The 140,290-nt window shown below is 45.7% G+C and overlaps 4 protein-coding genes across 7 annotated transcripts; 1 reads left to right on the top strand and 3 right to left on the bottom strand.

Moving 5' to 3' along the window:
* Positions 1 to 19,320: 19,320 nt before the first annotated feature.
* Positions 19,321 to 30,217, bottom strand: SPARC (secreted protein acidic and cysteine rich). Its single transcript, XM_009561363.2, has 10 exons — positions 30,068 to 30,217; positions 23,160 to 23,229; positions 22,913 to 22,963; positions 22,668 to 22,752; positions 22,129 to 22,250; positions 21,767 to 21,887; positions 21,462 to 21,595; positions 21,143 to 21,291; positions 20,293 to 20,441; positions 19,321 to 20,093 (listed from the first exon to the last, which is right to left on the bottom strand). Exons 2-10 carry the CDS (start codon positions 23,214 to 23,216, stop codon positions 20,065 to 20,067), a joined length of 897 nt encoding a protein of 298 aa, XP_009559658.1. The 5' UTR covers positions 23,217 to 23,229; positions 30,068 to 30,217; the 3' UTR covers positions 19,321 to 20,064.
* A 15,245-nt stretch (positions 30,218 to 45,462) lies between these two features.
* Positions 45,463 to 51,017, bottom strand: ATOX1 (antioxidant 1 copper chaperone). Its single transcript, XM_054080012.1, has 4 exons — positions 50,871 to 51,017; positions 48,740 to 48,815; positions 47,426 to 47,583; positions 45,463 to 45,699 (listed from the first exon to the last, which is right to left on the bottom strand). The coding sequence occupies exons 1-3, from the start codon at positions 51,012 to 51,014 to the stop codon at positions 47,450 to 47,452; spliced, it is 354 nt and encodes a 117-aa protein (XP_053935987.1). The 5' UTR covers positions 51,015 to 51,017; the 3' UTR covers positions 45,463 to 45,699; positions 47,426 to 47,449.
* A 3,551-nt stretch (positions 51,018 to 54,568) lies between these two features.
* On the top strand, positions 54,569 to 78,338 carry G3BP1 (G3BP stress granule assembly factor 1). 3 transcript variants are annotated; one of them, XM_054079602.1, is made up of 13 exons: positions 54,671 to 54,707; positions 55,273 to 55,361; positions 66,932 to 67,045; positions 68,298 to 68,379; positions 68,721 to 68,894; positions 71,941 to 72,031; positions 72,516 to 72,609; positions 72,988 to 73,192; positions 73,969 to 74,070; positions 74,697 to 74,808; positions 75,223 to 75,348; positions 75,457 to 75,566; positions 77,272 to 78,338. In XM_054079602.1, exons 2-13 carry the CDS (start codon positions 55,273 to 55,275, stop codon positions 77,476 to 77,478), a joined length of 1,506 nt encoding a protein of 501 aa, XP_053935577.1. In that variant the 5' UTR covers positions 54,671 to 54,707; the 3' UTR covers positions 77,479 to 78,338. The 3 variants fall into 3 exon arrangements, with proteins under 3 accessions (XP_009559669.1, XP_053935577.1, XP_053935576.1); XM_054079601.1 differs by having other exon boundaries at positions 54,680 to 54,707; positions 75,436 to 75,566; XM_009561374.2 differs by lacking the exon at positions 55,273 to 55,361 and having other exon boundaries at positions 54,569 to 54,707; positions 75,436 to 75,566.
* A 14,901-nt stretch (positions 78,339 to 93,239) lies between these two features.
* GLRA1 (glycine receptor alpha 1) lies at positions 93,240 to 131,067 on the bottom strand. 2 transcript variants are annotated; one of them, XM_054079623.1, is made up of 9 exons: positions 130,156 to 131,067; positions 115,286 to 115,416; positions 111,308 to 111,375; positions 104,296 to 104,519; positions 100,467 to 100,549; positions 99,658 to 99,795; positions 98,922 to 99,136; positions 98,099 to 98,245; positions 93,240 to 93,632 (listed from the first exon to the last, which is right to left on the bottom strand). In XM_054079623.1, exons 1-9 carry the CDS (start codon positions 130,209 to 130,211, stop codon positions 93,318 to 93,320), a joined length of 1,377 nt encoding a protein of 458 aa, XP_053935598.1. In that variant the 5' UTR covers positions 130,212 to 131,067; the 3' UTR covers positions 93,240 to 93,317. The 2 variants fall into 2 exon arrangements, with proteins under 2 accessions (XP_053935598.1, XP_009559687.1); XM_009561392.2 differs by having other exon boundaries at positions 93,240 to 93,608.
* Positions 131,068 to 140,290: the final 9,223 nt, after the last annotated feature.

Genomic DNA, 140,290 nt, shown 5'->3' with positions numbered 1-140,290 from the left:
TGACTAATCCTGCCCAAATCGAGGCAAATCTGTGGATTGCTCAGCTGTGAGGTGACATGAGATGCTTCAGCAGCCTGTTGGAGTTCCTGCAGCTTATTGTGTCTCTGGAGGAGGCCGGGAGGAAAAAGTTGATGTGTTTGCATGGGCAGGTGCATCTGTACAGGCAGGAGCGCTTGGGAGGGGTGGGTCGTGCCCTGCTCTGAGAGCAGCCCCCATGGGGATGCTGAGGGTTTATTCAAGGTGGGGATATAGGGTGGAATCAACCTGGATGATCATCCATTGCCAAGTGGGAAGAGGTGTAGTAACTTGTCCATGGGTCAGTCTCAGTCTCCCCAGAGCTGGTACCGAGGCAGAGATCTCAACCCTGGGCAACAGCTGATTGCAAGAACCCTCGTGCCCTAAACAGAGCTGCTGTCTGCATGACTGCTACCCTTACCCATAAATGAAAATTAAGGGCTGTTCAAAGAGTCTCGGGGTCTAAATAACATCATTTCCTCTGAGCAGGGGAAGAGAGAGTGTGTCTCTCTGGAGACATTTGCAACAGTGCTGCTCAGATTACAGGTGTGTGTGTGTGTGTGTGCACAGAGATTTAATTGCAAGAGTTTTCAGCAATGCATGTTCACTGGGGACTTCTTTTTGCAAATGAATTTTCCGTTGTTGTGGATGTAGTAGTCATTGTTTGAAATGACCTCCTGGAGTTTTTCCTCTACCAACTTTTATCTGTCTCTGCCGTCATAAATATCATCCCATTATCTCTTTCAAATGGGTCCTGGAATGAATGCTGTGGGCTGTCTTGTGCCCCAGCTTGGGGAATTTAGATTTTATTTGCAACGTGCCAGGGAATTTTATTTTCCAGTAACAACTTGTGCTGTAATTGTGAACTTTCTCTTGCAACAGAGATCTGGGTCCCTGACTTCCTTAGCTTTGGGAATAGAGGCTGGAAGAGTAGTGCTGGTGTTTTTTGGTGGGTGTTCTAAAATCCCACTGATATTCCAGAAGTTTTAGAAAAGTTAGTGCAAGAGGAGTGGGACTTGGACACCTCTTGTTGCACAGCATCTGGAGGAGGAGATGCAGGAAAAGCCATGACAGCTGGACCTGCCCTGCACTGGGGATGGAGGGAAGTCCCCTTTTGAGTCTTCCACTCTCTGCCTTCCCTCCCCAGCTCCTGTTTTCTACTTCCTTTGCCTCCTCCTGGCAAGCCTTGACAGCCTGGCCCTGGTCCACCTCCTCCTAATCGGGGATCAAAGCCAAGTTCCCACCTATGGGCTGGTGGGGAGTGGGGAGGGCAGCGCTGTCGTGTCACCTGCCCGACTTGTGCCTGCCAGTGTAGTCTGTAGGCTGCTATTAGGGTGGAAGAGGAGAATTTACTTAGCCTGCTCCTGCCAGACCCCAGGGTGAAGAAAGTTGTTTTTTAAAAGCAGCAAAATATGGCTGGGGAGGGGATCAAAGGCTTTCTGCCTACCTACAGAAGCAGTTGGTGATGCAAAGCGCAAAGCTGCGCTCTCTGGGGTGATGATCAGCCCTGCACGCCAGGCACACCTCGCCCTCCCAGCCCTGCTCGTGGCTCCCCGTGACCGCAGCACTGGCTTCAGACCTGCTGCTCCCCGGGATGGAAATGGGCTCTGCTGAGGATAGACTTCCTTTTGCCACCAACCCCTTCCCCTGCATCAGGGCACACAGAGAGCTGGCTGTGGCCCATGGCATCACAGGGCTCTTTGATTCCTCCTGGGGGGGACACGTGGCACCCCAGTGTGATGCTTCTAGGGGCAGAGCTGTAGAAATTGCATTACCATTAAAATGCAGCCTGCACTGCCTGGCAAGTGTGGAGAAGCCTCTGTTCCCACGGACTCATTTACCTGCTTGGAAATGGAAAGTGCTCGGTACCTGGCAGGCTCTGCTGAGCTAATTAATTTATTTAATAATGATACTTAGCTGCTCTCTGGGCCTAACTGCTTTGCATCCCAAAGGGTGATGAATTTTTAGAAATTCCCAGTGGAGATGCTCCTGGTTTATTTATATAGATAGATATTATTGTTTTTTCCTTGTTCCCTATTGTGTACAGCATCTTGCACAACAGGGCTCTGGCTCTGTGCCCTGCTCTGACACGCTGCTGTCATACACAGGAGCACTCCCACCAGTCTGGGGACACTCCTGCTCAACAGCTCCATCCATGCTATGGGCTCTGCCCTTTGGGAGAATAAATCCTAGGGCCTCACGAACCAGAGGAACTGCAGCTTGAGCTAATGATACAGCCTAATTAATCTGAATTCTTCCGAAGGCTGCGGTCGCTAGAGGGAGACCGGGGAGCCCCTGCTGCTACCCTGAGTGTGAATGATTCATGGGCACCCTGTTTCCCTTTTCTCTGCAGTTCCCGGGAAGAAATCCAGCTGGCTTGGAAAGGTGTGGGAGGACACCCTGCCAGCTTTCCATCATGACTGTTGTCATCTCAGCATGGATGTTCCCAGTTGACACCTTTCACCCCTCAGCTGCAGCTGGCTGGAAGTAGGGCCAGGCTGTGCCCTAGACTATGGACAGGCATTTCCTAGCAGGGACTAGGAAAACCTTGTTGTCTTACCAGGAACTTCTGCCCGTTTTCCATTCTGCTCCTGGCAAAGCTGTAGGGACAGTTGACTAGGGAGCTTGGGTCTTGTTGTAACACAAAATGGAAATCCTGATCAAAGCTCCCTTGCCTTAGGGACGAGTAAGAAAACATGGGTGTGGGAAAAAGTCTGTTACACTGTAGGGCAGGTGCAGGGCATGCAATTGGGATTACCCAAAACAGTGCCAGCAGAGGTATCCAGGCGCCGGAGCACTGAGGCATTAGCTCCCTACTGGGGCACAGGTGGAGGTCTTGCCCTTGCCACCCCAGGGACCACGGTGGGGAGGAGAGGATGATCATGCCATGGCTTTGTTTGCCCAGAGCCTGGCCGGTGCTGCTGTTTAGCATGAGTGCATCTTTGCCAGAGCCTGGTGCTGAGACAGAGTTCAGCCAGGTGCACTCTGGCATCATCCAGCCAGAACCTTAGATAACTTGGATCCTTTCTGTTCATGAAGGGACTTCTGTGGTAGAACACATCCTGAAAGAGAAGAAAAAGCTGCCGGCAATGTGGCTGGAGGAGGAACTTTTCTGTTTGAGCTCAGCGGGTACTGGGATGCACTAGCCTCGTCAGCACAATGAGGTGCCGGTGGCTCCCAGGGCAGGCTTGCTCACCTGATGCTATTCCTCACGCTTTCCCACCACTCTACCCAAGTTTGCTCTTCTCGCCATCCTGAGATAGACCTAGGTATTTCCATGACTTGCAACCCTAGCGGGTTGCTCTCCTCCTTGCGTTCCTGATTCCTACCCCAAATGGCATTTTTCTCTGCTGGTGAGTCACGCATTGTACTGTTGCAATACTCACCTTGCTGCGACCTCTGAGAGAGCCATGTCCCTGCATGCAGGAGCTTATTCGGGGTGCAGTGATTCAGCTTGGATCAGAGGACTTGTGCCTCTTCCCTGTGCACAGCTGTGTGTATCCAAGAAAGCATTTCTGCCTGGTAGGGAGTGAATCACCCAGGAGTGGCTTACCCAGCCCTGCCCGCTGCCAGCAGGAAGGGGAATGGGAGGAGAGGAGAAGGGGAGCAAGGCTGGGAATTCACTGACAGGGAAACCCTCCTGCAGTTGAGACGAGGGCAATGTTGCAATGCAGTGCTGGGGTTTGGGCTGGCAGAGGAAGAAGAGTCAAGTGAAGATGTAGCATTTAGTTGTACAGGCTTGCAGGCCACCCCAGCATCTGTCCTCCTGGAGCAGAGAGCAGATGGTGCCTGCCCTGCTCTGACAGCATGGGCTGCAGTTTATCTCCAGCCTGGTGGCTTGAGCTCTGCTGGTGCTTCAGGTGAGCTGGGACGTGGCCACTGGAGAGAGGATTTCCGCTTTGTTGTGTGTTGATCTGATGCTGGGCTGATCTCTCTGCTGTTTTTCCCAGCTGTGCTCTGGAACTAGAGACTGGGGGGTTTCCAAGCCAGGGAGGTGGTACAGGTTCACCCTGTCTGGATTGTGGTCTCCAACAGGCAATGGGTGGCATTTGGAGTGGAAGGATTGAGATTTCGCTGTGTTCTTTCTGATGTCTTATTTCATTTGCTGTGCTCTGCATTTGCTGTACAGTCCAGGGTAGTTAGGCACATCTAACTTAAAAAACGCAAGAACAAATGTGTTGTGGCAATAACATCAGTTTTAAAAGAAAGTCACTTGGTGAGTCTTCCCCTCTGACCTGTCCATTTTGGTATACTTTGTACTACGGTGAGCATTACTCACTTGGAGCATTTTTGCACTGGCTCCTGATGGAAGGGAGCTGAGGATAAAGCTGCTTTGGGCTCCCAAAACAGCTGATTAGATGGATGAGTCTGGTGATCACGTGTTTGGATGGAATTTGTAAAAATATGTCCCTATCAGGCCAGAGCAGCCTTGTGGCCAGTAACTGAACAGAATTCTGCCCCAGGAGCTATCGGAGAAAGTGCAGGACCGGGGCACGGACACAAGTGGCTGGGACCACAGTCAGCCTGCCTGCAGGTTGCCCCACACGGAGCTGTGCTCTGAGGTGCCTGCCAGGATCCAGGCTTGGTTGTGGGTCTGACTTGTGCTTTCCAGTGGGAATATTGGCCAGGATTGCTGAGCCTTGTTGCTGGCTCCATTCAGTCTGTCTGAGGAGTGACCAGGATGATGGCAAAGCTGTGCTTGATCTGGAAACGGGTCCCTAAAGGACAGTGCTGATGTCCTTGCCTGTCTGTCCCCACCCTGTGTCACGTCAGACTCTGCTCTTGCCTTCATTTTCAAGATGGTCATGGCTTATCTCACCTGGCCAAGCATCCTTCATTTGACACCAAGCAATAAGCCTTGTGGGCTTGGGAAGGTGGCTTCCAATCTCCTTCCAGCTGGTGTCAGCGTGCTTCAGGCACCTTCTTTGTGCAGATGAGTGCATGTGCATGCGGCTGGTGCTGAGGTGTCCTAGGATGAGAACTGTGAGGTGCCATGGTAAAACACACGATCAGTAGCTGCAGGGGAAGAACCTCAGGTACACGTCTGGGATGAGGGACCCGTAGCTCATGTATTTCTGGCACAGGAATCAAGTGTCCCAATAAAATTGCAGCTTTTGAATTTTAAGTGATAAATCTGACACTGATAGGTGTGGGTAGGGAATTTCCTACAAACGGCTGACTATAAACATGGCCACTAATAGTATTCTGAGAGGATTTTGTTGAGGATTTATTAGACTTGTGTGGGACAGGCCTGTAGAAAACACATGGAATAAATCAGGTGAAACACTGAAATGCCTTTGAGCTGGTTCAACCCCTGCTACTGCAGCGAGGGCGATGGGAGCACGGCAGCGTGCAGGTAGGTCTGTTATGGGCATGCTGCAGTGCTGACCAGGAAAGGGCCTGCAATCTGCCAACAGCACCTGAGATTAAGAGAGGATGCGAGCAAGAGGCTGGGAGGTGATTTGTGATGAGCTTGGTCCTTCCCAGGACCTGAAATGGCTGGGCTATGGCAGGGTGCAGCTTTGTGCCCCACGCTGCTGAGGGAGGGTGGGGGGTGGGAGGCAGGCATGTTGCTACAGTTCTGCCATTACCACATCCAAAATTATCATTCTTATAAACAAGGCGAGCAAACAAACCTCAGGACAAACTGGGGCTCGTCTAGGGAAAGCAGGAAAAGGCAGGAGCCACCAGGTGATGGGGGAGCAGGGTTGTTGCTGGCACTGCAGTTTAACCGTGCACTGGGGCTGCTGGATGCTCTTGCAATAATTGCACGATGTGTCTGGATTTCCCCTGTTGCAGTCTGGAAAGGGAAGATGTGGGTGTAAAGGAGTTGAGGGTACCTGGGGAGTAGCAGCTCCTCTGTGCTGATGTAGGAACTTCTCCTTAGCCCCAGGGAATTATCCAGCAGCAATTATCTCCTGTGGGTGCCACCCAGAGTGGGTTTTTATTACCCCAACGTCTAATGACTCGCCTGAAGAAAGCTCTGCTGTAAAGCCTGCATCACTCTGCTTTGTGCATTAATACGAGGGTTTGTGCCAGGCTGACTTGTACTCAGACAGATCCCAGCAAAAAAGCTCTGCAGAGGGCACTGAAGCAGCAAAGGGGCTCTCTGCTGGGGCTTCAGAGCACCCTGGGCTGAGGTTTAAAGCCTAAGCTGGTATGTTGGCATAAGTTATTTTCTCTTTCAGCATCCCCGCTTCCTCCAGACTCTAGTGGGTCTCTTCTGTCCATACTTGATACAACTTAGTGCTGCACTGAAAAATGAACTTTGCGTGCCATCGCTGCCTAAGTCGGGCTGAGGGTGGAGATTTGCCACTGAGATTTAGGAGAGGTCATCAGTTGTTAGACGGCTTTCAACAGGGAATTAACCTAAGGGCTTATACACCAGGGCTCTGGAGTGGGTGTCTGTGCTTCGGATAGCTGAGTGGACCACTGGGGTTGTACTGCCTTCTGAGGGCTTTCCCTGGTACCTGCAGAGCTTCTCCTCTCAGCTGAATTTTCTTGCCATTAAAGTTTCTTTTAATGGGAAATAAGTAATTCTGGGGACATACTGACATGGAAAGGAGTACAAAATCTGAGGTTTGCTCTCATAATAAATCGGGTACCCTCCTAGGGTCATGTTCTTCCTCAGAGCATGATGTTATTCCTCAACACTAGTGTCAAATAGTCTTGTCTTTAGTGAGGAGGTAAATGCCATCTTTATTGGATATGTACCTGTGCTGCAGGCAAACAGCTTGTATACCCCAGGTATTAAACCAGAGGGTTGAAGTCCCTGAAATGAGGAATCCTAAGCACTAGCAGAACAGGAATTGAGAAATAACTAGTTCTTTGACTGACCATGGGAATCCTAGCCTTCTGGTTAGCTTCAGCGCAAGCTTTGCAGCATCACGGCCAGACAGATGGATGGCTGAGATCTTCTAGTACCTATTGGCCAACACTGACATGGTTTGGCTTATGTGTACATCGCATGATTGTCAGTAGCCTAAATGTGGTTGTTGGGCAAGAGTTTAAGTTGTGCAACACCTGTGTGATTTGTATAACCAGGGAGGGGTAATTCTTCAGGTGTCCCAGTGCCTTGTCTGTAGCTCTGCTCAGCTGAGGCTTCCACTTGGGCAATGCTGTGGGAGAACAACACTGGGAACACGGTGCTTCTTAATGTCATGCCTTGTTCCCGGCATAAGGGACAGATCCTGCACCCTGTGCCTTTTGCATTGTTGTTCATGAGTGACACACTACTGGTGCAGGTTCCTGTCCTCCGTCAGTCACCTCTTATCCCTTCATTTAGCACCGGGCACTGGAGCTGTGGCACAGAGATGCCATCAGCAGACATAGGACTTCTATCAGATAAGCTTGGGGACAAGGTTTTTATCCATGTTTAAGTCTGGAGAACTTCACACTTACAGCTCCAGGGTGCAAGGAACCCAGACTGTCTGCAGCTGGGAGCACAGCCCACCGTGTCAATGCACTTTGTCTCTGTTGCTCACTGCTGCTGCGTAGTCTGGCAGCATAAGGTGTTCAGATGTGGATCAGCATTGGCTGATCCTTAAACAGGGAGAGATTGCTATTATTGTCTTCTTAATACTCCCTAAGCTAGTGATAGAGAAAATTCTACTTTAGATGCTACCATGCACTCCGTGCCAGTCCTTAGACACCTCATCGTAGTACCAGTTTCAACAACATGCGGGATTCCCAAATGAAGAGAAGATGATGAGGCAGAGCTTTGTTAGGCACTTGGAAAGGATTTCTCTCTGCAAAAGCAGAGTGATGTATTAATGGGGGAAATTATAACGGGATTAGGAGTGAATGCATCTCTGCAGCTGGAAAGACAGCAGAACAGTACATGAAAGTGCAGTGGAGTTGGATTCTGTCTGTGTGGGCACCTACGCGAGCTCCCTGAGCCGGGGTACAGCAAGCCTAGGGGTACCAATAGGTGGAGGAGGGAGAGCTGAGCACCCTGACTATGTGAAGTTTCCTCTGTGCCCTTGGGAGCCCATCCCAGGGCGGATCAGTGTTTGGAGCACCTGGGGATGAGGAAACTGTGTGTGAGGCATCACTGACTGTGACTAAACCCTCAGTGAGGGGAAGAGCCACCAGCCCCCCACTTGCTTTGACTGAACCCCTGAGGGGCCTGATTCAGGGTTGTTTTAAACCACTAAGTCCAAGGGACTTGAGGTGGACAGAAAATACCTGCTGGGCCATGCTCCACTACAGGTGTGTAGATGTGGTTTCAGGGTTAAACCAGGTGTCTGGTAGTTGTGCTGGGCATGCACTGCAGACCTAGTTGTGAATCCTGGGAAGCAGGACGTTCATAAGCGTAAGCACCTGGGGCCAAGGCTGGTGTAAAGTGAGGAACGGGCCCTAGTTCCCAAAAACACGTGCGCTGAGCCAAAGCTTGCAGTGCTCCCGGAGAGCAGGGCAGGTCAGGAGGCTTTCTGCAGCAGCTGGTGTGCCTGCCAGCCATGCTCGGCTCTGAAGCCCTGCCCAGATGTGGTCCAGCGTATCCAGCATAGTGTGTGTGCATGGACATGAGCCCTGCAGCACATGAGGGGACATTTGTTTCTTGGGTGCAGGGTTTTAAAGTCTTCTGCTGTTTGTTTTCTGGCAGAACAGGAGAATGTGGATCTTCATGAGCTCTGATATCTCTGATTTATCTCCTTCCTCTAAATGCCTGAGGGTCATTAAGGACAGGGAAAAGAAAGTCTCTTATCTGACTGCCAGCAGCACTAAAAGGACCTGCTATGTTACCTTGTGGTTTTCAAAGTGTTTCTGTCCAAAATTACCACAGGACAAAATGGCTGGAGGGAACATGGAAACAACAATAGCATGCACACAGCTTGCTCTTGCTTGTACAGGAATGGATCAGCATTCGCAAGACAATTGGAACATGGGTTTTCAGCAGGCACATGAGCACCAGATGGACAAATATCCTGTAAACTCTTAACATGGATGTACTTGGCCAAAGTCTTTTTCTGCTATGGGTTTATGGATGTATGAACTGCATAAAAAGTGTAAAAGCAAAACGGCAACAGGTAGTGGCATTACATGGGAGAGTTGACGTTTGAGTGTGCTTCTAGTCATAGGGAGACATGGACCTATATGAGGCTCAGGAGTCAGTAAGCTGAAGGTGGAGGGGAAAGTGTTCTCTGCCAGGGCCTTTGAGAGCCAATTATGAAGGCACAGTTAATTCCAAGGGAAAGAAATAGACGTTTGAGTGGTTTCAGGATCAAGACATTGCCTTCAAAGCTGGTTGGGCATCTTGTGCTAACCTAGGGTGGGTGGTGCGATTAAAATGAGTGACCTGGAAAATAAACCAGGTCTTCACATCTCTGCTTTCTCTTTTGCTGGGCAGCTGGCATGCAGAGGCTCAGGCATCTGCTGTCAGTTGGCAGGGAAACAGTATTGATGCGAGAGTATGACACCAATGACTGAGAAAACAATGTAGAAGTTGTGCATGTACAGAAATTAGTGTGTTTAGGCACATAGAATAAATACATGAGCACACACGTGTCAAAACATCTTTGTGAGATGCTAAAGCAAAGTTTATGCAGAATGTATTTACGTGGAAATACATCTTGAGTTGGTAAACAGCAGTTTACGCTCTTCTCCCATGTATGTGCACAGATGCCTTTCATGGCATAGTATGAACATGACTAAGGGGGAGTATTCCTGCTAATCGAGATGGGAAAAGATATGGAAACACATAAAAGGGAGATTACACATTCTTGTAAAGCCTTCAAAGACGAATTCATGCACTGATATACAAATATGTGGGGTGAGGGGAAAGAGATGAACCCAAACACATCAACAGGGAATTATACCCACAGAGAGATGAGCAGTCCCCCTCTCTTTTTGGATATATGTTTAATACCTTTGTAATGATAATTAAAGCCCTGTTCGGGTGTTATGTCTTGCGATTTACTGCGGTCTTATAAATCTTTCAGCAATTTGAAATCTGTGGTGAACAAAGGAATTGCAAAGATTTGGAACAGAAACAAAGAGAAAGAGCTGTGCCGCATTCAGTGGAGGGTACCGTGGGCTCTCCAGAAAGAGTGGCTCATAGGCAGGGAGAGTAGGAGGTCCTACAGGGCTTTCCAGCCCAGGAGACAAAAAGCTATTACCTCTGGACCCGAATTCCTCCCACCCATCATAAGTACTTCACCCCTCCAGCTGGCTCTTACAGTCATGGAAGAGGATCTTGGGCAAGATGTCCTCTCTCCAAAAGGCAGATATTTTCTGGTGGCTTCATGCCTTCCTGGAGAGCTTGAAGATGGAAGGGATGAATGTGGGCTGGGAAAGCCACCTGTGAGGTAGGCAGTGTTGTCAGAAGCTGTGGGTATAGGTGGGCAGAGAGTGCAGCTGAGAGCAGACAGAAGTGGGGTGGAGGTGGTTTTTGGGATGGAACTGGAAAGGGATGTGGAACTGGAAAGGGATGTGGAACTGGTGAGGAATATGAGTAACAAATGGAGAAAAAATATTTGGAAGAGATGTGTAAAAGGGGGTCAGTCACAAGAGGCACTGGCATGGAGAATTAAAAGAGTGAATGTGGGACAGAATCTGGAAGGAAGAGCCAGAGGTCTGGAGGACTGGGTTGAGACACGGAGGAAGAGGAGGAAAAAGAGGTCACAAGCTTAGAGAAGAGAGACGAGGCCTTTCTAGGAGGATGAACAAGAGTGAGAGGTGGGGCTAGGAAAGCTCCACTCCACTGCAGAGCATGCCTGCTGCAGAGGGCACAGCCAGGTGGCCGGTTGGAGAGGAACCTTGAGGAACCATCTCTTCCTATCCAACCTGAGCCCCTGACCTGCTGGCAGTGAGACCATTGCAATGGATGTCTGCGGACATGCACAAACTCTTCTCTACCCTCTCCCTCATCGTGTCCAGAAGGTCAGCAGGCTGTATCAGCAGACAACAGGTTGAGGGCTTCATCTAAGGTAAAGCTGTGGCTGCAGTGTAGTGAAGGCGGAGTGACTATCATTAAGAGCTGGATTTCTCCGAAGTTTCAAAGACAGGACTTAAATCTCCTTTTTGGAGAACACTGCTGAGAGGCAGATAGACATGGGCTTGGGTGAGAAATTAAAGCAGTACACCAGGAAATTAAAGCTAGGAAAATCAGTCATTGCATTGCTGACCTCCTCCCGAAGGTCTCAGAAAGGACATCTTGAAGACAGTTGACTTTACAAGAGGCGTGCTGCCTTTGATGTGCTACCACCTGAGCAGGCAACAGGAAAGTCTTATTGATAGTCCCACAGCTAAGGAAAGAAGGGGTGACTGGAACAATACTGAGTGCAGAAAAGCACCCAGCTCTGTGGGCGATGGCCAGGCTGCTCTGCCACCATGAGGGCAGGGAAATGGGAAAGGGACAGTGCAGGGATGGGACTGTTGCAGAGATGTATGATTTACATTTAGCCCAGCAGTATCTACCACATCACACGTGCCAATCCAGCCCTTGTCAGTCAAATCACTTGCTCGTGCTGCTTTCTTGGGGTTTGTTTTGCTACTCCCACAGAGACATGGGTTTCTTCTATTCTTTGGCCAGCTTGCCTGATGTCCACCTGGTGTTTGGTGGAACAGTGGCTCTGATTAACAGTCACCGTGGTGACAGCAGTACTGACTACTCCTGCTAAGAAACCAAAACTGAAGAACGTGGAGGTATTGGGGTGACTTGGGGGTGGAGAGGCACCACAAACCATCTGTAGAGAGCATGGGGTTGTCTGTGTAGTCGACAGCAAACACCACAATTTGCCCAGTGGAGGAGATGATTTCTGGCTTCCTTTCTGGGATGAGATCATTCACTGGATTACCACCAAGAAATCAGCGTTCCTTCTTGCAAATGGCTCAACCCTGCTGAGGGCATCTGTGCTGGTTATCACTGTAGAGGAGTCTCCAAGAACACTAAGGGGCTGATTCTTCCGAGAATCAAAGCCTGGCCACTTGTGTGTGGATGAGAAAGTAAATAAAAGGATGAAGAACTTTGTCAAACTCTGCCTCCCTGTTCTGGAATCACTCTTGTCCTCACTGGAGTCAGGAGAAATGAGAGGCACTGGAAATAAGCAAAACTGGAAATTAATAAAATCCAGTGGGAGGTTTTGCATTCTATTTTTTTTTTTCTTTTGCAACCAGTCACCTGTGTGATCATCAGCAAAACAGCACATGGCTTAATTCTGAGTTCTGCAAGGAAGAAAAACTTTTGTTGCCAGGCTGCTTCTGATCTCTCAAATAATTCACATAAAAATTTACCTATCTCTCTAAGGCAACTTGGGATCAAGCTAGAAGAACTTAGATGAGAGCTCTGAACCCCACAGCTAGTCCCATTCCTGGGTGCCCAAATGTAAGTTGACTCATGTAGGCAGCTGAGACATAGATTTGAGCTCATGTTTTTCACATGTCAACCTCTGCAGGTCTCTAGGGAAAGGTCACAGGCGGACTCCTGGTAGGAGAAAGCCCCAAGAGACCAGCGCCTGCTGCTTCCCAGCGCTTGTGCCTGAGAGAGAAAGGAGAGACTGATGGGGCCAGGAGAAGGAAGGCTTATATTAGCCTGTGGGTGAGCAACGGGCTTGGCAAAGAGGAGGGAAGGAGAGCAAGAGAGCCTCCTGTTTGGCTCTAGGGAAAGGTTGACTTCACTCCAGAGAGACTGGAGTAGAGCTGGGCTGGCTACTGGCTGTGGCATGTCTCCAGTGATTTAGATCTGGAGATACAGGGAGGGTTACTCTGGCTCCCGGAAACCCCAGCAGGGAGAGGCAGAAAATCCCTTCTAGCATTTCCTGGGAAGTCTTGTGGGTTCTGAAGAAGACAGGCTGAGAAATGGGCAGGAGAGATGGGTGTCTAAACCTACAGCGCCTGGGGCGCTCGGAACAGCTCTCCAGCCCTGTGCAGAGGGCAGTTTGGGGGCAGCTGCCTCCTCAAGCCCTGTGCAGCCAACTCAGTGGGATGGAAGGGAGAGGGGGAGAGGATGTGCAGAAATGGGCACGGGGTTTGGTTGGCAGAGAAGTTTGAACAAATTACTCCCATACAGAGGTACCCACAGGATTGTGGCTGGGGTTAGCAAGCCCAGCTCCTGCTCTCTGTGGGGCTGGTGGGGAGCCAGGAAGAGTCACAACTGTCTGGACTCAGCTTTACTCTGATGTAACAGTAACTGGGATGGAAGGGGCTGTGCAAGGATGAGCTGAGCCCAGGGAGAAGCAAGAGAGGGAGCAGAATGAGGAAAGAGAAGAGGAAACTTGTCAGATAACCCTAGAAACCTTGTTTGTCTGTGTGTTTGTTAATTATGGCTCTGCTATGCAGTCTCTGTTCTGTCTGTGTGGAAGGGGAAGATCTTTGCTCTCCCACCTGGGAAGAAAGGCGAGGCATTTACAAGGAAACAACAGCAGGGATGCCAAGATGGCTTCATCGCTCTTTTTGTGGATCCTTTGGCACTCTTGTAGAAGGAACCTTTTACAGCAGGGGTCTTGCCTCATCCCCACCTTGTTCCCTCTGCCCCTGTGCCTGCCAGGCAGAGCTGATCCCTTGCTGGCTCCTCCCTGGGTCCCGTCAGAAGCCTCCCCAGACAGGGTTGGGTCAGGAAGCCAGGCCTCTCCCAGCTTTGGCAGCCCAAGCCTGGCTTTTCCCCAGCGATTCAACCATTCTTTCTCTCCCTAATGGAACGTGCCCTGACACTTTTGCCTTGAACTGAATTACATTCAAGAACCTGGTTTTGCCCACACATGTTAAAGGTAAAGCTGGAGGCAAAAAGCAGGGAAAACCAGCCACATCTCCAGTGTGGAGAAAAAGGGGACCCAACAGCAGAGCCCAGAGCTTGGCACTTGCACCCAGTGATGACTGTGGAGGAGGGGCTGGCTGCTGGTGCATCTGGAGCAGCAACATGTACCCCAGCTTTCCATCATAGGTCCTTTCCAGAAGAGTTCATCTTCATCTAACATCTGGCTTTTGAGCCAAACTGAGCATCCCTGTGGAGATGAATGCCAGAGGATGGCTTGATCTGCCTGGGTTTCATTGCCACGGCAATGCAGCTGCACAGTGGTGATGGGGGGCTGGAGGAATTGGGAGAAGGGATGGGCACAGCGATGCGGGAGTGTCAGGTTGAGGCCAGCAGTGCTGTGATCTGTAGAGGCTGCTTGGCACTCTGGCGTGCCCTTCCCAGAGGGCTTGTCTGTGTAGGCAGTAGCATGGGCAGGGGATTGCTCGTTGTGAGCTGTATGCAGAGCACATTCATCCTTGCCAGTTTTTAGGTAGAGGCATACAAGGAGAGGTTGTAGTCTTCCCCTCTTCTCTTTTGCTTTTTGCACATGGAGGGGAAATATTGTCCTCATGCTCCTTCCAATCTGTCCAGCATGCTAGGATCTCCAGGGAAAGTGAGCTTCCGTGGCCGGGGGTTGAAGTTCGCCAGCAATGGCTTGAGAATATCTGTATGCACAGGCCTGGTGTTTTGGTCAACATGCAAGGAATATGAACATCTGCCTTTGAGGAGGAGTGAACCAGAACCCTCTAGATTTCCTTTCTGATTATTACAGCATGTTTCTTCCTGCCACAAGTCGTTCATCAGATGCCAGCTGCCAGGCTAAAGGAGAAGGATGCAAACAAGACATGTTAAATAAAATACTCCAGTATTCAACTTGGATGAGCAAGCTTTAAAGGAAAAGGAAATTATTCCTGTGGTGCAGAAAGGAGGCTCACCAAACAGACTGCATGTGGGCAGCACTTAGAATAGGGTACAGCAATTTGAATGGCATTAAAATCTGCACCAGAACTAAAACCTGGAGCTGGCTCATATGTTATGCAGGAATCACCTGATCATAGATAAGGTAAGGATTTCATTAGGGACACTGTGACCAAGAGGAAACAAGAATCTTGCAGGATGCATCCTGCTGCTCAGGCCCTAGCAGACAGGGCACAATTGCAGAATTGATTAGTGCAGAAGAGCAGCAGGGCTGGGTGAGACGAAAGATCTGCCTTGACTTACCTCTGCACCCAACAGCAGACGCTTCAGGAAGAGGGTACACAGCAAATGGTTTAATACCTGGAACAAATATAACCACAAATATAACCATCTGAGGCACTCCTGAGTCAAAGCAGCTGTTCTGGGGACATTAGTGTTGGGGAGAAAGAGTTTTTGGTTTCCTGGAGGGCCCTCCTATGATGGCAGGAAATGCACCATGGTGCTGGTCAGCATTGGATGCTCATTCTGGAAGTCCTGTATTGGTTTTTTACACTTCTCCTGGCTGTGAAATGTCCTGTGAGTGGCCGGTACAGCCCTAGCTACCGGGGATTGTCCTACCAGGCATGACTGCGGTGCCGTGGCTGCCCTGGGCATGCCACAGTTGGCCACCATTGTGCTGCGGTCAGGCTTGGCTTTGCACACAGGGAATTTTGGCCCTGTAGCTGATGGCTGCAAAGTCTCCAAAACTCAGGCAGTAAAGGTGTTCTGTGTGATGTTTGGACATGAAATAACAAGAGACTTGTATAGTCTCTTGAGTCCAACTGAAGCACTGATCAAAAGGAATATGAAATGAAGAAAAATTTAGGGAATGCACATAAAAATGTGTCCTGGGGCGAGTTGTTTCACCAGTATCACAGAATCTGAGTTTCTCTGATTCTTAGGAGTACAATGCCAAGGCTGAGAAAAAGTGGGCTTAATTGGGAAATGACCATGGTTTGTGGGGTAGGCCATGAAATAGAAAGTGTTGTAGCTTATTTACAGCCAGTGCAGAGACTGGGCAGTCTCTAACACACGTAATTACCTACTGTGCAATTACTTTGGCACCAGATCATCTGGGAGGCAGACCCAGTCCATCTTCTGTTAGACCTCAGCATCACTGTGCAGCGAAGTATTGTCTGCGTGTGTGTCCCCTCGATCTGTCCATCTTCAGACGTTCCTGATCAGAGGAACGTGAGGTCTTTGCAGTTTTATGCCCCATCCAATTGAGTTAACCAGTAGGTTCAAAAATGAGACGGAATGGTGCAGAGGGAGGTGGACTGATCAGCAAAACACAAAGCCTGGGATTATATTAGCCACGTGTCCTTTAAGACTAAAAAGTGGTCTGTGCTCCAGAAAGGCTGGGAAGACTCGGGTGCTTTTGAGTGGGATGGGATGGGGTGGAATGGAATGGATGCTCCAGCAGCTGGGTCACAAACTCTGTCCCGTCTCCATCCCTTGTCCTGCCGCTCCCCCCACCGGCCGGGGATGGAGGTGGAGGCACCTCTCGCAGTCTGGGCAGAGTCAGCGGTGCCTCCCTCCCGCATCCCTCCCAGCCGGAGATGCACCCATCCCTTGAGCTGTTTTCCCTTGGCTTTGTCTCTTCGCTGGAGTTACGGCTTGGTTTTGAAATATCTAGGCTGGTTGAAGCCAAAAGAAGGCTCTGTGGTGGATATGGTTTGTTCGGGAGCTGCTCAAGGAACCGGAGAGAGGCAGAGGGATGGAGGTGGTCCTGGCATGGTCCCTGCCCAACACTGTGGGACCCACCTTGTGCCAGAGCCAGCAGCTCGTGATGAGATCCCTCAGCAGCAGCAAGTGTGGATGCGCTTGAGCTGCTGTGAGAGATACCAGACTCCTGGGAACAGTAACTCCAACAAACTGCTGGGAGTTCTTTAACCCCATCACCACAGACCAGATGAATATACGTCAAAGCCTTTGGTTATATGGCTCGATCTTCCCTTGCAGTACTGATTTAGCTAATGAGGCTTGAGCCTGTGTCAAATACCAGCATTCACACGTGTTACAGTGTGGATTTAACCCTGTGGGTTTGCAGTGGCACGGTTAGCTGAAGTTGAGGCATCTCTGTGTGCAGATCCACGGTGCTAACAGTGAGCCTTGGAATTCGGGCTGTCTCCAGGCGTGTTACTGGAGTAGTCACAGCGATCCTGGCTTGTTGCCTTTTTGCATCACCTGCATTTTCAACATTTAAGCCACAAACTTTAACACAACTTTTATGCCGCAGTTGCTTCTTTTGCAAAAGTAAGGGTCAGGAAAACAGACAGGAAAGGACTAATTTTTATATGAATCCTTGCCCTTCCCATCTTTTCTCTACTGAGTGCAGGACAATGCTCTGTGAGCTGCTCTGTGGTGCTGCCCTGAGTAACTACAGCAAAGTTAACCACCTCTGCCTGCATGGTAGCAGTGCATGGTAGCACTCGTGTCAGATTGTGCTTGTGTCATGCTGATTTTGGAGGCAGATCTCTCTGCTATTTTTCTATTTTCTTTTTTTTCAAGTTTGCAAACTGTGTCCCCAGTCAGTGCTAACCACAGAGGGAATTTCCACTTGGAAAGTACAGGCAAGTTTCTTTACTGCTGTGCAGGCACTGTAAGGTTCAGTTTCAGCTCTAACAGGGAAAGAGCTGTTCTGTTCTGCCCTTGCTGACCTTCTAGGTCTGAATGCTTAAAAAGGCCAGCTTATTCCTCAAGTCCTCATGTAACCCCACCTATGGCTTTTGCCCTAAGGCAGTGAAATTCCAGCAACTTGATATGTCATGCTGTGACCTTAGAAGGGTTAAGGGTGGTCCAGCTGCAACCTCCTGAGCTCACTTTGGTGCTCAGTTAAAGCCAGGACAGCTGCATTTGTAATTGCTGGGTCCTTTGGGCTCTGCCGTACTCCTGGCAGGTGAATATTGTCCCCTGGGATGGGACATGGCCTTGGAAATGGATGCTTTTGCTGCTGAGCTGCGGTGACTGACTCTACTGGTGGAGCCCGCTGACTTTCCTGAGCTTGCTGTGGTTTAGAGCTGATTCCTGAAGGAGAAGGGAAGGCAGAACAAAGGAGGGATGGAAAACCTTCCCTTGCAGGGGAGCGAAACTCCCTGTGTCTGCCTGGTGCTGCTGGCTGGGAAGGCTGGAAGGAATGCAGCTGTGCCTTGGTAGAGGAGCGCGGGCGGGAGTTTCTGGCTGAGAGGGAGCAGCTGGAAAGCAGGTTTGCACATGGCAGCTGATCTCCTCTAGTCCCTGCCTATCTTCTTATCCTATCCCCTGTCCAAATGCTCTCTTGCCAGCTCTCCTGGCCCAGAGGTGATTCAGCAGCCAGCTGGATCTTGTAGGCAGTGGAGCCCCTCGCTGTGCCAGGCCTGCCGAATTGCAGTGGCAGCCCCGAAAGTGGGGAGGCATTTGCTGTGTTTCCATTGAGAAACCCCCCTCTGGCTGAGGGCTCAGGGGAGCAGCGTGGCTGGGTGGAACGGGTCCTGTGGTTCAAGGCAAGGGTGAAAACCTTCATCTGACCCCTCTGGGCATCAGCTTTCCCACTGGGTTCCAAGAGCTTGGCAAAGCACCCGCAAAGCGAGCAGCCCGGATGAAACCTGCCCAGGGCTCTGCAGCCAGGGGTGACGCTGGTGCAGGATCTGACCCTGCAGCTCCTACAGCACATCCAACAAGAGGCTGTTTACAGGGGGAGTTCACAGCTTAACCAGAGTTCTTGCAACATGGATATTTTTAGCCCATCCGAGTGGTGGTGTTTATTTTTCTGTTGTGCCTTTTCACCTTTCCCAGGGATTTTGTTGCTCGTGAAAGCAAGGGCCTTAGAGCCATGTGAGTGTCTTTGCTGGCTGCTGCATTGACCCTCTCTGCCTCCATCGCTCTGGCTCTGTCTGCCCATGCATTGCTCATCCAATAGTCCACGTGCAGTGAGGTGAAGGTGACTGGCAGAAGCACCTTAGCTTACCTTGGACCAGATTCTTCCCTTGGGGCTGGGATGCCTGTGTTACAACTTGAATGCACGTATGAGGCTGGCAATGTATGTGCCATCGCCCCCATTGGGATGGGGCAAAACAGAGGAACATTGCAAGCTTGTTTATTGTCAGTGTTTCAAATCAGTATCTTTTATTACAGAGACTCATCAGGTTGCTCACACTGTGGCAGGAATTTAATAATATGAGGCACAGGGAACATTCAGAGGTAAAAAGAATTCTCAGCCTGCGAGACTTAACCATCCTTTTGCTCCTGTCAGGACCCTCTCTATAAAGCAAAATCCAAATGCTGTCTCCCTTCCCTCCCACTCATCCCTTAAAACCCAACCAGGAAAAAAAGCATTACAGTCTTTCCCTTAAGCGTGTGGCAAGCACGCCTCTTTCTGGGCAAAAACGTCCCTTCCAAGCCTAACACAGCTTCCCTGGGAGAGCAGGGCTGGAATTTAAGCACAACCAAGGCAGAGGTGGGAAGTGCTCAAGGGCACAGTGATCTGGGGGGAGCCAAGAGCTTTATCTCAGCTACAGCAGAATCACAACAAGGTCAGCCACGCGCACTCTGGGGGAACAGGCTGCCGCACCCAGTCTCCCTTTGCAGCACAGAAAACACAACAGCAATACAATGAGTAATGGTAAAGCACGTAGCACTTTCAAACCTTTATTTTTCAAGGGGATTTTACAGGATGGGATGCATTTAGTTTTATTTATTTTAAATTCTGTGTGTTTTCTTATTTGTTTGTTTGGTTAGCCCTTTTTTTTTTGTGCCAAATGATTGTTAAATTCAAGCCCTGGGAATTAAAAAAAAAAAAAAAAAGAATGAAATCCTGCCACTCTGCCTTTCTTATCCCCCTCCATCTCCACTACCATGAGCTGGGTGACTACAATGTCACCCACAGCTGCTCTGCTCGAAAAGTCCAATCCTCCTACATCCTCTGGCTCTGCTTTCCCTTGCTGGCGGTCTGTGACGGGGGCAGTGAATCAGCTGAGAGGACTTTGTGACTATGCTGATGTGTCCAAGAACGTGCTGTTAGTAAGAAGTTAAGAGAAGTTGATCGGAGAGCGAATACCAAGATAGAGTGAATATTTAGGACAGGAACAGGGGAGTGGATATTTAGGACAGGAACAGGGTCAGTCAATGGCACAGACACATTGAGAGAGAGAAAGGGTTGGTAAGAGCGTGAGAAAACAGCCGAGTGAGTAATCTAGTGGTAATAGATTAGGCTATGAACGAGGACTGTTATTTCTCTTAGCACCGTTACTACATATGTTTAGATCTATATTAGCACCTTGTTCCCAGGGAAAAACAAAACAAAACAAAAGCGGTTTAAAAACCAAAGGAAGTGGGAAGGTTAAAACAAAACAAAGTTGGCAGCAGAGAAGGAAGCTGGAGGTTTAGATCACAAGATCCTTGTCTATGTCCTCTGTGGAAGGAAAAGAGAGACAAGGTTAGGAGGCAGATGCTGCTAGGGTCCCGCTGCTCCTCCAATCTCCCCTCCCCACTCTCTCCCACTTTTCCCTCCCCAGAACTGACCATAACGCATTGCTTCATCCCAAGTCGGGGCTTTGAGGGTGCTTTTCAGTGTCCCCTCCAACCCAATTCCTTCCCTACTCATTACTTACGCTCCTTGATGCCGAAGCAGCTGGCCCACTCCTCCAGAGCGATGTACTTGTCGTTGTCCAAGTCACAAGCCTCGAAGAAGCGGGTGGTGCAGTGCTCCATGGGGATGAGAGGGGCACGGAGTGGGGCCAACTCAGTGTGGGACAGGTACCTGTTGAGGTGACCGCATGCTCAGTGTGCCATCCACCACCACCAGCTGTCTTCCCGTGGGAGGGGAGATGCTCTGCCAGGCGTGGGAGCCAGCACAGGGCAAGATGCTGGCCTCAGCAATCTGTCTGGTTTGACTGCTGTCCCAGTGCCCTCCCGGTATCCACCACTGAATGTCATGTAGGTCAAAGACTGGTATCTGCTTTTGCAACTGGCTGTGCTAGTCATAAAATAGCCAGCAGCTGGGGGTCCTCACCAAATGCCCCCACCACACGGCTTTGTGTGTTTGTGACAGCTCTCGTGCCCATCCAGCTCACAGCTAAGCCAGCAGCTGCTGTTTCAGCTGTTGAAGTTATCCCAATGCCTTTGGACTAAGATATTTTAGGGAACTATCACACCACAGTAAATCTGAGAAGACAGAAACTCCACACCCAAGAGAGATAGGAGCAGTTGGGGCTGGTAGGGATGTCCCTCTTTCTGCTGTTTGCAGAAGGCAAAACTGCCTTTCCTCTAGCTTAGTTTATCCCAGCCCCTGCCAGATGTGTGCTGGATTTGCCCCTTCATAAGACTTTGCCTGTGCCTCTGCCACCAGCCACCCACTTGTGTCACACATCCAGCCTTGACATCTTCTGCCACCAAATTTCCCTGGTCCTCATGCGGGCAGGTCCTGGCAAGGGCCCCTGTCCTGCTCTTGCTGACACTCACCCATCGATGGGGTGCTGGTCCAGCTGCCCGAACTGCCAATGCACGGGGAAGATGTACATGTTGTAGTTCTTCTCAAAGTCACGGGCCAGCAGCTCCACAGTGTGGTCACCAGCCTCCAGGCGCTTCTCATTCTCATGGATCTTCTTCACCTGTTTGTAGGGGAGGCCAGGGAGACCTTGTCAGCTAGGGAATGGGGTGCGAGGGAAGACCTGGGAGGGGCTTTATAGGGAGTGTCCACAGGTCATTGGGCATGGGCTCCCCATGTATGTTAGGCTCTGTTGGTAAGGTGAGCTCCCAGGCATCTTCCCCAACTCCTCACCTTGAGTTTCTGCTTCTCAGTCAGCAGGTTGTTGTCCTCATCACGCTCATACAGGGTGATCAGCACATTCTTGAGCCAGTCCCGCATGCGCAGGGGGAACTCTGTCAGCTCTGTGTCCAGGCAGGCAGGGATGACTGGAAACCATACACAGTAGTCAGCTCAGCAACTGGACATACTGCCACAGGCACGCAGCTCCAGTACCCTCCCGCCTCAGCCCTGCATCTGCCTGGACCTTTGCTCTCCCTCAGCCCATAGGCTGTGCTCAGGTTAGGTGTCCCCTTGTCTAAAGAAATAGCTCCACTTACATTTGCAAGGTCCAATGTAGTCCAGGTGCAGCTTGTGCCCCTTCTTGGTTCCTTCCAAGGTGCACTTGGTGGCAAAGAAATGGCAGGAGGAATCGTAGGTCTTGTTGTCAGTGCCACAGACCTGCACAGGATGGACAAATGCTCCATCAGGGACTGCAAAGCCCAGCCTTGCTGGGGATTCAGCAGGGAGAGCCTCCAAATGAGATGTTTAACTTGTTTCCTGGGGTGAGCAACAGCTCCTTGTTCACCACTGGCCGAGGCCAGATGGGGACCTGCCACCCTGACTCTGATTGTCTCCTGCACCATTTCTGTCGGATGAGGTCCTTTCCTGCTCTGGTCCATCAAACAGCTTCTGTCCTCACCTTCTCGAAGACACCAGCAGTGGCTGGGCAGCTGGAAGGGTCCTGGCACACACACATGGGTGAGTTGTTGTCATCCACCTCGCACACCTTGCCGTGCTTGCAGTGGTGGTTCTGGCAGGGATCTGAGAGAGGGCAGGGAGCAAAGTCAGAGCCTGCCTCATCCTCACCTCTCATAAGCTGCCTGGGGCATCTCAGCACAGAGGGAAGATAGAGACTTCACCAGGGACAGCCCCGAGCATCATTCCCCACACTGGGAAGCTGTGAGGGTTTCCAGAAACCCTTGTTACCTCCCACGCCTCCTTTCTGTAACCATACAATACAATGGCTTTTCCTTTGTTGAAAGGTTACAGAGAATCCCGTGCTGTAAAGAGGTTATGCGTCTCTTTCTTTTGCTTTTAAGTGCACATATAGACAGGCATCATCCTTGTGCTCCAGCCCTTCCCAAAGAAGTCCCTCACTGTCTGAGGTGGCTAAAGATCCCCCACCCAGGAAAGGGACGATGTGTCTGCCTGCTGCAGGGCAGGGGGAGAGTGACTTACTCTCTGCGACAATCTCTTCTACATCTTCAGTGGGTTCCTCAAACTCTCCCACCTCTACCTGGACAGGGTTAGCACCCACAGGCTCCTGCAAAAGAGGTCAGTGTTTCTGGTAGAGGCTCAAGAAGAGCTCAGCCCCATTTCTGGGGGGCAGAGCAGACCCTACATTCCCCCTGCTCCTCCATGCTTCGGAGAAGCTCTTCTCAGGCTGGGTGCTGCAAGGGGTGATGAGGGGCAGAGTCACCTACCTCTGTTGTGGGGTCTTCAATGACCTCCGTCTCATCGGGGAGAGCCTCCTGCTGCAGAGGAAAAGGACCATCATCTGGAGTCTGTGGGGTGGATAGTCCCAAGGGGCACAGGGCCACTCACAGGTTTCCTCTCCACCCACTACCCCCCACACTTCGGGAGTTTCTTTGTTATAAAAGAAACTCTCCATCAGATACATCAGATCGACAACCCCGACAGCAGAGAGGCTCCATTGTCTCCTGTACTTACCGGAGCTGCCAGGGCTTTGCCTGCCAGGCAGAGAAGGAAAAAAATCCAGGCCCTCATCCTTCAGCAAACCCTGAATAAAGGAGAGAAAAAGGAGGGATGAGGAAGGAGTCTGCCATGTGCCACTCAGCTCCGAGCTGAGCTCATGACTGGCAGTCAAATGCTTAGAAAAGGGTGTTTTCTTTGTTTCCTGCTTTGTCTGTTCAATGTTACAGCCCCATGTGCTGGCTTTTCTAGCCAAAACATTAAGCCAAATCAAGTTTCCAAGACAAATTCTTTTGATTTTGCAAAACGGGATGGTGGGGGTTTAGATTTCTGTTGCTTTCCTGGATGACTTTAGAAAAATTGCAGTCAAAATGGCAGCTCCCCTTTCCTTCACAGGAGTTTTTTTGGACCAAAATCCCCCTATATTTCACGTTAAAAGCCCCTGATATGAGTCCCAGATACAAGCAGTGAAACACTCTGCCATTTTGGTTGTCAGTCAGAGGAAAAATGAAGGCGGAGGTAGGAGAGAGAGAGAGAGAGAGAGAGAGAGAGAGATGGTGAGACAGGGCACTTGAGAATTAAATCCTATAGAAGACCTCTTCTCACATGGACACAGACATCTCTAGAGGTATCAGGGACCAGTTCCCCATGCCCAGCAGTTCCAAATGTTGGGATCTCTGCTGTAGTTTTATCTTTTCCTGCTTAGACCTGAAGGTCCAAAAACTGTGTTTGAGGGATCCAGGACACCTTGTTGTTGTGTCCTGCCAGGAGATGAGCCCTAGGAGGATGAGCCCTTTGCACCCTTCTGACTTGGGCCATTGCAGGGACTCTGTAGGATGAGTGAACTGGGCAGCCCAGTTAACACCAGCCACGATGCGAGCCAGAAGGAAAGTGCAGCTGGTGAGATCGCCCTGTCCTTGTACCCCCTGGTTCCTGTTTGGCAGGATTGAGCCCCTCTGTGTAAGGGCAGAGAGGAGCTCAGCTGGCTGTTTAATATGCTGGTAGCATCCCACTCCTGACAGCAAGGGCTGCACGCTCCCTTCCGCCTGCCGGTAGAGTGAAACACCCCTTGTTTGTCTTCTGCTAGTGAGAGGACTTGTGCCTCTGCCAAGGCTTCCGCTGCCTCCCTTCCGCTCACCCTGTTCTGCTCCACCTGCATGGCTGAGACATCGCATCCCACCGGCTCCCTGAGACTGGGCAGGTGGATGGCTTCACTGGGACAAAAAGAGTTGGACAAGGTGTTGTCTTCTCTCCCAGCGAGCATGGATGGATATCTAATTTGCCTGAGCATCCTTTCACTTCCTCCCCATGCACATTAGCTCTCTGGGTATAAAACTGTGCCAACACCGTGCTGCCAGGTCACCAGCAAGGCTGGGCTATGATTCTTAATTTAGCAAGGTTTGGCCATGCAGAGACTGAAATCCTCCTTCCAGTCTGAGCCTCGCTCAGGCCTGGCTGGGTGCCCGTGCAAAATAGGTGTTGGGGTGCTGAGGGTTAGCTTTGCAGGGACATTGAAGGGCTGGGAGCACGAGGTGGTGGGGATGGACACTGTGGTGGGACAGAGGACCTGTGGGGAGAGAGGCTGCAGCTGTGGTGGAGTAAGTCCAGTCGCTCTGGCAAGGCTGCAGCTGAGCAGCTCCCTCCTCTCCCACTCAGTACTCACTGTCCCTTCCCCTTGCCTTTATTTGCTCTGGAAGCTGCCAAGAGCTCTCCCTGCATTTGCCAGGAGACATCACTGGTCCTTTGCTTCTGGACGGGTGGTTTGTGAGGGAAGGTGGAAAAGTACTGTTGAATCTGGCCATCTCCTGCTTTGCTGCTATCCCCTGGCTTGTAAAGGCTCCTCCTGGGCTTCAATCAAGGGGCTTATTTGCTTTGGATGATGCTCTAAGGTTCAGTGATGCCTGGTGGGCAGAAACATAGCAGTGCCCAGCCTGGAAGAGAGGGCAGTACATGTACACGTGGCAGAGGGCATTAAGAAGATCCCAACCCCAAACCAAGGTCCTCTCAGATCATTTCCCCAAACCCATAAATCCCTGAATTTCAAAGTCTGGGCATGGAGTAAGCTGGGGTCAGGGAATTACACGCTTGCTAGGAGCCAGCAGACAGTCCGAGCTGCCAGTGTTGTGTTTGGCAGAAGAAAGAACATGAAAGAGTCTGAGCAAACAAGCTCTGCAGAGGCGTCTTGCACTGGAGATGGGAAAACAAGTTTACTTGAAAAACAACATCCTCCTGGAGACAGAGCACAGTGGACATTGCAGTGTCCGTGAGCCCTTGGCTGTTTTGCAAAGTCATGGTCTTTCCTGAATTCCTGGTGGCCAAGTCTTGAAATAGTGGGTCAGGAGCCCTGCATGTGGAGATGCTCCAGCAGAAGAGCCTGCCCCATGGTGTTGGTCTCCATCCTTGTGAACTTACCAAGTTCCTGCTATCTGAAAGCATGCTTTTTGGAGCTGGCAGCTGGGCCATACCATGAGCTCAGCATCCATCCCCCAGCTGGAGGGGCTCAGGGGGATCCCTGTGAGTGGCCCTGTGCTGGGAATGCCTGGCACTGGTCTGTAGCAGCCCCACAGGTGGCAGAGGGCAGCACGAGGGGCAGAGCAATGGGGTGCAGCAGGTGGTCATTTTGGGCAGAAGAAAACAGGACTAGGAAAGAGATTTTAGCAAGCAGGGATTTAGGCCCTTCTGTCTCCTAAAGGAATCTACCTAAACCAGCACATCATGGGCACAGAATGAGCTGCTGAATATAAAAACAGGAGAAGCCTCCATGATCACCACCCCCTCCTCAGGCCTGTCCTCCTGATTGCTGATGGTGGAGAAGGGCTGGCACCCACGGGCTGCAGGACTTGTGTCCTGAACTGACTTTCTAATGCTTGACTGCAATTGCATCCTAAGTGGGGACTTCAGTTCCTGTGTAAACAGTCTTATGGCTGGCTCCCATTAACCCTTCTCAGTGGTTCACCTTTCTAGCATGGCCCAGGCTGTCCCTCAGCGCTGGCTGCTTGTTGCATTTTGCGACAAGAGAGCCATAGAACAGAATCACAGAATCACAGAATCACACAAGGTTGGAAAGGACCCATTGGATCATCGAGTCCAACCGTTCCTAACACTCCCTAAACCATGTCCCTAAGTACTTCATCCACCCGTTCCTTAAACACCTCCAGGGAAGGCGACTCGACCACCTCCCTGGGCAGCCTGTTCCAGTACCCAATGACTCTTACTGTGAAGAATTTTTTTCTGATATCCAACCTGAACCTCCCCTGACGGAGCTTCAGGCCATTCCCTCTAGTCCTGTCCCCTGTCACTTGGGAGAAGAGCCCAGCTCCCTCCTCTCCACAACCTCCTTTCAGGTAGTTGTAGAGAGTAATAAGGTCTCCCCTCAGCCTCCTCTTCTCAAGGCTAAACAACCCCAGCTCTCTCAGCCGCTCCTCATAAGACTTGTTCTCCAGCCCCCTCACCAGCTTTGTTGCTCTTCTCTGGACACGCTCCAGAGCCTCAACATCCTTCTTGTGGTGAGGGGCCCAGAACTGAACACAGTATTCGAGGTGCGGTCTCACCAGTGCCGAGTACAGAGGGAGAATAACCTCCCTGGACCTGCTGGTGACCCCATTTCTGATACAAGCCAAGATGCCATTGGCCTTCTTGGCCACCTGGGCACACTGCTGGCTCATGTTCAGTCGGCTGTCAACCTCTGAGACTGACCCTCAGCACCTCCATAAATTCAAAGCAGGCTACTCTGGCAAACTCTTTCACCCTCCCTGCAATACGGTAGCACCTCATAAGTTTCTCCTGCCAGGCAAAACACCCTGCACTAATGCATCCATGAGAGTCTCTGTCACTGGGTTCTGTTGGTCCCTCTTGTCTCCTCCTGCTCAGCCTGGGGGCTTTCGTGGGCTGGAGCATGACAAGGACATGGCGAGTGCAGCTTCTGGAGAAGGCTCCATGGATGGTGGAGCGTGGCCCATGTGGCTCTGGCCATGGCCAGGGTTACATAAGCCCTTCAGGGCTGCCACGTTAGCGTGGGGAGGAGTCTCTGCCTGGCCAGTTTGACAGCTCCTCCCTAGGGCCATTGGGATGACCCCAGCTTCCACCCACTAACCTCGGCCAAAGACCCAGCTGCCACCTCCCATCACCAGCAGTGAGAGCAGGAGTGGGTAATGGATGGGCAAACCCCCCTCTGTGTCTCAGCTCCCCAGCTGCACTCCAGCCTGGCCACGCAAGAACAGCAAGGTCTGCTGCACCCACCATTTGCTCGTTACTTTTCCAAGTCTCCACAGGGTCTGACACATCCCAGCACCTCAGACTGAATGTAAAAGGCAGGACCAGCCCAGAAAAAGCTTCTGCCTACACACCCCTCCACGGGCCATAGTTTTCAAGGCACAAATGAGTGACCAAGTGTGGCCACCACAGACACACAATACGAGGGCAGTGGCCCCATCGTCTGGCCCTGACTTTGCTATGCAAGCAAGACCCTCTGAGCATTACCCAGCCAGCCATTCCCATGCTAACATTAGTTTTGAAGCTAGAGTTGTTTGCATGAGTCCACACAAAGCTCCCTGCCGAACAGATCCTTGCATGTCCGGGCTGTGCTGCTGGGGTGCTGGCTCGCCCAGATGTGCTGCAGCTGCACTGGGTCCCCAGGGAGTAGGGAAGGAGCAGAGGGCTGGGGAGAAGCTGGCCTGGCTCTTGCTACCTGCACAGTCCCCTCGCATGCAGTATGCAGGCTCACAAAGCCAAGAGAGGTTTAGATAGAAGTGAAATCCCCTTTAGCTCATGCACACACTTACACACTCCCAGGAAAACACAGGAAAGATCTTCCTGCCACATCTGTCCATGCAGAGTCACTAAAGACATGGCTACACCAACAACACTGTAATAACTCTTTCACCTTATAGGGAGTTGAGCAGCTGTGATTGCACTAATTAATACTCCAGATCTTACAGAGCTCGTTGATGGCAAGAGCCCATGTGCCACCCCAGTTGCGTGCAGCCTTGATGCTGTCATAGTTTGTCTAGGTTCCAAATTGCTTCCATGCTGGGAAACAGTTAAATAAATACCAAGAATCATAAAATCATGGAATAGTTAGGGTTGGAAGGGACCTTAAAGATTATCTAGTTCCAACCCTCCTGCCATGGGCAGGAGGACATCCCACTAAAGCAGGCTGCCCAAGGCCCCAAAGAATAAGTGCCACCTGCATGGATGAGACCTGGGTTGCAAGCAGCGGTTCACAAATGAGCCCTTGGCAGCCCTCAGTTGGAAGGGCAGGAGATACAGTATTTTTCTGTCCCGCCTGAGGTTTTCCTTTTGTTGTTTTGGACGTGGGACAGTGCCAAAGCAGCCCGGATACTTCTGTACCAGGTGCAAGCGGTCCCCAGCGGTCCCTCTGGCTCCCGGGGGATGCAGTAAGCTGATCTCACACAGCCCCACAGAGGGAGGGAAGAAACTGTCCGCTAAATATTCAGCAAAAATGCAAACCATCTTCAAAGCATTCCCTGGACCCTCCCCTGCCACAGCCGCTCCAGCGATAACAGCCCTGACATCCCTCCGAACAGAGGACCCAGAAAAGGTTTCCATGGGAGCCGACATTCCTCTGGGGCTGAGTCATGGAAGAGCAGAGAGCTGTGGAAGGAGGGGCTTGAAAAAGTTTGAAAAGTTTATTTCTCGTCTTTCCCCCCCGACACCGCCCGTATCCCAGCTCCTGCCTATGTGGCAGACAATAGCTTGGCTTTAACTGCTGCGCAGAACGCGACAGCCTTTTATTTCCACTTAAAACTCGCTTGATCAGCCCTAACAAACCGCTGTGATTTAGTTTGTGTCCTTCTGGAAGGCTGCTGAGTTTTTGGGCTGTTCCAAGTCGGTAGCAACTGAGTGCTGGAAGCACCAGTGACCTTCCTGGTGGCCCCCATTTCACTCTAACTTGAAACAGTTGCCTTTAGGTTTGGGTGGGAGTTCAGCCCCCATCCTCTTAGGTTTCTTCTTCTTGGCTGGATGCACCAGAGTGGAGCTTTCCCAGAGGAGGGACACAAAGAGGAGAGTTAGACTGCCGCGCACGTCACCGGGACGGGAAGGACAGCGGCTGCCTTTAAAGGAAACAAGTCCTCAGCTCTTCTGTATGGACCTAAAATTGTGCCTGACTGAGCCCAAGTTCTTAAAACATTAAAAAAAAAAAAAGGCAAAAAGAAAAAAGCTTTGTTCCCTCTGTCCTGCAACCTCCATCTCTCTAACAGTTGATCAGATGGAGTTAAGCAAACCAGGGCAGCAGGACTTGAAATAGTTTCAAAGCCTGCCTGGAACAAAAAGCCAAGTGTCTTTCTTTGGTGTTTTTGGGTTTTTTTTGGTTGTTTGTTTTTTGTTTTTTTTTTAGGAGAAATAAGAGCAGCTGAACTGGAAAAAAAAAAAAATGCAGAGATGAAGTCAACAGCTCTTTTGTTCTTCCTCTACATACTCTGGTGAGTAAAACATCACCTGCATCAACGCACCTCAGGCTGGGTGTCATCGGGACTGGTTGGTAAGGAGACCTGATTCGCTCTGCAGGTTGGTTGGATGCGCCCATACTTTGGTGTCATGAATCTCGCTAAGGAAATATCCCACGACTGAAAACCCAGAAGGGGAAAAAAAGGAGGCAGAGAGGAAAAATCACGGCAGGTTAAAGCATTAAAGCTGAGGGTCTGGCAGAGAAATACAATAACAGACTCGGTTTAGGAGTGGAGATGCTGCGATGTGAAGAAAGAAAAGTCAAGAAGGGTCTCTAAACGTTGGGGTGGGAAGGAGGATGCCGTGTGATCCCAAGGGATGCATTGCTGGGCACCGGCTGCACCCCACGGGCCAGGAGAGCAGCTCCAGGGCCAGGGAGCCCACGAGGGGGGCTGTTGGAGCTGCCACGCCGGGAGAAGAAGCACAGCAAAAGCAAACACGAAGGTCTCGGGCCATACCTCGTAGTCCTGGCAGCAGGGCTGAGGAAACTCCAGGCGCTTGGACGGGCTGGAGGAATCTGCAGGTTTTAGAAGGAGGCAGGAGGAAGCCAAAGGGTGGGCTGGGTTTCCAGCTGCCTCTCCTCCTCCTCGTTATCTTTCCAAATCGGTCTCTTCCTCTCCCTCTCTCCCCAGTGGGCAGTCCCACCCGCCCGAAAGACTGGCTGAGGCACAGCCTGGGTCCAAAGGATAGACCAGAGAAATCAAGCAAGGCTGGAGATCCAGAGGGCTTCTTGCAGCGACAGTTCAGCCCCCATCACAACCTTCCCAGCAGAGTCATGCTCACAGCAGCTGCCTGCACTGCTGCAACAAGTTTGTCAGTTCTCTGGCTCTCACGGACTAACAGCGTGGGGGGAGCAGGGAGGAATACCCTCTCTCTGCTTGGTTTCTGCACCTCCTGGCACCTTGGCCTACTGTAATTAGAATGTTAAATGCTGTCATTTCACAAAGGGGTAGTTCAGTCCCTAAGCTGCTGTTTCCCAGCCTCAAGGGAATGCAGAGGAAGGTAGGAGCATCCTCAATCCTCCATCCTCTCTCCTAACACTGCTACCATCTGGGACTGTCTTATGGGGAGGGAGAACATGATCCAGAGAATGTAGAGAGTTATGAGACGTCTGAAGTATATTTCAAGTAGGTAGAGAAGTGCTGGGGTGGGAGATGTGAGATTGGTCTCTCTGCTGTGATTATCGTTCAGCAGATCTGGACTGATCGAGCAAAATCCACAGCTGAAATTGTTGACAAATTGAATCTGATGGTCTCTTCAGACATCACTAAGTATTTTGATCTTGCAAATCATAACTCAGCTGGAATAGCTGCCCAGTCAAAGGCAGCCAGACAGCAAAGTTGTTTGGAGTTGAGTTGTCCCGTCTGTTCCTCTCTGTGCTCAGGGTGAAACCCCAGCTCCTCTCTCTTTGCATCCTGCCATGACAAGGGGGATTTAAGGTTCATCTGCTCCCCCGGGCAGAACCAGACAGCATGCCTTTAAGCACCAGTATGGTCATGGCACTGCATTGCAAATAAAACCAGCAGTCAACAAGAAAGGCCATCAAATTGCTGGAATTTGGGCACCCCTGCAGTGTGTCTCTATAAAATATAGGGCTTCTTTGTGGCTTGTTATCTATCTGTGGCACCAAGCCTCACCCTGTCCAGAGCAATGCAAGGCTGCTCTCCAGGGGCTTCTGGAAAGATGGTTGCTCATGTAGCCAGCAGGACTGAGCACGAATCATCTGGGTATCAGCAGTCTGATTGCTGACTCTGGGTGAAGGACACCCTAAGACCATAACAAAATGCAACATCATGTTTTATCTAAGCTGCCTGGGGTTTGGGTTAGTTCCTTATGATTACACACTATCTTAGAGAGGGGCTGAGACACCAGTCTGGGTGCTTAACTCTTCTCACTGATGTTGCTGAGGATTTAGATGTCAATATAGGAACTGGCCTGTCCCGACGTGGTGGGCTGTGCTGGCTCCATGCTCTGTAGAATGCCTGTTACTGTGTGATTTCTGATTCTTTATCAGTTCACTCACTCCTTGTCCAGCCTTGCAGCATATCTGCCGCAAGAGGAAGAAACAGATGTAAGACTAAACATCCATATGGCCAACGAGAAACAAAAAATAAACAAAACAGTAAAGGAAAGGGAAAGATAGGGAAAGGAGCTGTTAGAAACCATCATCTCTTTCCAGTGAGATGGTCAAGCTCTGATGAGGCAGCTTGGGAAGCTGGCAGCAAAGAACAAGAGAAGAAAGTCATCTCCATCCATTTCTTTACTTGGCTAGACACCACTCAAAAGCCATCCAGGGTGCCGATCTGTGGATGCTGATATCACTCAGAGAGATATCCATAAAGACCCCACATGACACTCTTGGGTCCACATTGAGGCCAGATTTGTGATGGTGTTTAAGGCCCCATGGGTCCTTCTAACACAGTCAACCACTTGTGGCATCTAAAGCAGCCTCTCCTCGCACCACAGATGTCCATAGTCCCCACACGCAGCACAGTGCCTCTCCTAGATCCAGTTTGGCTCTGGAGATCGCACATCCTCTAGGCCCAAGTTTCCTTTGCTTGATTCACACCCCAAGGAATTGAATGCTCTCGTTGAATGTTCTCTGTGCTGGATTAGTCACGGCTCGCATTGAAATTGTGCAGCTGCTGAGACTTCTCCTAAGGAAAAAAAAAAGAAAAGACATCTGGAAAAAATTTTAGGGAGGAGAAAAAAAAAATGAAAAGAAAAGAAACCACGTCTTTTCTAACTGACAACGTGGCAATTGCTCAGTGCTCTGCACTGTAGCCTGAAACTAAGTCCTCTTCTGAGGGCTTAGACAAATAACAGTGCCAGGAAGATAATTATAACAGGGATTTCTTTATATACGTGGCGGCTTAAACCCTGGGTTTGAGCGCAAGCACAAAGCAGCCTGCTGCAGTGATGGAGTCACACCTGGAAACAGCCTCCCAGCTCACGGTCATGAGCCCTGGGTGGGTGGGAGCGAGGAGTCCTCACAGTCCTCCATGTACATGATGGGGACAGCTGGGTCCTGCATCTTGTGAGGGACGCGCTGCCAGACCTGGATGTTCATTGTCAGCCGTGGGATGGACGGGGATCACACAGAGAGGGAAACAAGAGCCTGGAGAACTGGCTTAGTCTTTAATCTCAGCAGCTTTAAGAAGCTCTAGAAATGACTGGGAGCTTGCAAAGGAAGTCCTGAAAAGTCCTCTGCACAGTTACAAGGCTTAGCGGGGCCATCAAAGAAGTGTCAGGCTGCCAGGAGGAAAACTAGACCTCACACATGCTAGAAGATCATCTTATGCCGTCTAGGGGCCTGGATGGGCAGAAGATGGCTCAAGAGGCCTTGTCAGCCCAAGAGCCCTCACGGTGCTGGTGGTGCTGTGCAGCATGATCTGACCTCGCAGGTCCAGTGCGGGCTCTCCAGCTGTGTGCCAGCAGGGTGGATTTGGCTCAAGGGACCACACAAACTCCGATGGAAACAACAAACAAGACAAGACCCCTTTAGCTTGAACTCAGTTTACAGCAAAGCCAAGAGGTTTGCAGGGCTGAGGTTTGAACTTCAGCTAACCCCAAACCTAAGTCCAAATTTCATCCCCTTTTAAGCCTGGTCTGGCACAGCTGAGAAAACCTTGGTACTCTCCAAGAGGGGAAAAATTCTTCTGCAAGAGAAGAAGAGGAATGTGAGTGAGCAGCTTGGTCGAAGTGATACAGGTGTGGATTAATAATCCTGCTGTCTCCTACTCACAAATCTGTCAGTCTAAGGAGCCTTTCATTTTTTGTTCTCTGGGAGGGATTCCTAATGAATTTTTTCTGGAGACGGTGTTTCTGCATTAATTGCTGGTGGATGCTGCTGCAAAACAATGAACCCAAAATGCATATAAATAAACAGGATGTCCACTGCAGCCACTGCAGGAATGACCTTTACTAAGTCTTCATTGCTAAGTGTGTGCCTGGAAGCTGAGCTCCTCATAGGCACAGGGCAGCGTCGAGAAAGGCAACGACTGCTGGGGTTGGAACCCAGCACTCAGCTCAGGAAAAGGCAAATGAGACAAGTAAGTGCAGAGCAGGCAGGAATCTGCTTATCCCAGGAATGTCACAGCTCTCCTGATGTCAGTCAGTGTGTCAGCAGGTCCTGCAGGACAGTTTCTGGGTTTTTTTTCCATTTCAGAATCAGAACAGAGGCAGAAACACTGTGCTCTCCAGACTCTCACAAAGCAGATGTGTGGCCACTGGAAGCACCAAAGGCAAAGGGCAGGATGAGCTCAAACTGTCCTGGGAACTTGCCTAAGGATGGCTGTCTTTGTCCTACATGGGGCAGGGATGTCTCCATGGTGGGGCAGGACTTTCCCTCTGGACTTAGCAGTAGGACTGATGCCTGGTCCAGGTGGAGCGGATCGACACCCAGCCAAAATCTATTCCAATGCCTGAACTGGGAAAACCCGAGCCTCAGTGCTCTGCAGATGGACTGACGGTGAGCTGGTCTAATGGGGCAATGCAGGCAAATAGTGTATTGGCCCTGTCAGAAGCAGACGGAGAAGGAGTGGTGGATATCATTGCAGATTTTCAGCTGTAAACCAGAGGCTTTTGGGGTATGGGGTGGAAATCCAGCTGTGCATGGCTCAGCAGTGAGTCATGACCTGGGAGCAGGCTGCAGAGCCAGGAGGCAGAACACGCTTGCTGTGGGATAGTTTGTTCTTTCCCTGATGTGCGTGGGCTTTCACAGCTGTCCCCTGGGGTCTCTGGTGGAAGGCAATTCCCATGCCCCATGGGAGAGGACTCTCCCTTACTGCTTTCAAACTACTCCTGCAAAGAGCATCTCACTCTCTTGGAAACCTGTGGAGCTGCAGGCTTGGGAGAAGTCGGTCTTTCCTCCTCCTTGAAATCAAACTGAGCCCAAAGAAGCAGGGGAAAAAAACATCCATCACCTTCCTCAGCTGTGGTACAAGCAGGGAACTCTGCATGCCACAGCTACCCCTACACTGCCCTGAGTGTCTCTTGTGGGCATCAGGTCTGCACATTACAGCTGTGGTTGCCCCCATCTACACTTAGAGGACTTCTCCCTTACTGCAGGAGGCCGTTCTGTATTAATCCTCAACACAGGGATGTGGTGTGCCTGAGTTATAGTCTGACGTCTCAGCCCAACTTCATTTTCGCTTGGGACAATGCGTTGGAGAGCTGCCTGTGACTTGCAGAAGATGCAATAAAGTTTCCAAAGGAGAAGCACAGCAGCGGATGCTGCTAACTTTGGGCAGACCCACCTTGCTTCTGGTGTTTACCTAAGATGCACTTCTGAGCCCTCTTGGGCCTAAAAGATGCGGCTTGGCAGCTATTGAAGGCTATGAATAGAGCTGCTTGAGGAAATAAACAGGAATCCACCTTCAAGCCCCTGGGACACAGGAGAGGGAAGCTCCCGGGCTGCAGTGGCAGCTCTTTTGCATGTATAAACATGGCCTGAAAATCTCTCCTAAAAGGCAGCTTTGATGGGAGTACCCATATGAAGCTGTGGCAGCGCCAGGGCATCCAAACACCATCTAGAAAGCAATGGCAATGTCAATGGTTGAGGAAAAGATCTGAAAGGCAAATGTCAGGATTCATAAGGCTCTCTGGGGCCAGCTACTTCTGCTTTTTTTGGGTCATGAATGTAAAGTCCTCTTAGAAAAGCAGATTCTAGATGAGTCGGCTACATACTTCACAGCCACTGATAACCAGACCCTTTTTAATTAAATTTAATCAGGTACAGCCTTACGTCTTGGACTGAAAGCAGTGGTTTTCCTGGGCCATGTCTTTGTTAGGAGCCTATTGGTGATTTGCTGGGAGCTGATTTACACAGCTCCCCTGCCAGGAATGGGATGCAGTGGGGAAGGGCCTGAGCTGCCATGGACTGGGATCACAGCTGAGGCAAAGGAGGCAGCAGAGCTATGTTGTCCCCAGAATACTTTGCTGACTGTAGGAGCATGGTGGCTGAGAACATCGGCTTTAAATGATGCTGCCTTTTTTCCAGGCTTGTGCACTGCTGGAGGTGAGGAGGAGCGGAGAAAGATGGTCTGGGGGAGGCCAAGGCACGCTGGTGGCAAGAAGGCTGGGCTGGTTGTTAAGTCTGGAAAGTTTAGCAGTTCCCTGTGGAGGCTGGAGAACAGAACTTTATTGTCCTCCTATTAACCATCATTGCTGGCAAAACTCTATGAAAATATCCTCCCTCCCAGCCAGCCCTGCCTCATAGTAGTTCAGGCTGTGTATGGCTCAGTGCCCCCAGCGCTGTCCCCGTCCCCTGCCAGCTGTACAGCCCTGGCTGTCCTGCTCTTGCACAAGCCAGGAAACGCAGCTTCATGCCATACAGAGGGATCTGGAGAGGCCACGTCCCCTCTAGCACCGCTCCCGGGTGAGCTATTACAGCATCCCTGGATGGGAATCTCCCCATGCTGGAGCTGTGGCTGCATCCCAGCGCAGCAGGCAGGGTGCAGTGCTGGGGTGCCTGGGGTGCTCCGGCCACCCCTAGCTAAGCCTGCGTGTACCCACCCTGAGAATTCACATTTTTCGATCTATTGCTCTAACACTTCCTGCTTGAGTTGAACTTGCTTCACAACAAGCCCTGGCTTGAGATGTACCAGATGAACAAGTCAGGCTGCTGGATACAGGAGGCCCCATAAACACAGTGTCCCTTAAAGGAGACAGAACGGGATTGATTTTGGCAAGATGTATTTGGGAGGATCCCATACAGAAGAAAAAGCCCGTCACAGGCAGGCTCCGAAGCAAGCAAAGGAGATAGAAGGGAGACAGTAGGAAATGCTTTTTGACAGCAAGCTTTTGGAGCAGGGGGTCTTAGGAGGCTGAGCCATCCCTGCTGTGAAGCAGCTGCATGAAGGGCTGTTGGGACACGGAAGGTAGGGGTAGTGTTGACAACCACTGAGGATTTTAGCATCTCGTCACACTGCGATTTACAAACACAGCCACTCCAGGCCAACACCAGCAGTGAAAGCACTCACCTCCCTGTCATGTCTGCTTTCTGGCTTCCTCCAGATCATCTCCAAGTGTGCTTCGGAGCCCCTGTAAACTCCCTGCCCAGCCTGGATTTTACCCCGGGGGAGTTCAGGTCCCTTAAAATCTTCCTACTTTAAGCATTTCAGATCTTCATGGCCATGCATAAATATTCTGCTCCTTGCGAAGGCCAGTCACTGGAGGAATCATTTGCTTCATTTTGTGGAATTTGATGGGATTTCACTGATCGGAGGGTGAAAGAAACCCAAGAGGACACAACTCTCTCAGCTGGATGAAAATACAGCTGCCACATGAGGGAATATGCAGAAAATACCTCGTCTGTCATTGCTTCAATGTGATGAGTTCTAAGGATCTCAATTTAGCCCTGGAACTTGTTTACTTCCCTACAAAAACCATCATCCAGTTTGGCTGGCCTCGTGGGCAGCAGCGGCACTGTGGGCAGGAATATCTGGTCTGTGGGAAGGCTCAGAGCTGATGCTGCACCATGACTGCGGGCTTGGAGCAAGGTGGGATGTGGTCAGCCCCAAAATAGCGAGGTCGCACGGGGCCCTGAGCGAGTGCTGTGACTTTCCATCCTGTGCCTGGCACAGAGCTGGGTCCCTCCTTAGGGACCTTCTACTAAAATTAGCAGCATTTCCCCATGCCGCATGCCCTCCATCCGTTATCAACTGTTGTTTAAGGAGATGGAGGGACCAGAACCACGGTTTAAAAACATATCAGATCTAGAGAACTCCCTTTTAAGCTTCTCTTTTATGGGAAAAACTGGTGGAAAAAATTCTTCCCTGAAATGGAGGTTCTGGGGAAATGTCCTTGGACTTTTTCCTCTGTGATGCTGAGACTGCTACTGAACATTAATCATATGAGGTTTCTGTAAAGACTAACTGGACAATTACAGAGGTGAGACATGAGCATTGGTGATGTCACCCCCAGCCCCTTAATTTCAGACTTGCCCAAAGGTGCCTTGCGCATCCTCTCTCCTGCACTAACCTGCCTGCCCACGCCACCTCGGGGAGCGAGCTCACCCAGGATTGATGAACAGGATTAATGGCCTGGATTTTTAATGGCATGAATCAGCAAAAAAAAAAAAAACCCAAAAAATCTGTTCTTCACTTGGGGGAAAGGTTGGAACTGGGAAAACAGGAAAACACCAACTTCCTCAGTGAGTGGGATGATATAGGGGTTGTTTGGATCTCTCTGGACGTTCTCAGCTGCAAAACAGGAGGGACACCATGCTGTACTTTGGGATTGATGGTCACCCAGCTGGATCCAGGCAGCTCACAACACACCTGCTGTAGGGCCGTTCAGCTATTTCTTTCTCTAAGGCACACAGAGACTGATAGAGCATCCCTGCAGCAGGTGAGGGAGCTTGGATCCTGCATGTATACAAGGGTTTTCCTGCTCCTTTTCCCCCTGTTAACCCTGAAGGGTGAATGATTACCTCTCCCAGCCCTTTCTTTTGCACCTATTGCCTGAGAGGGCCCATTCAGCGTGGGACAAGGTCGCTTTCCATCCCCACTCCCCCACGTGCTCTGGGACTGAGCTCCTGTCCAGCTAGGAGGCAGCGAGACAATGCCAGGCATGGGGAGCAACGCCTGGCTTTCATTTTTATGCACACACAGACAAACAAATTTGCTTCTCTGGCAGCAATTGGCAGCTCCTCTGGTGGGATTATAAATCTGGAAATAACAGCTGGAGATTTTCTGTGCTATCCTGCTCTAGGGATGAATTTGAAAACGCTCCCACGCTGGGTTGCATTGGGTTGGGTCTATTGTTTTCCGTAGCAATGAGTGGTGCTGATTCATGCCCAGCTCCCTTTGCTTCAAAGCAACTCTTCTATCATCTGTCCTAAGTACAGCTCCTGCTGTTTGTTGGAGCTCTGGGCACCTCCCAGAGAAGGTTTGCTGGTTTCTCGCTAACACAGTCTCTCTGCTGAGCTGCCTGGCATGCAGCTGAGCACCCGCCGCTCCACTGGCACACTAAGACCCTGTTTAGAGGAGCTGTGCGCAGGCTGGCTGTCGGGGAGAAGGGAATCAAGTGGATGGCAGGAGAGATTTGGAGACATTTAGCCGAGATGGCTGGTGGGGCACAAGGGTCCTACGTCTCTGATTTTCCTCCACCAGGAATTGTAGTTCCAGCTGTCCCCAGCAGGTTCATGGTGGAGATGGCCCTGGGTGGCCAGTGACAGTGGAAAAAAATGGCGATCCTTCTTTGGGGATTCATGTGCCTGTCTTCATTCAGCACGTGGACCCTTGGTGAGAAGCCAACAGCTCAGTGCAGGGCTTTTAAAGAGTCAGAGCCAGCCTTTTGGCTTCCTATGCTCTTGCTTTGGCCATACTTTGACATATTTCAAGCTCAGGGCAGGGCAAACCTGGAGGCCTGCTCCTGAAACTGGAAGGCTAAAAATCCCCCGGCAGTTGTAAAGCCAGCAGGGAGGACTCTGGATGTGCCACATCTCTGCTTTTTTGGCTTCTCCCCTGGCAAAGGACAAGCTGAATTAAGAAAGCAAATGGAGAGGAAACCGTGGAGAAATAAGGGGGGCACTGTGAGCTGAAGACGCTTTGGACTCTATCCCGTCACAGTTGCCCTGGAAATTGGATCATTCCCACTGAGCCGCCTGCTTTGCTGGCTGCTCTTGGGAGGCCACAAGCATTTAAAGCTGATCAGAGGCAGGGGAAGAGAGGAAGGAAAAAATAAAGGGAAATATAGATATAAATACTGATTTGGGGGGGGGGGGCGGGTCTACCAAAGGGACACCCTAAATTCTTTGCCCCTTGTATTTGTGGGGTTGATATGAACAATGAAGCCCCACCAGCTCTCTTTGTAGGTCAGCAGCGCAGCACAAGCCTGTGGAGTGACTTGTCTGCCAAGCTTGGGAAAGCCAGCTCCACGGATGCCAGGGCTGTTCCCTACAATGCTGTCCCGAGCAGGCAGTGCCCCAGGCGTCCCCCACTGAGCCGTGCCTGCCATGAGACAGCCCCGTGCCCCATGCAGACTTCTGATGCAATCGGTGGGATCACCCTGACAATAGCTGTGCTGGTTGTTTTCTTTTAAAGCTGTGCACAACAGATTAAACCCTCAGCCCCTGTTGTGATTGCTGGGCATTGTGCACCATGCTGACGCTGCCTTCTGTGGGCCGAGCTCTGCCCACGGCAAGTAGACCTTCAGAGGGGGGGAATTTAGTTCATCTGAAATGGGGCAGGAGGGTACTTGGACATAGCAGATTCCTGCTGCATTCAAGCATCTCCTTTCGCTCACAAGGGAATAAGCTGTGTTTGTTTCAACATTTTCTCATCAGATGGGCTGAAAGAGTTGGTCCTGTCCTGAGAATTTTACACCAGCTGGAAACTGTGGAGAACTCTGAAATGCTGCAGCATCTCTCTTCAGGTTGTGTCGTGCTCCAGTGACAGCATAGCAACCCACTGGCCTGGCCTGGTGAGTGGGAAAGCCTAACCCAGCTATGTAGCACCCAGCAGTCTTTCAGGAGGTGCTCAGGAACAGGCATGATGAGCAGAGGGACAATAGCAGGAAGGGCCAGGCTGAAGGCTCCTGCAGACCAGTTTCCCTCGTCCCTTCCAGGTGACTTGGGACAAATCCATGTAGCAGAACAGTCACAGAGCAGATCTGCTCTCCCCAGAGCAGCCAGAGACCTTGCTTTGGGTCCTGTGTGTTCCACAGCCCCTTTGCAGGAGCTCCTCACTCCTAAGAGCTGACTCCCTACCTGCTCCTTATCACTGCCCCAAAATGCCACTGCCTGCAGCAGCTGTGGGGCTGTGAACCTCATCTTGCCAGAGTCCAATAAATTAAACCTTAGTCCAAAAGGGGCTTGGGCTGTCTTTTGCAAACAGAGCCAGCACAAAAGCTGCCTTTCTCCCTCTTATTTGACTTTGTTTTCCCTCCCCATCTGCTTTTAGCCAAATGGTTGAATAGCTTCAGTATATACTGTGGGAGGCTAAAGCCAAAGGCTGGAGCACCAGGAAAGGATGCAGAACAGCAGTGCCCTGTGGCCGCTGCCTTCCGGAGGAGCTGGGAACTGTTTGCTACCCTCGCTCTATATTCCAGCCTTGATCACCTTGCTGAACCCTGGGAGAAAGCAACTCCAAGAGAAAATATTTGTGCTCTGGCTGGCACACATGTACACATTCCCTGATCTTGAAGTCCTTAATTAAGCCTGTTTTTTGTTTGGTTGGGTTTTTTTTCTATTTACTCTGCCACAGTCTTGAAGGGGGAAATCTGTCAAGTCCCCATGTGTTTTGCTGTTTTGGAAGATGAAGTATGGAAAGCTGCCTGTGGTGGTCACGCCTGCACCAACAGGAGAGTGGGAACAAGCAAAGGCCTTTGGTGCTCCTCTGAATGTCAGTGCAGTGGTCATCAGGACAGCTCAGTGCATCACCCATTACAGAGTGGCTTCAGCCTGGCATTAGCCTTACAACAAGGAAGATTGCATCTTTGTAGACCTTATTGAAAAGATGCAAGACCAGCAGGTTTAGTTTAGAGAGACTGCCAAGCTTTTTCCAGTCAGTCTGGTCACTTGAGTCCCTCCAAGGGACCACATTATCTGCCTGTTTCACCATGCTTGGCCTCCATGAACAGAGATGTACGACCACTTAGAGCGATGCTCGTGGCTGTGGGTGACCAGGTCAGTGCAATGAGGGTGTCCAGGTCTGGCTGCGTGGCCCTGGCCCACAAAGCAGCTGGTCAGGGCAATGTTGCAGCTGAGAGCCTTGACCCCAAATACATGAGAGTATGATCCTGCCTGCAAGTCAAACAGCAGTCGGGATGCTCATCCAGCTGGATACCTGGGCTTGGAGCAGGCAGGCGAGTGAAGGTGGAAGCCTAAGGCAGATTGTTTCTTACAGCAAGCATTTAAAATCAGAATAAGACTAGAAAAATCCCTGTCTTTTAGTAATGCATCCCTTCTGTAACAGCCTTAACAGCCAAACACAAATGCGTCTGTGGAATTCCTGAGATTGTTGCTACCTGAACCTTTCATTCCCACTCTGACATTTCACAGTTTACCTCTTCAAGCCATCAGGGATCACCATTTGCAGGCACCAGGGGGGATCTCCCATTCCTTGTCTGCTTTCTGCAGCCTGCAGTGCTATTTTGGAAATTGTCTCATTTACTGGGTGGTTCAACTGAGTACAACTGCTCCTTTGGCTAAAATCATCCCCTGCCTGTCATCTGCTAATTAGAAAGCGCTGAAAAGCCAGCGGTGCTTAGGGCGGCTTTGGGATAACCATGGCAGCTTTTTCTTTTGTGGATAAAGGCTTTGCAGGCTGTAGACTTTTCCACTGAAATCAGATTTTGGTTTAAAAAGTGGGGCAAGGTAACACCGGGTGAAAAATGACACCCAGAAGCACAGCAGCACTACAAGAAGGGTGATGCTGCAAATGCAATGAGGTGAGTGAGAAAAGCAAATGCCTTCTGTTGGTAACACCACAGGGTAAAAAGGTAAAGATAATTTTGAGGCAGGGGGAACAAAAGAACTTCTAAAGCCTGTCCCTCCAGGTTTGCCCAGTTTTTACTGATGCCACAGTTAGAGTTCACAACTCTCACAGGTCACCTGGAGCTGGGCTGAGAAGAAACTAGGGGGGAACTCCCACTGCTGGGAGGACATGTTTGTGGATGGCAACGCCCCAGATTGCACCTCACCGGCTGCTTGTTCTGCAGCTGGCAGGGCTGATGCATCCCTCTTCCAGCATGGCACTGGGGTGTCCTGCAGAGCCAGGGTGTCTGTGGTACAGGAAAGCTCCTTTTCCAAGTGCCACCCTTTCCTGTTTGCTTTGCAAACTGAGCATTTCCTTGTCTGAAAACGTCCTCACAGCCTCAAATGTCTGGCATATTGTTTCCCACGGAAATTATTGTGACCATGTAATCTGTGCAGGCTTGTTGGGGTCTCTCTCTCTCCATGACGAGCAACCTGGGGGGTAATTTCAGGCCAACCTGATGAAGATTTGGAAGATATTGAAGTTGGGATATTGAAGTTGGAACAGAGACTTTGCTTAAGTAGTGACTCTCTTGGCAATTAAGACTGTATAAAGACTTTTTTTCTCCCAAAGCTTTTCCATAGAGAGCCACCCTGCAGGTCTGCTACTCTGTTCAGATTCAAGCATCGTTCCTTAACTTCCCTAGCTCAGCTGTAATCAGCCCATACCCAGCCCACACATCCAAGCAGACTGTCACTCGGTGTTATTACTCAGCTCGGGCTGTGTGTCGTGGGAGAGGTGGCCTTTTAGGACACTCCGTGCTCTTGCAGAGCCACTGCTTCAGAAATGCTGGTGCAGAGCTTCGTGTGCTCGCTAGCCTGGAAGCAGGAATAGCAGGTCGTTGTCCTCAGACATCTTATCCCGAGGAAAGGAAAGCAGGCAGAAAGAGCATTCTGCAGATTGTCTGGCCTGCTTGAAACACCATATTCCCTTGATAAACCTGCAAGGTTGATTGAGGAGCACAGACAATGCTGTCCTGGGCTGTCGGTGGAGAAAACAAGCAGAAGGTTGGGTGTCATCCTGGTTCTTCGGTATTTTCATTAAATGTGCCTGGATTGCTGAGGTTAGTGACCATCACATGGCTCCCTTCCTCTCAGTTGTAGAAGAAAACCTAGAAGCTCCCTTCCCTTCTCCATGGGGCTAGAGGAAAGGAAGAGTGATGTGATAGGAAAGTCTGAGCACCGGGGCTTCCGAAGGAAGGCTGAAGCAGGGCTCCTGTGAGCCCTTGGTGCTTTCCCAACAGAGGGTGGCCTGTACAGACTTGTCACTCTGCTGTCCCCTCTGCTCCAGGACACTGGTGAGGAGCAGGACATCAAACGCCACAAGCCATCAGGTACGAAAGCCCACAAAGCCTCCACCTGCACGGTTTCCATCAGAAAGCAAGTAGCAGGGACAACTCAGTGGAGCTGCTATGGGCAGCCCCTGCCATGCTGTGCACAGGGAAATTATAAGGACTGCAAGTGGCACTAATGGCTTGATAGAGCACAGCAGCCTAGTGTAGCACTTGCTGCAAGAGACAGTTAACAGGCATTTCTTAAATCCCATGGCAGAGACCAGGAGGGGAAAAATTCTCAGCATGGACATCACTGCTTGGGTGGATGCAGCCCAGCTCCTAGTAAGCTTTGTGAAGGATTGCTCCTTTCCCCTCTGGGCAGCCTGTAATCCCACCACACTGCAGCCAGCTCAGGGTGACCACAGCTTGTCACTGCAGCTGATTTCCACTCAGAGCTGCAACACTCTTTCAGCAGCAGGCAAAAGCTTAAAGCAGCATCCAGCCCCTCTACCCACACTCAATGGCAGAGGAAACTGGAGCCCTGCAGGTGGGTGCTGAAACTTCAGGTATCTGCATGAACCTCCTGGCTAGTTGTGGGTAGAAACCTTTCCTTGTCTGAGTCAGAGATAAATGGGCTTTAACCATCACAGACGGTTCAGCAGAGCAGTTGAGAAGGGAGCAGAGCAGCCAGGGGAGTGTGGATAGCATAAGCTGCAGTCCAGACATCAAGGACGAGCATCCTGGTCTACAGCAAGACAGATTGGGAGTTATCCTCTGTGGGCACAACACTGCCGGTCCCACCTGCCAGTTTGGCAGAGAGCAAGCACCACAAGGACTGCTGGCTCTGAGGAGAGCTCTGCCACCATGTGCCACCCAGCTCCATGCCAAACTGGTAGTACACATCCTCCCCTAGCCCGCTGCCACCATAGCAGAGCCACCGTGCAACCAGCTGCTGGTGGATGCACTGGCCCTGCCTCGCAGGAAGTTGAAAGCAGTAAATAACTGACACGGGCAAACAGCAGCTCAGATGAGCAAGGGGTGGGGGCCAGGGAAAGGGATTAAAGGGATTCACTCACTCACCCGGGACCTTGGAGGTGTCAGGCCATGCATCTGAGTGCATGGGCACAATGCAAAAATAGGTTGTGGTTCTGGGCTTTGGCTCTGGAAAATTCCTGCCAGTGGGAGATTTTAATGCAAGACAATAATGCAGTGATATTAGACTTCTATCCTTTAGCTTCCCTTAAATTAAAAAGCAATAAAAGGCATCTGCAACATGTTCCTTGAAGAGTTTCCAGCCCCTGCAAATGCATCTACAGCAACTAATTGTGCTTTAGATCAATGGTAAAGGACTTTGAAGTACTAAACCTCTCTAGGAGAGAGTAAATTGCAACTATGTCAACAGTAATCTTAATGTACAAGTGTGAAAAATCTCTTAAATATGAGTAAATTAGTCTTTCAAATTTTAGCTGGTTTTCCTTTCTGTATAACAAGTGACATGTTATTGGTAGGAATGGCAGACATCCCCCCCACTGGAACAAGAGACACCAGACTGGGATGACCACAGGCAATCCTTCCACTGGGCTGAAAATCAGAATTAAGTGGATGGGAGCTGGGCCAAGCAACAGTACAGCCGCTAACACTGGTCACTGATTCCAAGATTTGGTCATGTAGTGCTCTAAAAAACACTATATTAAATGTAGGCTGAGGCTGTGTTCCCTGCACTTATTTGTGATTTGGTTGGCCTGTGAGCTCAATCACGGTGCTGGGGTCTAGTGACTTCTTCTTCATGACTCCATCTACCTCAAAAGGATGCTTGGTTACCCCTAAATTATAGGAGCTGCAAAAGTCCTTCTTCCCAGCACCTGCATCCAAAATTGAAAGTTTGTCTGTTCCATGATGCAAACAGATTCCCTGAATCTAAGTGACACTCAAGATCAGTTCTCCCAAGACATGTCCCTCAGGCAGAAGTGGCAGTCAGCTTCTAAAGGTAGAGGCAATTTCCTGGGAGACCTGTCTTGCAAGTAATAGGTTATTTCCCATCCGTAAGAGCTATCTCTTACAGAAATCAAGTTAAAGGAGTAAAAAGACACATGAGACACACATACATGCACTGAGAGATAGAAGCAGCACCTTGATTTACTGTGGGACTAGAAACAGCACATAACAACCTCCTCCTCTAGGTTTCTCTGCTTTTGAAGCCCAAGACGCAGCTGTGTCCTCCTGCCAGCCCTCTGCTTTCCAACATCTGACAGGACAGCAAAGGTCAAATGACAGAGCAAGTTGGGAGTCATGAAAATAGTTAAGCCATCTATTTGCTGAAGTAATTTTTGAGTTCCTGCAAAGTAAATAAATAAATTAATAAAAGGGAAACATACCAAGACACAGAGGAGCTAACATTATACAAAGATGCCCTCTGCCGGTCACAAACAAAGGGAAAGCCATCCATCTGAGCTCTATGCCAGTGATTTGCAACTTCCCTCCCTCTTTTTACAAACGAACTGCTACAAATATGTCCTATTGAGGGAAATGTGCTGTAAAACTTCAGTTTAGTGTTTTTTTCCAATAACAATTGAAGTGATCTAGCAGCAAACTACTAGCAAGGGCAGCCCAACCACCCTGCTCCTTTTGTTTTAGATCTTACAATCCTTGAGTAAGAAAAAATATAGCTTTAGTTAAAAAAAAACAAAGGGAAAACAATAGCATCAAGAGAAATGCTCTGCCAGGTTGCCTGGCTGAGCTGACTCCATAGCTGCCTTGATAGAACATAAGGAAACTGGTGAGAACACGGGGCCATGGAAAAAGGGACACATCCATGTTGAGACTGGCTTTGCTATAATGGTTAACTTTTGCAGTCATTTGAGACATAGTCCACAAGTCCTGGCAAGCTGAAAACAGCATTTCAGTCAATACTATGAGCTGAAAACTATTTGAGTCACTAATCAATTCAGGGCATGTTTCTGTCTCTGCTTTAAAGAGCAATGTTATTTGATTAAACCTATGATTTTAAACAATTTCTAAGAAGTATTGAGAGCTTGCTCAAATTATACAAATTGCAGATTTTAAATCTCTTAAGTCAGTCTATTAAACCAATGCAGATCTATTGCACACACACATAAGTATTGCCTCAACTCTTTCTTGTATTAGTTTAATTCCTGCTGGTGTAAATCCCTGATTTAATTTACTGACTGGGAATTAAATCAGCATGAACCGGTTTCAGTGCATCTGTGCTGGCTATTTGTGATGATCAACTATATCATTTTAAGACAATGTCATCAGATTAGAAAGCTCCACCGACAGAAATAAGCTCTTAAAAGATGCAATATAATAATCATGGACATTAAAGAACAGTACATGCAGAGTGGGCTGCCCTCTTCATTCTTTTCCACTGAAACTGAACCCTGTCTACAAAAACATTTCACAGTCAGGAAAGAGTTTTGTACATGTCCCCATAGTGCTGGGACTCTAGGAAAATAAGGCTGCAATAATCAGGTTTTCTTTGAGATAAGCATCCAGAGACTGTGTTCACAGGAAGCTATTCTGAAACTAAATATTTTATGTCCATGAGGGGAGCACGGTGCTGTTTATTTTCCACTCTTGATTTTTGTGGAGGATTAGCAGTGATATCAATAGAATCAGATGGTGTGAGGTCCCTGTGCTACAACCAATTCCCTGCATCACATACCCACAGCAGTCCCATCACCCTCCCTGGTATTGTTGGGGGCCACCACTCTCTCTGGTCAGTTGGTGAACGTCTTTCAGATTTCTTTTCATGTGATATGCTCTGCAAACTCTAGGATCACCTGCGAATGGCAGAGAGGCTATGTTCTATCTTTCCACTACAAACACTGTTGGGATCACATGGGCTTTGCAGAATAGCTAAGGGGTCCCACAAGGGATGGTGCTGGCTGTATGTGGTCCTGCCATTTGCCAAATACCAGGAGTTCGCTGAAGCTGGACCCACAAGTCTTTCCTATTTTGTGTTTTCCAGGAAGCACCCTGCTTTACTGAGATAGCTAGAAAAAGCTCAGATCTCTCCAGTGTTTCATACACCTGCTATATACCTAGCCTCCTCACACCAGGCATGGCTACTGCGCAGACTTCTCCCCCAGGTAGGATGCATTCTTTCCGGTCTTCTTCAGGGTTTCCAATAAAGTGTCAACGTTGTGCTCTGAGTCAATCCACACCTTCTTGTTGGGCAGGTCAATATCAAACTGGACACCTGTGAAGAAGGGAAAAACACTTTCCACAGGTAAAAGCAGCCATACTCCCCTGGCCATCAGTCAAACACATATGTGCCTCCCACATGCAAACTCTGATTCCGCCACCAGCCAGCAAAGTGAAACTGGTGTCCCACAAGCTCTGGTGTGAAGGAAGCCAGATATCCTATTGGTCTGCATTGGGCATCACAGTTTCTCAACTGCTTTAATCTGCTCATCCCACCTTAGATCAGCACAATCACTCATGCAGTAACCAGAATGAGTTGAGATTAAACCAACTACTGCAATCTCCAAACAGCTGTCTGTGCTGTGGTTTAGCATGGATAGGTACTAATGAGTGGTTTAGTGTAGGTGTTAGAACAGGGACAAGGCAGGCCAGTGCCTAATAAGGGTGAACCTCTCAGCCCTCTGAAAGGAACTGCACATGAAGTCTCTATCCAGCCACATATTTTCACAAACTTGTAGGTGCCAGCATGTTGAAGAGTGATGGAACTGCTGACAACCACATGCAGAGGAACTGGAATTGGCACACACACGCAGAGGAACTGGGATCGGCACAGCCTGGTCCCAGGGCCTTCACACCTTGGTGAAAGCTGTTCTCACTTGATGAAGATGAGGAGCAGGATGACAGGTCCTCACAACTGGTAAGTGCAGACCAGATCCTTTCCTCTTGGTAATGTCAGTATAAAGGAGACATAGGTTATCATTTTCCAGGTAGTATTAAAAACAGGCGGTGCAGGCAACCACCAATCACTCTGCTCTGCTCTGATTGCTGATGACACATCTAGGGAAGCACAACAGATATCCCAGGCCTTTCTGGGAATAATGCCTGGCAGGATATCCACCTCTTTTCCTTCTGGCAGGCTGAGCAGGGGTCTACCAGTTTGGTTCCCAGAGGATTCAGGATGAGACCCTGGTGATTCAGAGCCACCGGCAGCCTCGGCAGCTCCTCCCTCCCTTGACAATCTCTCCAGCGGTCTCTCAGCAACTCATTACTGACTAAGCAGCAGGCTCAGAGCAGAGTGAGGAGCTGAGGTTTCCAGTCAGCCACTTTCAGCTTTTACCTTGCAAGACTGGGGACTCCAGGGAACTAGGATCCCGCCCCAGAGCCAGCACTGCTTTGGTGAGCTGGCTGCCACACACCCAGCACTGACTCACCTCCCAGTCTGTGCAGGACACGGGTGACTGCATTGGAGCAGCCTTCGCAGGTCATGTCCACAAAGAATTCGTGTTTCTGAAAAGAGGCAGAGGGGCAGGGATAGGTTCAAGGAGGATGCAGCTGGCAGCACACCACAAGCACTCACCCTCCACACTTGCCTTTTTCCTTGGGGAAGTGGGTTCAAATCCTCCCCAACAGAAAGGTCCACACATGCCACTAAGGGATCCTCTGCAAACCTGAAAGCTCCCTGTAATGTCCTTGCGCTGTCCCTCACAGCACAACCCTAGCAGCCTTTGGAGACTGTCTGGCCTCTACTCAGAGCAGAGGCACCTTCAGGGTCAGCACAGGCTACCACCTCTGTGGGCTCTGCTAGACCCACTCCACTTGCTCTGGTGAGCCAGAAGCAAGCTCCCTGTTTCCAGCTGCCCACTGCCCTGACTTAGTCTGCAAGGTTTTTGATCCTTGCCCATCCTATTCTTCTTTTGCCTACAAGGCCTCTTGTCCCCAACATAAACTCACAAAAATATCAACAAAACTGAAATTTAAGGAACATTAGTGATGTTTTTTCACCCCTTCTCTCCACCAGGGCTCCAGTGTTATCTTCACTTGTGAGAGATAATGAATGGTTCAACACAAACATGCTTGCCTGTAACACTCATTATTGCCTTCAACCCTTGGCACCAGATGGATCCTAATTCCCTTTTCTTGTCCAAGCCTTTTACTTCCCTTAAAAAAGAAAACTAAAGCTGTTTTTTGTTACCCACAACCCATATTTCTTCTCATTCAAAACCTCCCTTTGCCCCCCACCGCTGAGAGGCCAAACCCCTCACTGCCACAATGCACCCCAGAAAGGAGTTCGGGAATTGCTGTTCCCATTAGGATTTCCCTTCCCAGCAGAATTAGCATTTTCTGGATTTTCCTTTCACAATTTTCCACATGCTGTGAGGCCGGTGTGCAGGAAGGTGGGATGGGGCTGAGGCAGGAGGGGTCCCAGCGCAGGCCTCCCTCCCGGGACCACCGGTGCACCCAAGCCCCAGGGGACCCCACAGCTCCTCCTGTACCGGACAGTGCCCACCCTGCCCCAGGCTGCACCTGGCACCACCAAGTTCCCCTGCTCCACACAGGACCCCCCCCCCCCCCCCGACCCCACCATGTCCCCTGCCCCACGCAGAAACCCCTCCCGAGCCCATCAAGTTCCCCTGCCCCACACAGGACCCCCCTCCCCGACCTCATCACATCCCTTGTCCCAACAGGACTTCCCTCCCTGACCCCACCACATCCCTTGTCCCACGCAGGAACCCCCTGGCCCCATCACATCCCCATGCAAGATTCCCTGACCCCTTGCAGCCCCCCTCCCTGACCCCATCACATCCCCCAGCCCCAGAGAGGACCCTTCTGGTTCCATCACATACCCCAGCCCCACAGAGGACCCCTCTGGTCCCACCACATCCCCCAGCCCCAGAGAGGACCCTTCTGGTTCCATCACATCCCCCAGCCCCAAGCAGGACCCCTCTGGTCCCATCACATCCCCCAGCCCCACAGAGGACCCCTCTGGTCCCATCACATCCCCCAGCCCCAAGCAGGACCCCTCTGGTTCCATCACATCCCTCAGACCCAGAGAGGACCCCTCTGGTCCCATCACACCCACCAGCCCCACAGAGGACCCCTCTGGTCCCACCACGTCCCCTGCCCCACGCACGACCCCGTCCCCGACCCCACCATGTCCCTCGTCCCCCGCAGGACCCCCCTGGCCCCGTCACATCCCCCACCCCACGCAGCCCCATGCAGGATTCCCCGACCCCATACAGACCCCCTCCCTGACCCTAACACACCCCCCGGCCCCACGCAGGATCCCCCCCCCGGCCCCATACACCCCAGCCCCACACAGCGTCCCCCTCACTCAGCCCCACGCAGGACCCCCCGACCGCGTCACATCCCCCACCCCACGCAGCCCTATGCAGGATCCCCCGCCCCACGCAGCCCCCCTCTTCTCCGACCCCAACACATCCCCCAGCCCCACGCAGGACCTCTCTGGTCCCATCACACCCCCCAGCCCCACGCAGACCCGCCCGACCCGCCCAAACCCCCTGCCCCAAGCAGCTCCCCCCCCCCCCCCCTCCCCGCACGCACCGGCATGGCGCAGCGCGGCTCCCGGCGCGGAGGAAGGGGCGGGACGCGCTTGGCTCCTGCGGGCACTGAGCGCCGGCCCCGCCGAGAGGCTGAGGGCCCCACGGAGCACCCGCGCTTCCCGAACCCACCGCCTCCCTGCCTCATGCATCCTCCCTCCTGCCCCACGGAGGTTCCCCCTCCCCAGCCCCACCGTGTCCCTGCCCCGTGCATCCTGCCCCCCAGCTCCATTCCCTGGCCCCACCGCGTCCCCCAGCCCTGTGCCTCCTCCCCCCCTGCCCCACAAAGGACTCCCTGGCACCACCACGTCCCTGCTCCACGCAGGACCTCCCAGTCTCACCATGTCCCTGCCCAACGCAGCCTCCTCCCCAGCCCCACGTAGGATCCCCTGACCCACATGGGACCCCCCAGCCCCACGCAGGACTCCTCCAGTCCCACCACATTCCCCAACCCCATGTAACCTGCCCCCTGCTCCACGCAGGATCCCCCTCCCTAACCCTCACCACATCCCCTTGCCCCATGCAGGACCCCTCTGGCCCCATGCAGACCCCCAACCCCACTACATCCCCTGGCCCCACACAGGACTCTCCAGCCCCATCATGTCCCTGCCCGCACACGAGGGCAGTGGGGAGACAGAGGGACCTGGGCCCTTCTTGGAGCCCTCACATGGGTGGCACCTTTCAGCTCAAACCCCTGGAGAGGGGAGTTTAGAAGGCGTGTTGATGGTTGGACTTGATCTGAGAGCTCTTTTCCAATCTTAACGATTCTATGATTCTGTCATTCTAAGGTTTTGCGAAGTCACCGGTGGGCCAGGAGCCAGGGTCAGTGACAGAGGCATGGGAGAGTAGTGAGACGGGAGACAGCTGCACTGACAGGGGTTCGGGACACTGCGGAGTGGTGGCTTCTGAGCTGGCTGAGATGCAGGGATGTGGGATGCAGGCGTTTGGACACCCTTTGGGGTGTTCTTCACATAGACCAAACTGCTTTTAGTAGCCTTTTGGGGATGGCAATTTAATTCTTAGGAGCAGTTGTTGCTGAAACAAAGCCTCGTTTCTCACAGTTGTAGATTCATAGAATGGTTTAGGTTGGAATAGACCTTAAAGCTCATCTGGTGCAGGGACACCTCCCACTGGATCAGTTTACTCAAAGCCTCATCCAGCCTGGCCTTGAACACCTACAGGGATGGGGAATCCAGGACTTCTCTGGGCCAGTGCCTCACTGCCCTCACAATAAAAAAAATTCTTGCTAATATCTATTCCAAATCTTCCCTCTTTCAGCTTCAAATCATTACCCCTCATTCTATCACTACGCTCCCTGGTAAAGTGTCCCTCCTCATTCATGTCTCTCTCCCCATTTTTCTGATACTAAAGTGCTGCCAGTCCTCATGACAAGATGCACTAGGGCTGTGCCTTGTCCACTGCTGTCTGCGTTAGGATGAAGCCTAAGTACGGCTGGGACCATCAGAAGGCATGAGATGCCAGAAGGGCTTAAGGAGAACGTGGTAGAGAACAGTTAGTAGTCAGTGTGGATTCGGAGTAACCCTGCCTGGTACTCTGCCTGCCTTACAGGGACAGGATCGGCACAGAGACAAAGCAGCTGTGGGAGGGAAGTGGGAAGAGTGATAAAGACAGGGCAGGAAGTGTGAGGGTTGGCTGAGCTGCTGGAGAAAGCTTCATCCTCTTGGTCTTCTGAGAATTTGAGATTTACTGGCTTAGGAGAGCTCTGGTGGACTGGATTATTGAATGAGGGAAGTTTGGCCGGGACTCCAGAATAGACAAAGAGAAAGGATGCTGGTCCTTGAAGATGTTTGTGTGTCTGCTTTCAGGTGGTTTATTGGTTGACCCTTTGAAGGAGAATGGACTTCTGTCTTAAAAAATCCAGGCAAGGTGGAGGAGGCCGTGGCAAGGAGCAACTCGAGTGCTCTGTGAGGCTGTGCATAACCCGGAAAGGAGGTGCTGTACATCAGGCCTGCGGAGAGCTGGCAGAGCTGCGTGGGGGATGATATTTCCTGACCACGTGCTGGGCTTCAGCATCTTCCTGTTAAGGAGCCTAACCTGTAGCAGGAAAAATAACCAGGGTATTTCTGGTTATTTGCTATCACACCAGCCAAAGATGCTTCCTGGGATGTCAGCTGCCCTTAGCTAACCCCTTCCCTTTGTGCTGAAAAGGCTGAGTCCCTGCCAGCAACGCTGAGCTGAAGATGATGCGAATGCCTTTCCCAGAGAGCTTCTGTTCCATGGGAGGAGTGAGGCTATTGGTTTTAACGTGTCCACAACCCTGTTGTTGTACTGACCTTTCCATGAAAGAGGAATTACTGTTCCTTCTCTTACCTCGGGGGAAGAGATGCCTGGGGTCCCCCGGCAGAGTTTATTTTGGATGGCTGTTGTGCTGGGTCACTGGTCTCATGTTAAACTTCGCAAAAGTCTGCACTAGTGATTTATGAACTGGCAGATTGCAACGTGGCTTAGTCTATAAATAGCTGGGGGCTATGGGGGGAAGGATATCAATGCTGAGCATGGACCACTGCCAGTCCACTGGCTGTATCTCCAGCTGCAAGGCAGCTCAGAGAGGGTTTTAGGCAGCATTTAGTGATATCAGTGGGGAGGAAGTCACTTTTATAGGGTGAAATGCATCTCTGTCTACTAATCATCATTTGGGATGGAATGCGATGCAAATTGAAAGCTATGGCCTTCCAAGAGCTGGCTCAGGCTGACTGTGCTTCCTTCCAAGCTCTGGCAAGGAGGGTTCTGTGAACTTCAAGGCCTTTCTCCTCCTTTGCAGGACAACTTGGGCCTTGCAAGGTGGGTTACAAACTGCCCTCACATGGCTCGTCTTTCCTCTGGGGCAGGTGATCTGCCTGCTTTGCTCAGTAGCAATGAAGTAAAAGCAGAGTGTCCCAGCTCTGCCCGGGATCTCTGAGGATGGGCAGAAGCCAGACAACATTTCTCAAGCCTGGAGATGGTGACCACTGTCTTCTGTGAGCCCACAGTGTCTTCTCGGCCTGGTTCTGGTGGAGATGCCCACCGCATGGGAGCCCTTGGGCATGAAAAGCTCTGTTTATCCACCTGCACTGGTGGTTTCCCTGGGGCAAGGGGCCATTTCTTCCCCCACAGCCTCGGGCTGGGTGAGCACTGAGGGGGCTGTGGCAGCTGGGGGAGGTGCAGCTACCGAGGGGGCAGCCCAGGGCCTGGTCCCCATGGCTGGCAGCCTGCACCCGCATGGCCTAGACCGCCGCCATATTGGGCACGTGCCGTCCCGCCAGCAGGGGGCGGTGCGGGGCCCTTTAAGAACTCGCGGGGGGGCGGGCCGTCCATCAGGGCCCGCCGCGCTCTCCCATTGGCCGCCGCGCACAGAGGGCCCCGCCCCCTCTCTAACGGGGTTTACCAGCCCCTTCTCAAGGGCGCTGTGGTGCGGCTCCAACCCCACTATGGCGTCAGGCCTGCACCGCCCTCCGGGAGCGGGAGCGCGGCTAGCGTCGCCCTATTGGCTAGAGCGCCGATCCATCATGCCTCGTCCCGCCCCCGCAGCGGCAGCGCCACCGCCCATTGGCTGCGCCGGATGTCGTTCATTCTCATGGCCTTGCGGGGCCGCGCCGCGCGATTGGTGGGATGAGCTGCCTGTGAGCTCTATGCCCCCCCCTTTCCCCGGTGCGAGCCAATCAGCATCCGAGCAGAGGGTCCGCCGCGCTCTGATTGGCCGAGCGGCCCTGCGCTGGGGCCGGCCGCGCGCCGGATATATCTGGCCGGCGGCAGAGCACGCCGTTGCGTGAGGTGCTTCTCGTCCGCCGGGCAGGCCTCTGGTGAAGCGGCGCCTCCCGCTCCCGTCCTGCTCCACCCGCAGGTGAGGGAGTCACGGCTTGGGAGCGGGGTTACCCCCTCTCGGGGGCGGCTGCGGGCCTGGCTTGGCCTGAGCCGCCTCCCCTGGGCCTGGCTTGAGCGCCCTCCCCCTCCCATTAGGCCGCGATGGGGGGGAGGCGGCCTCGCATTCCCGGCCCCGCTTTGTGGCCGAGTGGCGTCCCGAGCGCCCCCCCCGGGGCTGCGAGGCGGGAGGAGGGTCGGCGGCCTCGTGAGGCGGGAGCGGGGCACAATGGTGCGCGGGGAGCTGGAAGGGAGCGGGGCTGGCCGAGATGGGGAGCTACGAGCTTTGTTCTCTCGGCTTTAGAGACTCCGGTGCCTTTTCTTCCGCTGGGTTTTTGTGGTTTTTTGTTCTTTTTTTTGAGGGGTTAGGTGTGTGATGGGGCCCAAATCCTGGCTTCTGGCTGAGATCGGCCCTTTTAATGGGAGCTATAAATTGAGGGAGTAAAATTCGAGGCTCAAGCTATAGGTTAAGGGAGTAAAACTACATAGTGAGATGGCCCGTATTGGTGCATGGTATTGGAGGAATCTTCTCTGCTCTGATTCTGTAGATGAAGGGAATCATCCTTCGAGCAGAGGAGAGCATATATCTTTCCACGACTTACCGCATGACCTTGGTTGGATCCGAGAGTAAGCCAAGGTATAAACGTGAATTAGTGATTGAATGAAGACTTTCCAGCTTCTTGTAAAGCCCTAGATATAGGTGCTGGAGGAGAACCCGAGAAAAGGCTTCCATGCAGCTTTCAATCGTCTTAGTGTTGATCAGGGTGATCCTGTGCGTTACTGATTCCTAATGGGCTGACCTGGTGACCTTTTGTATTAAGGGTCACATGTATATAGCAAGTATTCTTTACAAAGAAAATGATATTTTTTGTTTTCACAACTGGTTGAAAGCAGCGTTTGCAGCAAGCCGCCATGTTTCCATGCTATTTTTGTCTGCCCTGTGCTCTTGCAGCCAGGAGTGACAGCTTTAGGAAACGTGGGCTCTGCTATCGAGCTCTGGAAGCTGATGCTTCCAAGTGCCATAAATCAAATGCGGTGCGTGTGGGGGATTGTTTTTAGCTAACAAGACTTTTTAGATTGGTGTTGTAGAGAGAAGGGATTGCAGACATTGACAGACAAAAACTGCATTTTAAACCTTTTCTGAAATCTTCTCTTTGAACAAGCTTTCATTTTTCTTATTCCGTCTTTGTAAAGAGTAAACCTAATGATTTTACTAAAATGATAGTTCTGTAATGCTTCCATGATGTTGATGAGAACATGTTTACACCTCGTGAACTGAACTCACCTTTTCTTGGGGTCTTTCAGCCAATATACTTAGTGTTGTGAAGTTGTGAGTCTAGCTTTAAAAAAACCAACAAGTTTAGTTGGATGAAACATACAGCTAAATTCAAGGCTAGCTGTAAGTATTTATGTGTTGAAGGTCTTGCATCCTAACAGTCACAGAGCATCTTTATGATGATCCTCCAGCTTTTTGATAGCATCACGTGTTCCACAGACTAGTTTGCCTCAAAGGCAGCATTAAATCGTGCTAGAAAGTATAATTGTACAAAGTCTGCTAGAAAAAGAATGAAATCAACACTGGAACCTTTGAAAATGTGTATTTTTCAGTAAAGTGTTAATCTTTATTTAAAAGTCTTCTTTTTAAAAGAATCCTGTGTACATCAGATGCTAAATGATGGTCTTCAGTTCTTGACTTGTGTGAATTAGGAAACTACCTATTTTCTGTGTTGTATTCTTGTAAGTGTGAACTCTGTATGTTGAAGACTAGAAGACTTAAGTTAGAAGACCTAGTGGACAAGTTTTCCTTTGTATATCTGAGTCAAGTGTAAACGTCAAGATCTTCTGTAGGGATTCTTTACCTTTGCTGCCTAAGGACCAACAAAACCCGACAAGAAGGCTTGTTTATATTGTGGTTATAAGACCACTGCTCTACTGTTTATTTTGCTGCTGGCACAGTGGTGTTGATAAAGTTCAAGACAACTGAACTCTACTCTAATTTGAACATCTTAATTTTAAACGCAAAATCTTTATGCACCTGATGAAACAGCAAGCTCTTTGTTGGTTCAGAAAGCCAGTGTTTTCTTTTTCACCTTCTAGACTGTAAGATGGAGATCTACATAGGAACACCTTTTAATAAAAGTAAACCAAAGCAAAGATAGTCTTACTATAAATATATATTGATATTTAGGTTCATCAGTGATACCTGTTGAGAGAGCACTCAGAAGGTTAGTGGAAGTGGTTTGTTTGATGAATTAGAAAACATTTGAATTGATTATTCTACTTTAATATTAGAATCTGGGCCTTTTTGTTTGACTGAGTAACGTGACGGATGAAGAATCAAGGAGGAAATCAAAGTGGAGCAGGGCTCTGGCAGGGTGGTGCTGGTTGTTATGCTGGCTGTAATCTGCCAGGCTTTAAACAACCCAAAGAGGAAAGTGATAGTTTTGTCTAGAAGACTGGATGGTTTCTATACGTGCCTATGTGAAATCTCCAGAGTTGAAGTAATTATTAACTTCTTGCTGAAACCACTAATAGATTTGATAATCTTCAGTTACCTCAGTGGGTAATTAATTTTTATCTATTTTTTAAAAAAATTGTGATCTTCAGCCACTCTAAAAGAATTTCTAAAACTTGTAAAACTTTGCAGCCAGTGAAGATTATACTGATCTGAGGTCCTAGTTTTGCTATATTAAGTCTGGACCTCTTATGGAAAGACTAAGCTGGTAGAGTGCTGCTTTCAGATCTAGAAGACTGTGTGCTGTTGATTATGTACCAATAATGTTATGAACCCGATTCCTTGCAGAGGGAGATGTGAAATACTGCGTTCTGAAATGCTGGTGGTCATCTTCCAGCTTCCTCTGCTTTGCACTGTACTGTTTTTTCATTTCACTTATGATTTCTTTTAGGCTGACTTTTTTTTTTGTTATGTCTAACTTTTAATACTGTGATGGTCAGCCTTTAGTGCTAGGATACAGTCTATATATGAAAGTGAAGTGTCATCTGTGGCTGAAATGGGTAGAGGTAAAAGAGTTAACTCTGTACAGATACTCATTGCTTGGTATCCAGAAGATGTTTTGTTAAACCTTAATCCTGGTGATTTAAATCCCAAGTGGGAACCAGCTTGAATTTTGCTCTTAATGTCTGGGTAGATAAGTGTTCTAATCTGCCTTTTCAGACTGGTTATGAGTAACTTTTTTCCTTTAAGAAGCTGCAGTAGAGCCAAATAGAGAAATTGCAGAGCTAAGAGAAGATGACTGGACCTGCTGCCAAATTCATCAGGTTGTTGGAGCAGCTCTTGGATGTCAAAACAAAACCTGTTCTAACGGCAAAATCAGAGTCTAAGGAGCTACTTTATCATGAAACAGTCTGAAGAGCAGTATAGGCATAAAGCTGACTGGTATTTTTTCATTTAAAAAGAAAAGTAGGCAAACCATCCTGCCACCCTCTAGGATAAAATGTGTGGTTAAAATGTAATTTCACAGAAAAACATTAATTGTAGGGTGAATGAGGTTGGAATAGGTCCAAATTTAAATGAAAGCCCTTCGCCCAGGTGTAGGACAAAGCCCATTTAAAAGAATCTGATTTAGGTGAACTTCTGTGAATTTTCAAGGCTTTGAGTTGAGAGAAGTCAGATTTTCAAGAGGAGTCCATTTTGGACTTAGGTTGAGTTGCAAGGGCCAGTTTTTTTTCCTGTTAATGCTAAATGCAAGATGGGTATCTTTTTATGAGGATAGGAAGTGTTACTAGTTAGGGCAGATCATTTTAGCTTAATGTTACAGCAGGTCCCTTAACAGCAGCCTTCCCTTTTTTTTTCGGGTTATTTCCAGCTTTTCTCTGTCAAACTGAAGCAGGATGTGAGCAGCTCCCAGAACTATTCTAGTTAAAAAACAGAGGATGGGGCATGTTCTGTTCACTTTGGAAGTGTTTACCAAGCGAATGTAGTTAAAACTTCGCAGCAATTGAGATTTGTACTTCTGGAAACACACAAGGGAATTTAAAGGAATTGACTATCTTGGGAGCAGCTGTTGTCTAAGGTCAAGCAAATCATTTATACATGCTATAGAAATATTGACTGCTCTGTATGGTGAGATGTATTGCAGGTGAAGTTCTCATGAAAAATCCCAAATAGCGATAGAGTTTCAGGTTGTGCTTCTGGAACTATGTGCAAATCCAGTTTTCATGGCTGACTCCTGCTGCAAGAGGATATTAGTGAAGTAGCTATTAATCCATGGCTCTCTTTTTGCCTTTTGGACATCTAGAAGTACGAAAGATAATGTCTGATTTGTTGCTTTGGTGGGTTTTTTTTGTTGTTTTTTTTCTTCTTTTTGTTTTTTAAAGGCAATAAAGCTGAAGAAATTGGACCCTGAATTTGAGTGTAGTCCTAGATCTTGCACTTTGCCTGCTCTGAATCTCCTTTTTGTAATGAGTAGGAAACTTTGGTGACTTATTGAGAGGTACAAAGCCATATTGAGACATCTGAGAAAAGACGACAAATATTTCACTTCCCTGATTGTAAATCTATAATGTATGTTATTCACACACAAGTAATAAGCTGCATGTGAAACTCAGTGTGGTGAAGAAATAATTTAGATGTGGGTCTTCTAAGTTTGAGTATTTTTCTCCTGTGACACAGTGCAGCAGAACTTTCCAAAAAGTGATGCTAAAGCTGCAGGGAGTCTAAAGGGATCTCCAGATGTTTGACTACTGAAGGGCGACCCTTGCTGGGTCATGGGCATAGGCAGCTGTTACAAACATTAACTTGCAACAAAACCTGTTTCTTGCTGCTAATTTTAAGCAAGAACTCAAATGATTATGCTGCTTCTGCAGAAATACTATCATCCCTCTGTGTTGCTAGCTTCTGTTGCTGTATAGAATTGTTAGGAGTCTGTGATATCGAGTGGAAAATTGGAAGACTGTTGAGACAGTTTTAAAAAAGAGAGAAGAAATAAAAACCAACCCAAACCGACACCAAAATAGACCTGGCATTCAAGGAAGGCAGTGTTTTGAGGGGAGTATCCAAGAAAAAGAGCTTGGTGAGAAACTTGTGATATCACTTACCTTTAATCCCAAATTTTCAGTATTCTTTGAGGTTAGATTCTTTTTTTCTCTGCTTCTAAACAGGGCCTAAGTTGCTCTTTGCCTTTCGACAGTGGGTGGACCTTTGTGCTCCTTACTCCAGGAGTAGTATACGAGTATCTTTCCTTCCCCAGCTGAACATTCCTTACTGTATGGTATGAATGCTGGTTTCAACTAGCTATGACTTGTGTTTAGGGTTGTTGTTTTTGTATTCTGTTTCTTTTTTACTCTAGATTTCTAGAGTAATCTAGAAAATCTAGATCTTTTACTCTAGAAATTATATTTCTTTGAAATAGTTACTGTTCTTTTAGATTCTGAATAATAACAGTAGGAAAGTTCAGTTTCTCTTGCTTAGCAGAACTGAATGATACAGGGAGCACTGAATTGTGTCTACAGACTGGCAAGCTCCATTCATATCCGTCACCTTGCGGATCACACTTAGGTTTGCTAGCAGAAACACAGGTTGACTATAGAACACAGCTCTCTTCTGCGGCAGTTCATGGCTTGTTTATTTGTATTCTTAGTGTTTAAAGGGCTGTGCTTTGCTGCTGAATAAGGTGTGCCATCTGCCACTGGCAAGAAGAGGGATTGCTCAGTACTAGCATGGGCAGTGTTGAATGTAATTGAGTTATTTTTTAATCTTGTAATGAAAATGTTTTTCTTGTGCTTAAATTTGGATTGATTGCTTAGATAATTTGGTAAGAAAATAGTTAAGCTTCTACTTTAATTTTGCTTATACATATATTGGTGTAACATCTACCTCTTTGATAGTGTCCCCCCTCAGTACATCTCAGAGAGCCTTCAGAAAGGGGTGCAGGTGTTGCTTTGCCTTTCTGCAGCAGCATCAGGATGATTCAGCATAGAGAGCTGTTTGCCCATGGATCCAGCATTCCAGTTGCTTGATCCTAATTTTATTAGGATCAAGCTCCTTGTAGTACCTCAAGTACCCTATAAAGTTAGGCACTGCCTATCTTTGTGGGTTGTGTTACAGCAGACAGTAGTTGCTGTAGTGAGTGGAAAGATGGCTGTGTTAAGTAGGAGGATCCAGATCCACATTTTAAGTGTTTTTTGAAAGTTTTTGAAGGCCCCTCTGCATGATGTGCCTAGCACTACACGCTGCTCTGATTTTGGTTGGGGAATGCCTCCTTCTGGAAGTTCATGGTGAATGTCTCTTATAGGCACACACATGGTCTTATCTTATGGTCGTTTTTCCATAGTCTTATGGTCCTACCTGAGTGTTTCCAGGAGATACTATTAAGTTGAATGCTGGTAACCTCGCCACTTGTTCCAATTTGATCTTCAAGTATTTCATTATTAATAAGTTGTCCCATCACTTAGCTTTCAGGCTATGGCTTCCAAGCATCTTGCCTCATGTGCATTAGTGACACCTTTAAGAGATCTCCTTTCAGACAAAATACTTTGCTTCTGGATCTGTCAAAATGAAAAAAAGTTGAACTGGTTGCAGTCAGGGAACTGTCTGTAATGGCTTCTGTTTAAAATACAAGCTGTATTGCTGTGACACTGTTCTGTCACATTGTCTTCTCCTGTGTCCAGTGGGAGGCAAGTCATGAGACCCACTTTTTTAAAGGTGATTAGTGTTTTCAGACTTTGGTTGCCCACTTACTGGAGGTGCTTTTGGGACACTTTATAATTTAGGTCTGGAGTCGATGACTGGGTGGGGGGTTTTTTTTTGTTCCCCTCAGATAGTACAGGCTGTATGAAAAGACGGAGAGTATCTCACATCTCAGTGTATCAGGTATCTTGTAGTGTTTTAAATATGCATTTCCTTGAAGAAGTTTGCATTACTCTTCCTATTTGAGGGTAAGCTGGTGTAATAATATAAAAACTCAGTTTAGATGGGCACTGGAATTTGCCTAGTGGTGCAAGTTTAGCTGGTTTGTGTTTCATTGTTCACTCTGTAATGTTTTGTGTCGGATCACACAGGTACCAGCTTCTCTTCTTTTGCTTAGTCAGCAGCACCGGCAGATGCTAGTCATGTAAAATGCATGGAAAGTTGGAAATTACTGTAATTGTTTTGCTTTTGTTGTTTAACTTCTAATCTATATTAAGCCTGCTGTATTAGAGGAGTTCTCTTAATGATTATTTTTTTCTTCTCCAAAGCAGCAGCAGTAGTAACTGCTTCTAGTGCTGGTTACTCCATATAGAAAAGTGGTTTGTGGCTTTGAACGTGCTCACCTGTTGCTAAGCAACTTGGAGAAATCCCAAATGACACTTACTTATGCAATCCTATTAACTATTGACCAGATCTTTAATGGCCAGCAAAATTGCTGTTTGCCAGCTTTGTAGTGTCATGTGCTTTAGATTCGGATAACCTCTTTTCCATGTGAGCTTCCCTGGGAGTTTGTTTGCAAAAAGCCTTTTTATGTTAAGGAATGAATTGATATAAAAATGAGGGGGTAGGGTTGCATTGAAAGTTTGACATTCTAATTGAGAGGGGGGAAATTATCTTCATCTAAGTAACACATCAATCTCATTGTCAGTGTTACTTTTCTATAGTTAGAGGTAAATTTGTAGAAATGAAAGATCTGAATTATATTTGATAAAGCTGATTAGGTTGTTGGAAGCAGTGTAACAGATCTATGAGAAAACCATTGTTGGTTTAACCTGTAACTGAAGGGATGAGGGAGCAACACAACTGTTTTGGTACTCAGTTTGTAGAGATGGACAAGGTACAGTATCAAACCTTACAGCACACCAGTAGCGAAGAGAGACTGTGGACTGCCATAGGATTATTCCTGTATCTGCTGAATAATATTCATTACAAACAGAACTGTAATGCATTGTAATAACTTTAGATTTTATGGGACTATTTCTTGTATTGAAATACAAGCCAAGTATATGGAAATAGAGGTGGCATCAGTTACATCAGGCTTTGTGGGTTCTGCAGTCACTGGTTGTCCTGAGAGCCTGACCATTGTGTGATGTACACTAGAGACTTTTGTTGTGTAGGAACTCTAGTAGAAACAAGAATCAGACTAAACTCCTTGCCTGATTAAGAAAAAACTGAGCTGAGACAAGGAATAGTTTGTTCACTTTCGCTATGTAGCGATTTGGTGAGAAAAAACTAACCAATGCCAGCTGTTAGGTGCTCTTTGAGTCTGTTATTTTCCTGAATGCTAGTATGCTAATAGGTTTTTGTTGACCTAAGTCTAAATTTGCTAATACAGAATTTACATAAATGGCCCTAATTTACATAACTGTACTTTAGAAATTCAGTGCCTAGCATTGATTTTCTGCCAAGTAGGAGCATTGTAACAGATGGTGGAATTTTCCACCAGCCAGGTGATAACCACTGTAAAGGAGGTATTTGTCTGACCTTAAGTCTCTTGGCTTACGGAAGGGGCTCAGTAGTGTTGCAGAGTTGTTCTAGCATATTTGTTATAATTTGAATTATCCAATTTGTTTTACCTGTATGGAGTAATAGTTATGCATGTTTGTGAATGAATCTTGAGTCATTTGACTTTCAGCTTTTCCTGTCAGCTTTCACCCTTTCATCATTATCTCAATTGACACAACAATGTGTGGATAAGCTTCTATCAGGAGTAATGTAGTGACAGTTAAAGCATCTGATACTATTATGCTCTGTTCAGTAGAAATGCAGTATAAAGTATTTGCAGTTATTCTTAGGTCAAGGAACAGTGTAGTAATGAGTCGCTCATGAGCATCAGGGAGCAAATACTGTCTCTGGAGATGCTTGGCTTCTGTCATCCAGGTTGTGCTGGCTGGAGAGCGAGAACAGATGGCAACTGGCAGGGTAGCAGCAGGTGCAGCGGGAGTGAAAACAGATTGTTGTCCATGATTAGGTCATGTAAAGGTTTTTCCCATTTCTTTTCAGATGAGCTTAATGAGAACTGGACACTGCTATTCCCCTTTCCCTGTTAGGAGTTATTTTCTGATAGGTTTTTTTTTCACCTTTAGCAGTAGGGAAGTACTTTGATTTTTAGTGTGTAAATATGATGGACATAATCATCACAAACCAGTTTTCTTTCAGTATGTATTCAGTAAAGCATTGGCCAACTCAGAACACTACTGATGTGTGCTAGTGGGTGGGTCCATACAGGTGAGGGCTCTTTCAGTGAAAAAGACAAATCTGAAAGAGCATGAGCTGTTGAGATTTGAGTGCTACAGGTAATTGTTTACCGTTATGTGAGGAAGTCACGCTCATATTCTAGAAGCAATTGAAAATAATTCTCAAAAGCCTGATTCAGCACTTAATAGAATTGAGTAGAAAATCTGCCCTTTGACATCTATATGAATAAATCTGAATTCCAGAGGAAGCTGGTCTTTGCAAAGAAATTAAATACATCCCCTGCACCTTTTCCTCTGCCTCCCCCCATAAAAAAAAAGGAACAAGCAACATCTGTATGCTGTTTTATATAGTGCTCTTGTCAAGCTCAAATAATGATCATGGGGGATATGGTAGGACTGGTTTTCTAATTGTAAACTCGTGTCACAGAGGCAAGCTTAATTGTCAGGTAGCAGCTAAGTCTTGTATTGTCAGTTAAGCCATCTGGATGTTGAAGTGAAGGTCTTGACTCTGCCTTTTCTACTCCCACTGCTTTAGAGTCATCCTGCCCCTTGTAATAATAGAGCTTCACAAGTGCTTGGCAGGAAGAGAGGGTAAATGACGAGATCGGCAGTGGTATTCACAATTTAGCCTTACTTTAAGTGTGGTGTTTTTTTATTACCTGATATTTTGTGGGGAACTAATTTAATATGCAGTAGAAGGCAAACAAGTTCCTATCTTTGAGATTTGTGTGCTCCAGGCTGTCCTTGGTCTTGAACACCTGTATCTGTAATATATTACGCACAAAATTCAAAGGTTTCTTCAAAACCACAGATACTGAGGACTTCCTGAAATGAGACTGGTCTGTAGAATCTGAGCACTTCCTGCAGGTCAGACTCAACGATGAAGGATCACTCACTTTCTGCATGGTTAGCTCTTGAAAATGTCCTCAAACAACTGAAAACTTCTGAATGTACTGAAAAGCTGTTTTCAGTAATAGGTTGTGTTTGGTCTTAATCTTTTCTGCATGTTATCATGTAAGTAATATTTCCTTGTACAGTGCTCTCCCACTGAGAGAGCAGGAGCTCCTGTACGCATCCTCTGGAGCCTGTTTGTCTTTTTCCCTTGTATTGAAACTTGCAAGTGCATCTGAAAAACAGAATGGGTAGATTTTGCATTTGTTTTATTTTTAAATGTATAAAGTGAAAAAGTGTGTGTGTGGTTGTGTTAAAAGCAGAGCAAAACACATTAATGCATGCAAAACTATGACAGGTTTTGTTGTATTGATAGCATTCTAGTTATGTTCTGTTTTGGTTTTGAAGCTTGCGTTTCATTTCTGGTATATCCAGCAGTGTGGTTATAACTTCCTTTTCAAGCCTATGTATACTGTGCATTTGAAACTGCTACTGTAATAACACTAACCTCATGGATCACCTTTGTCTTTCGAAGCTATAGCTAGTTGTCCAGTCCTTAAAGGACAACTGCTCTGATATACAAGTAGTGTAATGGAAGTCTCAAACAAGATCCTTGGGTGAACTGGAACAAGGCTTAGTGCAAGTATATGGGAGAGACTGCATTCATCTTCCCTCTGCTTTGTTCAGACTATAGTTGTGTGCTGCTCCGTTTACCCAGGATACAGGGTGCTGTTATGTATAGGGACAAGAGAAAGCTTGTCCTAACATAAATGCCTAGGCATGAACTTTGCAGGCTCCCATTTGGATTAGTGTGAGCTAGAGGACAACTTAGATTGTCTTCCTTTTTTTAGTTGATGCCACTGCTTCTTGGAGCATTTATGGTTGCACAGTTTTAAATCAAAGCAGGTAAGTGAATGATGAGTCCTGAATTGATTTTTAGAGGGCTCAAGTTAGTAGTACATTAGTTTTGGTTTGCATGACACTTGAAGTATGTGTGTGCTGAACTTGCGTACTGTATGTTTTGGCAAGTGTTGCGTAGGGGAAGGAGTTGTGAGTCAGTTGGGGAGAAAGTTCTTTCAGCTGCTACATGTGGTCTTCTAATGCCCTTTTGGATAACATCTGCCTGCTTCACTGCAGAGAGCACTTTTGCTGGCTCTTTACTGTCAGCTCTACAGGGCCTAAATAGTTGCAGGAAAATTAGCGGTCATATGTAGCCTGTGATACATCAACAAAACTATGCACTCATTTGCTACCTCTTGGTATAATTATGAAGCAGAAAATCTACTTTAGCTTCTGCATTAGGTAGCAAGTATATGCTCTGTTTTCAGTGTGTTTCCTTACCAGTATAAACCAATTTTGTATTAATTTGAACAGCCTATATGAGTATTTGAAAGCAAGGAAACACAGGAATGTGCTTTGATTTTTGGCTGACCCGGACTGAAGATCTACATACTGTAGTCTAGCTGCAAAGACTGTCTCTAATTTACTGCTTCACGGAAATTAGGTAGAGGCTACCTGGATTGATTAGTCCCTGGACCTAGGTATAGGTGGTGCTGTTAATTTGCCTGTTGTTCTGGATTTAAGTGAGAGGTGCCTTGCTGAGTTTGGTGGAAGCAAGGGAAAAGCAGCGTGCATTTGTTTGTAGCATAGTAATTTTAATATAATCTGATATTCCTCTACAGTGCTTGTCACTCACAAGCAAGGAGTGCTGTGCTGCTGATAAAAATAGATTGGACTTGTTCTGACCTTTTAAAAATGCCCTTAATACAGTAGCACAGGCTTTGCCTTAGAACATCTGACTTTTAATTCTGATTGTGAAGTCAAGTGAGGTAAATGGAACTTGGATCGACTGTAAATGACTTAACCACTTAGCAAATCCTCTTGAAGAACCATACTTGCTTGCCACCTGCATACTAAGGGTATGTAGGATGATTAAGTGCTGGCATGTTATGAGGTAGTCTTTTGCCCATGCAGACTCTCTTGCTGCTGGTTTGGTGTACACAGAGGTCTGCTCCTCAGTACCAAAGACTGATGACTCTGAAAATGTATCAGTTAAACTGCTTACCCTTGTAAAACGTTTAATGGGTTTTGGTGTGTGCTTTCCACTGTGATTATGTGGCTTATGCTGTCAGTGTGTGAACAGCAACGTGTAATGCTCCTGTTTTATGAAGCTTTTGATTTTTTCCATAGTTTTCAGTTGACCAAAGAAATGGTGATGGAGAAGCCAAGTCCCCTGCTGGTCGGGCGGGAATTCGTGAGGCAGTACTATACTCTGCTTAACCAAGCACCTGACTATTTACACAGGTAAAACTCTCTGCTTCACTCTATGATCTGTTTCTGTGTGAATTTCTTAAGTTATGTGTTAAAATTTTTGAAAAAGCTTATTACTACGTCTTGGCTTGCTGAGTTTGGACATGTACTCAAGACAGACTCCGGTTGTAGTTAGCTTTCAATTTTCATCAGCTGGTTTAAAATGTGGATAATAAAGATTATAGGAATACTTTATATATCTCTGTTCTGTTTTTTACTGAAATGCTGCTATCCGGGTATTCTAAGCAAGAAGTAAAAGTAAATCAAGAGTGTGCTGCTTCTGATTCTAGTTGTAATCGGTATAAATGAAAGTTAGATAAATGTTATTTACTTAAGCATTTTTGTAATTTGTTTTGATATAGTGCCCCTTGAATAGGGGAGAAGCATTGAAAATGGTGTGGTTGTATATGGGGATTCAGTCATACTGACAGCTCTTTCTTGAAAGAAAATCAGAAATTATGAATGTGCAGCAAACTACAATCTGTTATCTAGACAAATTGTTCCTGTTTAATTTGACAGGTATCCTACATTGCTAGAACTAACATCATTTTTGACGATGACTCTCTTTTGCTGTGCTTTGAGTAGCTAGACCAGTAGTTGCTGAAACCTTCCTTCTTCCATTCTCAGGAACACTTTTCAGAGTACTTCTGTGCTTAGCTGGACAGCTGAACTCACCTGTTTGGGTCAGGAATGTTTACAGTGTGCCATGGAATTCAATTCTAGTCTTTTATCTGCTTGCAGAGTGCAGTCCCATGATGTTTGACATTTTAGCTTGTAATTCTTCAGTTATAAAAACGAAGATTTACCTGCACTACTTTCTTTACTATGTGCAGGTGAACAAATAAATAGCACTGCTCCTTGCTCAAGCTTCAAACTAGAACTTGAGAGGAAGCCTTCAGCATCCTGGGCATTCAGGGTGCTATGTGGCTTTAGGGACCTTGTACAGAAAGGGGAGAATGGAATGGGTTGGGATCATGTAGTTCCTGTGAGGCTTTGGGTTAGGCTCTTGGTGGCTGTGTATCTGACTTATCTGACTGCTGTGGCTTACATAGGAAAACTTTGCATTTTGCCCTTTGGTCACCCTCAGGTGACCCAGGTCACTAACAGAATTACGGAATTCTGTGGCTGTGTTCCAATAGTTCAGAAAGAAGACTTGCTAGAGGGTATGTTATTCATACCGCACTCTAGTGTAGAGGCTCAATGTTCTTGCATAACAAAGCTTAGTGTTAAAATATTTTTGCAACAGGTTTTATGGAAAGAATTCTTCGTATGTCCATGGTGGCTTGGATTCCAATGGAAAACCAGCTGATGCAGTCTATGGTCAATCTGTAAGCACATAAACCTTATTCTTTCCTTCTGTTTTGTCACCTTTGTCTTTGGGAAGAGACACATTCAGCTGTGACTCATCCTACTTTGTCCAAGTCCTTTCTGGAAAAAATGGGTAGAGAAAACTATTAACTGTGCACAGCAATAGTTAGGCAAGATGTGCTTCCTTTATTAAAGCTGATAATGTGAAATTGCGAAGCAGACTTAAGAGCACACTGCCAAGCTTTCTCTCTAGAGTTAAGAAATATGTTCTGACAGCATTCTATGGGTTTGCTTTCTTTGAAACCTATTAACTTGGCAGAAGTGGCTTTTGCAATGTGACCTGTGTACTGTTCTTTCATAGGATATCCACAAGAAGGTGCTGTCATTGAACTTCAAGGATTGCCACACAAAGATTCGTCATGTGGATGCCCATGCTACGCTCAATGATGGTGTTGTAGTCCAGGTGATGGGAGAGCTCTCCAATAACATGCAGCCTGTGCGCAGATTCATGCAGACGTTTGTGCTTGCACCCGAGGTATGCTGTGTTGAGTGCCAGTGTTATAGCCCTTGTAATATGTTGGGACTAATGAGGCCTGTCTGGTTCAGTGTTGGAATATGAAGAGTTAGACTGGGAAGGTAGTTTGTCACAAAAGTCAACAGTAATGTCAATGCAAATGTGCAATGACAAACAGTCAATGCAAATTCGTAAGGAAATTGCACTGCTTTGATGTGGTCTTATGTTAACCTTGAATATCTTAATTGCAGTTGTAAATAGCCTGACTTTTGGCAGCTAGGTATAGAATCGTAGAATAGTTAGGGTTGGAAGGGACCTTAAAGATCATCTAGTCCCAGCCCCCTGCCATGGGTAGTGACATCCCACTAAATCAGGCTGCCCAAGGCCCCATCCAGCCTGGCCTTGAACACCTGGGCAACCTGTTCCAGTGTCTCACCACTCTCATCGTGAAGAAATTCTTCCTAACGTCTGGTCTAAATTTGACCCTCTCCAGTTTATACCCGTTCCCCCTTGTCCTATCACCACAAGTCTTTATGAATAGTCCCTCTCCAGTTTTCCTGTAGGTCCCCTTCAGGTGCTGGAAGGCTGCTATAAGATCTCCTCTGAGCCTTCTCCAATCCCAACTCTCTCAGCCTGTCATCATCTGGAAGGTGCTCCAGCCCTCCAGTCATCTTTGTAGCCTTCCTCTGGACCCGTTCCAACAGGTCCATCTCCTCCTTATGTTGAGGATTCCAGAACTGGACACAGTATTCCAGATGAGGTCTCAACGAGAGAGGAATAGAGAGGGAGAATCACTTCCCTAGACCTGCTGGCCATGCTTCTTTTGATGCAGCCCAGGATACAGTTGGCCTTCTGGGCTGCGAGCGCCTATTGCTGGCTCATGTCGAGCTTGTCATTGGCAAGCACCCCCAAATTCTTTTCTGCGGGGCTGCTCTCAATCACATCATCTCCCATCATGTACTGAAAACAGGGATTGCCCTGACCCAGGTGCAGGACCTTACACTTGGCCTTGTTAAACCTCATGAGATTCTCACAGGCCCACTTCTCCAGGTCCCTCTGGATGACATCCTGTCCTTCCGGTGTGGCAACTGCACGACTCAGCTTGGTGTCATCCGCAGACTTGCTGAGAGTGCACTCAATTTCACTGTCAATATGATTGATAAAGATATTGAACAGCACCAGTCCCAGTATTGACCCCTGAGGGACACCACTTGTCATGGATCTCCATCTGGACTTGGAGCCATTGACCACTACACTTTGAATATGATCATCCAACCAGTTTCTTATCCACTGTACTGTCCACCCATCAAATCTGTATCTCTCCAATTTAGACAGAAGGATGTTGTAGGGGACTGTGTCAGAGGCTTTGCAGAAGTCTAGATAGACCACATCCGTTGGTTTACCTATGTCCACTGCTGCGGTTACCCCATCATAAAAAGCCACTAAGTTGGTCATACAGGATTTGTCCCTGGTGAAGCCATGCTGGCTGCCATTAATCACCTCTTTGTCTTCCATGTGCTTTAGCATAGCTTCTAGGAGGATCTGTTCCATGATCTTCCCAGGCACAGAGGCGAGGCTGACACGTCGGTAGTTCTCAGGGTTGTCTTTTCTACCCTTTTTAAAAATGGGCGCAGCATTTCGCTTCTTCCAGTCAGCAGGGACTTCTGCTGACTGCCATGAGTTTTCAAATATCATGGAGAGTGGCTTGGCAACCACATTGGCCAATTTCCTCCGGACTCTGGGATGCATCTCATCAGATCCCATAGACTTATATATGTTCAGGTTCCTCAGGTGGTCACGAACCTGATCCTCCTCTACTGTGGGAGGGGATTTATCTTCCTGGTCACCATCTAGCTGTCCTATGACCCAGGAGGAGTGAGGAGAGCAGTTATTGGTGAAGACTGAGGGGACAAAGTTGTTTAGCACCTCAGCCTTCTCCTCATCTGTTGATACGTGATCACCATTTTCAACCATCAGAGGGGTATGTTCTCTTTGATCTTCCTATTTTGATTGATATACCTGTAAAAGCTCTTCTTGTTAGTATTTACTTCCCTTGCCATGTTCAGCTCCAGCTGTGCCTTGGCCTTCCTGACCTCATCCCTACACAACCGGGCAGCATCTCTATACACGTCTCAGGTTCCCTGTCCCTGCTTGTACTGCCTGTGCAGTTCCCTCTTCTTTTTTTAGTTTACCCAGCAGGTCTCGACTCAGCCATGCCGGTCTCTTCCCTTTCGTGCCTGATTTTCTACAAGTGGGAACTGAGTGCTCTTGCACTTTCTGGAAAGCTTCTTTAAATATTTTCCAGCTCTTTTCCGCTCCCTTGTCTCGGAGGGCCATGTCCCAGGGTGTCCTACTGAGTAATTCCTTGAAGAGCTGGAAGTCTGCTTTCTTCAGACTTAGTGTCTTGACTATACTCATCTGTCCTATATCCGTCTGGACCTTGAACTCCAGCAGTGTGTGATCACTGCAACCCATGCTGCCTCTGATCCTAATGTCACTGATGTATGTGCAATGCATATTTTTTCTTATACATTTTAAAGTTATTTTGTCTTTGATTTGCCTTCCAAGCAACTGATCCTCTTACTGAGAAGATCTAGTAGAAAGAGGAAAGTGCTTTGTGTTGTTTGAAGACATAGGTTCTAGACTTCCTTTTCGTATAAAGCTCTGGTGGCTTTTTAATAAAAAATCTTTTCTGAACAATATGGTTCACATAATTGAAAATTACAGTTAAAAGGAGGATTGCAAGATAATTTTATTTTTAAGTTTGACCTGGATCTAAGCATGGATTCTTTAAACCCCAGAGAGCTTTGCTCCTACTTTTTCAGTGGTTTGAGCTATTGGAATACCTATTAGCTACACTAATAGGTATTCTTACTGTTGTTCCATGCATGCTTGACTGGCTAGAATTATGCATCTTCCCCCCCACCCTTTGTCAAAGGAGGCAAGTTTGGGTTAATATTATGTGGGAATGATGATTTGTTCAAGCTGTTCTTCTCACATTATTTCAGTTTTTACAGTACCACAGTTGATGTAATTGCACTTATTCCTTCCTTTGATTTGCTTCTAGGGTTCTGTTGCAAACAAGTTTTATGTCCATAATGATATCTTCCGCTACCAAGATGAGGTTTTTGGTGACTCTGACACTGAGCCTCCAGAGGGTAAGTAGCAGGAAGTTTTGGGTTGATTTACTGGTACTTGTTTCTGTGTCTGTACAACACTATGTTCCCAGACAAGAAAAAAATCTTCTTGCTGGAGAAGGCAGATCAGCATTGAGTTTCATGTTTTAGGTTTTTTCATTCTGCTCCAGCAGGGAGTTGTGACATGCAGATAATTGTTACTTTTCTGGCATATTCTGTTTCTATTAAAAGAACTGTAAGACTTTTTTAAATAAGCACAGTCAGATTTGGAGGGTATAAATCACTTCTCTGAAGTATTTGGAACATGTTTGACCTTGGTCAAGACTGAGTAACAAAAGTGATAGCAAAAGTATAATGTGATGTCTGTTCCATGTCACAACTTGATAGAGCTTCCTGTGAGCTGTTAGCAGAGACTTCACCTGCATGTTGTGGAGGATGCCTTGTGCTTGAACCAAGTACTAAAAATGTCTGTGGTGTATTTTTTTATTTTTCTGGCTTTATTTAGAATCAGAGGAGGAAGGGGAGGAACCTGAGGAAAGACAGCAGACACCTGAGGCTGTTCCTGATGATACTGGTGCTTATTATGAGCCGGCTGTCAGGTAATAGTATCTTATTAGATGAAGTCAGATGTGTAATACAGACTGCTTGTAGAACAGGCCAAAGCAATTTATTGCTAGTCATGATTTTCCTCTTTGACAGTCAAAAGGTTTCTGTTTATTGGACAGCTAAAACCAAAGTGCTGTTAGTCTGAACCCAGACACTCTGGATTTTTGGTAGATTAGTGTTTTTGCTGCTCTGGAATGTAACAATGTGAAACTTGTATTGCTGTGCAATGTGGCCTTGTTTCTTCATGTTCTTCATGAATGCAATGTGTCTGAGATCTGTATTGGACAAGTAATGTCCCTTACCACCCAATAATAGAACAAAACCCAATACCAGCTCTTTTTGGTATTTGTTTTTCTGGTGTGGTTTAATAGCAATGACATTGAAGAACACCTGGAAGAGACAGCTGCAGAGGCAGAGCCGGAGCCAGAGCCAGAACCTGAACAGGAACCTGAACCAGAGGCGCAGGAAGAAAAATCTGAGCCGGTATTAGAGGAGTCGGCTCCAGAAGAGACTGCGGAAAAGAGTCCTTCTCCAGCTCCTGCTGATCCAGCTCCTGCAGTGCAAGAGGACTCCAGGGTAATGACAGTGGATGACTTTTCTGTGCTGTGGTGGTTTTGTCAGTGTGTTTGACGCTCCTATCACTTTACAGAGCATGACCTTTTCTCTGGCAAGAAGTAAAATAACTGATATTAAGTAAAATAACTGATATTATAAGTGTTCAAATGCTTTGTAATTTCCCTCCTTACCCAACTTACTCTTCTCATGATCAGTTGCTTACTTTCTATTAGTTCCTTTACAACAACAGGTAGTTGAGATTCTAGCTAATTAGTTGGTTAAAATAGCAGAATCTAAGGTAAGGTGCTGCATATTTGATAGGTATAGAAACTGTGGCAGCAGTGAGAAGCTTGGATTTGTTTGTAAACTGCTTCTGAAATTCTGAACAGACTGAAATCAGCATGGTGAATCATGCAAGTGAGTGAAATGTGATTAATTTCTAGCTGGGCATTTTTGTCCCTCTTCAGTGTTGAGGGGCAAAAGTACAAAAAAGTACTCGGGAAACCAATACTTTGGTTAACCTTAGTGTGATGCTTGATCTTGGGACACTGCTGTGTCGTATTTCAACTCTAGAATTAGTAGGGTGGAAGTGTGTCTCCATTGTCATTACACTAAGTCTTTGGAATTGAAATTATTTGAAGGGAATTGTGGAATATCTGCTAGTGGCTGAATCCAGGATTTCAAGGACAGGTTAGAACTTATTACTGGTAGCCTGTGTCCGTTAGCTGTACTGTCAAGTATATTTCATTCAAAAAGATAGAAGTATCTGGAGTTGATTTACAACTTTTTTTTTTCAGACATTTTCCTGGGCATTGGTAACCCGTAAGAACCTCCCTCCCAGTGGAGCTGTTCCTGTGTCAGGAATACCACCTCATGTTGTGAAAGTACCAGTCTCGCAGGTAGGAATCTAGTACCTAGAGAAGTTCAAGTGCTAAATGGGCTGACAGTAAACTGAGGTGGGGAAAAATATAGCTAACTCTACTTGCTTATGATCTGAATTCTCAGACTACAAATGACTTTCAAATTCAGTGTTTCATGATAGACTTCATCAAAATGTCATTGTTTGGCTTTTGGATTGAGAAGGAATTGTTTCTCATGGAGGAAAACCAGAGAATGTTCATGCAAGTTCTGGATGTATCTGCTATCTAAAATTATTGCACCATCTTATAAAAGAGGCAACTCTTCCAATTTTTTTTCCACTGCCTGTTCATGAATGAGGCTTTGTCATTAATGAGTTTAATACAGTCTACCTGTGTAAGTGCCACTGCACTTTGGGCAGATACACTTTATTGTAATTAACTGAGTGGGATGACTTTGAACTCTTTACTTAATCAAGTGACATGCTTGCTTTTAGTGTATAACCTGGCATGATCTAACTTGCATTTTAGTCACAGGTGGAAGGAACTATGATATTTTTCCTGTATGTTCAAGTTACTTTATCAACAATTTCATAGTGAACTCTTAAAAGCTGAACCTCACTCTTGTGTCTGTTCTTTCCTCTTAACTCCTTTTTCAATTTGTACAGCCCCGTCCTGAGGCAAAACCTGAATCTCAGGCTCCACCTCAGAGACCTCAGAGGGATCAGCGAGTGAGGGAGCAACGAACAAGCATCCCACCACAGAGGGGTCCTAGACCAAGTAAGAGAAGCTACAAAGAATTAATTAATTTAGGTTATCTGCTATTTAATGGTTTTGGGAAAGGAATATGATGATCAAAGCTTTTAAAACCTCTTTGAATGATTTCTGCTTCTGTGGAGATAGTTATTCTAGATGACCTTGGTCTGAATGTCTGGCAAGCTTTAGAGCTGAATTTCACTAGCATTCTTGTGAAGCGTCTAGGTTTCTACTCAAGTGTTTGGCTCCAGTCAGGTGATAACAAGTGAAGTGTTTCAAACTTGCTAGTATATCATGCCTATTTTTTTATATATGTGAGTGTACAAATAGTTTTAATTCTGATTATTTTATAAGGTTTTAATTACTGCCATGATTTGTTTTGTTTGCTTGAAGGAACTGGACTGTCTTTTCTTAAACAAGTTTTACTTTTTGTCGTAGTTCGTGAGGGTGAACAAGGTGATGTGGAAACTAGACGGATTGTGAGATACCCAGATAGTCATCAGCTATTTGTTGGGAACCTTCCCCACGATGTGGATAAAACTGAACTTAAAGACTTTTTCCAAAGTAAGTTAGTTGCGTTGCTGTACTCCTGGGGTTTGGGGGTTGCAGCCATAACTGTGGTCGACAGAGCATTCTAATGTATGACCCAAGAACTTGGCTTTTCTCTTGCAGGCTATGGCAATGTTGTTGAACTCCGCATCAACAGTGGTGGAAAGCTTCCCAATTTTGGGTTTGTGGTGTTTGATGATCCTGAACCAGTTCAGAAGATCCTTAGCAGCAGGGTAAATAGACTTCTAGTCAGTGGGTTTCTGTCTGTTAATAATAGGCAGTTTTTTTGTATTGTTCTGACAAGAAAAGACTTGACTTGGTTCCTTTGCCCTTTTTTTTAAGCATCTTAAAATAGATGGGAATATTTATTTTTTTAATCTTTTGTCACTGAAGTAGCTTGTAGCAACTTAGGTGAATGTGAATTTATTCATTATAGAGCTTTTTTCCAATGGGAAGTTGAGCTCTTTGCAGGAAGCATGTAAAAAGCTTTCAGGAAGGCAAAGTAGAGTCTGACCCAATGGACAAATAGCATCTTGTTTGTCAAAGAGGTTGAAAGGGAGAAGCTGTATTAGTGTACAAGTTAAAAAGAATTTCCGCTAACAAGGGCAGGCGGTATCTGCTCAGCTTATTAGCAGTCATTGCTAGTGCAATATGTGGACCCTGTGACTGTACGGTGGGGTAGTAGACAATGAATCTGAATGTGCCATAACAGTGTGCTTGCTTATGACCTAGCTTTTCAACAGACAGGGATGTCCTTTCTTTACTTCACTGTACAGCCATATTGCCAGCTTATTTCTGTCCTTAACTTGGAAGGTAGCTTGCATGCAGATCTTTAAGCCATGATATCATCTGAGTTTGGGATATTTCACATATTTAGACAGCTTTAGCTGTGGGATGCCATCAGCGCTTGTAGCAGTGCTTGATGAGTTAGTGCACGTGAAGCCCAGCAGCCACAGAAGATCTGAATGCTGATGGAGTTGCTTCCTTTAAAGTGTTTTCCTACTGTTATGGCCTGAGCAATTTCAGTGTGGTCTAGGCTGAAGTCTAAAACAGGTCATTTGAAACCAGTGCTAAAAGGTTGAGTAAATCTGGTTGACTTTGGCCTGAATTGGTGTGGGAGCAAGCAGTACAGTGCCAGTGGGTTCTTAGGCCTTTTCTTAACTGCAAGCAATATGTGAGCACCTTCAGCAGTAACGTAAACTGATGTGTTTAAGTTTTTGCTGTTGTCAGTTCAGTAGAAGTGAACAGCTAGTCTTTGAGAGAACATTCTTCCTGTGTCAGTGATGGATTGTATTTTTCATGTTCTTGTTTGTTATGCAACTGCAGGAATAATTTGAAACAAGCAAGTCCTTGTTTCTGTAGTTCTTGGATTCTTGCAGACTAACTCTTTGTCTGCAGTGAGGTTTGCAGGATCCTGCAGTCTTGCTCCTCTCTGCTCTTGCTTTGGTGAGGTTTCACAATCAAGCAACCACTTGGCGCCGCAATTATGATAAAAATTGAGCTTGACCTAAATGAAAGTGTTCACTGACCTGTATGTACATCGAGGTGGCAGAGAGGATCTGAGATTCTTCATGCGATAGGAAACATCAGCCAGGAGTGGCAATTCAGTCTGCTACTATGCGGTATGCAGACTTATTAACGAAAGGAGGTACTGTTAATAGCTCAGTTCCCCTTCTAAAAGGTGTTGGAATGCTCAGCATTAAGCCTGAAATTGTTTTAAGTGTTGATCTTTCACATCCTTTTTAATCTTCTCCAGTAAAGCCGCAAAGACTGGATGCTTAGTTTGACTGTCACCATTTTCTAGTAACGTATTGTAAAGCATTTTAAACTTCTTTTATGGTTGGTGAGGAGGCTGAGACAAGGTTGCAGAAATCTGCTTGGCATTGAAGACTTACTTGTGAGTCATTAATGAAAGTACCTTTTCTGCTTTTGTTGCAGCCCATTATGTTCAGGGGAGAGGTGCGCCTGAATGTGGAGGAGAAGAAAACACGAGCTGCGAGGGAGGGTGACCGCAGAGATAACAGACCACGTGGACCTGGTGGCACTCGTGGGGGGCTGGGAGGTGGGATTCGAGGGCCTCCACGTGGAGGAATGTCCCAGAAGCCAGGATTTGGAGCTGGAAGGGGGATCGGGCAACGCCAGTGAATGCATCATGGATGTTGACGTGGTGGCGCAAACCCTTTTTCCTGCAGATTTGTGAATTTCAGCCTTGGGTATCTTGGAATGTGGCCCTAGCCTGTTATAGACTGCTACGTTTGATACTATTTTGGCCCCTTTTCGTTTGTGTTATGGTTTTGTGATTTTTTTTTTTTCCTAGTCCTTGTCCCAAATTCCAGCTTTGTGGAAAAGTGAATTTTAAAAGGAAAGGAACTGAATTTTCTTGTTCACCTCAAACTTATGGACTGGATTTTTTTGGTACCAGTGGTCTTTCCTAAAGGAATGTCTCTATTTTCTTTTTTTTTTTCTCCCCCCTTTCTACTGAATTTGGGTGCATTTCAGTCAGTGGAATAATATTTCACATGCATGCGTTCGAGAGCCTGTAGGAAAACATAGTACTTGGCAAGTATTTCAAGGGCAGAAAAACAAAAACAAAACTATCGATTTATTCTTTGAGGGTCATTGGATATCCTTTGGTCCCGGGGATATTGCCACTTGAAAAGTTGACATTCGCCTTTCTCTTTGTGGCACTGTAAAAGTGGAATAATGGGTATCTGTAGAAACCTGTTGCTTTTGATACATGATTACGGAAAGGAATTCGAACTACTGTTTTACCACTTTAAAATTTTGGATTGTGGGATAGGTTTTAAATGTCTAGAACTTGACTCTTAAAACACTTTTCCTGAACTTGTGAAATTTTTTTATTGAAATAGGGAGGTTTTTTTCATGTTTAGTTTGTATTTGTATAAAAAAAAGCAAAATTGTTGTGCCTTCTATTTATCTCTCATTCCAGTCTTGGCAAATTGTTTAAAAAAAAAAATAAAAAAGGTCTAGATTTGCTTTATCAAGTCGAGAGTATGTTGAAGTTTTTCCAAGGGGAAGAGGTTCTTCCTTCAGTCACAGCATTACAAGGTAGATGTGGTTGTAGCTGAAGTTTTTCACCACCTGTTCGTCAATTTGGCTGCATTTATATAATTGGAAACAAGTACTTTTTGGATGCAGAATTCAATTCATTTGATCTGAGGCCAGGCAGGCCTTATCACAAATGTTGCAAAAGTAGAACTGAAAGCAGTAGTACTCCTGTTGCATCCTTTACAGTACAAACTACTGTACTTTAAGAGTTATTTTTGCAGTTCCTTTGCAGGCATTAATTTAATTCCCTGCTTCTGCCAGACTGAAGTGGATGGATGTCATTTTCTTGGAAGTACAGAAGGTGCCTGTCTGTCCTGGTATTAAGAAAGATGTTGAGTGTTCTCCACTGCTTCTGAAAGAAGATGAAACTGTAAATAAAAATACGAAACTGGGTAATTTTGATCAAAGAGACCTTGTGAGATTGTACTGCACAAGGCAGTATTACTTCTGTGGTACATGATGTTACACATCTGGATGAAAATGGTTGTTAGGAGTCTACACCAGACCTTCAGAGCTCTTGGTAATAGGAAGAGCTGCGTTATAAGCTCACTTATGTGTCAGGGTTCATAGTTTCTGTTTTCTTGATTTATTAATGTGACTGCTGTGCATATGCAGTATTATATCTCTTGACATTTGCGTGCTTTAAAGCTAGAGCAAAGCTGCCCTTTCCCAGCGGGCACATGGATATTACCTGTTCCAGAACACTAATTTTTGCCTTTTACTTGCCAAACCTAGTGGTTGAGACTGGTTATATTAAATGTCAGTGTTTCTGCTTTGTTTTAGCTTCCTCTGCAGAGTCTTGTTATGCTATTTGTCCCTTCCCTACTTATGACTCTTTCTCAGTTTGAGTAGCTTACAGTCTATTCCTCAAGACATAAATATCTTTGTGAATCAGAGGAGTGCTAAATGTGACAGCAGTAGTAGTGGTATGTTCTCTCGCAGCCAGATTACTGCAAATACGTACTACTTCCTCTTGTGGTGACAACTGGTATTATTCTAAAAACAAAACCAGCTTTTTGCATTTTTTAATATCAGGAATTGACTGTGAGGCGATTGTGTGCTATGGAAGTTTTAATTGAACTCTGTCCTTGTTTGTGACTTTTTTCCTTCGTTGCATTTCTGCTATTCTTCACATTAAATCCAAAACTGCAGTAAAAGGTTACACTTCAGACTTATCAAAGTGCTATTAATAAAAGATTTTGTAGCTCTTAACCAAAAGAGCTTTGGGTGCAAAAGCATCTGTAAGCCCGAAATGCCATTTCTGTGTTTGAATTTGGACAATTCTGGCTTGTTGTCATTTGGCTTGAGAAAGAACTGAGGGATGTCGGTGAAGAATTTCAAATCCTATAAGGTGGAGTGCATGTTTATTTTTACACAAATCATGCTCTCAATATGCTAAATAATAAAAGATCCAGAAGGTGATGTTCTTGTCCAAGATGACAGGTAAAATAAAATATTTACATAAAATATTCTTGGAACGTCTTGTAAAGTAATACTTCTCATAAGCAAGTTTTGTTGACGTCATCTTGAACAAAGTATAGAATGACTCCTACTATTTGCATTTTGGTTGTTCTATGACTAGCTAATAACAAAATAGTCTGAAAAGACCTGCTGTAAAGTGTTATGTTAGCTTTTTTTGTTTAAACTTCTAAACAGCCTTGAGCCCTTCTGGATTCTGCGTTGACTGCTGTTAAAACATCAGTAGTTATTTTCTAAGGTCTTCAGTGCTTTGCATGTATTAATAGTGAAGATGGCTATGAAGAAGTCATGATTTGATTTGCCTCAGCTGGCTGCAGTGAGCTGGGCTAGCTGCAAGAAGGTTAGCTGCTAATAACCAAGGTAGTCTAACTGGAGAGAAAATGCTACAGGGAAGTCTTAAATGAATAAGGCTCTCCCTGCTACATCTCTGCTTTACAAGGAGGTTTGCTGAAGTGCTCTTGGTGTCCTGGTGCTCTTCAGAGAGTACAAAGTGGGGAAAGGTTGGTCAAAACTCCTTGGCTGCTTTTGCACCCAGGCAAGCCATGTGGATAGTGCCAGGGACAACCTTAATGATCCTTATAGCTTAATGATCCATGCTTCTCTGAGCACAAGGGGTTTGCTTTGCAGAGTATTTACTCATGAAATGGGAAACTGAGCTTGTGTGCTAACAGTGAGCTCTGACTTTGATCGGAATGAAAAACATTTTTTTCAGCACTGTCATGTGTAGGAGGATTATCTTTTGGTTGGGAGTCAGTTTTCCTTGGTGGAAAGGGTGGCTCTGGATGCAGATGTGGAGATTTGGAGTTGATCTCTGCAGCTGCTGATTCTGCATCTCTCGGGGATATTCTTGAACAAAGCCATTTTTTTAACTATTTCTTTACGTGCCGCTGCCTGCGGCTGAGGACACATGGCACATTAGCAGTTTCCCGAAGTTGTTGCATGCTTTAGCAGGAAGTAATTATCTCGGTGATTATTTCACTTCCCAGGAGTACCATTCTTACCCTGGCTGGTAACTTGAAAAGCTACTCTCCTAAGATCTTGATAATCCGGTTTGTGTGTTGTGTGGAAGATGGGGCAAGGGATTTTGTTAATATTTTATCTGGTTATGGGAAGTGAAACAATTGAGTGAAATCCTTTTTAACTCCATCACTCCTTAAAGACAGGAGATTTTGAAGTAACGGTGTGTTCTCAGAATAGATTTGAAGGGCAGGATGTTGCCCTTCTATTTTCTGTCACAAAATGCTGCTTGCCAAGCCAAGTGGGATCTGTTGTTCCACTGATGACATTTCAAACTTGACAAAGCACCTGACTGTGGAAGGAAAAATACTTTATCGTGTCTGTCTTTGAGATTCAGAGTGAGCGGCAGTCCGTTAACATTCTGAAATGCTTTTCTGGGTGTTTGCATCAAGGTCAATTCATCTACCAAAGAATTTTAAGGCCGTGTATTAAGTAATGCCACATCTTAGCTTGCAAAATGGTGCATGAAATACCTTTTTTTTTCTTCGTATGGACCTTAAGCTATGGACAGCTAAGCTCCTTGCCAGAACCTGTTTTGGCCTGCATGAGCGTATAAGGCATAGTTTGGCTCTGAAAGTGCTGCTGCTGATTTGTGCCTGACTTTAAAATCCAGGATATTGTAAAGACAACACAAAGACCTCTGTTCGGATACCTGTTAGACCAGAGTGACTTGGATGTGTTTCATACACACTAGAGCTGTGATGTGTCCTCCTTGATCACGCTTGTCTTGCTTCTGCTGCCTGGACTTGATCTTGAATTCTCTGAAAGGCAGGTGAACTGTGCGTTATTAGCCTTGCAAGAGTCTGAAACAATAAGGAGCAGTTAGGGAGCGCGCGCTATGGAGCTCTCCATGCTACAAGGCTGATACTGCTGCTGTTGTAGGAATTCCTTTGTGGGGTGGAGCTCGAGAGGTCACAGATGGGAGAGATTATTCTTCAGAATAAAAGGCATAACTGTAAAACTGGTCCTTTGCCTTTTTTTGTCATGAAATGTTACATTAGCAGAACTGCACCAGCAGTGTGGGCTGCAGTGTGGAACCTCCGACACTAAAAATCCATGGAGAGAATGTCAGAAAAATCTTTTATTTTTTTTTATATTGGAATCAGCATGAATGTATGATTCAATAAATATATTTTATATACATGTAACAGCAGAAACTTTACATTCCATCTTCAAACTGCTGAAATAGAACTTCTGGTTTAAAATTTTTTTACAAGCCGGAAAAATAATCTGCCACTGTTTGTGTGGTCATGCAAAATGTAGAAGTTACAGGTTTATTTCATCATGATGTAAAAATGCTGCTTTTAAGGAAGCAGTTGTTTTGCGCTCTGACCAATGTAGCAAAATATCCTTAAATGGAGTGTAAGGCCATACCAATTTTGTGTATGTATATATACATATAATAAATCCCTACAGAAAAGACAGGGAGGTCCGTTTTTAGGGTGGCCAGGGAGAAGGTGTAAACACTTGATGGTTAAACTGGTTTATTCTTTTTGAAGAATTTTACATCCCAAATTTTAAGCATGGATATCACATTTATATTCTATATTTCTCTAGTCCTTTCTTTCCTTGAGGGGAGAATGTCATGAAAATTAATAAGCGTTGTCTTTTTCCATTATTTTCTTTCAGACTTGTGATGTTAATGAACTAGATAGAAATGATTGGAAAGCAGTTCACTCTTCCTCCTCACCTTAACTCTAGTGACTAATTCTTACTCTCCGAATACTTTCCTGATTATCTCCTGTGAGATGCTGATATTTTAGCACTGACCTTGCAAGGGTGAAAGCTAAATCAGCTGAATATGAGCTTCAATGCTTGTTTTAAAGAAGTTAAAGGGAGGTGAGTTTTGTCCTGTTAGAAGTGACTGCCTGTTTTTTCCTGTGATTGAGAGCTGATTAAATGGGGACAATTTTAATGCCACTGTTTCGTTCTGAAGTTTCGGTAAGATTGAAAAAATGAAAAGAAAATGCTCTGGTCTTGTGGCCTGTCCTCTCCTGATTAAAAACAAGCTTGAGAAAATATCTGTATCCTGATTTATATTTTAACAAGCACACACAGACAAAAATTGCAATAGTAGTTTAAATGGGGATTTAGTATTTACAAAAGAGCATTGATAAATGGGCTCTCCTGGATCTGTGGCAAGAGGGGTAGCATCCACAGTGCTCTGTCCCACAGCTGAGGTTTTGATCTGTGACCCTATGTTTTCACCCCGAGCTCTACTAGAGTGGAGGGTGACTGGCATTGCCCTCTCTGTGGGGAACTCTGGGTGCTGGCAGAGGGATGGAGCAGCCACTGACGTCTTCTACTGTGGTTGCTGAACCCAGCCTGGCTCATTTGTCAGAGCCCTTGGCTGTCCCTGGTATAAACAGTGTCAAGGCACTGTTGTGTTTTGGAACAAATGAGCCTTAGTAATTCAAGCTTTGAAAACAACGAATTTCTTCATACAAATGGCTTACAGATGGGAGAGATACAGAAAACAGGACAAAAAAATACCACTACTTAATAGGCATTTTCAAATATTTTGAGGAGGTATTCTTTCCAGATAGCAGATTATTCAGGGTTTGACCAGTGAGGTGGGTACTTCCGAGACTATTTGTGAGGGGTGTAAGTAAAAACATTCTCTTTAGGTGAACTCTTCCCACTTCGCATGTTTTCAATTAGGAAGTATTCCTTCTCTCTGTGTGTATATCTCCCCCTCTAGAGTAAAACCAAATGTACAATGGTTGTCCTGAAGAGAAATATCTTAAGTATTTTTATTGTTCTTCTAAAGAAATTCATTTACAAAACAATGTAAATGGGTGTGCGTTTTTAGTTGGAAAGGAGAAATTCCTGGGTTCTCCCCTCGTTTTTTTTATCACTTACATGTAAATTTTTCATTACTCCTCATCTGAATTTTAATATAATAAGCATGATATGCTGTACACCATGGTGGAATGTGAGTAGACAACACAGTCCATAAAATGTTACTGTCCACAAGGATGTTATGCCTGTTTATGGCTGTCGTTTGATCTCAAAGCAGCTGTTGGGACAGGTTTGTGCATCTTCAGGATTCAAAGGCTGCTTCCAGAATGGTGTTCACCAATACTGCAGGGATAGAAAACTGCGATGAAATTCACAGTGATCTCTGCATGTCAGGCCATTTCTGAGTGAATTCCGTAGTATGTTGCTTTGTCTTTCCACCTCTCTATAGGTCTCTTGATTTGCTGGAGTATTACCGTATCTCAAACACGTGTGAATGGCTTTTAGCCCAATTGCCTTCTGTTTCAGTTCATTTGAAACAGTCATATCTTTCCTGTAGCTCAACAAGTCCATAAAAGAAGAGGTGAGCTCTGGCTGTGATTGCTTCTGTCGGTATGTCGTGGCCAGACTTGGAAGCCACACAAAATTATCCTTCTGTGTATGAATTCCATTTCACAATAGAATTGAGATGCTCCAGGTGGTGCATTTTTCAGGATAATTAATTCCACATGCACGTGGCGAGTTAAGTCACGTGGCCTTTGTGCCTTAATGTCCATGTCTGACACCCCACACGTCTCTGGAGTTGGCCTGTCTCTCCTGACCTGCTGCTCCAGTCCCAGGGAGTGCAGTGCTGACTGTATGGTAAGATGCTCTGATGTTGCAGTGAGCAGCAAGATGGAGCTCAAAGGCAGAGTTCAAGCACAACAGATCTCTCTTCCCAGCGAGAGGAAAGTGGGTTCTCACATAACATTGCTGTTTGGACCTTAATGTTTAATTCCCCCAAATTCCAACTGGGATATTCCCACAGCTGACAGATCCCTGGATTAACTTGCGGTCGTGACCTGACTTAAGGAGGGGTTTATCAATCATTTTCTTCAGATGCGTGTGTCTTTCAACTGCTCTGTCAAGGTTAGTAAGCCTGCTCAGTGCTGGAGGACTGAAGCGGGCAACAACTTGGGGGCAGAGCTGCGGTTTTTACAGTTCTCCACTTTAAGTAGGTTAATTCATGGATTTGTCAACTCGGTTCATGCTGTTTCTGAGCTTATTTTCCCTGCTTAAATCTAATCTAACTTTGGAATCAGAAGAATGCAAGTGTTTTTGACACAAACATAAGCAGATTTGGGAGGAGTCGGACAGAAAGGAAACAGTACAAGTTCAGTGTCGGCAAAGGCAGAGCAGAGTTTCAAAGCCCTTGTTCAGTTGTTTCTCCATCCTAGGCAAGCATAAGTTAAAGGAACTTGTGCTCCCTTCTGCTCAGATTTTGTTTGGTCAGCTTCTAGCTGAACATTTCTTGCAGAGCTGAGCTCTACTGCTGTGACAATAGCACTGGCCGTGGTTACTTAAACAAAATGGTAAGGAAAGGATATAACAATAGCCTAATTAATTAGTAGTGGTTTCTTTTTTGTTTGTTTTCTAATAAAAAGTGGGATTGATGGCAATTGGAGGCCTGCATCTGATCAAGGGCTTGCCAGGATTTTTCATTATACTCCTGCCTGTGAAAGATATACAGTGTCCTTCACCTTAGTGTGCAGTTTTTCAGTGAAAAGTGTTTCCAGCATCATTCTTCCGTTACAGTCTTCCCCTTCTCCCCTTCCTTTCTTTATCTGCTGTTTTCTCAAGCTTTGTTTTCAGAGGTGACACTGCCCATGCTGTGCCATACCTCTTTCTCCATGGGAAAAATGAAGCCTCTTGAATTCCCTTTCCAACCTCTTGAAGAACAAGCAGCAGTATTTAAAGCCTCAACTCCCAGGAGGACTACATGGACCAGGATTACAATTGTGGCTGCACCTACTACAGTGAAGAGCAAGTACTATAAGCTTCCGTGCCTTCCACAAGTCCTGATCTGCTCTTCCTTTCTCATCTCTGACCCCTGCCCTTACTCTGTGCTTGGGTGGGGAGCTGAACTTCTGGGACCCTTCTGCTTCTAACACTGCAGCCTCAGAGGAGCAGAGCTGACCCAAAAGCTGTGGTCACAAACGTAACGCCTGTCTGCGACACATCACAAGCTCCAGAGCTGGCCTCGTGCCTCTGGAGCTTGCTTGTTGGTTTTTTTTAGCCCATCACAAGCACCTGTGATGAGAATACTTTTAAAAACATACAAGTGCATATCCAGGAGAGGTGGCTAAGGCATCACTCTTGGCACAATCTGTTTAATATTGCATAGTTTTAGTTCAATAAAGGTCAATATCTGGGGATTAGGCATCAAGCAAGAAAGAGTGAAGCCCAAGCCCTGATCCTGCTATCGCTGGAAGTCGTGGGATGTTGATCTTGGCAGGGCTGTGACAGGGCAATGCTGATTTAAGCAACACCACTATCAGGCCTCCACTGTAATCATGATTCCGAGGGTGTCTTCACTGCAAGTTTAGCTTAGGTTTGAACATGGAGCTGTAATTTAGTGCCTGGTGTACTCAGCCTAGGCCAACTGGCTCAGCTGGTCTGCAGCCTAAAGCTTGATTCTTGCCTTTGTCAGACAAGAAACTCAACAGTGTCCTATCTCTCTAAGTGCCTAAATAAGGCAGACTTCCTCTCACGGACCTACAAGAGAAGGTGATTTAAAGCCTGCTACAGTGCTTGCAATCCTTGGACCAGATCCACAAAAGCCATAGTAGAAAAAAAACTACTCGTGAGCTCTGTGCCCCTCAGTCCTGGTATCTCCAGGCCAGTTCTACCCATTCCTGCTTATACCAAGTTTGATTCACCTGTCCCAGCACTGACACACTTGCAGAGCTCAGCCAGAGCACAGTTAGTGATGGTACCTTGTGCCCCTGACAGGTTCAGCCAAATTTCCTGGATAGGTGAAGAGGGTGTCCTCATTTGGCTTAAGCTACTTATGCAATTCAAGTGACAAATCTCTAAATAAAAGCTAATTTCAAGCTAGGCTGATGGCTTATTCATACTGGTATCATCCCATGCCCAGTAAAAGATGGATGATTTTGTAATGGAAGCACCAACACACTTGAACCTCAGGCTTGAAACAGGTAGTAGGTTTTTGTATCCTCCCTCCTTGCTGAGAACTACTTCTTTTGGGAAGCTGCTGAGGTGTCCTTATCTGTTGTGCTTTTATGGATGGCTTCTCACTCTTGGTAGGAGCAGCGAGACTACGAAGCACAGCCTTCAAGCCCCAGCAGCCATGCTTTGAGTGCTGATAGGACTGCCAAGCCAATGCGAAGCCACCCCTGTCTTTCCCCAGAGTCTCACCATCCGCTTGTACTGAACCTGAACCACTTGCACTGCTGGGAACCAGCCCATTCCTGAACGGCCTCAGTGCTCCCTCAACAACAGACCCAGGAGCATTTATATCAAAAAGGTAAGACTCCATTATGATTTCTACTTGGAAATCTGGTAGTAAAGTGCATGAGGACTGCAACCCAGATTTGTTAGAATTTATGCTCATGATTACTCAATTCAATCTCGTAAATCCTGTTGCCAGCTTTGACTCTTGCATCATACCTGTTAGCAGCATCTGCCTTGAATGCTAGGAGAAGGCAGTGATGTAGCATGCAAACATTCCTATTGCTTTTCCTTCTCCTTCCTCTTCTCTTCAAGCCTTGGTGCTTTGCTAGCAGCATGATACTGGGTCAACATGATAGGGTGAGTGAGGATAGAGACGAACCAGGAGAGATGTAGATCTGACAAATGAAAACGTCAGCCTTCCTGTGTATGGGATGCCTGCTACAAGGGAGATCACAGATTGGGATACCTCACCTGGCTCAGTCTGTGCTTCCTATTTCCAAGCTAACTCCAGTCTAGGCTGTGCATTTCAGTATTTGCTCAGCGTGGGATTGTCTGAGGGCATCACCCAAGGGCATCATCTAAGCAGTTCTCAGAGGAGAACAACTCGCCTTGTGCAAGCACCAGGGTCTCACCATGGGCTGCAGACAGAGCCTGGAGTAGCTTTGGGTAGATGCCCTGTGCAAAACATGCAACAGCTTCTTACATACCGCCTGGCTCATAACATCTTATTTCTTTTGGGACCCTCTGCTATGCAACACAGTAGGAGTAGTCAGGGAATATAAGAACCCAATTTCCAGTAAACAGTCGCTGTATAGGTGGATCACTGAAAAACATGGAACCTTGCAGGGATAACAGCCAAAAAGTCTGCGTTCTCTGACCCGCAGTGCTTTGCTCTTGCACAGAATGCAGTCAAAAAAGACCTTCTTATTCCCTCCTTGTATTCCCCAGGAGTCTTCTTCATGCATCCCTTACTATGGGGGCCCTTCCCTGGCAACTCTGTTACCTTCCTGCTTAGGAGGAATGGTTTTATTCACGTATTTTGCCTTTTCCCAAGTCACCTGTCTGTGTTAGGCTGTTCAAAGGTTGCAGAGCTGAGGAACTTATCTCCATCGAAATGAAAGTGGAGGAACAGAAGAAGGGAGATGAACACAGAAAAATGCAAGATATTTGAGCAAGGCAACAAACTTGGTGTGGATTGATTTGAGCAAGAGAGGTGCAGCTGCTATTAAGAAATAGTGGTTAAGGAGATGAGGGGATGTGAAGACTTAAAGGACCTGAAGTAATTTTGAAGATGCTAAAACTAATCAGTGTTAACTTCTGCTTTGGTGCATATCTTAGCACTCTGAAGAACTAAGTATCTAAATTTTCAACTGTAATAGGACACTCTCTCCATAGAAATGATGGAAATCTATTGTAAAGTAGGAGCAGCACAAGATATCCCTTACACCTCCCTTTGAGAAGAAGACAGGAGAGCGTCAGGTGGTTTCTGGCAGGGAAGGTATCAAATATTACATTAACTCTATGGGATGCTCCAGCATGGCAGGGACCTGCCTCTTACAGTTACCCAGAGAGGAGATGCATGGTGTCCAGCTGGCAGATGGTGAGGCCAACCCTGCAGCTGTGCTGGTAGGGTTGGGGTTTGAGGGAGAAAGGGGTCCCTATTGCATTATCGACTGCTCCCGGTAGCAAGGTTTTGGAGTAAGGAACTGGGATATTGAAAGAGATTGTCTCTTTGGCACAGGGATAAGAACTATGTACAAAAATATGATTGTATAAAAGTTGTGAAAAATATGGCACTGTTTAAAATACACTTAGGTTCCTTTCTGTTTAAAAATATATGTAGTTTAAAGACTGTTAATCTTTTTTTCCACCAGCATTAGGAAACCAAGCAAGGTCTTCAAATTACAGTTGATACAAAGGAAAATCAATAGGGTAGTTTGAGTTGTCTTAGATTTGCATTAAAGTTACAGATCTTTTAAAGAGGCAGAAGAAAGAAAAATAACACACAACCTTCCAGAAAAGTCTGGGAAAAACAAAAGCAAATTCTTTCTGCTCAGACGAAGTGAGAATATTACTCAACATTTGAAATTGTTACTTCTAGGAACAAAGTCCCCCAGCCCTGACTGGTTAAGGCTTCTCAGACAGAAGGAATGAGGGCTTTACCAGACCCATGAAGCAAACGGCCCTGCCTGTGTGTTTAAAGGCAAGCTGGTGCTTTGCCAGGGTCAAGGCTAAGCCTTGCAGTCTGGAGCAGACCATGTGCCTACTGGTTTGTCCTGGACCCGCTTCAGCACCTCTAAGACTTCCATGGTACTGAGATCCTGGCTGAAAAGCTGCTTTAATGAGGAATCAAAGTGGGAAAAACTCATCAACCTGACCAAAAAAAAGCAACTTATCCTACCTTTTTCTTTTGCATTCTTATAGTTATAGTAAGAAAAATAATTCCTGCTCATGAAGTCATAAATTTCCAGCAACATCTGGAAATAATATTGTTTGGGGTAAAGCTATGCTTTTCTGAAAAGCCCAAGTGAATTAGAACCCTATTTTCTTTCTCTACTGCCAGACTGACCACTGTTTATTTTATTCAGATGATTTGTTTCTGAGCCTCGTTCTTAACAAGAGCTAACAATTACCAAGTTAAATTCCATCAATATGCCTGGAAGCTACCATGGAACATCAAATCCTGTGCATTCTTACTAGTAAATATGATTTCTCGTACTACAAAAGCAGCTTGCTTTGAAGATGAGATAGGTTATCACAGCAAATTCTGTTGCAATACAAAAACTAAACACAGCCTAGTAGAGATGGAGAAAAATATTTGATTTTTGGAGACTGCACAGACTTGCCAGGGACTTTGAGGACAGACTGAGGCCTTGTCTATGTGGTGAAACTGGTGGGATATCTGTGAGACAGCTATCTTGGCACCATCAGAGCTTTGCCAGGACCCCAGCGTGTTTCATACTCGGATATGAGTGCTGCTTGCTGTCACTGTGCAGGCAGCCTCGGGGTTGGGAAATGCCCCTAATGGAGACTGGCTGCTTAATGAAGAGAAAGTAATACTGCTTGTGGTGAGCATCAAATGCGTGTGGTGATTGGCAGAGTTGAACTGGGTGTAAAGGCAGGCTGGTAAGCGTGTAATTCGTCTTTCAGGTCCTGAACTCCCATGGGCTCCACTGGCAGCTGAAGTGCTTCTGCATGAGCAGGAAATGTGAACATCTTTCTGATGATATCCAGACCCTAATTTGCCCTCCTCTGGCCTTAGTGCCAAGAAGTGACACTGGGGCTCCAGTGAAGCACTAACCATGAGCTTATCTGCGTCTCCAAACCATAAGTCTAGGACAAACATGGGATTTCCTTTTGGTCTCAAGGCTCTTCTCTGAGCTAGAGCAGAATGAAAGCAAGTGGGAATACATGCCATCTCCTTGCTCTGCTCTTGCCCTTGGCATGTGGGATCAAAACTCACTTTCATGGGAGGGAGGTGCATTGAATTTGTTAAGAACCTACAAGCAACTTCTTAGAGCAGCTCCAGTTAGGAAAAAACCCGCAGCCCTGCAGCTGGCTGTGCCCTGGTGTGCCATCCCACACAGCCTGGGGAGACAAAGAAGCTGTGTGAACCATAACAAATTTCCTGGCTCCCAAGTACAAGCTCTGGGTGTCAAGGCACCTCTCTTTTTTTTCCCCCCAAAGGACAGCGCTTTGTGGTTGTTTCCCTATGTGAGCAAGGAAGTGCAGCGCGTGGGCTGCCAAGCCTCTGCCCTGCTGCTGAGCAAGGCAGGGAATTCCCTGGATCTGCTCTTTCATCTCAGACAAGGATGTGCCATTTAAAGCAATCGCATAACCCGCAGTTGGCACGACTGTCTGTCGCGCACGCAGCGAGAGTTCAATAATTCAGTAAGCAAAACCAGAGCCAACAGCAGACTTGGGCTCTGGCCAAGGCTCAAAGTTGTCCTACCATCAAATAATGGCTCTGCTCAACAGCTCGAGCTCTCCCTGCTTGGGAAAGCACTGTCTGCCAGGGGAAGGAGAAACCCTCAGCCCACAGGTTTTCTGCTGCTCCAGTAGAGAGACGGTGCTGATGTACTGGTTTGTTCTGGTATCGTGTGACTGTTCTGCGTCTCAGCAGTGCAAGGGAACTCAGAAAGCTGGGTGGCCTTTGCCAAAACATTAGGAAATATTGCCATTTGCCCTAGTCCATGCAATGACCATCATGTTTTTCTTTTTTTTCTCCCTTTTTTCCCTTAGTTCTTATCCTTGGTTTATTTCCTTTTTTTTATTTTTTTTAATTTTTTTTTTTTTTTTTTTTAAATAAAGTGTGTTTAGTGCTGGTGAAAGGTGCTGAATTGGCAGCCTCAGAGATGGGTGTCGCTCTACCCAGCCCAGGAGATCCCTAGTGCTTTTCTCTGGGCTTTCTCCTCTTAGCACTGACCCTGTGCTCCCTCTCTGCCCAGTAGCTGCCTCCCACTGTGCTCACCCATGGCTGAGCATGGGCTCTCGCCTCCCGTCCCAGCTTTGGATGTTGCTGACCTGGGCCAGAAGGTGCTTTCCTGTAAGCTGCTATGGGCGATGCAGCTTCTGCAAGCCCGACCCAGTCTGTCCCAGAGCAAGCATCAAATCCGCAGCCCAGGTCAGCCGTCATCCAGTCCTGAGCAGGAGACAGGAGTGAGGGAAGAGGAGGGGAGAGTGGAAGAACCGCTTGGGTGCCACTTATCTCTCTGCATTCATTTAGTGCCTAATCCAGACCTGACCCCAAGTGCCTCAGTGCAGACTGATTGTCTCTTCCTTCATGTCTTTTTACCCGCCTCCATAAAGTGCAAACGAACACGACTGAATCACCCCGGGTGCTGCAGCCCCGTTCATGCCCAGGAAGGCAAGTGGGTCATCAAGCCCTTGACTTGCCCATGCCAGCCCCAAACCAGGCTTTCATAAAACACCCTGAAGGCATTTGGTGCATCTTTTCCGACCCCAAATACCTACCTGTGCTACCACTTGTCCAAAGGGACACCCCTTTTCTCACCCGTTCCCTCCCCCCTTCCCCACCAAACTGTGCCAACCTCCCCTCCTGGGGCAAAGCAGCCTGCTCCACCTTCCAGTTCATGTTAAAGCTAAATGCAGCACCAAAATAGATAAAAAAATAGAGTTTCAGAGCTTTGCTATTAATATTACTGCTATGAAATGTCTGAAAATAAAAGCCACTCTCTCTGTACACAACTTCCCCCCACCCACCCTTTGCTGACAATATTGCCATTTGCCCGGTCCTTTCACAATAAGGCATTGAATATGCCTGTTTTTTCTATGTTTAAAATATAATTTCTGCTTTAACTCATCCACTGCTTCCATCCCCCAGATTGCAAAGAAATATGGCAGAAAGAGGTTTGAGAAAAAAAAAAAAAAGAGCTGTTTTAAAAACTCTTCATAATTTCTAGTGTTCTGATCAGTATTTCTGACTCACGGGACTCAAATCCTGCCAGAAGGTACCTGTGATTTCTGAGGAAGGCCCTGATGTCTTTTTTGTGTTTCTCGTTGGATTCTCTCTGATGGGGATGAGAGAGATAATATATTTGCTTTCCTCTATCCAAAAGTCACAAAGTGTTTGATTGGCAAACCCGTGACTAAAAAAGTAAATATATAAAATAAACAGCAGACAACAGCCTCTTTCTTAAGTTTCCTGCCTATCCACTTTTCAAAGTGCAAAACCTAGAGAAGCATAGCATGATTTTCTTGGGTTGGGTCCCTCCCTTTTTTGTTAGAGTTCTTTTTCCCCACGTGCTTGACTGGTATAGCCTTTCTATAGCAAAAGTCAGATAAAGCATAATTGCAGTCATTTCTGCACATGGAATTATGAATCATTCCAGTGATTTGAGAATCTAAGCTGTTAATAGGCTAAAAAAAGGATTTTTTTTTTTTTGTTTTTCTTTTCTCGATTGTTTTCTTTTTTGCATTATAATTAAGCATGAATATATATTAATATATTACACTGCTTGGATTGCAGCTGGAGCAATCCAAACCTTCCTATGCTGTAAAACTAACCCCCACCCTGCACTCCCTAGGTATTTTATTCTCTTTCCTGTGCCAGTTAACCTCAGTTGACGTGATTAAAAGTCCCTCCCAGCCCCCCTCCCCCTTATTTTTTTAGTAGATATTGCCACATTCTTAAATTCATGCATTGCTGCATTGCTATTGCACATATATAAAGGATTGCTCACTCCTTCCCAGCCTCTTCCCTTCCCTCACTGGTTGTGCACATCCTCTCTGCGGACAATCTTGTAGATGATCCAGTAGAAAATGTTGAAGATGAGAAATGCCATAGGGAAGCCGATGCGTGAGATCTTGTCGATCTTCTTGGCTCGCTGAATGAAGAGCTTTCGCATCTCCTCAGGGGAGCGGGATGGCGGCGGGACCGGATTGGCTGTGTTGTTGTTGTTGGCGCCCTTGACGGAGATGCCATCCTTGGTTTGTAGGCAAGCTGGTCCCATCCCATAGGCAGTGAAATTGAACCTGCCTTCACCAGGTTCGTCCTCCTGAAACAGATTCAGCATGGGACTCTACTTAAAATAAGATATAGACAGTGCACCCTCGCTATAAGGCTCTCCACTGACAGCTTCCTGCTCCGCAAGGGAAAGACATCTGTCATACCCCAGCCTTAGCTCCCTTGGACAAACCCTCTGCTACTGGGAGATCAGCCTTATAGAGGGGTGCCAGCTGTGTGATGCACAGATGCAAATCAGGGGATCCAGGCACCTCATGGAGAACAGGACTGACTTCCATCCCATTGGAGTCTTTGACGTACTTGAAGGGTTTATGGTACTGCTTTCGTTTTCCCAGTTGTATCCCCTGTTTTGCTTCTGTTTCTCCCTCCCCCCAGCTCCTACCAGCACCTTCTTTGCTTTGCCTCTGCTGTATCAGCTTGCCCAGAAGGAGTGGGCTCCATGTAACTCAAGTAGTCGAAACTACAGCGCGAGACTTCCTACAGAGTTACATGGATGTGCGGGAGCTGAGAGCTGTCCAGAAAAAGACCTCTGCAGGCAGCGTGCGACCAGTCCTCCACCTGTGGAAGAACTCCCAGACCCTTCCCATGGGACATCTTTTAGGTGAGAAACAGAAGTGCCGTCTATGGGTCAATGGTGAGACACGGCTGCTTGTGCTAATTCTGGTTATTAAGTAAGAAAAGTAATTTAGTCTAAAGGCAAATGGTAATGCTGGTTTTGGCGGAGGCCTTGCACGCTTTTCAGGAAGATTTAGCCCTCTTCTCAAGGATGATTTAGTCCTCTTTATCCCCCTTACATGGAGACGTAATCACAGGGAAACCAAGTTTGGCCAAAGTAACACAACCAGTGAGCTGCAGAGGCAGGGTCAGAACCAAGTCTCTTGAGCACAGGTCACTGGGGGTAACTGTTAGACAAATGGCACTAATTAACGGTCACAGAGGCTGATCTATGCTGTGTCCCCCAACACTGATCTGCCGGCCCCCTCTCTCATAACCCGCCTGCCAGATATGCCTTGCTATTCCTTCCTAGCTTTGCAGAGTGTCTTTTCTGGATGGCCCCTGTACCGAGCAGGCAGCTGCATGGGATGGAAACACTGTGCCAGGGGTTTGGGAGGAGGAGCAGAAGGGAGAGCACGTTGGCATATCTGAGCAAAGCAAACCAACCCAAATAAAATTAAGCCTTCTTTATATTGGGTATTTTGGGGGGAAGGTGGCAAGCTGGTGAGTTGTATGACCTTCTAGCAGGCTTATTTGTTTCAGAGTTCTGGCTAAGACAACTTTGCAGGCCTTTGGATAATTCTTCCCTACTCTGGTCAGGTTGTCCTTGTGTGTCTCTGGCACCTGAGACTTGACAATCTTCAAATGTCTTTGCTTCCTAACAATACCTCTGCAAGGGCACAGCGCACCGGTTGGAGAAACTGAGTCACCAACAATTAGGACCCAGCTGCTCTCGGGGCTGAGTGAGTCCAGGTGTAGAACATTTAGTAAGAGCTACTTTGTTAGATGGGAGTTAGGCTGACAGAAACCCTTCTCTTGGAGAGCTTTTTTTTTCAGATAGAAGGCTGTTTTTCTGATGATAGGCAATGCAGGCATTGTACTTTTAAGGCAGAACCTGCACTGCAGATGAGCCACTGTCAGTGTAGGTGATGGGGACCTGGAGGGGCAGAGGCTGCAGGGGACATTTCTGCCTCTCCTGCTGCCTGGTGATGCTGTAGCGACTGCCGGCAGGTGGCACGAGATGACATAGGAGCCCTGGGCTGTGCCCGGGGGCAGCAGGCAGTGACATCGCTCTGCTCTGGGGCATCAGGGAGAGTTTTGTAAAGGTCCTTTGCAGCCCGAAGCTGTCCCCCTCCCCTTAACTGGACTCCTTTGCGTACCTAATAATATGTGCGTGGGATGCAAAGGTCTGTCTTTCCGAGATGCTCGGAGATTATAGACCTTCTCATTGCGACCGTATTATGAGAGTTCATAATACATAAAACCACCTTTGCTCTTCTCTGTTTGCCCAAACGCACATGAGCTGACATGTGCCTTCTTTAGCCTAAATCACATAATTCCCTAATTTACTGAATTTCTTTTGTCTTCTCATTATCAAGGGGCCACTGTCTGTTTTCTGTGGCTGATTTTTTTTTGTGAGTGCTGTATCCAGGATAGAGAAGCTAATGGTGCCTTTTTAAAGTTATGATATCAAAGGAGAAGGGAAAAGGCACCATCAGCCATACTGGGCTGGTCTTCTTGGGCTGGGTCTCCAAATACACTCGTAGTGGGTCTCGTGATGGCATCATATTAACCAGACAGGTCCATACTGCGGAGGGCCAGTAACTCTCCTCAGACATCACAGTTCCTACATCTCCCCATGCCAAGACCCGTCTGCCCCAGTAAATGCAGACACAGTAATAGGTTTGGAGAGAGCTCTCTAGTTAATCTTTCCAGTCTAGTTTTCTCCTTTCTTCTGGAAGGAGAGGTGGTGGCTCAAAAATGGAAAGAACCAACTGAAACCTGGCAAAAGATACTTCTTGTTTTGACTTCTATTTTTTAGAGAGGAAGAAAGATGCTTAATGATGAAAATAAGTTAGCACCTTGCATCCAACTCTGAGGGAAGTAGGAAACAGATTTATCCGGATTCATCTGTATTAATGCCAGACCATGGCACATTGTCGAGCACATCGAGCTGTGAAGAATGGCCAGTAGCTTTTGATTTGAGCAGACCTAAGCAATGTAGGCACGGGCTGGTCCTCCCCTCAGCTGCCTCCACCAGCACGGGCTGCTGCAACATCTCACTTGTTTTTAGCCTGGAATGTCATGACTATACCAGGCAGAGATACCCAGACAAGTCAGGACATTGGGACAGAGCAATTACGTTCTTTGGCAGCTGCATGAACTCATTTGCATATTTGCAGTCAGCTCCTAGTTTTCTGATGAGCCTGCAACCCTTGTTCGTTTTGCTTTTGCAAGTGTTTTTGTTTATGCTTTGTTCCAATTAAATTGCTGTGAGATTGGGGCAGGGATTGTGACAGTGCCGTGTGTTCAGTGGAACATCTCTGGCAAGTATCTTTTAAACTCATCTGTATATTAGTGGCTTTTTCCTCCTTATTGTTTTATCAACAGACTGATCTACATACGACAGCGTAGATGAAGAGACAGGACGCTTGACTCTGGATGAAGAGATAAAAGCACTACAAGGCATCCGTGTTGCGAGGTTTTATCTTTGGCTCTGTTAAGCAGCCCACGCCTTTTGAACCAAAACAGCCCCAAATGATTTTGAGACGGCGAGGCTGACAAAATCAGTGGGTGCTGATGGTCTCATCTGTTACTTATTTTCCCCTGCGTTTGTCCAAGAATCTTCCTCCCTGGTTGGGAACAAGTGAACAATAATCTCCTGTTTTGCAGACAAAAATGGCTGAAGCAGTGAGGCAAATCCTGAAAGAGACAGAGATTCCTGCTCCTTAGCCTCTGCTGCCTCCTGGCATGGTGGCAGTTCTCTAGGCACACTCTGTGAGCAGCTGTAGGACAGGTTAGACCCTGGGAAAGGCTTGTAATGGCTGGGACAGTGAGGCAGTGGAATAGGGAATCCCTGAACGCGATGGATCACGAGGGGTTCTTTAAAACAGAGGGCAGAAAAACACCTAGGAGGAATATTTTAGGCAGACCTTGGTGGTCACTTAGAGGGGTCTCTTGAGATTCTCATCAGCAAAATTTTCTGTGTTTTTGTTTATTTTTTTCTTAGCAAATATACTATTTGGGTTTGGTTTTTTTTTCATACTACCTTGAGGGCAGCCTCTCAATCCTTGTGCTGAAAATTTAATACCACATGCCTAATTCTACTAGTTTATAAAGGGAAATTTTTAAGTGCCTTTGGCCTTCTGATCACATTTCTACCTAGTGCATTGTGTGAGGTAAAATCTTTGCAGTGATACCTCAGCCTAAAAGCTAACAGAGTCCAGGCTGCAGGGGATGCACATCTATGTGATGCGTGCATGCTCAGGTTGGCGTCAGTCATGGCAAATAAGCATGGAGCGAAGCTAAGGCTGCGAAGACTGCTCTTTCCTTCTGAGAGGAACTGGCAGTCCATCTGAGAAGCAGATGCTTTTGAACATGGAGATGACAAAGACAAAAGAGGTGTCACTTACCTCTGGGCTAATGTAAGCTGTCTTGCTGAGGGATGTTGTCCTCTGATAGATATCCCTCACACCTCCCTGCCTGCCTCCTCTCAGCCCTCACTGTGTCTTCTGAAGAGAACTCAGACCACAGCAAAGCTTTGTGGAAATTCTTCTGTTCAGAACAACACTTTTGACTTAGATTGCTCGGCTAGATAACAAAAACCAGCTTGCTAGAATCCTAGGGTCTAGCAAACTGTTAGAAGAGACAAAATTCATCGAGGTAGCCCTGCTTTTTAATGTGTGACCCTAACAACTGACCACATACTGAAGACTTCCTTGGGAGCTAGTGGCTCAATTCAGTTGACCATGTAGTGATGTTCTGTGGGACAAATTTCATCCGTGTCCTTCATGCTTTATGTATTACCTTATGATGCCTCCTCTTCCTTCTGAACCTGAGCAGCTCTTTGTGCTGCCGAGACACGAAGTTGACAGCGGCGTACTCTAGCAGTGCAGAGAACACAAACAGCAAGCACACGGCCATCCAGATGTCTATGGCTTTCACATAGGACACCTAAGTGTCAGAGAGAGAGAGAGAGACTGAGATGAGGTGGTTTCTTCATCCCAATGCCTTTTTGTTGCCATTTTACATATTATTCCCAAGGTCTTTGGAATGAGTTGATCAAGCCCTGATACAGTTGACATTTGCCCTTGATTACCAAAATCTTACTCATTAAACATGAATCTATTATCAGGCCAGGGAAACTGCTCCTGGAATCTTAAGTAGCGATAATTCCATAGTTTTTAATTTATCCAGGTGTTGATTGTGATGGTTTATATGCAAGGAAAATAGTAACCCAATCATATCATACCAGAAGCCCTTCATAACAGGGAAATTCAATATAATTATAAAAGTAAAGTATGATGTTCAAGTGAGTAAAAAGCTCGAATGTAGGGTGCATATTCCTGTGTTGTTGCTGTAAGGGTTTGTAAGGTACAGAGTTCCAAGCTCCTGGCAGCTGGGTGTGTGCTGAATCTTAGCAGAAGTTTTGCTGCTAGTGATAGAAACTCTGCTAAATTTTTTGCAGGAGGACTATGGAATTTGTTCTGCTTGCTCTTAAGCGGGAATAGTGCAATAGCTGCGGAACGTGTCTTATGTCGAGCAGGAGGACCTGTGTGGTGGCTTATTCATGTGCTGTCCCCAGAGAGTGCACATTTTCCTTTTCTGTTAAGAGAAGCGTGTTCCCTACCTTGGGCAATGATGCTCGGGAACCAGAGCTCTGTGTGGTCATAGTGAGCACTGTGGTGATCCCCAGACCAACACGAGCAGGTGCAGCATCCATATTGATCCAGAAGGAGATCCAGGACAGAATGACAATAAGGAGGCTGGGGATGTACATCTGGATCAAGTAATAGCCCATCTGACGCTCAAGGTGGAAACGAGCTTCTATACAGGTGAACTTGCCTGAGAATGACAGGAGATACATGACAGTTTAGTGATAAGACATGGTGAGCCTCTTGTTTCAGCTGTTATCTGGGGACTTCTCTTGCATTGCCTAGAACCCAAGTTTTGTTAGAGGAGAAAATTTACAGCTGTTACCCAGTTCTGAAATATGTATATACAACATCAACATAGCACAGAAAGCTCTTCGTAGTGTGTAATTTGTCATTTAAATTTCACCTACTCCCTTGTGTCCAAGTAAAAGAAGATCCTGGGAGAGAAAGTCCAGACCAAACACACTTGAACCAATGCCAATGTTATTGAGGAAAAGGGGGGTTTCTACACACTTGTGTCTATTAGCTTTTTATTGGCTGTATGTATATATTTACCCACAACATGTAGATGTGTATTTATATATGTTGTCCTTAGCTGTGTAGGACAAGGCTTGTGGCACCAGAGCGCCATAAGATGTAGCAGGAGAGTGGCAAATGCAGTCCTCAGTTCCTCTCTAATGAACCCAGCAGCTAAGGGTAAACAGCACTGACCTGTGTTGTAGTGCTTTGTGCAGTATCTCAAGTCTTTCTCTTCTTTGAGGATAAACTGAGGCAGTGTCAGCCCTTCAGCAACTTGCACGGCTCCTTTTTCTTGCCACTCGAATATGAGATCATTCATTGTGTAGCCAACTGTTCAGAGGAGGGGACAAACACCGTATGAAACACATTAAATACTGAGCTGGAAAGGCACAGATTTGTAGAACAGAGCTATGCTTGGAGATAAGGGCTTATTCTGGCCTCCCTTCGCAATGCTGTAATGAGTGGGAATTGGGTTGAGGCAGAACTGCTTGTGCATGTGGTAAAAACTAGGATAATGACCTGCACTGGAGCAGTGATGTTGTGCTATGAGTAGTATGCAATACATCACATTTTTTCTTGAGTTTGGCTTGTTGACCAGGTTGCTGTTTTTTCAAACTTGACCCCTTTCTCTGAATGAAGTTGTTCATAATCTTCCTCTTTTTTTTGGGATAAGCAACATGTACAAGAAGCAAATGTTCACCCAGAGAGAAAAAAATCCCATTCACGGCTGAAAGCACTTTCACCTTTCTCCTCTGAATGGAAAGGTCAGTGTAAACACAAGCAAGCCAGGGCTCCTCTCATGGGATCTTTCAGGGTTTGGCTTCTCTAGGAAATACCACGTTCTGACTGAATGGAAAATCCTAAGCGAGTGATTCTTGAGCAAGTCTCTAGTGAAGGCTGAATTGGGAAAGGGTTTGCAGCTGGGGAGGGAGATGACAGGGGAGAGGAAGAGGGAAAACATGTTGTCTCTTCTCCAAAATGGAGATGCGCACAGGACTCACAGCTTTCTAACTGCATGATGCATGTCTGTACATCCATGGGAAAGTTCTTCAGGTCCATGGGGCAGGCCAGTGTCAGCGTGATCCTGAGGAGAGAAGACAGCACAGGGGTATGCAAAACAGTTTGTGGTACTAATGAGAGGAGTGAACCCTCTCAGACATCGATGTTGCAAACAGGCTGGTACCTTGCCTGAGACACCCTGGTGTGCTGGAAGGAATGACTAATGATTCGTCTCTTCCCTGGCTGTATTTTCACATGTGATGTTGGAAAGCATCAGAAATGGTGAGCATTTGGATCTGTGATACATTTCCCATCAAAGTCACCCACTGCAGATGATGTTTCATTGCAATATGGTTATGGACTGGGCAGAACAGAGCTCTCACATCAAACAGGTTTGCTGTTTCTGTATTCATTTCTTGCCTCAGGTTCACAACAGTCTGGATTAGCAGCAATCCAAACTCATCCTCTGCACCCACAAGATGCATCTCTAGAGACAGAGACTGTTTGGAAAATTTTGAACAGAACATTGCTGTGCTAAACCCCACTCTGAGGTTCACACATTGCTGTGGGGGGAAAGAGAGACTCTGGTGGGATATTCAGCAGGGAAAATGCCCTATGGTAAGTCAATATGAACCTCTGTAGCTCCCTGAATTCCTGTGGTGCCTCTTGCCACCTTTAGTTCTGTTTCTTAAGCTCCATTTTCCACGAGGGGCAGGCTGCTTTTTCTGTGGTTCATTGCTGTGCTGCCCTATGCCATGATCTATGCTCAAAACGTTTGTATGGTTCAACAAGCTGATATAAAATTATTTGATTCAAACTTTTATTATTTGGTTTGATAATGCTGAAAATGGGGTTCCCTGAAGTGTTTAGATTTTTCAGCTTTGTGCCTTGATGTAAAAATAGCAGAGTTTACTGGGAGCCGGGAACTGAATTTCTCTATCATCAGACCTACAGGAAACTTAGCAGGAGGGAAAGATATTTTAACTTAAACCCTTACGTTGGAAGAAATTCTCTGCTTGAGTTTAGAGTTCTGTTGTGACAGCAAAAAGAATCAACCTGCTTATGTTTCCTTTTTATGAAAACAACTGCATTTTCTGTATTTAAACAAACACCTGAGTAGAAGAGAGTTGCCACTGGCCTTTTTCCCACTTTGTTTTTCTCATTGCATCTCTAGCAGAGGACTCCAGCTCTGATCAGTCAGAGAGATAAGCCTTCAATTACATTTTCAGACAAGCCCCTTGACAAGAATTCACTGTAAATATCTGCCAGATGTGAATAACTGCCAGAGGTGACTGTAGCTGTGATGAGGTCATGAGATTCTGAGCACACGCTGGACAAGTTTGTGCTCAGAAGGGGTCAGAGAGTCAAATCCTCAAGGGTGATTTTGGGTGAACCCAGTCCTGAGCATGCTGAACTTTGGGTGTATGGGACAAACTCCATTTTTGTGAGTATCTTGGCTAGAATTTGACTATGGCAAATAGTAGTAGCAAAGAGCCAGGTAGAAAACGGCAGAGCACTTTAGAGAGAAACCTTTTTTTAAAAAGGGAAAGACTATTTCTCCTTTTCAAAACTCTTTGTATTTACATTGTGTTCTTCCATCAGGAGTGTCGTGTTTCTTATGGGTTTTCACAGGAAGATGTACTTAAAAAGAAACCTGCATTTTCATTTGGAGATGAGGGAGGTAAGGAAATTCTTCTCTTAAAAGAAGAACAGAAGTGTTTTCAAGTTTTTGCCTTGGAAACAGAGATCAGCTCAGCCTCATTTCTTCACGTTCCCTGCTGAGTCATTGCTCTGTTTTGCAGAGCAACCCCAGTGCTGGGGTGACCCATTATTCCCACTCTGTGCTCCTGAAAGCTCACCTGGAAAGGGACTCTGTGCCACACTCACTGTCAGGTTGCTGGTGGCAGATTTACTACCTGCTTGTTTCTATAAATTAAGAAACATGAAGTTTCTACCTTCATCCAGTGTTCGTTTCTTTTACTGGTTTGGCCACTGGAAAATTAGTTTTTGGATTAGAACCACTTTGATGTTTGAGGAAGACTATCTAAGTTGCAGATTTAAATTTATTTTCCATTTTACAGCTCCACGCTGCTTTTTCTTCCCCATGGCTTCCACTGGGAGCTGCCATGTGAGATGAGGTGTGCGTACCGTAGGCAAATTTCCATTATAGATGAGGTGAAAAAGTCTTCAAGACAGAGTTAAACTTTCCTTCTTAAAGCTCATGAAGTTTGGTATTAATTTCTTTGGTTTAAAATAAAGAGCAGATGGAGTTGGAAGTGAAGTGGATTTGGGAGGTTGGTTTGATTTCCTGTGGGAAATTCAGTGCAATTATTTCAGCTTCACCAATGAATTCTTGGATTGAGCAGTAAAGGGATAAACGGGAAGAGTCATGCTGAGACAAAGCCATGGAGCTCCTCTTAACAGTTTCCCTAAATTTTTGTCAGGAAATGCTGCAGCATTCAAAACATAGTTTTCATGGGCTTCTACTCTTCTTTGTGTAGGACAGCTGGTTTTAGGCTTGTGCTAGTATAACATCTCAAGTAATTTTACATCAGGGATCCTAAGGAATCTACTTGTGAGGGTCAGAAGTTCCCAGACTGAGATATGTAGAGATGAGCTAAATTCCTTCCCAGACCAACATTTGATCTCAATATGCTTTGGCTAACACCTTCCTGGTTATTACATCTCTGCCTGTTGTCAAAGTAGCAGCAAGTGGTGATGTCTGGCTGAAGTACCCACATCCTTCTGCTCCAACATGGATTCCACAACCGATGTAAGGAGACATTTCCCATCCTCCCTTTTTTCACTTAATTTTTTTCTTTCCCTTCTTCAAAGAAAACTGTTTCTGAAAATAAATTTCCCAGGCACAGTTGTGTCTCAGCAGATCTTGACAACAGAGCTGCCTGGGGATGTGTAAGTACCCCCAGCAATGCAGCGGCTTCTGTTGTCCCAGAGGCAGTCTTGCTTATGGTGTGCACTCTCCATGCCTTTCAAAAGCACCATCCTTCTCCAAGATCCTGACTTCTGGAAGGAGGCATGAGACACAGAAAAACTTGTCTCTGTCCAAATCTCATCACTGATGTGTGATAGAGCACTTCCAGGGTGCCCAATCCTTTCGAGTGCTCATCTAAACCATGAAGAAAAATAACTCATGCTTTCTTTTAAAGGGAAACTACTAATGCAGAATTAGGACTTGAAGCTCAGGTAGCCGGTGGCACTTTACCAGAAAGATTCCACACTTTTGCCAATGTCTTCTGCTTGGGGTGGCTGAAGAAAGACCTCTTCGCATGACTCTGCTCCCACAGTTCCCACATGAAAACAGAGAGCTGTATACCTCACAGTTTATAAGCACTGGATGGATTTAAATAACCTTTTTCTTTCTTTTAGCTCATGTAGCTGTGTTTAACTGAAAAAAGTACCAACGCTGAAAGAGCATTAGTCTGGGAAATAAGTATGTGTTTCACTTTTCCGTGATTTTAAGTGAGGGAATCTGCCGCAGAAGGAGAATGAAACACTGGCCCAGGCTGCTCACAGAGGTCATGGGATCTCCATCCATGGGGCATTTCAGCTGGGCCGGGCAGAGCCACAGCCAACCTGAACTATTGTTCAATCATCAGAAGGAGGTTGTGTGAGAGATTTCTAGAGGTCCCTTCCCACCACATTGCTATAACACTGTTAACTGGATATTCTGCCACTCAAAACCCCCTCAATTTCTATTATCCAGCTGCACGCCCAAAGTCTCCACTTCCTCATTTTAGGCTTGAATAAGGGGTGGGAGTTTAGCTCTGCCCTCCCCGCCTTGGTGGAACTCTCCCCATCGAGTCACCTCACCTGATGCTGTAGAGCACATTGCCATTTCTGGAGATCCTCAGAAGCTTGTTGTCTGTGGTAATCTCATGGAAATGGGCCCCTTTCTCATTAGCGAAGAACAAATCGGGCTTCCAGATGGAGTCCAGCATGGAGGGGTCCAGGTCCAGAGAGTCATCAGGGTATTCATTATATGCCAGCCGTGGGTCATTCCACTGCTGTCGCAGGAAGATATTCACCCTGTAATCCTGCAGAGTGTTAGCAGGGAGCAAAGAAATGCAATTACTGATCAGGGCAGGCTGAAGATCCCGAGAACTTGAAAGCATGTACTAAAATAATTCTCAAAAATAAACCATGTCTAGACCTACATTCCCAAGCTCTGGCAAGTTGACTTGGTGTTATTTTTTAAGGAGCTGTTGTTATTTTTAGCTCTGTGGCTTACAGCTATCTCATAACACGAGCAGCTGCCTATCCTTGCATCCCTCCATCACAGTAATCATCAGCTGTGTGTGAAGAGTCAAGACCTCTAGTCTGCTCCCCCGGGCTGGAGTAGTGATGTTCAGTTGCAGGGGTTGTAAGGGCTGGTGTCAGCAAGATGACTGGTGGTTTAAGGGGGAAAAGACACGGAAGCCAACTTCTTTTTAGTGCTGAACCATCCAACACTGTGACTCTTTATGGTTCCTCCAGATTTGTGAAAAGAAAGGGCACAGTGAGAGAGGCAGTTCATGGAAGGGCTATTCCCTGTGTGTCCACTAATGTAAGTGCAGCTCAGATGAACTGGTGGGAGCAGTTGCCCTTGGTGAGGGTATGTGAACATGGGAAGGATGTGCATGAAGTCTGCTCTCCTAATCCAAAGTGAGTGTTCTGGGTTGCCCTTGCTAGTGTCAAAATGCCATTAATGCTACAGATTTTATATGATTGCCATCTTCTTTAATTGAAGCTAGTCCCCAGCACTATGCAAAATCGTATCTGACTCGTAACCATGTGTCTTACAGCTCCCCTGAGTTCCCCAGGGCAAGGCTGACTGCTGAGGTTGAGCTCAGACATTCTCCTAGACAATTAAAGGTGGTTTCTGTTCTCCCTGTCTGACCAATACCTTCCCAGGGTGATCTTTTGCTGAATTTCACATAAGAAAGTGAGCCAACAAATTGAGATGAAAAGAGGACATGCCAGCTATCAGGAGAGGGATAAAAGCTCCATGACCCCAAATTAATTGACATTTTCTAAGTACAGAGGCCGACTGCATCTGAAGAGCAGCATACAATAAACCAATTTCACTGCGCTGGCCCAAGTAGTAGTTGCTGTCATGATTGAAAGTTTTTTTGGTGCCTTTCTAATACTAATGCACTTTGAAGACTTCTATTAAGACACAGTTAATGGAAGGTGTCTGACGGTGTCTAGAACCTGCTGCAGGCACTGGGACCTTTCCTTCAGTATTTCACATCTCTGAGGAAATCTTCCTGACTCTCTGCCATCAGGTCTACTCTTTCCATCTGGGAAACACAAAGCTCTCGAGTTGAAGGGTGCATGTGGAGAGCAGTCTTTCTGATGCTGCTGTCTCAAGTGCTTGCTTAACTATGAATCTACAGCCTCCTGTCCAGGAGGACATGACTCTTGAGGAGTCCAGTCACACTGGAGAGTTGGGAGAGTATCGTGTCTTGGGTGCTGTGTGCTTTGGATGAGGCAGTTTATAGCCAAGCCCAAGGCCTAAAATCTTTCAGGCCACTTAGTGCCATCTGCATCCTCAGAGCACAGAAGATGCTAATGACATTAATGGTTGTGACAATAGCAAATGGGTTAAGGACTTGATGTTAAAAGGAGCAGACCTATGAACATGAAAGAGTTGCAACACTCTCTCCTTCTGCTGATGTTCCAAATGTCACCTTCACAAGTCCTAGTGCATCCCTCTGACTTAATTATTCATCTCTGTCCATCCTGGACAATGTGTCTTGAGAAACTGTGAATAGCTGTGGACAGCAAGGAACCAAGGTCTTAGCACAGCACTAGCCAATCACGCAAACCTGGAAAATGAAAGTAACCCTGAATCACCACTTCCCACGGCACGCAACAACTTCACAAACAACTTGTATACTTTCAATTCCCTCTATTCTGTGTGTAAATATCTGCAGCCACTGCAGTCAGGGGAAATTAATGTCACTGACCTAATAGGTAGAAAGCAAAAGGTAGTTTTGCTTATTCAGCTACAAATAAGCTGGATGCTAGCAGGTCAGCTCCAGTTGGGGGCTTATATCATGTATAACACAAATTAAACTCATGTTTGGAAGAAACTTCACTGGTAGCTGCCCAGAATTGTTCTCAGCCTGATGGAATGTTGGAAGGAGGGGGGAGATGGAGCCAATCTCTCTGCAATAGCCTGTGTTGCTGCAGATAAGCTTTGTTGCTGGAGTAAATTTACTGCTTCAGCTCCAAAATTTGCCAAAAGGAAAAAGGAAAAGATGAGGGGTGTAGAGAGAGTTGCATTGCTGCCACAACAGGCATAAGAGGCCATAGACAGAAAGGCTGCCATGGTGGACATGAGAGTAACGCTGGTGCATGCTATTTGTGGTCCTTCTTTGGAGACAAGTGTTTGCAACGGATATTTTTTTGTATGGAATGTAGACACCTGAGCATTTATGTTGTGATATAAAAAACGCAAAGCCAAAGAAATATAATACATGCACTGAATACGATTCTCTGGCTTTATCATTTTAGGATGTTAGTATTTTATCTCTATGTGTGTTTATGAAGATCTTCTTTCTCTGTTGACTTATCCCACAGTCCTGGCCTGGCCACTAAAAATGGCTGTTTCCTCCTGGATGCCTTTTCCCACATGACAGACAACTGCATTACACTGTAGTATTGAAGGTGCTGAGCAACCTTTTAGATTTCTTGTGTTATTTGAACATAAATGTAAAAACAAACACTGTGACTGCAAAGTGGATATGACACTGCCCGAGAAGCCAGCAGGAAGAAAGCAAATGGTGGCGTATGTTTGTGGCTGTGACACAGCCTAAGGTAAGGGTTTACAGTATTCTGTACCAGCTAAAGGATGTGTGTTGAAAGCTTCATGCCTAAGCATTGCAGTCAAGATGAGAGGTTATAAGCCAAACAACATTCATTGGCTACCTGGACATATATAGTGTTCCTCCTGGATGCTGTGGCATGAGGTCTTAATTAGCATCACCAAGAAGTCCACATTTATCCTATGTGATGGACAGAATGGACCAATTTCTGATGTGAACTTTCAAGCAATAAAAAGATTCTACTGAGGCTGCAAATTCAGCAAAAGATATTTCTTTCTTTACATCCTTCTTATCACTTGAGCTCCTCATTTGTGTGCCAATCACATCCAGGCATTGATTACCTTGTGCAGTCTACTCTGGCTGTCTTAGGAGTGAAGAGCAGCAACTCTGTGTTGTGAAGGCATTCGGGAGCTTTGCAATTTTGCACAAAGGCATTTTATTCCCAAGGGGGAAATGATACAGGGCAGGAAGAAAATGACTGAAGCGAACAAAGTAGTTCAATTTGATTATGCTGAAATGAAATTCTGCTTAGTGGCCGCACAAGGAGCCAAGGAAATGGAAGATCGTTTCAGACCTTTCCTTCCCAAGACACCACAGTCTTGGCATCTGACGATGAGTGAGCTGAAGAATGCAGTGGCAGGCTGGAGGTAGTGCAGTGAAGAAGGGATGGATGCTGCCAGGAAACTCAATAGGTTTCAGCCCCTGACTCAAGGGTTCTGTCAGACCAGCCTCAGCACTGGAAACTTTTGATGAGAGGCTTTGCTTTGATAGATTTTTAAATTTTGCTGATGGAAAAAAACGCGGTAGAGACCAAATTCCCTCAGGAGGGGAGACTATTGCCCTACCTGGACAGCAGGGTAAAAGGGGCTTTATTGACATTGGGCTCATTCTCTAGAAAGGGAATGAACAAACATTTTTAAGGCTACGTGTCCTGCAATGGAGCACTACAGCAGACTAATTGCAAAAGAAACAAACCCAAAACACAACAGGAGCAGATGTTGGAAGAGTTAGTAACAGGCCTAATTGCCTTGCCAGCTGTAGCCAAGTAGCCAATTTGAAGCCTGTGTGAAAGCCACAGTTGAGCCAAAAGGGGGAGGAGGTGCTGGCAGGAAGGGAGGCTACTGCTTAAGGAAGGTAGGCAGGCATGTGGTGAGGGGTATCTTGGTACTTAATATTTTTGGGGGTTTTGTGTTGGAACATAATCAGATTTTTTTTTTTCTGAGCACTCCTACAAAAAGAGGGGAAACCATATTTTTCTGGACTAAGGATGGAGCTACTTGGGGGGGGCGGGGTGGTGGGATGTAGCTGCAATCCTGAATTTCAAACTTAGGAATTTAGTAGTAAGGTTTAGGGTTTTTTTTTTTCCAGTTTGTGGGGATTTTTGTTTGTTTGTTTGTTTGTCTTTTAAATCCCTTCCCTCTTCAGTGCAAAAGCAAACTCCAAGCACAGAGATGACCAAAAAACTGCAGGTCTAATGACTGATAGCATAGCAGACTGTGAGATGTTGTAGAAACCCTTTCATTTTGCTTTGCGTGACTTCTTACCTGCTTATCATCTCTGTGGGACTGATGGCTGGTTTTAAGAATGACTGACTGTAGAATATTGAGCTCAAAACCTAGCTTTTGCTATGGGCTTTGTGTGTTGATACTTATGTATTTTGCTGACCTTAGCTTGAGCCCAGCATTAAGTGCGACCTTTGCACTTCATCAGTCATCTTTGCTATCTGCTGCGCTGTAGTTTGCGAGTGATTTGCTTAGTCTGTTTTGCAGGATGGTTTGTTATCTCATTGGAAAGGTTGTGTACAGATGTCTCTGAGCAAGTATTTAACGTTTGGACAGCTGCAGCCTCTAGCTTCTCCTGTCCTTAGGAGATGCTAGGAGACCAGTTCTAGCTGTGTTGCAGCTGGCTGGAAGGTTACACTTGGTTTGCTCTTTTCAGATGGCAAAACTATGGCATGAAATCAGCAGAAAGAGATTTGCATATACACATTGTGTCTAGGGCAGCTTGTTTTGTGGCTTTATTTCTTCTATACTCTTGTTTGCTGTGTTTGGGTCCTCTTTAAAACATGGTACTGAGAGGTGTTATCTTGAGCACTGAGTCCCAGCTCCTGGCAGCTTCAGGTGGTGATATAAAAAGGAAATGTTCCTCTTCTCCATATGCCTTCACCGTATATAAAATGCTCCCAACTGCTTTCTTTATGGTAAAGCATTGAATTGCCTCCTCTGTCCCTCAGGCTTTTTCCCTCACAGATGTTTGATCACTTGTTTAAATTCAAAGTAGTTGTGTTCATCTCAAAATCCCTTCATGACAGGACCTTCTGCCCTTTCCAGAGACTTTGGTGGGGAGCTGGCACTGTCTGTAAATTCTAGGTTAGTAAATCCCAAATGCTGCTCTAACTTGCTGGGCTCTCATTTCCAGATATTTTAGTACCTGTGTTGCTTGTGTTCTCATCAGTGTTTACAAGCAGAGTTGCTGTTCCCAAAGAAGTGCATTATGCTGGGTTGTGTGCAATGCTGCGTCAGCCTGACATCTGGACTAGCTTGTCAGAGCCGGCTTGGGTATTTCTAGACAAAGCAATGTACCCAGAGGGTGTTCTTGGGTTCCCATGGGAACTTTTTCTATGGAAGACAGACTATGAAATGAGCAGCATCTCAAGTCCCCGTAGCATGTCTTGGAGGTGAGCTGCATCTCTCTCTCTTATGCTAGCCTGTGCTAATTTTAGGAAGCATCCTGCTTACAGGGATCCTGTGGCATCTTGGTATGACTGCTCTGATGCCTCTTGCAATGTAGGACAGATGTACTGAAAAACATGTCATTGTAATGTGCCCTGAACGTTGCACAGGGATCCCTTGTGGGTCCTGCTCCTCTCCCTTGCACTCTCTGGATTGTCTTTTCTGGATTGTATAGGAACTCAATACTTATTGCCTGTAGCACTGAAGGAGGTATCCAATAAAATAGTACATTAATAACAGATGTGTACTTTGGTTGTAGTTTTTTCTTTTTTGCTTTATATACAGATGAATCTATGTCTCATCTATGAACTCTGAATTCTGCAATCCAGCTATTAAATGTATTTCTGTGTGCTTGGATAGTATTAGAAGAGACTTCTAATCCCAGGTATTCAGCTGTTGATCTCCTCTGACAGTGGTGTGCATTATAAATGACTTGTTAAACTCGGTGGGTGTGATCTATATGTAAAGCCTATAACATCCTTCTCAAATGTACAAAATGCTGGAAGCTAGAGTCTTACAGTATTCATTCAGTATCGTTCTAGAAAAAGAATTACCAGAGAGTAATTAAACAGCATATTTCTGGATTAGCTTTAATTAGCACAGAGGTAAGGCACTGCACCTCCAGAGTTTTCCTTTGCTGTTCACTGATTATGTCACAACCAATCTTTAACAGTTTTCAGATGAGGCAATTATCTCCTGTTCTAGTGATCCTCTGCTCCCAGTGTCTTGCCAATTAGATGCAGACTTTAGCCATGCTCACTGATTTTGTCTGAGGAGAGCCTTAACTCGCAAATATTGGTTTTAATATTTTTTTTTTTATTAAATATCATAGTCTAACAAAAATGTCTCTAAGGAAAAATATCATCCAGTGATTCTCTTAATCTTCGGGAATCTGAAATCTGTTACAGACTGAGTGTGAGTTAAGATGATTTCTCTTCACTAAAGTGGCCATTCAAGCTTCTGGATTCGTATGCATTTAAACATGCATATTATCTGCAGCCACCTCTGAGCTTGTAGCCTTAGACAAGCCATTTGTTTTCTGACTCTTATACTTTGCCTTCACACTGTTTTGCAGTTGGAGACAGTGTGATCTTCAACCACATTCACTGGGGGTCTTGTGTGTGTTGACTGTTAATATACTCAGACCTTAGGTGAACTTGGGAAGATGGAGGCAATATTTTTCTCTGGTCGCAGTAGAGAGGAGGGTGATGCTGCATTTACTGAGAGTGCAGTGAGACTGAGCCAGTAGCTGAGCAGCTGTGCTGTGATTTTTTTACTTACCATAGTTGTTTCTGCAATCGAACCAAAGCTGTTGATGAAAATGTTGCAGCTGACATTCACTGGTGGGCCTGCATGACAAATACAGATTGGAACAGCAGTTCACCGTGTGCTTAGAAGACAAAGTATTTCCATGCTGCAGTATTAAAACCTGTTGTGGGAAGAGGGTGACTGAGAAGCGAGTATGAGTATAAGGTCTGGATGGACCCAACTTAGTGTAGTTCTGGGTATGATGCTACCTTGACAACAGACAGTGCTTTCATTTCACCCTCTGTTCCCCTGTTTGGGAGGATGTTTATATCTCTCTTTTGTGCATTGTTTTGATGAAAAGAAGTGGATTACAGTCAGGCAGGACACCTTTGTAGATATCGCAACATTACTATATGGGTGCCAAGCTCACCTTAAACGTGAGAGCAATGTATCCACAAAAAGAATTGAGAGGCCCTCTTGTTTAGAGATTTGTACATCTAAAGTGCTTATTTAAAGTGTTTCTGAACTAGGACTACAGGCTTTCTACAGAGTAAGTGCAGTAGGGATGTGGCTGAGTAAAGGAACAAGTACCCCATGTGAGGATGGTGGCATCTGCTAAAGCTCACAGCTGGGCAGGAGGCTTCAGGGCTCTGCTAATGGAAATTCTGTCTGTCCTGTTTTGGGAGAGGGTAATCCCAAACTTTGGGCCATGCTTGTCCTGGGCTTTATTTGCTTTCAGATCAAAGCTTTGCTTAACCTGCTTGCATTAGAAAAGTTAAGGGGGAACCAAAGAAGAGGAGTGAGAATTAAGGGATGAAAAGACTGTGATTACAAAGGGTATAAAGGTGTGTGTGTGTGTGCGCCAATCTGTTCTGTGGCACTAGTACCCGGTGGTATCTGTATGATTAAAAGTGGATCACAATATTGCATGGTAAAATTTGAAGTGGAAAAGCTGCGTTTGCGCTGAGGAAGATGTGATGCCAGAGATGCACAATGCAAAAAACTGGAGAACATTTTGGAACCAGAGCCGTATCTGGTGCCTGGCAATCCTGTGGCTTGCCAACGTATAATGAGAGGATTTGCGTAGAGACTTAACAAGAAGAGAGGAGAAGCAGAAAAGGCCTCTGCTCTTGGGGTTCCAACAGGACCTACTACTGGCGCTACCCAGCGTGTGGTGGGAAAAGGCAGCCCAGGCAGAGAGCAGAGGACACTACTCCAGGAGTGAAGGTCCCTCTTTAAAATGGGGAGAATTAATTATCCCCGTGACAAATGTTTTTGGGGAGATAAGATCTGTGGAAGTGTTGAGTGTGGATTTTTAGATTATTCCGCCATCCTTTATGGAGATGAGGACGGTGTCTGCATTTCAAACACTGCCTGATGTCTCAGCCTCACAGGGGGAGTGATGCTTGCCCCGCTAAGGCCACATCTGCAGTCTGGCAGTTGCTGCAAGATGAAATACTAGGGGGGAGGAATGGCTTTAACGAGAGGCTTGTGCCTCTAATCAGTGCAAATTTCCTCCTGTGTGGAAATTAATGGAATTTCCTGATTACTAAGTAACATTTGGAGCTGGGTTTGCTCTTCTTTATTTCCCTTTCCTCCTCTTGTACTTTGGCCTCTCTGAAACTTTGTGCCTGTCATCTGCAGAAGTAGGACTGCAGCTATATAACAGCAATACTCTCTATGGCTTTATACTTTTTTTTTTATACCCTCCATACTTTTCTTGGTATGAGTCCCAGGCAATTCAAACAGGCTTCTGCCTAACCGGTTCCCAGACAGCCATTTGCCAGCTCAGCAGCAGCTCATGTACTGTGCAATCTGTGCAGCTCTTCCTTCAGACTGTTAAATACAGGCATGGGCTAAAATATCAGATACAAAATGGTGTCCTTTATTTTTTTTCTTTTTCTCCCCTTTCATCAACCCCCTTATCCAAAAGGCTTGTGAGATTTATCCAACAGCTGAAAGCACATAGGTGATCAGGCTTTAGCACTTGTTTCATCCCTTCTGTAGCGCTCCTATTGAGCCTCAGGAGTAATAGTTTTCCTCTCTGGATCCATCTCATGAACCGTAGAGAATTTCCATGTGCATGTGATTTTTTTCCCTCCCAAAAGGGCACAGAGTAAGAAAAATACTGAGCTGACCTCCCAGTGAGTGTGTGTGCTCATGACTGATGTGCAGGGAAGGTTTTGGGCCTCTGCTTCCTGATGCTGTGCTGATGTGAAGCTGAGTGTGGGATGAGCTTGGCCCAGTGCGTGTGAAGAAGACTCTTCTTGGGGCAACTTGACTCTTGTTGAGGCACTGCACTCTTCCTACTGTATCCAAGGGGAGCTGTGAGCGCTCTGCAGGGTTTGGGGTTCTTTTAGCTTCTGTGAGGCTCCAGAAACTTCCCTTCCTACCACTGAAATGTGCCACCTCTGCAGTGGGATGCAGCTGTGAAGGACTATAGTCTTCGACATTGAGGGTATGACCTGGGTGAGAGGTTCCTTGTCCCATATGTGCAGGATTCAGCTCTGTCCTTGCCTCAGTTGGACTTTATTGTCCAACTTAAACCAAAGGCCTCTTGTTCTCAGAATGAGAATCCCCAGCTAAGTCCAGACTTTACAGCATTTACGGAAAAGCTGCAATCTTCTTTTTGTTAATCTTCCCCTCCCCAAAAATCAATCTGATGCAGATCTTTCGTATTATTTTCATTTAGATCTAAGCCATTAAAATGCCCTTATGAGTTACTGCAGTTAATTTAAATTACATGCTTTGTAAAGCTACAACCCCAAGCTCTGTAAAACACCTCCTATGCCTCCCATATAAATTGGAGCCTGATTTATGTGTGGGAGGCTAAGCCAGCAAAATTGCCCTGTAGGGAAGGTGTAGTTCATTGAAATAAAACTGAAATTAAATTATCTCAAATAAAAATGCAGTACAGCTGCCTTCAGCAGGAAGATAATGTATACATTTCATTAAATATTAAAGTTTAATTTCTTTTGTGTGTGTGCATAACTTAGTGGTAGACAGGTTTACAGGGTGGTTTTTAACTCTTTGTGGTTTGGACAGAAACAAGAATGTTTTCTATTGCCTAGTTTGATAACTAGGACAGACTTCCCACTATATTTGGGTTTTAAAGTCCAGGATAAACCTTATTGCTTGAAGCTGGATGGCAAATGCTAGCACCGTGATTAATGGTGCCCAATATTAGCATTGCCAGTGAATACTGGGGTGAAGAGGAATTGGTGGTAGGAGACAAAAGTAGGGAATGACATGAGCATTGAAGAGGGCTGGGCAGTGATTGAGAGGGGGCAGGTCCCACTTTATCTCTGCGTGCAAGCCAAGAGCAAATAGCTCTGTCAAAGTGAGCTCAGCTAAAAAGATAGCAAAAAAGTCCCACAAACTCCACTCTAGCTAGAATCGTTGTTTTGAGGAGCAGAGAAAGATGTTCTATTCCTTCTTCCAAAGCCTGCTTCAATGCTGCTTGGCTGCCAATGACTATAGGGTGAACTGAGGAAATTGGGTGTGAAACGAAGCTTTGTGGGGCAATAGCTTAAGAGCTCCTCTACTATGAGGGACAGTCAGAGCTGCCCCCTGCATCTGGCTGAATTCCTCTGGAGCTAACAAGAGAGACTCCTCTTGGCTTCAGTGGGTGTAAGGGGGAGCATTGCCCACTATTAGAAGGTGCTGTGGGCAGTGGTGTAGGGGGAAAGGAAAGTTGAAGATTTTTCTTCTAATATGTAACACGTTCAGTTACTGCTTGGTTTGGCAGGATCCCTGATCCGTCAGTGTGTTGACATTTAAGTGCTTCCTGCTCATAAAGGTATTACAAGGTTGTTTCCATTCCAAGTGGAAATCGGATACCTTTCCAGATATCTACAAGGGATCACGTGACAACTGTCTCATCATATGTATTTCATGTGAACACAAAGATTTTTCATATTCTGTGTACAGTTAGGGATGCATTAATACAATTGCATGCATTTTTCAGTCCCAAAATGAAACAATGCCTAAAAAGCAGGTTTTTTTGCATACCTTTAAAATTTGGCCTGATCCTGGCATCGTATCCTGACGTTCGCCCCATCAGCTTATCCAAGAAATCGGAAGGAGACATGGGTTTGGGGGCAGATCGTGCAGCTGCTTCAGCTTCTTTGGAGGCTGCCAGGCTGTGTGAGTAGAAAGACGAGGTTTTAGTGTACATCTTATACTGCGGAATGTTTGGGGTCCAGAAACTGAGCAGTCAGCATCTCATTCCCTCTGTGAGGCAGGATGGGTACCCATGTGAATTCCTAATGAGGCTGGTCTCTGCTAATTTGTTTGCCCAGCCCAAACATCTCTGAATACAGAATCCCAGCTGCCACCAAAGCAGAAGAGAGAGATGATGAGTGGAGAAAATCCTTTTGTGAGTTTAGGTATAGCTCCTTGGCACACCACTAAATTACAAATGTGAACTCTGGCACCGAGCTCCACAGGAAAAATACGCTCGGAGATTAGCCTTGGGCAGCAATTACTGCTTAATTACATGGCAAATAGCAAGGAGCGTATCTGGTACTCTGGCAGTCTAATTTTCCAAAAGGCAGGTAGAATCGGAGCAATCTGGAATTTGAGGCTTCAGTAAGTGTCATGCGATTGCATAGCTCTTGCAGATCCTTTGGCATTGTAGGGTGTACACGTATTTTGCTTCCTGCTTGTTGGTCAGTCCAGCACTTGCTATTGGTACCTGCAGTGCAGGAGTCCGAGTTCAGTGCTGCAATGTGGTCTCTGGACTGGGAAGTGTCTGCGGTGTGATCCTGAAATGTTACTCAGGTTGTGTTGAGGATGAAAGGAAATGAAATCTTTTAGGGATCTGTATGGCTTCTGGGGCAGAAATAGTGAAGTTGTTAATTTATCTGTAGGAGATGAAAATCTAAGGCTGGCAAACTTCCTTCTGACTGTATGGGAGTCCACAAGATCCACAGGGTGATGGTTTGGGCTTAGGAAGTATCTGTTGCTGCCGTCTATGCGCAAACAAGAGACCCCTGGTGCTAGGTACCTATTCTTAACTTCGCAGGGAGGCTTGATTTCTAAGCCAAGCATAGGCACTACTTAGTTCCTTCTTTAAGATTATATGGCTCCTACTCAAACATAGATCTGTTCCCAAGCTATAAAAGTGCAATGTCAAATTGTCTGGATTAGCAAAAAAAAATCCCAAACTCAGTAGGTGGTATGCAACGTGCTTAAAGCAAGAGCTGTCTCAGCTTGTGGGTTCAGATGCCTGAGGTTGTTGAAGGCAGTATTGCAATGTATAATAAGCTAAAGCAAGCTGATCAGGAGGGGTTGAGGTTCATTACTTCATCCTTTGCAAAACTTCTGAATATTTTGAAGTACAAGAGCTATGTGAGAAGCCATTATGACACAGCAGCTGAGAAGCCGAAGCATGTTTATAACGGGCACAAGACGTTTAGCTACGTATGTCCTCACAAATTACACTGCAGAGTCCTCTTACAGCATGAGAACCTCACCCTGGGAAGCCTGGCATTTCATTGCTGTCTCAAGAGGCTCTGCAGTAGTTAAACCTGCTGTCTTTCAGAAGAGTAGTGCTAGGTACTCACACAAGGTCTATCGGGAAGAATTTAAGTACAGTTACTACATATGGCATTAATATGACCCAGTCTCCAAAGATCTGTTCATACAATGAAAATTTCACTGAAACTCCAAAAGTATAAATGACATCTAGAGAAGGTCATGACAAGAGCATTTTGAATGACAGAGTTCCATGGGGACTTCTTAAATGGATGCAATTCGAAAGGGCTTCCATACCGTAATTTTAAAGTCGGAGTGTGTAGGGACCTGTATTGCCTTGACTCTCTGTTCTAGCATTAGCAGTGATGGCTTGGCAAGCTTTGGTTTTCAATCCTGCAAACTCACAACTGCAGTATGGCTGCTTCTGCAAGCTGCAATTGTATTAGGGTTCTGCAATTGCTAGTTTAACTGTTCAAAATTCTTTAATTTCTGCAATAAAGAGAGGAGATAAATTCCAGATCACTTCCAGAGAGAGTCTAAAACTAGGATTTAATTCATCGCTTATGTCTTCACACTCCATTCCCAAGCAGGACCTTATCTGAACTGGCTGATGCACGCTCATGCTTAGGGATGATCTGACAAAGTGTGAATCTGGGTTTTACTATAGCCACCTGCCGTTTTATGTCTTGCCCCCATCTCTACTCTGTGAAGACAAACTAGTGTGTATGAGAGGTAAATGGGGCTGTGGAATGGGTGATGATTTTTAATTTTATTTCTTTTATTTAGAAGGAAAACAACAGGGTGCAATTGATTTGCAAACTCGGAGGAAGAAAGCTGGGGGTGGGAGGACAATCAATACTGGGCTCTACTACTGCATTCCAATAGTGTCTGCATGGCAATGAGTCTAGAGAAAAGATTTCAATTAAGCAGCAAATGACTTGGTAACCAAAGACTCCTGCCACTTCAGCAGCAAGATGCCAGATAGTGCAATACACTGATTTCTTCTCATTAACTGTAGACTGGAGGAAGTGGAAAAGTGGGGGGCTGGGGAGGAGGGAAGAGGCAATACAAATCTAATAAGCTTTAAGTGCAAAAAGATAATTAGAAACTGCAGTTCCCCTGGCATTCATTTTAAAAAATGAGGTGGAAAAGCATAGAAATCACTGTTCAGCTTTCCTGTAAATTCAGTGTGAGAGCCCATGTTAAATATGATCGCTCCACTTCTAATGAGTGAGTCTGATGGTATTTCTTGGGTGCCATTTCCTTATACTTTTGGCTTCAAAGTTACACTTAAATGAGTTCCATGGGCTTGGTTTCTACATGGAAGGATGTATCTAGCACAAATGATTTCTGCTAGTATCTGCAAGAGGGCCATCCTCTCACAGCCTTACTGCTTCCTGCAGCTTCGTGCCCATCCCTGTGAACAGTTTCTGTGACCACCTTTGGGAATGTGCTGAAACTGTCAAATACGGTTTTGTGCCTCCTGGTGTGTGTTTTAGAAGCTCTGTTAGGCTGCAGGCTGTTGTTACCCAGATGACCTAGGAATTCAGAGGTCTGAATTTCTTCCAGTTTCCATTTGATTACTAAATGTTTTCCTGAAACTAGCTGGTAAGGATTTCCCCTTTAGATTTAACAAGAAAAAGCAAGAAAATAGGGGGTGAGGGAATGGCAAAGCCTTTCCGGCAGTGGGCAGACATGCCTACTTTCTGACTCAAAGGTAATAATAGAAAACTCCATACTTTTGAGGGATGGATTGAATCTAACCCAACTCTAAAGTGTTCACTCTGGGTGTGACATTTGAGCTTTGCTATAGCAGTTCAGCTCAGCACCCCAAAAAAAGCTCTCAACTTCTGTTGTTTTCCAGGTCTGTCTTGGACAGTACTGTGTTAGCCCCCCCGGGAGTCTTTCAGATTTCCTCTGTCCCTTAGTTCTTCCAGAAGCACTCTTGAAAGTCTCCTGGGACTGTTCATCTACTGGTCCAGCAGAGATGAGGAGATGGAAACTGCAGAGTGATTTGAAAATTATTAGCAATAGAGAATTGGAAAATTAGGGTGGGTTATTGTGTTGTTCAGAGAGAAAAATTATTCTCCAAATAAACACAGAGAGGCAAAATGTGACAAAAACATGGAAGATGTAGCTCACGTTGACATGAGAGTGTTATTTGAGCCAAGAGCATCCTGGTGCATTTTAATAGCAGCTAGACAGCAGCTTATCTTATTTACCCTGGTGTAATCCCTAGTGGATCTGGCTGAGAAAGTGCCATCAGGGAATCATCACAGCAACAACAATGGAAAGGATCTCTTCAGCGGGTCAATAAACTAGCATAATCTTTTGTGATATTAATGCTGGCTTGTAAGAAGATACCACAAAGCCCATAGGAGGTCCAGCCCACCAGCAGGCATGTGAAGGTGAAAGCTGGTGAGATGAACAACCTAGCTGCTCACGATACCCAAGAAATGCAATCCTTAAAACGGAGCAGTCGGGCTTTGCAGAACATTTATTACTGGTTTCTCCCAGCCTATGCAGGCACTGTTTCCCTGTTGGCGTTCTTTAATTTTGGCTAAAAAAGATGATATATGCTTATGAAAAGTTATTTGGTTTAGAAAGTGGCTCCTCTGCAGTCTGTATGTGTCAATTTGCTCAGTTCCCAGCTCCCCAGTTGCCCGTTTCCTCCTCCTCCCCCTCATTTGTATGACCCTTGTGCAAGACTTTCAAGCTTATTTCTTGGCTGTGCCCATGGTTGTCCATCTAATTAAGCCCAGCACCACAAACTACTCTGTTCTGGTTGAATGCTGATACTGAGAAATATCAATTTTTTTTCTTTGCGAAGAGGAGAGATGAAGGAATTTAATTAGCATGGGGCCTCTATTCCCCTGTCAAATAGTTTAATTGTTAATTATTAATTCTGAAGGTAAAAAATAATGTCTGGCAGCAGAAACACAAACTGTTGCAAAACAAGTGTTTGCAGAGGAATATATCTCTGCACAGTGTGGAAGGCTCAGGTCCCTCTGAAGGTAAACTGCTGCAACATCAGTGGCTCAAACAGTGGGTTTATTCCTCTGGTTGGCCTCTCTGCAGCCTGGGGAAATAGAAGATACCTGACTGTTTACCCTGGTTCAGTGCTGCTCGGCAAAGGTTTCTGAAGTGGTTTGTTTACTTTTGAAACACAATACAAGCCAGAAACCTTGGCAGGGATCTGTCGGGAGTAGTGTTCAGGTGAGCTGGCTCACACATTTGTCCTTCAAACGTGTTGTTTTCTGTAAGCAGGTATGCAAGGGAAGAGGAATATCTATCAGTGTAGCTGTTTCCCCATTACCTTCAAAGCCAGGCCTTTCTACAGCAGTGTGGGGTCTTGAGGACAGGAGGATGCATCAGTTTGGAATTATTGATGCCAGCAGGCTCTGAGAGATGTAATCACAAAGAGAACATCAGATGGTTGGGAGCAGAAATGTCTCGTACTGTCCTTGATTAAATAGTGTTAACCATGGTAACTATTCTTCTGCTCTGTTCACCTGGGTTTCCACAACTATCTCCCTGGTCCTTGAGATTTGCATCTTTTGTGACCAGAGGCCACTGAGGAAAGACTAGATCTCAGCAAGGCCAGCCTATATTCAGCCTCTGCTGATGTTGGGGCTGCCTGTTTCCATCTTATCCTCAGCAGCCAGAGAAAAGAGGGACTGATGAGAGATTTTCCTGGTGAAAAGGAAAAGGGGCAGCCCCAAACTCTGTAGCCAGTCTGTTATTTCTGACTGCACATCGACATGTTATCTTGAGGGAAATGCTGCCAGGCGCTGGTCTGGGAAGGCTTGGCAGAGACTGCAAGCAGACTTTTTTCATGATTAGATTTACTATCAAAATGAATAGCGCAATCGATATTGATATGCAATTCAATTAAAAAGGATGAAACTCATTGTCTGCATGTTTTTCTCTCTCATGTTGTTTGAATTCCTGGCCTATAACAGTAGAGGTGGACAAGATAGAAGAAGAATGAGGTGTGTCGGGGGAAGAGCACCCTGATACTATATTTTTGGTCCTGCATGGTACAGAGTAGAAGGAAGCTCTGAGTGCTACAGATGTGCTGGTTGCAGAAAGGTGATTGCAATCCATGTGGTCATGGTCAACTACTGGTGATTGTAGTCCAAGCAGTATGGATGTGGGGTGTGGTACAGGGGTGAACTTGCAAAACCAGTTCTCAGAGGAAATTTGGACTTAGTTGTTTTCTTAATTCAGCTGAGACCTTATGCCACAGAGGTATAGAGCAGACCTGTATGTTGGGACAGGACAGGAAAAGAATCCTGTACAGTGAGATTGGTGAAATATGGAATCTGAGAACCTGTGAGAGGGAGATTTCACTCTGAGAAAGAAACTGGCAATAAGCTATTAGTTTTCCTATTCATGTTGGGATAAGGAGGACAGGGAAGAAAGAGTAGGCTTGTAGAATGTTGCTGTGTCTGTGTTCTGTTGCTGTGAGCTGTTTAAACCAATTCTAGCTTTTGCACCAGAAGTAACTGCATTGCAGTAGTCACAGCATATAATCAGTTAAAATTTTAACCCAAAAGTTCCTAAAATGCTTTCAAAGATCCTGCACAACATCTTGCCACTGGGCCTTGTGTTTGTACAGGAGGAGAGGAGCTGGGAGGCACTTTCCCATGGGCCTCAGGGAATTAACCCTCTGTGATCATACCCATGTAGGGAAAGCTGCAACAACTTTACAGGAGTGAAAAAAAAAAAATCTCCTCTTCAGACTGCAGCATTCAGATGTCTCTGTGTTCCACTGCCATGTTGCTGCAGCCCATGGCTCCTGCCCTATATGGCAAAACACCCTGTCTCAAACTATAAAACATCCCAATTACACTGATTAACTTTGTGGAAAGATACCAGCACTTGGAACAATTGCTGACATTGCCTGAACAGAGCAATAAGAAAATAATAAATGACTAGACAATTGGGTGAGGGGAGAAATCTGCACACTGTATATAGTTGAGAAGGGAAGAGCATGGGAGACCAAAAAATTGCATGACAATAGTGCTCAGTTGTATGTAAGATCCATGTTCTTACAGGTAGGGCTGTTTAAACTCATGTGTTGTGTGGTCACTCTTGCTTATTGCATATTACAAAAATGTGAGAGTTAAATTAAGTTTTAAAGCTACAGGTATTCTCTTTAGTGACATTCTTGACTAATTTCTCTTCCAGAAGGGTCTACAACTCTTGGAGAACAAGTAGTGACATTCTGGAAATGTATGATCCTAAGCCACTGAGACAGGTTGGAAAACATAACTCAAAAAATGGAGAAGCACAAGTCAATGCTCAGGTTTTAATCGCTTGTGAAATAAATCCAGCAAACACCAACATTGACTATTACAGGTACATGTACTGAAGGTTTTTTTTTTTTAAAAAAAAGGCCATAATTGCATTTTTCGTGGGAAAAAATACCTCTACAAAGACAAAAGCGAGTGTCTAGTTTCGCACAAAAGCAAGTGTCTAGCCTCACACCCACTGAATGTTCCCTTTAAAGTCGGAGGGGGCTAGTCACGTATTTAAAGGTATGCATAAACAACCTTCCTTAGTGAAGTAAATAAAGGAGGAGAACATCTTCACAAGACAAGGCTTCATATTCTCTGTAATAATATTCTCTTCACTGATGCGCTCTTAATATAGTGTTTGGGTCGAGAACTGCGGTGGGAACCTCAATTGACGTCAGAAGGTTTTAGATCACAGACCAGACAAGTGTCAGAGAATTACGAGAAACCGCGGGTGCTCTTCTATCTATAGCTCTGCAGCCGCACTATCAGTCGTGTTTTCATCAGTTCAAATAGCTTGCTATGGCAGCCTATTAAAAATTAGTTTTAGTTTAAGGATTTACACTGCTTGTTAAGTTTGCATAAGAATATTTTAACTGCTTCTTTCCTTTTTGATAAATTGGAGGTAGTATGAATAGAATTCTTTTAAAAGAGATATAATGTGCAATGCAGAGTGGCAATGGGTTTTAGTGTGTGAAACTTTTTGCTACAGATCCTTTGAAAAGGCTTCCTGACCTAACGCATGTAACCTACCCACCAAACTGTGGGTCTTGTAGTAAAACTGGGACAAACTGTGTGTTGTAAGAGAATTCATTTTGATATTTTCTGATAGAATAGGTTGTCACTGCAATGCAAATACCCTGCTGGAGATCAATGTTCCCTCTGTGCTGTCTGTGATTCCTGGTGTAATTTGTCAGTTTATTCATTTATTATAATGAAACTGCCATTCATTCCAGAAGTTAAGCTCTAGGTAACTTGCCCAGGGAAAGCTCTTCTCCTCCCACCCCAGCTGCCCTCTGACTTTGGTCTTTTCAGCTCCCTGACAAAAATCCCATCATTTTGGCGCTGTCAGCGCTGCAGGGCCTGCATTGGTGCAGCAGAGCATGGTGTGTTTGAGGCGTGTACTTTGTCAGCCACGCTGCTGGGAGATGATTTCTAAGCCCATAGGTCTGTGACAGCGTGTGATGGATAGGGTTGGAAGCTGGAGGATGCTTGCGATTCCCGTGGCGCGGGATGACAAGGAAGGTGGAAGGCACACATTTTGGTTTGTATTTCAGATCTTTAGAATTTTGGTGCAGGAAAAAGATCTGTGTTTATGTGGATATGCCAGGAACTGTTGCCCTGCACAGCAGTGCTTCCAGAGGGTAAAAGCAGTGGGAGTGAACAAAGAGACAAAATTGTATAGATACCCCACGAAAAGTGATTTTTCTGTCCACAGCCTGTCTTTGCAGTTCTGGCAAGATAAGAAAAAGCTGCCTCACCTAGGAATTAATCAAATCTTGCTTCCCTACTCCCAGCTGTGGAAATACATATGGTGTGCAGATCCTGTGGTAGTGGGGAAGTCAGCCCATTGTGTGCGGTGGCTCTTGGCACCAAGGACCTTTGGAGCTAAGGATTATTTATTTTAAAGGGTGCTGATAACTGCTGAATCTCATGTGCTTTCAATGTTTTTACCTCCTCCCTCCTCCCTAAGAGACGGGAGGTGGGGTATTTGCTTGCGGCTTTGTATCAAGCATCTTTTCACCTGCATCATCTGAAATAAAAGAAGAAAAAAAACCTCAAAATAAATCAGGTGAAGGTGAGAAGTGATGAATTTTGTTGGATTTTCTGCATGATTCGTGGCTCAGCTGCATTTTGCTGTTGAACTAGATTCATGTGATAGTGGTCTGATTCACCATTGATCCCACTTCTGTCACTATTTATTGAGTTATGCGTCTGCTCCAGCCCTGCTGGGGCACAAGATCCATATTCTGGGTGAGTGGTCATAGGGGCAGGCATTGCTCATAGGGCAGGCGCATAGGGGGAGCTCCTCTCGGCAGATTTCGTCTGAAGGCAGCGCGTTTGATGATTGATTGCACTGCAAGCCCTGCTGTTCCATGCATGCGGCACTCTTTGCCTTGGCAACCTCTTGGCAATGTTTTCCCCTCTTCACCCACTCCACAATGAGGCACTGATAAATAGAAGAGTTCCCTGGTTGTCTGCTAAGGCATTTAGGGGTTTTTGTCTTTTATTTTTTGTCTTTTTTTTTTCTTCTTAGAGGGCTGGGAGCCACAGTGGAAAGATGAAGAGGGAGAAATCAAAGAAAAGCAGGTGGAAAGGTGTGTTCTTCTGTTTACCCCTTCATCTCAAAATTCAGATTTTGTGGGGTTTGGTAAATTAAAATTTTTCCTGCTTTTCCCAGCTGGCACTTGAATCCAGCAGAGATGTATTTACAGGATGCCAACTGTGTCTGTGTACCAGCCAGATGTGATGCAGTCCCCAAATCAGCAGCTTACCGTGGTGCGTTATAGGGATGAAATAATTGTCTGTATAATGGGGAGTGCTCAGCGTGTGTAAACAATGGGTTCATCTGTCTCTATTTCTGTTTGCTACAGACTCTCTCTGTGCTTTAGCCTTCCTGAGGGAACAAATGCTATAATTCTGGGATTTTATTTTTTTTTTTAAGTTTCTGTACATCAGTCTCTTGAAATATCAGTAGCGATTTAGGAGCAGCTTGGAGGTATCTGATCTATACTGCTGGTGTGATCAGAGCACGCAGACCTCCAGCACCGCATCTGCTAGAGCACGTCAGCAGTTTCCCAAGAGGTTAAGGGGACTACCTCATTTTGCACTAGTCAATAACCTAGAAGAAATATCGGTATAAACTGTGTCCCCTTGAGGGATATTTTCTCTATCCAGCTCTGTAAACGCTAATGTAAATATTTTGGATAATTTTAGGGAAGGGTGAGGGGGGTAAAAAAAAGAGAGGTAATTTTTTTCATTATTATTGCTTAAGAGGAACTGACCTGCTGAATTAGCAATATTTTATTGTGCTGAATGAAATGCAAAAGTTGCTCTTTTCTGGGCTGTGCAAGTAGGTCTAAAAGTCAGCAGACATACAGCCTGGCGTTGAGTTGTCTTACGGCTGCAAAGAGTCTTTCCAGTACCTTGCACTGGAGCAGCAAGAGATATTCCTGCTTCTCTCACTCCTTCCTTTTCCCTTCATGTATCCCAAAGTTGGTTTTTATTTTGCTTTTTTTCTGAATCGAAACTATCGGAAATACTTGGAGACCATCTTTTTGTCAGTCAAAATATTGAATCAAACCATCATGAAAGAGGTATGCTGGAATGACTTTTTTTTTTTTTTTTAGAATGTGAAAGAACACAATAAGCCATTTTTCTCAAAAGCTACGAAGTGCAGAAGTGTAACTGCACTTCATAAAATCATTATGCTCTTGTTGATAGACAAAGGTCAACAAAAAGTATGCAAGGTAAGGAGAGCGTATCAAAAGGGTAATTTACTGGAAACAGTGAAACTCTCATCTAGTGTGCCACAACACTGAGAATTGATACAGGCAAGTAAAACAAAAGTACAAAAGCATTATCAGCCTATCTGCTATCCTAATATAAGTCACTTTGGGCTTCTCAGAAAAGCTCCAGGTTATAGAAACTCAGTAAGTGAAAGTTGGTGAATAGATTTAGATGATTTGACATATTTAAATGTTGTGGTTTCTATTAGGACGGTTGTGACTTTAAAGCTTTTTTTTTAAAAAAAAAAACCCCACACTTGTATTTCCTCAGTAGCGAAATAGCAATCATATTCATGTTCGTTAGGTGGTCTGGTATCTTGTTCCCAACACTGAAATTTGGAGAGCTTTTAACCTGCATGCTAGGATGAAATGAGAACAGACTTCACTGCTGGTTTTCTATTATAGATGAATAATTACTGGCTGGTACTGGAATAATAAAGTAATTTAATTTTAAACACTGATTAACTTTATTATTCAGATGCTGGGATCCTTTTCTATCCATGTTAGTTTATCAGGATTTGGTGAGAAAGATTTCATAAGCCAACAAGGAAAGCGTTGGCCAAGAAACGGAGATTGTGGTGTACTAATGCTTACAAATGCTTTCCTTTTTGACTTGTATCACTTGGTTGGTAGCAGAGTTACCTTCTTAGCGTTTAGTCTGTGCTATTAAATCCGAGATGCTTAGAAACAGAGCGCCCTTTATTGCTGACTTGCTCCATATATACGGGTCTCCAACAGCTCCTTTGTGGGAGAAGAGGAATAAGAGGGACCGAATTTCCACATCTAAATTCTTATTCTTGAAGGAAGCCTGTGTAGACAATTCATATGATGTAGTGCTCTTGTAAGGGCAGGATACTCCTATTCCCTCCACATATTGATCTCTTTCCAGAAGCGGCTCCCTTCAGGTATTTGAACAGTAAATGTGTTCTGCTGGTGGGACTTGCTGCAGTACAGGATAACGTACAGTGGGAGTCAAGAAGGACAGTCTGTCTATAAAGGTTGACTATATAAAATCTGCACAGTACTGGTGCCTCAGAGACAGAGTATATTTTGTGATGTTTTACGTGTGTGTGTGAGAAATAGCAATATTTTTATAATGTTTTTGTTAAGCAATGTGATGATCTATGGTTTTCCTGTTACTTGTACCCGACATAAGCAGGGGAAGAAGCAATGGATTTTGCCCAAACATTTGTGGAACCTTTCTTCTGCTCTAATCTATCCAAAGAGCAGGTCTGGAGCTAAGGCAGCTGTTTAGAGAGGAAGGTTAAGATTTGTCTATGTTATAAAATGTTTTGCGTATTTTACATTGATTTATTTTAATTACCTAAAACACAACTGGATTGCTATGTGCGAAGGGAAGTGTGTTTCAAGTCCCTGCAGGGTCCCAAACATTTTGTGCTTCTACTAGAATGACGCCAAATTAATCATTCTTCATGGAGGGATTTGTAAGAGTTCGAGGTAGACTTGTCTACCTCACTGCATTTTCAAACCTTGAATACATAACCCTTTTAACGGGGTCTCTAATGGGGCTACTACAGGTTGCAGACTAAAGAAGCTGGAGAGTGTCCTTAGAGGCATCTTGTCCAAGCCTTTGCTAAATCATTTCTATTTTGTGGAGGAGCTGACAGACTCAGCAGAAACACAACAGATCATAAGGTACAACTTGCAGAGAATTTTAGTTAGCATGAGGAAAATACTCTTAAACTACTGAGAACATCTCCTATGCTATGTTGCTTAGCTTGGAAGTCTCTGGTTTGTGCTTCATTCTCAGGTATGTCTGTAATGCTATATAGCCCTGCAGAGCTACAGCAAAAGGTTTGGAGATAGCACGCACATTACTCTCCTTTTTCTTCCTTTGCCTTTTCTTTTGTTGTATTTTCAAGGGGCTGCAGTCAGCAGCTCTCCAATCTCTCTGCTGTCAAGCCTGTTCTAGGCAAGAGAGCCTGTCTTTCCACAAAGTTAAGAGGAATCATATCCAGAGTGGTATCTTTGTATTGTTTTTAAAACAATTGAAGAGCTCTATTACTGATAGGAGGGAATAAAAAAAATCCCAGCTAGAGCAATCCAATAGGGTCTGAGGCTGTGAAGGAAGGTAACAAAATGGGAAATGCCTTTCCATAAAGGCAGGCATGCCAGAATAAGCCGCTTATTGCAAATTCCTTCTAAAACATCCCATCTGTAACAGAAACAAATATCATATTGGCAATACTGTAATGTTTGCATTCACACACCAGCTGTTACTTTTTCCCCACAGGGTCTTGTTTTTTAAAAGGCTGGCGAAGGACATTTTTTTGTTAAGCAACAAAATAGCTGTATCTACTTTTTCTTTGGGATTTTGGATTTTTCTTTATTTTTGTGGTATACATGCATTCTCTTTCCAGAATATTTTTGACATGCTGACAGTAGTGTGGTACACCCTGTAATTTAAAGCAATGCATGCTTCTATTACAGATTATTGGATTATCAGTTTGTGGGGTATTTAAACATTATGTACGACTGAGTGCTGGAGTAATTGGCATGTTAGATTTATGAATGACTGTTAATGAATAAACTTTGCTTACTGAAACTGAAATAGCAAAGCTATTCCTGGACAAGGAAAGGCTGGTAGATTTTTGGCCTGCAGTAAATCGAACACATAGCACAAAGTGGGAGGAAAAAAGAAAAACATTGCTTAGAGTCAGTTTAGACTGATTTAGATTTAGTCATTACTGACTCTTTTCTTAGTTTTGAAAATGATTGCAGTACATAAAATAATTTGAGTTCAACATCTCCCTGTAACTGAGTAAAAGCACTTCCAAATTTTCTTTAATGTAAATTTCAGGAAAAAAGTACTTTCAGAGACACCTTTTGTATACACAATGATATAATCATCTATAGCACCTGTGCATATGTGTATATAATTAGTAACAATATAAGCATTTACATCAGAACCTGAAGGGACTGGTTTATCAAGGGTTTGAATGCCCAGGACTTTAATTGTTGTACTGAGAGTCTATAAGTGCTTACATGTGCTGTGTGATGCATAAGTGTGCATCATAGAATGGGTTAGCATGATAAGTATGTATCAATTTCCCTCATTCAGGCAGTTCAGAGGAGAGATGATCAAATGCTTTAATGCCAGGTACATGGAAAACACAAGCATAGAAATGCTCTTATTTTAAATTTCTGCATTTGTCTTCTAGATTATTCCATTTTATTTTTAATCTCTATTCTTAAACGTTGTACAATAAACTCTTTAGTTGAACGTACACATGCGTACTTTTAGTCTACCCCATTATATTGTGCAATGCTGCTTTGCTCTTGTGGCTAAAGAAGATAAGAAAGGATGGGTCTGAAGTACTGGGTGTTGTGCTTTGCTCTTTTAGATGTTGGTGATTTTAGTTATTTCTAGACCTTCTTTCTTGGTCTACCTAACAGATAAACATTGAATGGTTCACATTCATGTTACAATCTTGCTGTCTTTGATTTTCTGTGGATTTAGACAAAATTTGGGCTATCCCTGTTTTAATGCCTGGAAAGACTTCAGTGTTGAAAAGCAAAGAGACCACTAGCTAGAAAAGTCTGTCCAGTATCTGGCCAGATTTCTCATCTTGATTCATAAAATGATAAGTATTACATCAGTGACGTATATGTAAATAATGTCTATTCTTTCATGTTAAACTGCAAGATCAGACTTGGGTAAAATGCAGAAATAAGAGAGATGCAACTGAAATGAAGTCTGAGACTGATAAGCAAGCTCAGATCATGAAGGAAGGTTTCTTACAATTGCGTGTATCTGGCAACTATCACTTGCTACAGCATGGTGCATTATTCGGTCAACTGCAGAAGATCTTCTACCTTCCAATATTTTGCTTTTATACATTTAATAAAAGCACTGCAAGGAGAGAAGGACCAGAAACAATTCTTTAAGATGAACTGTTCCTTCTTCTACCTTAGCCTTAATGAAAAATTGAACGCATCTAGACCAGAGTCAAAATATAGCTAGTCTATAATGGTTACGATAGCAAAAATCTCTCCACATCCTTTTTGGCTTTTATTTAGATTCTGCAAGGGAAGTATGTTGAAAACAACATGAAAGAAAAACAAAGTTGGGAAGGAAGGTGACAGAGAAAGCTGAAGAGATAGGGTAAGCCCTCCCTCAAAAGGAGTCTCACGAGTTCTCAAGATAACATAGGTAGGCAGTGAAAGCATCTTACGGAACTCACCTTAACCTGAAATCTGAGGATGGGGAGGGGGCGAGGTGGGAATATTTCCCCGGGCAAATTCAAGTGCAGCATTCCCAGCTGCCACTAGTTGTCACTTTGCAACCAGCCGGGGTCGATGTTTTCAGCACTGCGGTTAGAGAGATTGCGGTTCTAATTAAACGGAGTAACTCCCAAAGCCTCGGAAAGTCCCGAGCCCGGGGCTGCGCGAAAGCCGGTCTCGGGAAACCGAGGGGAGGGTGAAAAGGCAGCTCGAGAAAGGTGGAACGCGGCTGTCCTAAGTCTGTAGCTGTGCTTAGGGGCTGTGTCCCGAGGTTGGGGCGGGCACGGCAGTCGAGCCCGGCAGTGCCCGGTGCGTACACACTCACTCCTCCCGTAAACCCGAGTCTTACCTGAAGAAAACGATCGTTTCCCACACGTAGACTCCAAGTGCGTTGACGTTGCACATTTTTCCAGCTCTTGCTGGTTTTTTTTTTTTGTACTCCGTGAGGGGTGGGCCGGTGGGGTTGGCCAATAAAGTAACCCGGTAGTTGGGGCGAATTGGTAGGGTAATCGAGCCACCCGTCCTGAGCTGGCTGCGCAGAGGGGCGGCCAGGGGAGCTCCGGTCAGCACCCTGGACAGTGGCAGGAAGTGCGGTTCCGATCAGCACCCTAGATAGCGTCTGGCGGGCGCCCCGATCAGTACCCTGGACAGCGGCGGTGCGCGGCTCTCCGCGGGCGCCTGCGGAGCGGCCGGCGGCTCCGCTCCGGCGCTGCCTTGGCTCGTCCCTCCTCTCCGCCTGTGCCCCCGCCACCGCCACTGCAGTGGTGCTCGGGGCTGGAGGACCGGGCTTCCTGCACCGAAAGCTCCCTTCAGCAGGATTTCGCTCCGGACATCAGACTGGCGAGAGAGGGAGACGCAGGGGGTGTAGGTTTGCCATCGAGGTCCTGGGGGTAGGATGGGAGGGGGGACACCTTCAACAACCCAGGGCTTTAATTTCCGCTGCTAGCCGGGGTGTCTTCCTAATTACATCCACAGGAATTTGTCAGTGTGGAGCCGTGCTGCAGTCCCGGTTGTGTTGCTCTCCTGCCCGTTGTTTGGCTGCTGTTGATTCCTGCTTCCTGGGCTATTTTCCTCCTGAATAAGTTATTGCTGCTGTAGGGAAGGTGTCCCATTGCCCAGGGCTAGAGCGGAGAGGAGCGAAGGGGAAGTTTCTTGGGAAGCACTCCCATTGTGCTCAGAAAGAAAGTGGCTTAGTGTCCTCCTAATGCATCTCATTTCCCCTCTGCCCTCTCTCCCCTGCTAGGACTCTCCAGATCTTGGGAGTTACTTGCTGCATTAATTTACTAAACTAAAAAAGAAAAAAAAAAAAAAGAAAAAAAAAAAAAGGGAGGAGGAAGGTGGAGAAGAGGGAAGGCAGAGGGGAGGGGGTAACTCAGCCTCTCCACCATCCCAAGGCCCTCCTCTTAGCTGTGCTCATTGGTCTCAGGGCTGAAAAAACTACTCTAGGATGTGGTTGGATAAACGCATGTTGTTCAGCAGAAGCTGTTAACCTCTAAAGCTCTGATATGTTTTGCTTTATTTCATTTTTTTTTAACCTGAATTGCTGTCTTTTTAAGAAGTCTCTGAAATCGTCTCCCTTGACAGGGCAAGCGTAATGTGCCTTAAGTCTCCATCTCGTGGAAGATCTGCTTGGCTAGCAGTTGCTATGTATTGCTTTTGGCTTTTAAGGAACACCTCTGTGTTGGGTTTTTTTGTTTGTTTTCCCTTTTCTCTCTTTTTATTTTATTTCATTTTAAATTTTATTATTTTTCCCTTTTGCATTTGGTTTGGCAAACACCAGAGCCATCAAGGCCAGGGCAGGTAAGGAGCATTTAGCAGTTTCTTGTCTCAGCTCCAGTACCCTGGGCTGCATTTGTGCTTGCAGGGGGCTGAGTGTGGATTGTCGGGGTTGGGAGGAATGGGGTCCTTAGTCATTTTGTCAGTGCTTGGCTTCTTATCAACTTCTAAGAACTGGAATTAGAACTTAACTCTCCTAAATAATCTAGGATTTCTTTCTTCTATCTTGTTCCAATGCAACAGGATTATTTTTCTTTAAGTTTCATTTTGTTTGTCCTATGCTTTGCAAAACTCCCAATGGCAGAGAAAGAGTTGCTCTTAATCCCTTTTCAGCTGGTTTTATCTGTTCAAAGACTCATCCCATCGTGTGTTAGGAGAGTGGAGGTGAAGTGGACAGCTTGCTCCACCACTATCATAGCCCCACCTCAGGCTAGGAAATAACCAAGTTTTTCTTCTCACTTTGAGTTTTATCTTAATGGACCTTACTGCCATACTAAAATTCTCCTGATGTTTTTGATTTCCTGTTTTCATTTATTTTAAAGCAATATGTTTACTTAGTTAAGCAGACAGAAATATCCTTAGGGTTATCATTCAAAAGAAAGGGGAAGAAAGACCTGCTTGGCTTCTAGCCATTGATACAAAAGGAGTTTAATGAGATTCACTCCACCTACTGCATCTTAATGTCTACCTAGATTAATAACAGGCTCTGATTTCAATTCATGGAGATTCCTGGGGGTGTGATTCCATGCAACGTTTCCTGCCTGCTGCTTGCTGGCTCTTTGCTACACTTTCTCTCCTGATATTTATCCCCATGTGGGTGAGCTGCGCTTTTTGAGTCTTAGATGTGCTGATAGACCAAAGGAAGTGCTTCAAACCTGGAATGTTAACAGGACCCACGCAGCGGGAGAGAAATGGTGTTTCCCTGTGTTTTTACTGGGAATTAGGACAAAGAGTAGGAGATAGAATCATCTCTTGGTATTTGTGGGTTAAGTATAGAGATTAAGTCTTTCGATTCCCTTAGAAATGGACTCTGTAAGAGATAGTAGTATTTCATGTCATTTCTCCCTTGGTTCCAAGTTCCATCCCCTTTAACTAAAGGAATCTGGACTTGTCTTCTTTTGCCCCCACTTGCTCTCCTTGCACTGCCTTGGGCAGGGGAGAAGGGTGATTGTGCATCAGATTAAGAAAGCAGATGAATCTGTGGGTATATAACACAAAAAAGCTCCACAGCTATTCCTGTCAGAGGGTGTCTTTATCCAGGGAAAGAACTTCTCTACTTTGCCATCATCTCTCCTGGTGATGACAGTGCTAGAGGGATTTATGTTGGCCTGGGAACTCTTTGGCTGGTCTTCAAGTGTTTCTTTTAACGAGAAAGAAGTAGGAGCATTATTTCCTTTGACATTTGGGGAAACGGAGGCAAATCCAGGTTGCAACAGATGTTCAGAGCAGATCTAGGCATCACGATAATTTAGACCAGGGAGTAATATCAAAAGAAATATGAGTGCAAGGAATGTGAGTTTTTCATATCTTATTTGGAGGGCCCCAAAGGTACCTTGATCTTCTGTATTACGTGTAAATGGATAAAGCCTCCTTGTATATTCCATCCATCTATTTGTTTGTTTATTTATTTAATTATTTTCAGCTGAGGATATCTGCCTCTACACTATATGCTCTTGTACCTTCTCTTGGTTCCAGTGCAAATGTTGCATGCTTGCCTTGGTACAGTGCGGTTATATGTTTCTGGGTGGACAGTGTACCTCTGGTGCTGAAACGTGGATCTGCCACAAGATCACCTGAAAGACAAAGACAAGTAGACTGAACAAAAACATGAGTTGAAGTCATGGTTGATTGGATAAGGCAATTGTACAAGATAACATCTCCTGGCCTACCTCCTCTCGCAAAAGATCAGTCACTGTCTGAGGCTTTCTAAATTTTATTCTTTGTAGAGTAAGAGGTAATAAATAACAAATAATAACTTAATGATGTTTATTAGTTATCAATCGAAGGCTGAATCTGACCCAGAATAGAGGTATTGATATGCACCTATAACCACAAACCTCTGTTTCAGTATCTTCTCTTACTACCTTGTACTGTAGGAGCAGATCAAGTCTTTCAGTAGAAAGGATAAAATCAGATGTCTCTGGGAATGCAACGGGAGCCATAAGGAGCATAATGGCTAAAAAAAGCGTAACATGCTTTAGCACTCAACTAAAATTTGGGGACACCTGCAGAAAGGGGTGTACAGGAAAAGTGATATATACTGTGATATGTCTATTAGTAGGCACAAGTCTTTTGTGGCTGAAAAAAAAACCCTACTTCCCAATAATGCCCTTTTCTGCATTATTTTTCTACCTATGAGAGCAAGGGAATAACTGCTCCCCCAGTTCCTCCCTGATCCTTTTCCTTGAAGAATGCAAGTGGATATCTTCTCTTCTCTGTCAAGAAAATAAATCTTTCAAAGTTCCTGGTAGTCTGTGAGTTCATTTTCCTTTGATAGTCGATAGTATTGCTTAAAGACAAGACAAACCCAGAAGGCCATGGAAATTGCTCTGTGACTAGATGAATGTGCACCCTGTGCTGGGAATTAACCTAAAGCCTCATTCACAACTGCAAGTTGATTTCATTCATTTTCATTTGTTTTTTCATCACTGGATTTTATAGCAAGTGGAGCCATTTTTAGTTTCTCCTGGTTGCCCTTTTAAAATAATAATAAATTCATATGTTGGGTAAAATCCTTCAAGCTGAACATGTATGCATACTGCCTTCCTTCCCCAGACAAATTATAGGATTTTCAGTGAAGAAGTGGCTAGCAAAGGAGTAAAGGACACGCCGTGTATTTTGGGAATACTAAATCCACTATTGTCAGTTTGTTCTTCAAAGAATTGTTAATGAGGAAATGGTGCCCCAAGAACTTGGACTGTGCTTCCCAAGACAGAGATGCAAATTGCTACAGCAGCACTACTTACCTTTTCACAATGAACAAATGAAAACTAAATTTTAAATTAAGTTTAGGGAATTTTACAAAGGATTCTATAAAGCAAATTCCTATTAAGTTAAATTTCATGTGCAATAAGCTACCTCTGTGCAAGATGGTTCAACTAAATACAATTTTCTTAGAAACTTAAAACCCTGGAAGCTGTGGTTGGGTTTTTATTTTTTTAATTGCTATTGAAATAACATAATAAAGCATTTCTGCAGTATTTTGTAAGTTTAAGGCTTTAGTCAAATTTTTTTACTGAAATATATATATGAAAGAATTCATTGGAACTAATGTAAAGATTGATCTTATCCATATTTCAAAAAAGGCGTTTAAAATTGAACTCTGGTCAAATGTTTGATAAAATCTATTTTGATATGCAGCAGATCTGTGGACAACAATCACTGGAGAATTTTGAGTAGGAAATTCAGCAGAACTTGCAGACTAAGGTTAGAAGGCCACTAGGAATGGAGCTGAGGGATTTGTGGCGTAAGTGATTGATGTTTTTGGCTGAAATTTAGACCAAATATCACTGTTGACAGCCTTTTGCCCCATTTGTTTAAAAAATGATAGCTGTAACCATAGAAATAGAGCTGATTGTACCTGCTCTACTTGATCATAGCACTTTACGAGGCTCCTTCTCTAAATGACTGCTGCCAATAATGAATGGAATATCTTGACTTTCCTAAGATACTAATGATTAATGACCCTTCTCTTGTACAGTGAGTATTTATAAAGGCATGTGTTGGAGAAGGACTCTGAATTTCCTCGATCACAACTCTTTGTGCCTTTACTGCAAGATTGCTTTTTCTATCAGAATCAAAATTCCATTCCCTCTTAATAATGTTTAATGATGGTGGGTTCTAATGACTCTTGAGGCTGACAGCTTCAACTAATGCAAAGGCACTACATTGCTACTGGTTACAAGTCTTGCATTATTGTTCTGTTGCTGCCTTTACCTGCTGCATGTCTGGTGAAGACAAAAGTTGCAAAGCCTGTGTAAATGCCTGCTAAGCATCAGTGGTCTCTATTTGTTAAAAGGAATAGAATCATAAAGCCCAGAGTGTAAACAGAATGGATTTATTTTTGGTAAAAATATGCTAGCTCTGATTTTTTTTTTTATTTTATTTTTTTTCAAGCATCAATACAGTTCTTTATGGTAAAATATTGGAATGTTATCATGCATTTCCTCTGGACAAGTTGGAGAAAAGAAACTGCATCTCATTCATGGTGTTGAACCACGCCAGCACTTCTCTTTTTTATAGCTTTTCTTCCCCATGAAAACAGTTCTCTGTCAAGGTGATTGAATTGAACAGAGGTGATTTATGTAGGCTGTGTAGAAAGAAAAGACTTTGTTAAATTTTAGGGAAGACAGAAAATTGAGGGTGAGAAACAGCTTGGCTGAGACATGGAGAATCACAATCCTCTCATTAAATCTCCATGCCTGTGACCAGACGTGGCCTCACTTTGCATTTGCTGCTTGATTACCGAATCTATGAAGCTGTCGTCTGGAAACAAAAAGGCAATAAATCAAATCAATGGGCATCTTTCAATAGGATCCTGAGAAGCTTGTGATGTTGCATTTGCCTTTGGCTCATTGTCTGAATGTAGCAGGTGCTAAAACATGTCCGCATGTGTTTCTGCTTGCACATGGAAGTGCAAATATAACTCAACTTTTTAACTCTTCATGTAATGTGTCATGGTCTAGGAGAGGCTCTTCTCCATGAAAAGAAATCTTCTCTCCTCCCAGACAACAAATCCGTGGGAAAATCAACTCCTACAGCAGGTAGAGAATTTTATTTGACTTAAATCATCTTGGGCTGTGATAAGGAGCGTAAAGGGAGTAGTGCTGGTCTGAAGCACTGTCACTGTTAGGGAGAAACAGAACTGCGACTGTCACCCGACTTCTGTGTGGAAAAGAACATTGGAGATATTTCTGGTATTTCACTCTTTGTATTCGTATTATTTGAAGTGGGAGAACTCTGCCAAAGAGCCAGAGCTCAGACACTGAATTAAATTTTTAAAGCTTTATTGTATAGACACCATCCATTGTAGTGCACTTTTCTGGGTATTTGAGAGTTGGCTGAACTGTCTGTGAAGGAATAACCAAAATATTGAATGACCCTCTTTCCCTCTGTATACATATACACACACATCCACATAGTGAGCATAATATATTAGAGTATGTGTATATATATAATAACCAATAACACCTGCATGGCCTTTCTGAATGGAAAAGATAAACTGAAATCGTAACATCGTCTGTCTTCCTAACATATTGTTGAAACCTGGTATGACTTCATTGTTCCCAAACCCTTGGTAGCATAGTATGTAATCTGCATACATCATTGCAGTGCACATAGTGTAATATGTAGTCAGAGAGCAGTTCTGAATGTAGAAACATTCTTGCAGGTTTGGTAGAAGATTCCCCTTTCTAACCCTCCACCAAAAATGGGCAGACATATACAAAAGTATAGTTTGTTGCTCCTGGCACTGGGTAATATAATGTATTGTCTTGTAAATTCTAGTTGACTTGCATGTATAGAGGGTGTGTCTATGCTCCTGTATAAAACCTGAGGCCTCTGGGACCTTGTCTGTTAAATGGTTTGTTGGCCCAATAAAACAGCTCACGTGACAGTGCTGTATATTAGAAATCAATACAGCTGTACTTTCCTTGTCTTAGCAGAAGAAGGGAAAGCTCAAGGGACTGATTAAGTTCTCTTTGCTGAAAAAGCTGCCGCATCCTGAAACGCTTTAAATAAATGCTATGTGTCTACAGGTAGTTCTGCATTTAATTCTTATTTTACAAGGGGCTTGCTGTAGTCTAAATAAATGCATCTTGATTGTAAATAGCTTATTCAATGTAAACATGCATCTCATTTCATAGATTTTAAATCTCAGTAATAGACTGCTTTTTAATTAGTATGATAAGCTGTCATAGTGAATTGTCATTGGCCAGACTTTCTTGGTGATGTTGTGAGTGTCTAAATTTGATTATCCATATACCATCGCAGCCCCATAAATAATCATTTACTGATGGAGCATTTTAATAAACCAGATAATGTACATGCTCCTTTTCACTTGACTTGACAAGCTCAAAATTATTTTGCTTTCTGTCCGAAGCCCTCAGTGGCACCATCTGATCAGACTCGCCTCTAGTGCTGATGCTTTTAGGAAGGAGAATCTCAACTGTCTTACAGTCGTCTCTGGGAAAATACAAGTGATGTGAGCATGGAGTGGTTTTGAGACACTACCAAATTTGTAGATGACCAAAAATATTGGTGATTAATGGTTTTTTTTTAACAGGAACCAGCACTTCTCACTCTTTTGGACTTGTGGTACCTCCAGATGCTACTCTTAATGAGGAATTGGAGTGAGCTCTTGGAGAAGTTTGGCTGGTGTTGCATGGGTTTTATGTGGTGGAATGTGTGCTGGTGACGGTAGTATGGGTACTTTCTACCAGCACTTGTGATGCTGAACGCGGGTGACGTGTCTGCTGAGTCAGGTCCGTCCTTAAATACCCATTAAGAGTTCAGGGATAAAATACCACAGTGGACCTGGCTGGGGAGAGCTACCTCAGGGCTAGTGTGTGTTTCTTTCCTATTCCAAGGACCAATATGGGAAGGTTCGTGCAAATAGGAATCCATGTGCACTGCCACACTTGCATGTCTTTATGCTCTAGTGTTTTGTGTGTGTGTGTGTCTGAGCAACATTCCCCCTCCCCCAAAGAAACAGAAAGAAAGTCTATTGATTTATGTTGCCCAGTAAATTACTTTTGCACGTGTGACTTGTGCAATTCCCAATTACCATTCTGGTAGAGGGAGGGAGAAAAGGGAAACCTGACTTGTTGGTAAGATGGGAGTTAATAATCAGTTTAATTTGCAGTCTCCAGCTCTTCAAAGGAGCTGCTAATAAGTGTTTGTCTTCTCTTTACCTCCCACTCCTTTTCCCTAGGAGCTAGTGAGAGACACAGACAGCACTGATCACAGAACCAAAATTGTAAAGAAGGGAGGAAATCCCCAGTGGAAACTCTTTAATCTGCCTCTGGAAAGAGCAATTTGTGTTAATAGGACAAAACTGTAACATTTAATATTAATTATAGTGATTTGGGGAGGAGCGTGTGAAGGATGGAGGCAGAGAATAAACCGGAGGGAGGGAGAGAGCTGGTTGCAACAGTCTCCTGCTGCAATAGGAAACAGCAGAGCAGCCAGATGAGCACTGTTTTTTCCATCAGCAAGGGGAGGTTTATCTGGACCTCATACCAGATGAATTCTGGTAGCAGAGAGGCTTTGTGTGTTGTAGACGGACCCAGATTCTCTGGGTTCCTGTTGAGGATCTCGGAGATTGCTGAGTTCAGTCAGCAAATTATAGGGTACATAAAAGATGAGGAAAAGAACATGGATTAGATTTCATGGCATATCAGCCCCTGTTTACTCTCCAGAGTATCTCAATGTATACAGCCTTGATTATTTGAAGCACTGTAGCAAGTCCAGCTTTAGCCTCGACTTCTGTTTCAAGTGGGTGCCAATAGAGGATGCTGAGGTAGGGGAGTATGAAGAGGGCAAGCAATTCAAGGTACTACCTGAAAGCTGGAGTTTCCTTCTTAAGTGTGGATCCCTTGGTGGCATCAGCTCATGCCTACCACGAAGAGCTTGTTTCTACTTGCAGTGCAAACGCACACTGATATAGCTCATCCTACTGTGAAAACGGGGAATAATTTCCATTTTAGTACACAGGTGTAAAAGAGATCTGATATTTGGTTCCAGGACCAATCAGTGTGGCTTGTGGGCCCAGTGTCAACGGCACAGGCAGCTGAACCAAGCTGGGAAAGAACATCCCAGGCACAGAGTAAGGGAGAAGGAATGTGTCTGAATGTAACAGCAACTTGTCGCATGCTCATCTCTTGCATTCTTGAATTAATGCAGCCCTATCAGTTTCAGCTCCTGCTTCTGCTGCTCATGTGAATGCTACATTTTGATCCCATTTCTTTTCCCCAAAGTGTGATAAAAGATGATAGGAGATTTAATTTCCAGAAAGGGACACCCAGGCAGACAGCAAGATACCAGCTGTTGGGTAGATTAATGTGGGAAGGTTTCCTATCAGATGTTCAGAGTTTTCTTAAAAAAATAAAAACACATTTAAATGCCCTTTTGCCAATGAAGCACCTTGGTGATATTCCGTTATAAGCAGGATGAGCATGAGCTGGATTTCATCTGACCTTTAAATTACCTCCATTTTATCAGTTCCATTTCATCAGCAGCTCTTTGGAGAATGAGCCCTTACTTGGAATTAATAGATTCCTTCATTGCAGGAATCTGACACAGGCCTGTGAATAGCCCAACCAGAGAGCATTTTTGCAGAAGAGAACACAGCAGGAGCAAAGGAGTACACTGATGTGTAGGAAGGGTGCTTAGTAGGGTCATTTTTTTTCCCTGATTTTTCTTGTATTCCTTACAAAAGAAAGTTCATCTTAGACAAAGAACGATAGGCATAATCCTAATTCTTTCTTCTCTCTGTACTGCACATCTGTGGGGGCAGAAGATGGACTGTCTCCTTAGCATCCACGACTGAAACAAAATAAATTCCTAAATTCTAGAGATAGAAATCAAATAATTAGGTGTGTGAAGAGGCTGGATCTGTAGATTGGTAGGGAATGATACCAGAAGCTTTTGTTTTCTGTGGTGTCAAATCCAAGCCATGGTGGTAAACTCAGTTTTGACTTCTCAGAGAA

This window comes from Cuculus canorus, chromosome 14 (genome assembly GCF_017976375.1).
Source record: "Cuculus canorus isolate bCucCan1 chromosome 14, bCucCan1.pri, whole genome shotgun sequence".
NCBI lineage: Eukaryota > Metazoa > Chordata > Aves > Cuculiformes > Cuculidae > Cuculus > Cuculus canorus.
This window is presented reverse-complemented; position numbering and strand designations above follow the sequence as displayed.

Bases quoted from the DNA above. Each gene is read 5' to 3' on its own strand.
- G3BP1 (XM_054079601.1), top strand. From the start codon at position 55,273: ATGAAGGGAATCATCCTTCGAGCAGAGGAGAGCATATATCTTTCCACG. The intron at 75,349-75,435 runs GTAAGTTAGTTG...GTATGACCCAAG, and splicing joins ACTTAAAGACTTTTTCCAAA to AACTTGGCTTTTCTCTTGCA. The intron at 75,567-77,271 runs GTAAATAGACTT...CTTTTGTTGCAG, and splicing joins AGAAGATCCTTAGCAGCAGG to CCCATTATGTTCAGGGGAGA.
- GLRA1 (XM_054079623.1), bottom strand. From the start codon at position 130,211: ATGTGCAACGTCAACGCACTTGGAGTCTACGTGTGGGAAACGATCGTT. The intron at 99,796-100,466 runs GTGAGTCCTGTG...TCCTCTGAACAG, and splicing joins CATCATGCAGTTAGAAAGCT to TTGGCTACACAATGAATGAT. The intron at 99,137-99,657 runs GTCAGTGCTGTT...TGTCATTCTCAG, and splicing joins CACAAAGCACTACAACACAG to GCAAGTTCACCTGTATAGAA.
- SPARC (XM_009561363.2), bottom strand. From the start codon at position 23,216: ATGAGGGCCTGGATTTTTTTCCTTCTCTGCCTGGCAGGCAAAGCCCTG. The intron at 22,251-22,667 runs GTAAGTCACTCT...GCCCTCTCTCAG, and splicing joins AGAAGAGATTGTCGCAGAGA to ATCCCTGCCAGAACCACCAC. The intron at 21,888-22,128 runs GTGAGGACAGAA...CATCCTGTGCAG, and splicing joins CTGCTGGTGTCTTCGAGAAG to GTCTGTGGCACTGACAACAA.
- ATOX1 (XM_054080012.1), bottom strand. From the start codon at position 51,014: ATGAGGCAGGGAGGCGGTGGGTTCGGGAAGCGCGGGTGCTCCGTGGGG. The intron at 48,816-50,870 runs GTGCGTGCGGGG...GCCTCTTTTCAG, and splicing joins AGCCGCGCTGCGCCATGCCG to AAACACGAATTCTTTGTGGA. The intron at 47,584-48,739 runs GTGAGTCAGTGC...CCTTCTTCACAG, and splicing joins TGTCCTGCACAGACTGGGAG to GTGTCCAGTTTGATATTGAC.